At 44.9% G+C, this 143,885-nt stretch overlaps 2 protein-coding genes across 5 annotated transcripts; one reads left to right on the top strand and one right to left on the bottom strand.

Annotated features, from left to right (window-relative positions):
* The first annotated feature begins 73,216 nt into the window (after positions 1-73,216).
* Positions 73,217-117,636, top strand: PPARA (peroxisome proliferator activated receptor alpha). Of its 3 annotated transcripts, XM_060254195.1 has the most exons (8): positions 73,217-73,485; positions 78,337-78,441; positions 99,218-99,466; positions 103,782-103,942; positions 107,266-107,404; positions 111,000-111,202; positions 114,223-114,670; positions 117,324-117,636. In XM_060254195.1, the coding sequence occupies exons 3-8, from the start codon at positions 99,229-99,231 to the stop codon at positions 117,569-117,571; spliced, it is 1,437 nt and encodes a 478-aa protein (XP_060110178.1). In that variant the 5' UTR covers positions 73,217-73,485; positions 78,337-78,441; positions 99,218-99,228; the 3' UTR covers positions 117,572-117,636. The 3 variants fall into 3 exon arrangements, with proteins under 3 accessions (XP_060110178.1, XP_060110179.1, XP_060110177.1); XM_060254196.1 differs by lacking the exons at positions 73,217-73,485; positions 78,337-78,441 and adding an exon at positions 88,798-89,047 and having other exon boundaries at positions 117,449-117,636; XM_060254194.1 differs by lacking the exons at positions 73,217-73,485; positions 78,337-78,441 and adding an exon at positions 88,801-89,047.
* Positions 117,637-129,200: 11,564 nt separating this feature from the next.
* CDPF1 (cysteine rich DPF motif domain containing 1) lies at positions 129,201-143,617 on the bottom strand. 2 transcript variants are annotated; one of them, XR_009556189.1, is made up of 4 exons: positions 143,486-143,617; positions 135,830-135,941; positions 130,994-131,628; positions 129,201-129,712 (listed from the first exon to the last, which is right to left on the bottom strand). XR_009556189.1 is itself a non-coding variant. In XM_060254025.1 (3 exons), exons 1-3 carry the CDS (start codon positions 143,596-143,598, stop codon positions 131,410-131,412), a joined length of 444 nt encoding a protein of 147 aa, XP_060110008.1. In that variant the 5' UTR covers positions 143,599-143,617; the 3' UTR covers positions 129,946-131,409. The 2 variants fall into 2 exon arrangements, 1 of the variants encoding a protein (XP_060110008.1); XM_060254025.1 differs by lacking the exon at positions 129,201-129,712 and having other exon boundaries at positions 129,946-131,628.
* Positions 143,618-143,885: the final 268 nt, after the last annotated feature.

The raw sequence follows: 143,885 nt of genomic DNA, 5'->3' as shown, positions 1-143,885 counted from the left end.
CCCACCTGAAACTGTGTGACCTCATTATTTCCCCCAGTGAAATCTTGAAACAGTATGGGGGTGGGGTAGCATTTAATTTTTTTCTCTGTGTGCTGTTTTTCCACAGGAAAGTATTCCGCCAACCTATCTTTACCTGCTCTGGAGAATATTGATGGGTACTCACACTTTCCCCCCCGGCAGCATGAAAGCAGCCAGATGTGGTAATTTTTGGCAGAAAGCAGCAAAAGGGGAGAAATAGCTTCCCTGCGAGAGTCTCCCAATTTAAAGTGCAGTCCGTGGCTGCCTTCTCGTTTAAAAGAAAGTTGGGGGAAATTACAGAATGGCATTAAATGTATCTCTGCGGCCTGTGTTAAACATACTGAAAATATGCAGCAGCATTGAAATGCAGTCCACCAGTGTATACAAGAAACTAATTTTATTCTGAGAACTTAACTGCCTGGTGTTTGTGCGCTTATAAATGGTTGGCATTGACAGTTTGAATCAGGGGCTTTTCTAATTACTTGAGCTTAGGGTCCACCCCCCACTCCTCCTTCTCCCTTTCTCATGCTTCCAGTTTCTGTTTTGGGGAGTGAATAGAGAACTACCTTGATGTTAAGAATCTTGTTAATTTTATGGCCCATTTTCACATGGAGATCAGCTTTTATTTCCTCTATCTGCCTTTATTCTCCATTCGGTCCTCAGTAAGGCTTCCTGAGCAAAAACAGTGGCAGTATTATGGGAAGAAATCTAATCAATGCAGGGCTAAGGGACAGGCCTTCAGAATTCTCCCAGGTGGCTGTGTGCCAGACTGGAGGTCATGGTGAGGTTATCCTGTCTGACTTTCACTAAAATACCCATCCAGCTGGGGGGGGGGGGGGTAGTTTGCCAGCAGTTGTGTCCCTGTGTAACAGAAACCTTGTTAAAATAAGTTCCCAATTATATTTATACACACACACACACCTGTTAGAGCAGGGGGGGGGCCCCCAGCACAAAAAAGATGTTTCCCATTTTAAACGCCTTGCGTGGCTGTCTGCGTTCCCTTCCGTCTGCAGTTGGCCCAGTGTGGTACTGCAGAGCTGCCCATATGCCATGCCCCCAGGGAATGTCCAAGGGGCTAAATAAAGTTGAGGCAAACAGATGTCCTCAGACCTTGCCAATTTTTGTGTCGGCTACTTTGAAAGCTTCATTGACTAATCCAGATTTTGCGATACACAAGGGAGACCACATAAATGTGTGGCCTTATTAAGTATGTATTTCTCTCAAAAGCTGCCTGCGCCTTTATCAGGTAGTCATGAGGGAAACTACATTGACAGAAACTGATGTGTGTCAGATTTAACTGCTAATAGAATAACTTTGGTGAAAAGATTATCTTTCTCCTACGTGCAGTCAGCTCTCATTCTCCTCACAGATTTCAATGTTTGTCAGCTGCACTTTCTTAAGATTGTCATCATGTGACTGTGAATAATACATGTTACCCAACAGTAAAGCATGTAGGTCACGGATGGCCAAACTGTGGCTCAGGAGCCACATATGGCTCTCACACATATTGTGTGGCTCTTGAAGCCCCCACTACCTCATTGGCCGGCTTGGAGAAGGCATTTTTCTCTTTAAATCACTTTGTCAAGCCAGCTGGTGGCTTAGAGAATGCATTTAAAGTTGCTTTCTTTCCACCTCCCCCATTTATTTGTCTGGCTGCCTGCCTTGCGGCTCTCAAACATCTGATGTTCATGTCTTGTGACGCTCAAACATCTGATGTTCATGTCTTGTGGCTCTCAAACATCTGATGTTTATTCTATGTGGCTTTTTTATTAAGCAAGTTTGGCCACTCCTGGTGTAGATTCATCACATTTTAACACAGTTCTAACTCTACCTCAGATATAAATGTGAGCTCCCAAACCCAGTGCAGCCTCCCAGTCCTATATTGGGACCAGCCAGGTGATGGGGATCCCTTTGCATTCTTACAGGAGCCTCAAGGCCACCAGAACATTTACTGAGCCGCTGGTGAGCTGCTCTGTGTGGCTCATGGGCTAAATTGGGCTGAACGCTGCGTGAGACCAGTCAGTAATTAAGAATGCCAGAAACACAGCACAGCTTGGCAATGCCAGAACCCAAAAGCTGCGGTTAAATAGGCTGTATAAAACACACACACACTAAATGTTTAGCAATGAGAGCCTCAAGGTGACAGCAAACGAGATTTAGTGTTAGAAAAGTATAGGGCTCTTTTTTGAGCAGGAACACACAGGAATGCAGTTCCAGCTGACGATGTCAGGGGTTGTGGCCTGATATGCAAATGAGTCCCTGCTGGGCTTTTCCTACCAAAACCCTGCGCGGAACAGTGGGGTGCCTAATATGCAAATGAGTTCCTGCTGGGCTTTTTTAACAAAGCCCTGGGTCTAACAAAGTATACCTAATTTGAGGCTGTGTAGAGTTCCAGGTTGAATCCCAAAATCTGTTGATGCAAGGACTGAGGTTCTTTTCCATGTTCCCCTGACCCAACCAGTGTCTTCTGACCATGGGAAAATTGTTGTCCACAGTTGCAGGACCCATGAGGACTAGTAGCCATGTGGATCAGATGACTGCCTAGAGGAGAGAGACGGGAACAAAATGTCTTTTTCTCTTTCCACCAGCACCCACTCCACTAGTACAAGAAGTGGATTTTGCCCCTTCAGAAGGGATTGCTGAGGGGAGGGTAACATGGTCAGGATCCATGACCATCTAGTATCTTCCACTGACTGTTGATGGAATCTAACTGAAAGGATACGGTGCGTTTGTGTTTCCTTCTGGTCATTTCAGTTGTGATTTTTTTTTCTGGACCAAATATTCAGGCATTGATCTAAGGAACTGTCCTGCAGGATTAATACATACAGCATTTCCAACATAAACAAGGGATTTTAAGGCCTTTCAGCCATAAGTTCTCTGTGGTCAGGTGCTCTGTAGTTCCACTGACATGCAGTGACCACTGCCCATTCTCATTAGAAAGCTAAAAAACCAAGGACAGTAGATTCCCAACTTACAACAAATACACAATGCTAATGCAACACAAACATAATTATAAGTTTACAAATGCTCATAGACAAAGGGTCTGTATTAGAGATGTGCACTTTTTTTTTAACTGGTGTTTTTTAGTTCAGGTCTTTTGGACCTGGGAAAATTTCTGCATTTCCAAAAAATCCTGGATCCCAATACCAGTGCAGGGGTGGCCAACGGTAGCGCTCCAGATTTTTTTTTGCCTACAACTCCCATCAGCCCCAGCCAGCATGGCCAATGGCTGGGGCTGATGGGAGTTGTAGGCAACAAACATCTGGAGAGCTACTGTTGGCCACCCCTGCAATATGGTGTTCGGACCAGGGATTTTTCAGGAATTCCAATTTGATGGGGTCCAATTGACCCAAGAAGAAAAATACCATTGAAAAAACCCCAAAGCCGCAGGACCTGCTGTGCCATGGGAGATTGCTTCCCACAGTGAGCAGATCCTGGGTGGGATGGCTTCTGCAGCCTGGTTTAAACTGGGGTGCAGGAGAAGCCTGTCCCAAGATCTGCTGTGCTGTGGCTACCAGATTGCTCCCTGTGGCAGCCCCAAGAGAAACCGGCCTCAAGTGGGAACAGTCTGCTCTCCCCCTGACAAACAGCTGAGAGGAAGGAGCAATCTGCCTCTCTGCTCTTTTCAGACCTACCAAATAATTCCTGAATTTATCTGGGATTTTTTTTTGGGGGGGGGGGGGTGTTTCCCCAGGAAAACCCGGACACGTTTGGGATGCTAAAATGCAGCCTCCCCCCCCCCCCCCCAAAATACCAATAAGTATTTTGGGGTATATTTTTGGCTCAGGTAGATCCAAATGCACACCCCTAGTCTGTATTCAAACCACTCTCCTCTTGTTTTTTTTTAATGCTTGGCATGCTAGATTTTCATATTTAATATTAAACATTTCAGGAGCTGATATTTCTTTTGTTAATAATAAAGAATTTCTGCATATTCATATGGTAATAGGGACAGACAGGTGACTGCAAACACCTGGAGAAGGTGTTTTTTGCCTTTTAGTTTGTAAACCCCCCTCCCCCATGTTTTTGTTACCCATCTGAAACCAGCTATTTGAGTGGCAGAACTAGGACACAATGAAGAGCAACACTTCGCTGTCTGTCGCTGATAGCCACCCAAGTGACAATCTTCTTGGGGCAACTTGGGGTCTTAGGGCTGGAAGCCCCAGGGTGTGTGTTTCCCCTTGGAACTGTGGCCAAACCAGAGAGGTGTGCCTTGTTTGCTCATGTGATAACTTATCCCAGGATAGGAAGACAAGTGAGCCAAGAGCCTCTGATTTTGCTAAGGGATCATGTCAACTCATTCCAGCTCCTGGTTCAGTTCTTAAGGAGGTAAACAAATCAGCTTGAAAAAAGTGTAGGAAATGTTGCTTATGATTTGAATCTTAGTCTTTTTATCAGTGTGTGTGGGTGAGTCTGATAACTCCCCTGGTCTTTCTGTTGTGTTAGATCAGGGGTGGCCAAACTTGAGCCACGTAGAATAAATGTCAAATGTTTGAGAGCTGCAAGACAGGAAGAAGAAGGAAAGCAAATAGAGGAAGGGAGAGGTGGAAAGAAAGCAACTTTAACTTTAAATGCATTCTCCAAGCCACTGGCTGGTTTGGCTTGAAGAAATGGTTTAAAGAGAGAAATGCCCTCTCCAAGCCAGCTGATAGGGCAGTGGGGGCTTCGAGAGCCACACAATGTGTGAAAGAGCCACATGAGGCCCTTGAGCCACAGTTTGACCACCCCTGTGTTAGATGATCCTTTTATACCCCAGCTTTTAAAAATGTACTTTCAGCAAATCTCATCACCAGAATAATGGCTTTCAGGGTTTTTTGCCCCCCCATGTGTTTTAACTTCAAACACAGCAATAATCTATTCACTATGAGTTTTTTTTTTAAACTGTAAGATTGATGAGTTCAATACTGGCTGGAGTTTGGCTTTGTGATAAAGGATGAGCATTTGATTGGAACATTCCACCACCACCACCACCCTTTGGTGCCCCTTCGTGAAAGGGTGTAAAATTGTTCACACAGAGGAGGGTGTTGTACAGAAGAGGGCAGCAGAGCTAGATGGATTTTGCCTTGCCTTGTGATGTCACTTAAAGGAGCATAGTGTTAATTATTCCCAGAAAACACAAGCCCAGCAAGAGGGAGTATCGCCCTGTTGTGCCGCCAGTGGGAATGCATCCTCTCTCTTCCAACTGTCAGGAGGGGACTCCGGTGATGTTGTATGTCCCAGTTTGCATAATGGTGCTGAAACAGTAGCAGACTGGGCCTTTGAACAGATGTGAACAAGCATGTAACAGGCAGATTTCTTAAAATGCCATTTTTGACATCAAGATTAGAACCTGATGATATAATGTTTATAAATGAAAATCCCATACAAGTAACACCTTTGTTGTTAGTTAAAATACAAGAATATGGAGAATTGACGGGACTTTATATTAATAAAGAAAAATCAAAACTTCTATGTAAAAATATGCAAGTAAGCAAACAAAAGGAATTGCAGAAGCTAACAGGTTGTGAAGTTACCTCTAAGGTAAAATATTTGGGTGTGGAGATAACAATGAAGAATATTGAGTTGTTTAAAAACAATTATGAGAAGCTATGGCATAAAATGGATGAAGATATGATAAAATGGAATAAACTTAATTTGTCATTGCTTGGCAGAATAGCTGCAATTAAGATGAATATTCTGCCAAGAATAATATATTTGTTTCAAACTATTCCGATTGTGAAAGACAGTAAACAATTTAATAAATGGCAAAGGAAAATTACAGCGTTTGTGTGGGCTGGGAAGAAACCAAGGATCAAAATGAAAGTTTTAACAGATGCAAAAGAGAGAGGAGGATTCCAATTACCGGATTTAAAACTATCATGAAGCAGTTTGTTTAATGTGGATAAAAGAATAGATGACGCTGTTAAACAAAAAACTCTTAGCGTTGGAAGATCATGGAAATAAATTTGGCTGGCACGCTTATATGTACTATGGGAAAAAAAAGATGGATGGTTTTTTTCTCTCACCATTATATAAGAAACAATTTGCTAAATACATGGATGAAATATAAGAAATATGGGGATGAGAGAAAACCATTATGGATAGTGCCAGCAGAAGTAATAAAAATAACAGCCAAGACAGGTGAAGAAAAGTGGTTGTCATATAATCAACTATTAAAAATACAAAGTGGCAAAATAGAATTGAAAACTGCCGAAGAGCTGAATAATAAATATCATTGGTTCCAAATGCAACAAACAAAGAGCTTGGTGGAAAATGATGTTAAAACTGAAGGAATAAGAAAAGAGCAAACAGAAATGGAAAAAGTTCTGCTTGGAGATAATTAAAAATTAATTTCAAAATTATATAAATTACTTTTAAAATGGTCTACGGAAGATGAAGTAGTGAAATGTCAAATGATTAAGTGGGCAATTAATGTAAATAAAGAAATACAGAAGGAAACTTGGGAATATTTGTGGAAGAATTCTATAAAGCTTTCGACATGTCATAGTATTAAAGAGAATTGTTTTAAAATGATGTATAGATGGTATATGACTCCTAAAAAGTTGGCAAAGATTAACAATAAGATGCCAGATAGATGTTGGAAATGTAAAAAATATGAAGGTTCTTTCTACCATATATGGTGGGCTTGTGAAAGAGCAAAAAAGTATTGGCAGATGATTCAACAAGAAATTTCTAGGATCTTGGGATACGAATTTAAGAAAGTTGCGGAGACTTTTCTGTTGGGATTACAAATGGAAACATTTCCAAAAGAAGATAGAACTATAATTTGGTACTTGCTTTCAGCTGCTAGGACATTGTATGTGCAGTATGCTCAGTGGAAGCAAGAAAAAATACCAGAAAAATGGGATTGGATTGTAAAAGTTATGACATGGAGTGAAATGGACAAATTAACAAGAATTTTAAGAGACTAAGAAGTTTTTAAGAAGGAGTGGAAAAAGTTTAGAAGATATGTAGAAAAAGAGTGGAAAATAAAAGGACATTGGACAATTTTTGATAATGATTAAGTCTTAGAAGGAAGAAGAATATTAATCTTTGTTTTTATTAGTTAAGGGTACCTTTAAATGTTAGTATTTTAAGTAAATAACACTAGCGGGGGTCAAGTAATGGGGGGAGGGGTGGTTAGAAAGTAATATATGGGATAGATAAAAAGAAGTTATTAATTATGCAAAAAATAGATATTGTTACCATATGTTACTAAATAAAATTGTTTTAAACTCAAAAAAAGATTAGAACCTGATGCATTCAGTAGGGCTCTAGTTTACTTGCGTAGGTGCAACAGCACAAGTCAGCACAGAACCCATTTTGCATTTTAGAAATACAGCTTCCCAAGTGATTGTTGTAGACTGAGCTAAGCATCGTTCACTGAGTCACCTTTGTGGTTGACAGCTACAATGTTTTTTTCACTGAACTACACACTGGTGACTGCTGTAACAAACCAGAATATTAGTACGGCATAATTTTTCAACCACTTTCCCTCTGAGTCATGACTATCACTTTTGCTCATGATAAACAGCTGTTAGTTATTATGGATAGTGTATTGCCTCTAAGCAGTGGTGCACATACAAGGGCCCAGTGCAAGAAGAGCGGTCATCTCTTGTCTCCAAGGTCATTCTGTCTTCCTGCGGGGAAATGTATTTTGCCCTGGAACACAACTTCCTCAAGAGAGACTGAGGTCTCTAAGAAAGTGTCTGAGCCGTGAAAAGTCAGTGTGAAATGCCATACCCAAAGGGAGTTACAGCAATGATGTGGAGAACCTCTCTATAGCTCACAGGAGACACTTGGTGGCCTTCAGATGATCCCATGAAGGAACATGCAGAACTGCTAGATGTGTATGAAAGAGAGACTGAATCCTGTGGATCCTCTATACAAGGCAACAGGCTGTTAACAGAGAGTTGTGATCAACGGGGGGGACGAGACTCTTTTGGTTTCCCTCAAGATTCCTTCGGAGTTTTGTGTGAGGGTGGGGGACTCCAAATTTTTTTAAATTTAAGTTTAGGCTAAATCAGGTGATTCCAGAGAGATAATCGTGTTAGTCTATTGTTGCAATTGTTGTAGGTGAGAAGCTGTTTTAAGTGGTGGTGTGGGCTGACTGTTAGCAATGAAAGACCTCCCCCCCACCATGCCTCCGAAAGAGAAATATCCAGGAGAGGTATGGTTCCTAACCTCTGACTAGGGTTGGGGGTTCCCCCCCATCTTGGGGCCTTCAATCCACCAGCACAGGATTGGACAACAGGGGGAACCTCACCCCGAAGAGCTCTGCCAGTACCCAACGTGCATGACACAATGATGTCACCCAGGAGTGACGCAATTGCATGGGGGGATACTCTAGCATTTTGGTTTAAAACTCTATGCTGCCAAAGTATTAGAGTGTCCCCACGCAGTGTGCCCGGCGCAGTTATAACACTTCTCAGTGACATCATCACATCATGTGCATGAGGGAATTCTCCCCCCACGCTGGCATTTGGGTAAGACCTGGCAACCCTAAGTAGAGGCTGTAGGTCATTGATGGCACATTGGAGTGGTTTTAGTTGTGGGCTGTAGGTGATAATCAGTGGTGTTCTATAGTTGCCTATAAATTGTGGAATATGATTTCATCTTTGTAGCCATTTGAGGAAGTGAGCTCTGACTCGTGAAAGCTCATGCTGGAAATAATATTGTTCATCTTTAGCCTGGACTACTGTTTTATTTAGATCAGATGACACATGTACAGAACTCCCAAGATAAATTTGACTTATCATACTGAATTTCTTATGGCTTCCCTTGGAATGCCTCACATCTTTCTTATGAGAAGTGCCTCCCAAAAAGTGTTTTGCGGTTGCTGTAGGTGACACTTGAAATAAGGCCTTTGCTTTATTTCACTATATCCACATTTTTGGCTTATCAAGGCTTTTGCAGGTGCCATGACAAAACAATGTTTATTCACACCCAAAGAAACGATTGTAAGATTCTTACTGTGCAATCCTAAGCAAAGCTACACCCTTGGGAACATGGGCTTTGGAAGGGCCTGACTCTGTTTAGGAGTGCAGGTAGTGGGATACAAGAGAAAATTTTTCACTGATGTCCTAAGCAATTAAACGTTCACTTAAAACTTATGGGACAGTATTCATTCTTTCTTAGGTATCAGTTCAGGCTTAGAACAAACAGACAAAAACAAGACCAGCAAAAATAAGCAAACCAGAAAAACTACAACCGCTCACAGCTGTAGAAAGGCTGTAGAACTGTATTATGTGATTATGGAATCAAACCGATTCCCCACTAGGCTTGTTCTGTCATCAGAGCTCTTTTACCCCTGATGCTTCCGTTCGATTTTACACATTACTTTTATCAGCTGCTATTTTCCTGCATTTCCCCCCACACACCTTACCACTGGAGGGCTTTTTTAAAAATCAACTTCTTTTGTACTATAGTGTTACAATGTTATAAGGATCTGTGGCCATGATCTGAATTACATCTTTTATTTTTTTTAAAAGGAAGTTTTCAGTCACTTTCGTTGTAGAGATATAAGGGGGAAAGTGTCTGCAACAAAAAGGACTAGAGACATCCTTTTTTTTTTTTAAAGGTGCAGATTCAGAAGAATAGTGGACTGTGGCCATGAATCCTATAAAATCATCATAATGGGGGCCAGTTTGGTGTAGTGGTTAAGTGTGCAGACTCTTATCTGGGAGAACCGGGTTTGATTCCCCACTCCTCCACTTGCACCTGCTGGAATGGCCTTGGGTCAGCCATAGCTCTGACAGAGGTTGTCCTTGAAAGGGCAGCTGCTGTGAGAGCCCTCTCAGCCCCACCCACCTCACAGGGTGTCTGTTGTGGGGGAGGAAGATAAAGGAGATTGTGAGCCACTCTGAGACTGAGATTCGGAGTGGAGGGTGGGATATAAATCCAGTATCATCATCATCAATGTTATAGCACAACAGCAATTTTTTAAAAGCAGAAAAAGTCCTCTAGCGACATGGAGCAGGGCTGAGGCAGGGAAAATTATGCCAATGTGGGTGGGGCCTTAAAAAATATACATCTGTTGGTCCACGTGACATGCACATCTACTTTGACTGGAATCTTCCCAAAAAGATCATATCAAACTAGGTTTGGGAAGGGTTTGAACACAGCAGGGGAAACCTTGATAGGGGAATGACATCATATAGATACTTTTAAAAAAAAGAAGCAACAACACTGCTCCAGTTTGAATGCCAAACCTCAAGAAAACCTCCATGCAAAGGCAACCTTTAGTGAACAATCTCTGTGTTTAGTTGCGTGAGTTAATTTCATCTTTGTTAATTGGCTTGGTTTTCCTTTGATACCATGGATCATGGCATCTTACTGTAATGTTTAGAAAACATGGTGGGAATTAAAAATGCTGCTGTCCATGGATTTTGTTCTGGCTGACCACCAGTTTCTCTTGGAGATGCCTTCATCTGTTTGGGACCTGTCATAAGGACTCCCCTGGAGCTCAGTTCCATCCTTAGTTTGCCAATATCTACATTGAACTGTTGAATGAGATTATCTGGAGCATTAATGATGGCTGTCACTAATTTTCTCCTGGCTCCCAGTTCTATACTTTGGCTGAAGTTCTAAGGATGTTTTCTTGAGAATAAGCCACATTGAATAACATGGGGCTTACTTTTGAGTAGATCTGCTTAGTCTTGTTTCATAGAATCATAGAGTTGGAAGGGACCTCTAGGGTCATCTAGTCCAACCCCCTGCACAATGCAGGAAACTCACAAACACTTCCCCCTAAATTCACAGGCTCTTCATTGCTGTCAGATGGCTAACTAGCCTCTGTTAAAAACCTCTGAGGAAGGAGAGCCCACCACCTCCCGAGAAAGCCTGTTCCACTGAGGAATCGCTCTAACGGTCAGAAAATTCTTCCCAATTTTGAGCCGGAAACTCTTTTGATTTAATTTTAACCCATTGGTTCTGGTCCTACGTTCCGGGGCCACAGAAAACAATTCCACACCATCCTCTATATGACAGCCCTTCAAGAACTTGAAGATGGTGATCATATCACCTCTCAGCCGCCTCCTCTCCAGGCTAAACATCCCCAGCTCCTTCAAACTTTCCTCATAGGACTTGGTCTCCAGACCCCTCACCATCTTCGTCGCCCTCCTCTGGATCTGTGTTATCTAAGCTTCCAAAAGCTTATGTTGATGTCCTAAATCAGTGTCTGGTAGCTGCGGACAGTGGCTGAGGAGGAACAAGCTTGAAGCTGAATCCAGACAAAACGAAGACAGTGCTAGTTAGGATGGGGCAGTTTCTAGGATTTGTTTTGCCTGTTCTTGAATTAGGAAAAATCAGGAAATATACTCACAGGAACTACTGTTTATGTGTAATTTTGCCCTTTGTTGTGAAATTCACAGACTCTTATCACATAGCTTTGTTGTGAGGATAAAATGGAGGAAACTTCAAACTCTGCCAACCTGAACTCCTTCAGGGAAGGATGCAAGGCAAACATGAATAATAATGTGAAATAACTTCAGTTTTGAAGGCATGTTTTAAGTTAATTTAACCTCCACATATTTTATACATACATCACTGAAACATTTATGGAGAGAAGATGAATTTCACTAAAAAGATTTGCTTCAGCTGCTCAGTTAAACTAAGTGATATAGTGAATGTTTTAAAGGCTATGAAAGGAATGTGAGCATTGGAGTGGGATGCCATTTGCTGACAAGGGGGAGGAGGAAAAATAGGCATCATAGAATCTTAAGAAAGGTGCCAGTGGAGCGCGTTGAAGAACCCCTTCATATATTGAGGAAACAACAATGAACAAGAGCAGAGTTTTCTCAAGGGAAAACCGTGGGAGTCCTACCAATGTAAAGCCCAGAGTAGAAAAGAGCAAAATTGGAAGCAAGCAAAATGCCCAGCAAAACATCATGGGAAGCTGGTCACGCACTGAAGGCAAGTGCCTTGAATACATGCCTTGCTTGGGAAACACATTTCAGGAAAATTTCACTGCTTTGGAACCAGTCTCTGTGCTAAAATCACTACGTTCCCCCCATGTTTAGAAATGTCATGACAGCTGAAATGCAGTTGACCACACACTCAGTATTAATTTCCTGCAGTGCGCTTGTACTGATACCATAGCTGCCCTGGGAACCAGCGTTCAGTTAAGCAGTGGGGGTATAAATGTGGGCTTGTTTCCAACAGAACATCAGTGAAAAGGGCTGTAAACGTGGGCTTGTTTCCAACAGAATGCCGGCGAAAAGGGCGCACAGTTTTCCAGTGTTCCTCTCCAACCCTGCAGTCTCTTCCGAAGTCCAGAAGACTATCCCAGGGGTCACGTGGACAAACACCTGTGCAGAGAAGGAAGGAGAGTGAAATTGCCTTGTCTTTTCTGCAGGGGTCATAGAAAGGATTGGAGAGGCAGAGAGGAATTCAGGAAAATCAGTGTTCTGTTGACACTCTGTTGGATCCCAGCCCTGTTGAAGGGACAGAAGAAGAGGGCTGACACTGGGCCTCATTGTCTGCTTTTTGTCCAGATTCTAGACATGCTACCTGAAGCATATTTAGGTCTTTAGCAAGCCCAGATTTCCAGCTTTCATTTAAAAAAAAAAAAGAAACCTCTAGGCCTTGCAGAGGTAAAACGTGCAAGCTGTATTCTGCCTGTTCATTTAATGGGAAACAAGCCTTTTATTGTGTTTGCCAATCAGAGAAGCCGCAGCTCTGATTAGCATGCTTGCTGCATCTCTTTCCAGTGCAGCTGTTGTGTGGGAAGAAGCTGCATGTGCAGATCCAGGCATGAGCCAAGGCCAGGTAAAAAGGGGGCCTTCTCTGACCCTTCCCCAACGGTTTTGTGCTCGTTGCCAGAAACAGACACAAAGCAGCTGGCTAACAGCGTGAAGCAGAACTTTTCAGGAGCGTTTTTGGAACAAATACCTGAGCTTGTCCAAGTCGCTGTGCAGATCGTAGTTTGCTGGGCTGCATGCTGAAGCTTTGCCAGCTGCCCGCAGAGCAAGGGAGCTTGGGAGAGCACCCACAGTTCTCCTGGCAGGCCATTGCATTACATGAAAAATATGAAACGGAACCTACAGAATTGTAAGAGAAATGGTTTGTATTGCCCAGCTGAGGACAGAATGCAGTTGTTTGTCGAAGTAGTTTTTAATGTTCTTGCTTTATGTGGTGTGATTCCATCCCCCGCCCCCGGTAGATTACATCAGTTCTCTGAACAAGAAGAATCATCTGAATTTAGTTAGATTTTGTAGAGCTGCAGTGACACGTCTTTCATCTGGCACCCAACAGTTACATTCTCCGGTTGTTTGGAACAGGATCTGAATTAAACTGGGGATTTTTTAATTTGCTTCATTTATACCCTGTCTTTCTCCCCAATAGGGACCCAAAGCAGCTTACGTAATTCTCCTCTCCTGCAAGGTAGGTTAGGCTTGATTGCATGTCTTACTGGCCCAAGTTTCCATGGCAAACACGTAGCCATGGTGGGGCACATAGGAACACTTGCCTCACCACTTGTGGCCCACACCCCACAGCTCCCGCTGCCCCTGCTAGGTAGGCGCCATCTCTCTGTGGGCAGAGGTCACGGATCAGGGCTGGAGTCCCACCATGTGACACTAGCCTCAACAGTGGTTTTAGCAGCTTAAATATCAACCAATGATTGTTTCCATGGCGCGATGTAGCCAGGAGCTCCTACATTTGTCTGGCAGAAGTTTTAGCTCTTTAGCGTTATCTGGGGTGCACAAGGAGGCAAGCTAGAATTGTACCCTGACTGGCAGTTGTGCAGACCTGTTGTTTAAATGGGACAAAATACCAGGACCCAAATGTGATTGTGGTGCAGCCCACCAGACTGTTTTCCATCTGTCACAGGAAGGTGAGCATCGTGCTTTCCAGGGAGATGTGACGGAGCTCTTTGAACTCTCCCCAGCTGCGATTGAGTGAAAATCTAGATATTAATATTTAGGGGGCTTGCCCAGTTGCTCTGCATATCCATTGTATCAGTTTGGTTCCATATTTTATATTATGATATGTTCTTATATGTTTCCTGTGTGTAACTCTGCTGTATGATAAATCATAAATCACTTTGAATGAGAACTAACCAGGTTTTGTACACAGAATAGCAGTACAGGCCTTCAAATATAAATGTTCTCATAATAAATATGCAAAATTAAATCTTTTTATCACATAGAAAGCTGTCCAGATGCTTAACATGCTTTGAACACTTGAGAGCATTGTACAAAATGCTAAATGTGCCCATTTAAAAGGGTAGGGGTTTTTTAACACTTGTGGATTAAAAGTGTGTTCTCCTTTAGAAGTTTCATAAGCGTAGAGGGGAGGCTGGAACAGATTGGGGGGGCAGGTATGACCTGTGCACAGGTGCCTGGAGTAGCTCCTGCTGCTTCCTCATAATTAAAACACATAGTGAAACTGGAATAAATTATGTAAAATAGTAAAAATTGCCAAATCGTTCAGCTTAAATAAGGCAAACTTCATGCAGTTGCTCAGTTTGCATTGTGTGTATCGATTGCAGGACATTGTACCTTGGAGGGGCATGGGCAGAAGGCATGATGGTTTTTCCACAAGGGTCTCCTCAGAGACCTGTATATAGTTTCACATTAATAATACTTAGGGGGAAACAGCAGTTTGGCATCCCACAGTCCCATAGTCAGTCAAGGTAATCAAATTTGATTTATGAGCTTTTAGCCTACCTTGGATGCTTGGAATTCAAACAGGCATCATCCAAGTCTCTTCTCTAATGTCAATACTGCTTTTTGAAGTCAACCCTGATGGGAGTGAGCATTAACACACATTAAAAATGTAGTCCCCTGTGCAAGCACCAGTCGTTTCGGACTTTGGAGTGACGTTGCATCACGACATTTTCATGGCAGACTTTTTATGGGGTGGTTTGCCATTGGCTTCCCCAGTCATCTACACTTTCCCCACAGCAAGCTAGATACTCATTTGACTGACCTCGGAAGGATGGAAGGCTGAGTCAACCTGGAGCCGGCTACCTGAACCAGCTTCCGCCGGGATTGAACTCAGGTCGTGAGCAGAGAGCTTAGACTGCACTATTGCAGCTTTACCACTCTGTGCACACATTACCTAGTCCCAATAGTTTGTGAGTCCTGACCTTGATAGCCCGAGCTAGCCTGATCTCTCATATCTTGGAAGCTAAGCAGCAGTTTCCCTGGTTAACATTAGTTTGGGAGACCTCAAAGAAATACTAAGGTTGTGATACAGAGGCAGGCAACGGCAAACCACTTCTGAACATCGCTTGCCTTGAAACCCCTACGGCATAAGTCAGCTGTGCCTTGATAGCACACAAAAAATATAGTTTGTGAATTGATTCCAGGAATTGGAATACATCCTGCTGTTGTCAAAGTGATGCAGTTGGAAATGACATCCCCGTTAGGGCCTGGCCAAGACGATGGGCAACAATGCTGAGGTCCAAATTCGGAGCGCTGTATTCTCCAGCTCTGGTCATTACTCTTGTCATTAGTAGCTGTTAGGGACAAACCAAAGAATATAGGCAGGCAGAGTGTACTTTTGCCCGACAAAGACAAAAGGCCAGACTCTGAGTAATCGGCTGGCACATGGCAGTGGGTTGCAGGGACAGATGCTGTGCAGCCCTCTTCCTTGAACGCTCGCACACCAAGACGGCTTGCTAACCAGCCCCATAGCTAGGGGCCGTGGGAGGACCATGGAGGACGGGGCCATGGGGGTGAGAACAGGAAGCTGGATAGGCTGGGGGCTACTCCTCTTCCTCCCCCCATGTGATTTAGAGCCAGCCAAAAAGATGATTGGCTTGTCCTTTAAATGGCACGGGACAGGCAGTGGCTGCTCTTGGTGCCCCTCCTGTGCAATTAAATTGCACTGGAGTTGGAGGGAGAGGGGCAGGCAGCTCTGGGATGGGGGGTGAGGAGCCCCAAAAAACTATCAGGGGGCCAAGCCCCACGGGCCTGTTGCTAATCCTCCACCCATCCAGCACCTGCGTCAAGCCACGGCACCTCTGACCATCCTTGCAGTCTCTCTTCCAGTAGTCTCACTTTGCACTTAGGCTAGATTTCTGTAAAGGGTAGACTACAGTTCTCTTGCTGTGTCTTCCGGGTTAAGGTTAATCAATTCGTCAGCCACAGAGGGAAGTGACAGGAGAAAGGAACAGGGGGTTAGCCGCAAAATGGGTACTGTTGTCATGCTGGGTTTTTCCTGCTCTTGATGCATTTCTTGGTTTTGCCCACACCACAAAAGCATTCCTCTGAAATGAATCTCCCTGGCTGCTAGCAAATGAGGATTAACTATTTTCCTGCCGCAGCTTTCTTGCATAGAACACACAATTCAGTGCAATCCTAAACATGCATCAGAAGTAAATCTCATTGCGTTTATTAAGACTTACTCTGCAGTAAGTGTATTTAGGACGGCAGCCTTATTCAAGTTACTTGGTATTACTTAATAATAACTTTATCTGTTTTCTATGCTATGACTGCCTTAGTACACTTTGTTAATTTATTCATTTTGCTGGGCAGATGCTGGCGATTCAGGATGAGTTGGTTTTGCAGTCCTGTCTCTTTCCTGTCTCTGTTTTAAGAGTCTGGGCAAAGATGACTTCGACCCTCTTGAGAAAATTCAGTCCAAATTCTTGAGAGCCATTTTCCATTTTCCAACCTGTGTTTCCAATGCAGTACTATGCTTGGAAACCGGCTTGCTAAGGATAGAGGCTAGGGTGAGCCTACTTTCAATCATCACTTGGCTCAATCTCAGCCATTGCCCCACGAATATCACATCACTGATTTTAAAGGATAGATATTGTTCCTCTTGGGTTAGAGCCATTCATCAGAAATTGTCTATGCTTGGCTTTTCACCTGAATCTCTCCAGTTAATGGCCCTGGACCAAGCCAGGGACATAGTCAAGCAGAGATTACAAGACATTGAGAGACAGAATGATATTGCCAAGGTCTCAGATTATTTAACTCCCCCCCAAAGGAGATATGTGCTAGCTCCAGCCTCCTATCTCCCAAATCTAACAATACCATCCCACAGAAGGGCCTTTTCCATGGCCCGTTGCAATATCTTTCCTTCGGCAGTCCTTGAGGGCTGCTTTCTTGAGGGCTGCTTCAAAAAGATGCCTATGGCTGAGCGGGTGTGTCCTTGTGGTGCAGATAAAGTGGAAATGATTGACCATGTGTTGCTTGGGTGTGGCCTTTACCTAGGCATACGTGCCAGGTACATTTATTCTTTGTTTGAGGGATGCCCGGGGTTCTCTGATTATAAAATCAGAAATATGCTGTTATTAGATTCTAACCCCCAATTTACATCTAATTGTGCCAAATTCTTGGCGGCAGCTAGGAGAATTCGTGAGGATTATGTAACAAAGGGGTCTTGAAACTGTCTGTTTTTAAATTGTTTTTGAATATTCCCAAGCTTGTATTTTACTTTACCTTAATCCCTGAGTACTCTGTATACTACCAGAAATGCTTTTAAAACTGAAACAAATGTTAATCAGTGTATTTTAGTTAATATTTTACTGGAGCTGTATAATCTTTTAAATTTTTATCTGTATTTTTTATATCATATGTTTTACCTTTTTAGGTCCCTCTAGATTTTTACAATTTTTCTGGGGGTGTTGTTGGTCTGCATTGTACTGTGCATTTGGTCATGGACCGTAATAAAGCAAATTGAATTGAATTGAATTGAATTGACTCATACTGTAAGACTTCGTTGGGTCAACATAAAAGGAAGAGGTGTTTGTATTCTGGTAATCTGCGCATAATTGGTTTGTAGGCCCGATATTGCTCTCTACACCATGTGTTGTGGTTTATGAGGAGCTTCAAATCCGCCCCTTCCCCAGTCACCATTGGTGTTTTTATTGTCATCATGTGACAATAAAAACACAGGTGACGGTGGAAAGGTCAGTAGCAAAAGCTCCAATTTTAAAACAGTGCTTGGTTCTTTAAAGTATAGGAGATAGTAAACGATTTGTGATTGTCATGCTACAGTAACTTCATGCATAATAAAATCAAGGTATTGGATAACTGGGCAAAATGATCCAAATTTGTACAGCATGCTAATCATGATTTGAGAACTCATTAATTGATTAAAGAACTTAATCTTTTGTGGTCCTTGTTGTGACACACATACTGTACGTTATACACTTGCAGTATGAACAATAGCACTTTGGAGGGTTCAAAATATTTTTTTCTCTTGATGTTGCCCATACCACAGTCTTGTAGAAAAGGTTAGTATTATTGTCCCCATATTGCAAGTGGGGAGTACTCGTTTTGCAAGAAGCCTTCTTGCCCCTTCCTGAGTTCAAGGCAGAGGTGTGATTTGCACCAGAGGCTTCCTGATCCACAGCATGCATACTTGATCTCTGTATTTCATCAGCTTTACAGATGCTTGGGAGCCTTGCGTTCACTTCTTTCAATCACGAACAAAAAGATACTCAGCAGTAATTTGTAACCTTCTGGCTCGTCAACTGCATTTGGCTTGGTGGGTCACAAGCAGTGTTCCCTCTAAGCTGAGTTAGTGTGAGCTAGCTCACAGATTTTTAGCCTCCAGCTCACACATTTTTGCCTTAGCTCAGGAAAGATGACCCACAGAGCACAATAATTTATGCAGTAGCTCACAACTTTAATGCCAGGAGCTCACAAAGTAGAATTTTTGCTCACAAGACTCTGCAGCTTAGAGGGAACATTAGTCACAAGCTATGGTGGATCATCATTGTGGGGTCCAGAAAGTGGCTCTGTTGTGCAGACTAATCAAAGGAGAGCCAGCTTGGTGTAGTGCTTAAGAGCAGCGGACTCTAATCTTGGAGAATCGGGTTCGATTCCCCATTTCTGCTCTTGAAGCCATCTGGGTGACCTTGGGCAAGTCACAACACTCTCAGCCTAAAAATAAGCATAGCTTGTCACCTAATGGTGCCAAACAAGAGTTACAGCTTCAGGTAGCCAACAATCCTTTGGGATTTCCTGACTATTCCAAACACAATCCCATACAATAATTTAATTTAATTTTTATTAATCATGGTGAATGGCAAAGAGGAAACTGCAAAAGATCTGGTGAGATTTCTTGAGGCCATTCATTAGTAATCAATCATTAATTTTCTAACAATGATTTTCTGGCAATGATAGTAAGCAATCATTAATTTTCTGACAAGTATTTCAGGCAGGCAATACACTCCATGTACCTTATCTCTGTAGCTCTGTGCCACCCCTGTGAGGTAGGTAAGTATTTATATCTCCATATTGCAGATGGGTGGTTAGACAGAGAGAAAGCAACTAGTGATCAGGGCTGAGGTGAGGCTGGAGGTGTCTCCAACCAACCACATTTCTGTCTTTCAGGATCTGAGCAATACTCTGCCACATCAAAAATAACTCTGAATATTAAAAAAATGTTTCATCTCAGTTACAGTTTCGTCCTTGCCAGACACATACATATTTATCAGACAGATCAGAAATAACTGTAATTCTTCTTACTCAAATTCCCATCCAAAGCAGTGTAAGCATTGGAACACTTCCCTTTTGTTTAGCTGTGGTTTGCTGTGTGTGTGTGTTTAGCTGTAGGTATATGATGTAACATTGCTTCTAAGCTAAAAATAATTGGCTAGCAAAAAAAAAAGCTAACGTTTTAGATCTTGATCCCCAAAATCTTTGTTCATAAGTTCCTGTCCCTTGATTCCTACATGGTATTTTCCAAAAAGCCATTTAGAAACCTGTTTCTGACTCAGCTGCTGGCTAAATTCCTTTTCTGAAGGCACAGTATTGAAACCACGTGTCTGCATTCACTTTCAGTGGGCTCCTTAAGTGTGGTGATGAGGTTTATAATATTTCTTCCCTTGAATCCTTATTCTTGTCTTACTTGGGCTAACCACACACACGTGGCTGTTTTAAAAAAGCTCTGTCCACAGTTTGGTGGGTTCCATTCACATCAGATTCATTTGGCTCTTGCAACTGAATACATATCCAGAACTGTTTTTTCGCTAAGGAAAACATCTTGAACAGCACCTGCTTCCAGAACTGTAGGGCTTCATGTTGGCCAGAAAGCCTCATAAGTGCATATTTCACCAAAGCTTTCTGGGTAGGAAATCAGGCATGTGCCATAGACTGGGGGGCCCCTTCCCCTTTATTCTCTGGTGCAGAAATACATCCTTCCCTTCCTTTGGAAGACCAACCATGGTGAACCATATCTAGCTTGAAGCAACATTTGCCACCCTCCTCCATCTTTTGAACACACTGGGCTTTTCTTCATTCTCATTTTCCTTGCTTGTGTGTTCTTGTTGCTTTGGGGTGGTTGTTTTCTTCCCCCGTTCCATACATATTTTGCCCCCTCCAGATTCAAACTGCAGGGTTTTATGCCAGACATAAGCGATGTAATATCGAGACAACTACTAGGGGGAGTAAACTACGTGCAGAACAGGGGGGAGAAAAACCCTGAAGACACAGGAGTCACCCACATGAAGAAGATGAGAATGTGGGAAAGCCCGCTGAGTCAGTAGTTCAGTCCAGTTGTCTGGCTGCACCGTTGCGGCATCCGCAAAAGGTGAAGGAGACCAGAAGAGCACAGGAATCCCCATGAGATGCTGACGGATGTCTTTCTGAAACAGAACATTTTTTTTCCACTGGGCTGCTTCACACATTGCTGCTTGAGGAGAAAGCACTCAAAGGCAGCTTGAGACGCGTCTGAGTCTGTGGTGGGCAGTGGTTTGCAGAGATTCTGAGTCCCCCTGAAACAGATCAAAAAGCTAAATGTGCATGTGATCAGTGATTAACTGAGAATGTAGCGTAATGACAGTCATGTGCCCACTTTGCGCTTGTTGCTGGTACAGTGAGGAATGAGAAGAGGTCTACCTCCGATGGAATAGCTGGGAACAAATCCTGCCAACATATATGTACCTTGATAGTTACTCATTTGCTAAACTCCTTTGCATTGGCCGTCCCTAAAGCGGTGTATGCATGCAGCCAAATGACACCAAAAATTCATAGTGAGTATCAGCCAACTGCAAACAGTCCTACCCACATATATAGAATTCACTGCCACATGGAATGGTGGTGGCTACAAGCACAGACAGCATCAAGAGGGGGATGGAGATACATCTGGAGCAGAGGTCCATCAGTGGCTATTAGCTACAAGATATAGATGGAACACTGTATCTAGGGCAGTGATGCTTTGTATTCTTGGTACTTGGGGGGCAACAGTGGGAGGGCATCTGGAGTTCTCGCCCCACTGGTAGACCTCCTGATGGCGCCTGGCTTTTGGCAAAGAGTGTTGGAGTGGATCGGCCACCGGCCTGATCCAGCATGACTTCTCTTATGTTCTAACTGGAGTTAATTTCGTAAAGCAGAAACAAACAGAATCTTTAGGGTTTGTAGAATCTTTCGGGATCAAGTGCCATGTTCTACTGGAGAAAGTTTTCCTTCCAGGCGTTTCGTTCTCAGCTGCGGAGAACATCCTCAGTGGCGTTGCAGCCGGAGCAGGCGCTCAGACCTTCTTGGCTGCTGTGCATTGAGTGAATCTTGTTTGCAAACTTCTGGAACACTGTGAAGTAAGAGGGAGCCAAAGATGTAGCACACAGAAGAGACCTGCAAAGGTGTAGCAGCAGCCAACAAGACTGGCCTCTCCACCTCAGACAGACCTGCAAGCGAGACTGTATTTGGAAATCTTAATCATTGATGAACTGAAATAAATAGCACTTTGAATTCCATGTATTTGGTATCTTCATGAATGTAGTGGAAGGACCTACTTAAGGACCTACAGAAAATAGTATTTTGTTACTGATACCACAGTTGTTTTCTTGCTTTGGCTTTCACACATTTGTTCTGTAGTTTCTCTCTGTTATTGCCCTGGAAAGGGAGGCAAAGGCAGGTCTTGGGCCAGGGAGAGTGAGGCTCAAGCAGTGTGCTTTCTCCTCCAGAGGTTAACATGCAAATTCTTAGGGGGGGGGGCGGTTTGCTTTCTACAAAGCTGCACAAACTTTTCAGGCATCTTCCTACATCTTCAGATAGGCCAGAGCGAGCAGAGGATTCTGTGCTGCCTGAGAGTAGGGCAGGCAGGGGTGAGTGCACAAGGAGAAGTAGAGAGAGACCGTTCTGTGGAAGAACACCTCTCCTGCATGCTGAGGGGTCTTGAGTCAGTCCTCACCCGCTCCAGGAAAAACAAGGGAACTGGGAAAGACCCCTGCCAGAGGCCCTGGAGAGTGGCTGTCAGTCAGAGAAGATGTGTCTCAGCCGGGGCCCCTGTTTACCTAACTGCAAACCAGACAGGTCACGTTCACTGTCAGCACTGCAGGAGTTCTTCATGAATTGGGATGTACTCCACACACATACAAACCCAAAATGTGCAGCATTCCTGGTCCCATGCTGAGTGTGGCGTCCAGCTGTTACACCATAGCATCCCTGCGCCTGTGATGAGACACATCTGTCTAAGAGGCAAAGCCCCTCGGTTGATGCCTTGAGCCAACACTGAGTGGGGGATATAAAGAGGGAAGAATAACAACATTAATGCTTGCTGCAGAGCGAGTTGGAGCTTGCAGAATAATTTCTGCTGGAGCATCAGTCTTAGCAGCCTCTGTGTGTGACTCCACTGCATATGTGAGGGAGTATGTCAGAGCACATATAGGTATTCATGAGCCTCATTAACACATTGAATCAGGTTTCAAGTCACCACCACTTTTTGCTGATGCATTGAGGCATTCTACAGTTGTCCAGAGTGCCCGGTTGTTCCTTGTTCGTTTGGCGACACTGGGTGGGTATGAGGAGGAGTTATGCCAGCAGGTACCATCTTCGCTACTGGCGGGGGGGAGCATGCTTTAGATGAGACATTGGATTTGGGAGAGCTGTGGTAGTGCTGAACTGCAAATGAGGAAAGGAAATTTCACCTCTCTTTCTGTCTCAGCCCCCCACCCCACCAATTATGAGGGCTAATAATCACCTGCCTCCCTTGCCAGGTTGTAAGGATTGCCAAGATAAATGTGAATTGCTTGGAAAATTTCAAATGTACTGTATAAATTCAGTTCTGATATTCTATGTCCTGTAATTCTTCAGATTTTAAGAGGCACAGAGGGAAATGTTAGACTGTTCTGACATTTCCAGAAGATCTTCAGTAAATGTACACGTGGCATACTAATTTCCATCACTAATATAGACGAAAGACATTGATTGTGCCTTAGGTGTTGATATCTCCTGTGGAACCTCATGTAGTTCGTAAGCCTTACCAGTAAATTACGTTTTTCTTCATGTGTGAGGAAATGAGTGGAATGCTTGATGGAACATTGGGTCTTTTAAAATATTATTTATACACAACTATCAGTGTATGTGGTACCTCAAAGGTTAAATTAAGAAACAAAAAAGACCAGCACCTGTATGAATAGATTGTTTATTTACTACATGTTTATCCCCATCTTCCTCCAGTGACCCAAGGTTGGTGCACATCAGTCTCCTTCCTCCATTTAACCTTCACATCAACCCTGTGAGGTAGGTTAGTCTGAGAGTCCAAGGTCATCCAGTTTGTTTCCATGACAGGATGTTAATTTGGACCTGAATCTTCCAGCTCATAGTCTGACAGTGTGAGAGTCAAATGAGATGTGGAGAGCTGTGGTCAGCACTTCCCACGAGTCTTTCTTTTTCAAAACAAACAAACAATCAGCAGCTTCATGTGATTGTTCTAACCCCATCAGATCCACAAGTACTGGGCCAGTAGGCTTGCCAGTCCCCAGGTCTGGGTAGGATATTTCCCAGCTTTTCAGGATCCTCCCCACTGCCACCCAGCTGGCCAATGGGGAGAAAGCCCGTCCCCAACAGCCACCATGTGCCTTCAAACCTTGGCAGGTTTAGAAGAAGATAGCAACTGTGTTTCTGAATATGTGTGTGTGCCTTTAAATCTCTGCAGGAAAGCTACAGGGGGGAGGATCAAGCAGACAGAGTCATCTTGCTCTCAGTCCCCCTGTTTGTTTGGAGGACAATTCCAGCCCCTAGACTGTTCTTTCATTTTTTATTATATTCAGCAACGTGAGTAAATTGCCCCAGTGAGATCACAAAGTGTGTGTTTGCTTTTTGGCTGTTTTGTGAGGGTATGTGTGTTCACTTTCATTTAGTGGAAGTGTAGCTGCTGGAGGATGAGGAAATGAAGACTGTGTTCAGGAGAACTGCACTGCTGTATTTTTATTTATTTTAGGGAATGGTAAAGTCTCCTGACTCCACCTCCAAAGTTCCTCAGTATTTTCTGAGTTGGACCTGGCAACCCTACAGGCCTGGGCAGGGGGTGAGCTGTGCCTGTCTGCTCTGAGACCCACTATAGTGTAGCAGGACTAGGATCCAGGAGACCCAGGTTCAGATCCCAAGTCTGCTAGGGAAGCTTGCTGGTGACCTTGGGCCAGTCACAAATATACCCTCAGGTTAATTCTACCTTACAAGGCAAAAATCGAAGAGAGGGATGATGTTGCAAACCCCTTTTGGGTTCCCACTGAGGAGAAAAAATGGTTTACAAATATGTAAATAAATAAAAGAAATTATCTCCTGTGGAGCTAATTGCTATCTGAGGGAGAGAGGAGATCAGGATAATGGGATCCAAAAGAGAGAGTTAACACTCCCTCCCCCTCAGTGCCCCTTCCCCAATCTTGGGGAGATTTTAGAATGGGCAGGCATCCAAAGGTGCACATACACACACTCCACATACACTCTTGATTTTTTCATAACGTTTTATGAAGCTTGGTGATTTGGTATGAGAATGGTTTAAAAGTAGACTGTAGGAAGGAGATTTACATACACCGGTGGGAGGTTTCCTTGAAGTTGTTTATTTAATTGTTATTTCACTTTTCCTTAAAATCAAATAAAGGAGAGCTATAAATGACAGAGAAAATAAATACAGAAGCTTGGTTTAAAAAGCAAACAGGCCTCTTCCTTCCTTTCTGCCTTTCGAACAACCCTTCACAACCACCTGCCCTGCTTAGTGCCATGCCTTATTTTTGTTCTCCATTTGAGTTTTGTCTTAGTTTGTTTCTTTTTTCTTCAAATCTGGGTTTATCTATAGAAAAAACTCCCTTCTCTGTACATGGCTTTAACGTGTGGATTTCATGATACACTTTTTTTTTTTAAATTCTGCTAAGAATTAAATACAGCGATTTTATTAAGCTTTTAAAAATTTGTCTGAAATTCATTTTTAAAACAAAATGTGATTTGAGGAGGAAGAGCTATTGAGATGAAGGCTCTGCTTCCATCACCCCCACCCCAGGAGGTCTCTTAGCAGGATGCCAGAGCCTTCCGGAAACCAAAGAGGGTCAGGGGCCTCTTACTTGAAACTGCTCCTGAATGACTTTTCCAAGCCTTTGCTTTCTTTTCAGATTTTGCTGATGTGAGAGTCAGTGTGGTGTAGTGGTTAAGAGCGGTGGACTCTAATCTGGAGAACCGGGTTTGATTACCCCTTCCTCTCCACATGCAGCCATCTGGATGACCTTAGGCCAGCCACCGTTGTCTCAGAGCTGTTCTCTCAAGAGCAGTTCTCTCAGAGCTCTCTCAGCCCCACCTGCCTCACAGGGTGTCTGTTGTGGGAAGAGGAAGGGAAGGCAATTGTAAGCTGCTCCGAGACTCCTTTGGGTAGTGAAGGGTGGGGTATAAAACTAACCCTTCTTCTTCAATGCTATGCATTTTTGTTGCTAGTCTTTCCACTTAGTTTTTAAGTCATTTATATGTAATTGCTACAGAAATGAGATCAAGAATTGGGTACATTCCCTGAGAAACATGAGAGGCAGTGTGGTGTGGTGCTTCAGAGTGTCTGAGTAGGATCTGAGAAACCAGGGTCATGCCATGCAAGCTCACTGGGTAACCTTCAGCCAGTCATGCTCCCTCAGCCTCACCTACTTCACAGGGTGGTTGTGAGGATGAAACGGAGGAGAGGAAAACGATGTAAGCCACTTTGGGTCCCCATTGGAAAGAAAGGCGGGGTATAAATGAAATAAATAATAAATAGAAACATTTCACTCGGCAACAGAATAAGGCCCAGAAGTAAAATTGATTTTGAGTTGGATTTGCACAATGGAGAAGCGAGACCGAAAGAAGGGTTTTGGAAACAAAACTGTGGTTGCAAAGTCCAGTTGTTGCATCCCTACTCACCTTGTGAAAAAAAACAACAACAAGCCATTCTTGCCTCATGACCAGCCTCAGGGCTAGGTGTGCAGGGGGGCCCTGGTCAGGAAACGGGATGCTCAGGACTAGCGATGGACAGGCCGGACTCTGTTTCTTCCTGTCCCTCACTCCTTCTTCCAACTGAGCAGCCGACTGCTCCTGCCAGTGATTTGGCTAGTGTCCTCCGCACATAGCCCCAACTTGGAACTGTAGAGGAGCCTCAGGAAGGGCCTAGCTTTTGAGCCGAAATCTGTAAAGGAAAAACAAAGGAAGACTCATTCAGCAAGAGAATGAGTCTCCATTTTTCTGCGCTTTTCATAGCTGATCGTCATAATAGTTCCCTTGTTGCTTTCACTTATGTAAAATTAGAGCCCTCAGCAACAGCATCATGAATAATTGACTCCAAGAATAGCAAGCTGTTGAACACCCTGGCAGCGGCAGGAGGGAGCAGCTTGCTTCCTCCCACCTTGAAGCCTTCATTTCACTCCATTAATGAATATGTTGACTACGTAAAAGCTTCATACTGTGGCTTACAATATAACACACAACCACAAAGTCCACTTAAGAGCAAAGAGAGCATCATGAAATGGGTGTCATGCTCCATGGAGAGTGTTGCACTTCATCTTCTCTAGGAAAAAACCATCAACACCTTTCCGGGAGCCCACTAAGAGTTTTTAGAAAGTGGGTGGGGCCAGATGGGACTTCTGCCCAGCAAGGCTTCTGATTGGCCAGCCCATTGGCGATTTGATTGGCTGTGAAGATTTTCTTTTTTTAGAATGTTGCTTTGGCAGCAGCTGCCATCACGGCACAAGGAACTGCACCGTGTGACTGAGGGTAAGCTGTGGCAGCTGTTTTGCGGCTGGCTATGCCTCCTGCCGCAGCCATTTTGTGGTAGCCATTTTCTGGCTGTGCCCACCGTGCTGTGTCAGAATTCTAAAGGTACCCACAGGCTGGAAAACGTTGGGAGACCTCTGCTCTAGATAGACAAATGTCAGAAGTTCCAGCACAACTTTAAAAGGCTACACTCTCCTTGGGTCAGTTTCCACCTGCATTTCGGCTTGTCTTCCTTCATGTTTCTGTTGCCAGTTAAGAGCCATTGTCTGATAAGGACTGGAGAGATCTGAAAAATAGCCACCTGTATAGTTAGTAGTCCTAAGAGTTGCATTCTCAAGCCAGTTACTAAAGGTGACTTGCTTCTAAGTGGATGTGTATAGGATTGTGCCATGAATTTAAACTCCCATCTGTTTACTAACTCTAAGACTGGGCAAAAAAAAATGTCTAGAGGACATCATCACTTCTATGGTAATTGCCTGAATATTTCTCCTCTGACTCCCCATCTCCACCCTGGCCAAGTTTTGCTTTGATTTGTTGCTTGAGGAAATTGTTTTTCCTCCCTCAGTGTGATTTCCCTCTCTCCTTCTCACCAGGTTCCTCATCCATACCAAAAGTTGGCATGGTGCTGATGACGTCCAAGCTCAAGCCATCTGGTAGCCATCACAGCCTCCCGTTGAGGTCACGGAAACAAACTCCAGCAGGAATTCGTACTGCAGCTCCCTTCCTTAGCCAGGCATGGCATCTTTGGCTGCCATATTAGATGTGGGCAGAAAGCCCGTTGGCATAAAGACAGCAGTACAGCCAAAAAGTACAGGTAAAAACCATGGGAAACCATGAGGGGCCTCATCAGAGGTCTGGCTCACAGAGGAATGAACGGGATTTTGGAAGTACTTTGCATAACCAGGAGGGCAGCCTGTCTACACTGTCCCTCTTTTTAGCTGGTGGCCCTCTGCCTTCAGTAAGATGGTGGGTTTGAAAGCATCCTCTGAATGAAAACAAGAGAGGAGGAGCTTCTGTGACCTGCTGCAAAAGCCAGGAAAATGATATGAAGTTTCACACTTGCCTGGCATCTAAATCTATGTCTTGGCCTCACAGCTGAGTCACGTGAACAAAGTTAAGTGAACAAAGAGTCCAGAGTCCAGTAAGTTTTATTCAAGGAGTGACTTCTTGTATGCATGCACACTTCCTCAGATACACTAGAATGGAGGTTAACCATTCATATATGTAGGCAGAGGCCTGTACCTAGGTGAACAGCAAATTAGCATACAACTTAATGAAGATATTTTGACATGTGCAAAGGCCAAACAGCAGCAGCAAGCTAAGTTCATAGGGTCACTATTTGCTTGGATTTATTTGGGGAGGGACAGTGAAGCAATAAATATGTCTAAATAGTAGACGGATGTGGGAAAGTGTCCCTCTTAGCTGTTATGCTCCATTTGTTTCCTCTCAAGCATGGAATTAATTAACAGCATCCTTTTCTTAGGGGTCAAGGAATACATTCCAATATAGTGCATTGCATTGCAATCACTATTCCAATATACTATTACAAAAAAGAAACACACTAAAATCCAGAGGATGCATAGCCCATCTTGGTGGGGATACATATATAAGAACTGAATGAATTTAGCATATGTGATCTCATATTTAATGAGATAAGCTGGAGCTAAGTAGTCACATGTTACTCATACCACATGTAAAACAGCTTGGCCTCTGCAGGGCTCCAAAGCCTGCCCTTACAGGCAAGGAAAGCCAGTGTACCTTGAGGTTAAACTCACGGAGAAAAGGTAGCAACTGGCTGTGTGGTTTCCCTTCTGCTCTTGTCTCCAGTTCTCTCTCTTGTTGGAGGGGAAGCCCCCATCCATCTCTGCATTTTGCAGATAAAGTGGCTCCCCCAGTTTAAATAGCTCAGTCTCATGTGTCGTCGGAGTGGTGTCTGATCACATGCTTGTGTACTACTAGCATGGATGGATCATATAGTCAGTGCTTTACCCTTCCTCTTCTTGGCATCTGAAAACTAGCTGAGGGGTTGGGACACTCTTTATTTGCCTCTAGGAGATACTAAAACCACATCTTTAAAAGGGGGGGTAGTGCCACCCTCCTCAAAAGGAGGCAGTTGTGAAGCCTCGTCTGAAAAGCCCTCCTTGGAACTTAATGAACAGCAGTTATTGCCTTGTGGTGAATCCCCCATTCCTTGAGCAAGCAGGGACCTCCAGGCATCTTTAAAGAATGCACAACATGTCATTTCACTTCCCCTTCAGGTCTGAGTGCGGAATTGGAATTCCCTTGGTCGCTTTGATGGATGGCCTGCGCAAAGAGAGATGGGGCAGGATCTTTCAGTGGCTTTTTAATACCATCAGCCATGGTGTCCTTCTGCACCAATGGCAGCTAATATGGGGCACTGAACTTTGGTGGATCCTTTCCAGAACTTTGTGCTGGAGGACTGTTGCTCGAGCCCATAGCATTTATGTTCTCTTCCCCAGTTAATTTGGGGAGGTCTTGGATGATGCAGCCTGATGCCTCAAGGTTGTCATGGGCCGGGTGGAGGCCAATAAACTGAAGATCAGTCCAGAAAAGATAGAAGTGCTGTTGGCCTAATAAGAGAACCAGCATTGGAGTGTCAATTTGTTCTAGACAGGGCTGCGTTCCCTTAAGGGTGTAGCTCTTTAATGCTGTTAGATCCAGATCTTCAGATGGAGGCACACACCACATCTGTAGTTTGCAGTATTTTTAGGCAGTTACAATGACTCTAGCTGTGACTATCCAGCCCACTGAGGCATTGGGTCAGCTGTGTGGACCATACCCTTGATCTCACCTAAATTAGGTAGGGGGGAAGAGAAAGAAAACTGGGTGTCATTCACATACTGATCAATGACATCTTACAGCAACTTCTGTATAGATGTTGAAAAACACAAAGGAACTAGATCAACCCTGTGGAATCTGTAGCATAAATTCCTTAGGCTTGGGTCTCCTCTCCAGCACCAGTTTTCAGCTTGCATTTTTTGGGGGAGAACGTGATTGAGTGTGATAGTGGGGCAGTTCTGGTGGTTCTTGGATGACCCATCTGCTCTTGATCCATTTGAAAATGATTTCAGGCCAGACTTTGGGAAAGAGGTGGCTTTGGCTGCCCTCATAAATGAGCTTCATTTGAAATTGGGCAGCATAGGAGTCATCTTTGTCCATGTTGTGAGATCCATCAGAGGCCTTTGATACAGTTAACCACTCCATTCTTAAACATCAAGCTGGAAAATGTTGGGATTGGAGGACTACTAGCTTTCGCTCTTTTCTACCTTATTAGAAAGAAAGAGGTACCTCCACTGGTGCAGGTTCAGCAGGTTAGGACAAGGGTGTCAAACTCATTTGTTTTGAGGGCCAAATCTGACATAAATGAGAACTTGTTGGGCCAGGCCAGCCAATGTTGGGCTGGGCCATGTGTATACCTATTTAAGATTAGGTAGCAGAGACATAAATTTTATAAAGGACACAGACAAACACAATTAAAGGGGTTTTTTTTAAAAAAAAAAACAAAACTTAAAACACTCTTAAAACATCAGCCCTCATTGGTCATAAAGGTGCTTTCTTTGTAGCTCGCCCATGGGATCCAGAAAGCCTGTGATTGAGAGAGCCTGGCAAAGCAAGCTATCCCTCCTTCCCTTCCTCCCGAAGGGAGGAGCCTCAGCTAATGGAGAAAATAGAGGTTTTGCTCTGCAGTTCCTGTGCAATTGAGCGAGTCTTGCAAAGTAAGTTGTTATGCAAAAAGGAAGCAAGAGAGAGGGAGAAAGATGCAAATGACAGCCGGTTGCTCAGGGACCTGATAGAGCCGTGATTCAGCCCCCGGGCCGCTTGTTTGACACCCCTGGGTTAGGATCTTGTGACTGTCTCAAGGGTCCACTTTGTCAGCGATGGTCTTCAGTATTTATGTGAAGCTGCTGAATGAGATTGTCTAGAACATGGGTGTCAAACATGCAGCCTGGGGGCCGAATCAGGCCCCCAGAGGGCTCCTATCAGGCCCCCGAGCAACTGGCTGTCATCTGCTTTCTTCTCCCTCTCTCTTGCTTCTTTCTGCATAACAGCTTGCTTTGCAAGGCTTGCTCAACTGCACAAGAGCTACAGAGCAAAACCTCTATGTTATCCATTGGCTGAGGTTCCTTCCTTGCAGAGGAAGCGGGGAGGGAGAGCTTGCTTTGCCGGGCTCTCTCCATTGCACGGCAAAGTTACTGAGCCAAGCCTCTCTTCTACTGGCTGAGGCTCCCTCTCTCTTGGTCCCCTGGAGACGGAGGGAAAGAGCCAGAGCTTGCTTTGCTCAGTTCTCTGGGTCCCATGATAGACATACAAAGAAAGCACCTTTAAGACCAACAAGTGCTAATGTTTTAAACATGTTTTATTTTAGTTTAAAAAAAAAAATCTCTAATTGTGCTTGTCTGTGTCCTTTATAAAGTTCCTATCTCTGCTACCTAATAGGTATGCACATGGCCTGGCCCAACATGACTCGGCCTGACAAGGTCTCATTTGTGTTTGACCTGGCCCTCATAACAAATGAATTTGACACCCCTGGTCTAGAAATTTAGTGTCGAGGAGGTTTTAATGTGCAGTTGACTCAGTTCTGTATCAGCATCCAGATGCATCTGTTTCAGTTCTGAACCAGTGTTTGAAGGCTATAACTAAAGATGATCTGAAATTTAATGCAGACAAGACTGAAATTAAGGTGCTTGGAAAGACGGATATTTTGAAGGTTGGTGCAGTGGCCCAGAGTGCCTCCTGTCATTTGCATCCGGTTCACTGTGGCTTTGTCAGACAGTAAGCTCTTCCAGGTTTTCTTGCCTAGGGCAGGCAGAGCTTTCAGGGTTCTGAAGAGGCAGAGCTGGCCCACTTTTGACAAAAAAAAGAAGGTAATATTCAATCTGATGCTCACAAGCAGAATTCAAAGGAAGGATGCTCCTCTGCACATCTGCAGGCATGTCATGTGAGGGTTTTCAGGCAGGTGGCCAAATATGATAAGGATAAACTCTCTTGCCCTCCATGCACGATGGCTCTGCTTCTGGTCCATCCCAGGGCCATCCTGTGGACGTAGTGCTGACCCTCCCCACATCTGGATCCCCAGGCCCTTCCCACTCTGGCCCTGCACGGGCTCTGCCTGCAAGGGCTTGGCTCCCTTGTGTGGCTTATTCGAGCGTTTCTTGGCTTTCTCCCTCCTGGAGGACCGGTATTATTTTTAATGCATGTTCAGCAGCCCTGCTTAGGTGATTTATAATTGCAAGGTTTTATGACTATTAAGTTTCTAATCCTGACAATTTTGAGTTCTTGGATTTTTATCTCCTGTTTAAAAATATTTCCTATTATATAACAGAAGTTATCTGGCTTGCTGCCTCTTAAGAAAAGGCTGCTGAGGTATTTATTAGCCTCGGTCGCAGTCTTCCAAGGAGTCAGGGCGTTGTCCACTTAGTGCTGAAACTGCTGGGAGTGTGTGTGGTGCGGAGTGGGGGGATATCAGCTCCCCTACTGTAGCACACAGACCTCAGATAGACTCTGACCATGCTGCTCTGCTTTATTATTTTAACAAGTTTAAATAAATTTACAAGCCCTTATAAAAACCAAAATTGTTTTTCACCCTTGAGCAAAACGTTTTCGTAACTGGCGCATAAAGCATTAAATGTAACCAAACCTTTTTATTGTTAACAACCACAGGACGACCAGGGTTAAAACTAACAGTTTGTCATTAATATTTATGATGGAGCTTATGACTCACCTGTGAGGCAATTAAGTGCTGCTTTTTACAGAGAGAGAATCTGAGATAAAAGAGCCTACTTCTGAATACCCTTTCAAATATCCTGTGATATCGTGCATCCTTCTTTTAAACGCTGGAAATGAATAGATTTGGGATTGCTAGGGGGTTTTTTTTTGAAAGACTACTGGAGGAGGATGCATATCGATAGTATCAGCGCATTCACAAATGAACGAACCCCAAAGGATCTAGATTAGCTACAGCCAGTAGGTGAAAAGTTTGGATGTGTGTGGGCAAAGCTGCACGCTCCCTGCAGACATGGGCAACAAATTTGGTGTAGTGGTTAAGTGTGCGGACTCTTATCTGGGAGAACCGGATTTGATTCCCCACTCCTCCACTTGCACCTGCTGGAATGGCCTTGGGTCGGCCAGAGCTCTGGCAGAGGTTGTCCTTGAAAGGGCAGCTGCTGTGAGAGCTCTCTCAGCCCCACCCACCTCACCGGGTGTCTGTTGTGGGGGAGGAAGGTAAAGGAGATTGTGAGCCGCTCTGAGACTCTTCGGAGTGGAGGGCGGGATATAAATCCAATATCTTCTTTTTCTTCTTCACCCAATAAACATGTAATTTTACTGAGCTGCTCATTTCCCATAATGCTTCCCTGCTCAGCTTCATGACCTTAACTGCCAGTGCCAGAGTAGCAAAGTCAGTTCAATTGACCTGCTACACGCTTTGGGAACCCCCCTTTTGGTTCAGGATGGGCCAAATGCTTTTGGTGGCATTTTCATGTTTCTGACAACAGGTACATAACCCATCACTGCTCTTTTGACTGGGCTTCATCCCATTGTAACTCAGTATTAAGATCTGGATCAGGTCTCCTAAGGAAATAGTATCACATCTATGTGAGGGGCCACCCAATCCTGAGCAGACTTACTAAGAAGTGAGTCTCAGTAGGCCTTATTTCCAAGTAAATGGGCATCGGGCTGCAGCTGTGGTATTGTTGGTAATGAGCCTGTTGGTTCAGTTGGTTACAGATTTACACTTCTTAACTGTTAATTACATTTTCTTTCACAGGTGAGACTTCTGGTTCCCTTTGTGGCATCCATGCTGTACGAAGAAACAGATCAACAAAGAATGCGAATCCCTCCCTCAGAACGTACATTGCCAAAATATGGAATAAGTGAATGATTCCTAGGCACAAATCTCCAAAGCAGATATCGGTTGTTAAAGTCACAAGTCCTAAAACCACAGGTTATATTAGTCCTAGAGAAAGACAGGATGTTTGGACACTTTTCATTGGGTGAATGGTGCTAATTAATAATTATTATTATCATATAGCATTGTGTGTAGAATAGCCAGGAGATCCTAAGATCCTGGCAGTCAGAAGTTCCAGCTCCTTTAGAATTATCCACCACTAGGTGATGAGCTTTATTTGTTTTTAAGGGAAGCAATGTTTCAGAGATGGTTTGCCATTGCCTGCCTCTGCGTCCCACCCCTGGTATTCATTGGAAGTTGCAAATACACGTATAAATACAAGTCAAGGCCGATCCTGTTTAGCTTCCAAGATCAGGCTAGCCTGGACAATCCAGGCCAGATCTGAATGGTGCTGGTAGGATAGCAAGCTTTGAAGCTGCATAGGAGATGGACAATGTGCAGTGACTTGAGTTCATGGTTTTCGTGTCGGCTTAAGAATCAACTTCTGGTTTCTCCGGTTCTGAGATACGGGATTCCCAGAGCCTGGGATCAGTAACACGTGCACCATTTTTGTCTTGGTGTGCTTCTGAGCTCTGTCAGATGCTCTCATCAACTTGGGCCCAGAGTGCATCCCACAAGGATGCAGAACCATTAGACCAGGGGTCCCTAGTATGGTACCTGGGAGTGCTATGGTGTCCAACACTCTTTCTGGCACCCACCGAGTGCTTTTAGGAAGTGGCTGGGGCCCTGACCTCGATAGTCCACCAAGCCTGATCTCGTCAGATCTCAGAAGCTAAGCAGAGCTGACTCTGGCAAGTACTTACCAGCAGTCTGGAAGACAGGGGCAGGCTTTATTCAACCACCTCCCTGAATATTCTCCCAAGTCCCTAGTAGGGGCCAGTCACCAGAGGTCACTGTGACTTCCAGGTGCCAGCCAGATACGCATGCAGACGCACATATATAAAAATACAAAAATGCCAAAAAGAAAAAGAAAGTGGGTGGGAGAGGGACAAGTTTTTGACTGGCCTGTGCAGTTTTTTTTAATAACATTGCTTTGACAGCAGCTGCCACCACAGCACAAGGATCTTCACTGTGTAAGTGAAGGTAAGCCACAGCAGCCATTTTGTGGCTGGCTCTGCCTCATGCAGCCGTTGTTTTATGGTAGCTATCATATGGCCGCACCCACCACGTTATTTCAGAATTCCCAAAGTGCCCGCAGACTCAAAAAGATTGGGGACCCCTGCATTAAAGGATCTTCCTTAGAGCTTACTAATTAGGGCTGTTTGCACAGTAGGAGGTTTTTTGAAAATACTTAAAGCCCTTCTGTTGTAACATCTCCGTTAGAACCACAATCAGGCCTTCAGCTGACTGACTTTGAAGGATGGGCTGGGGATAGGAAGCCTCAGATACAGTGGGTGTTGTGAGTAGTATAGAAATATACCCACAGAGTCGGGAGAATCCAGCACAGCCGTGACCTAGGTTGTTGCCATTCTAGTTGACTTGCAACCAATACCTGGGAGCCATCTATCTGACCCTAGGCCTGACACAGTGTATGCTGCCCCCTGAAGGCATATGTCCTAGCTGCAACACCCCACAGCTGTGTTAACCCAGACAGACATATCAGTGGAGAATGTGCTGTGGCAAATGGCCACCTGTTCCCTCACCCTTACATTATCCTCTTTGAGGAAGAATCCAGTTTGGGCCTCTGGGAATGCCATTTTGAGTACGCTTCCTGGCTCTTAGTCCCCCCCCCCCCTTAGTCAGGCTCTTCTTGATGTTCAGTACTCACTGCCGTTGCTGCTGTGTTGGCTGACTCCATTCCCATTTCCTGCACTGACACAGTCACTTCCAATGGAGGAGTGGCAATGCACCTCCAAGTGAGTCTCTACCATTCAGTTCCCCACACCCACGCATGTCTGTGTCCCTAGGAAACTAGCAGTATCCTGCCAGGTTCCGCCCTGTGTACAGAAGCAAGGTGTCATTGATTTATTCATGCCGTTACTTGGATCCAGTCCTTCCATTCTCCGTGAGGAGGCATCCCTTGGAGAAAGACTCCTTCCGGAGAAGAAAGGACTCCAATCTCCAGAGGATGTCTTCCAACAATAGACACTTCCTCACTTAGGGGAATACGGGACTCTTTTATATCTCAGTGACTAGTCTGAACTAGCCTCAATGCTTTTCTGCATTCTCATTTTCCTCACTCCTAAGTTTTTGTTCCTTCAGGGTATTTTTCTGTTCCTGTTCGACATGCATTTTCCTCCCTCTAGTGGTCGATTTGATATTACATCTGTTTATTTCCAGCATATCTCCCTCAAATTTAAATGGCAGGTTTCTGTGCTGGAAATAAACTGTTGTAAACATGGAATCAACCACTAGAGAGAGCAAAATGTATATGGAACAGACACCCTCCCTCCCTCCCTCCAAGAAACAGGAAGATACAAGCAAGGAAGATGAGATTGCGGAGAAGCCCATAGGCTCTCTTCATGGTGATAAGCAATAAAAGCAATGCAGTCAATACTGAATTTTGTTTGGCAAACATTCCTCAACCAGGATAAGTCTATCAGTGGCTACTAGCCATGGTAACTGAGGGGAACCTCCACATTCAGAGGCACTAAACCTCTGAATGGCAGAGCCAGGAGGCAACATCAGGGGAAGGCCTCAGCCTCTCTGCCCTCTTTTTGGTCCTCCTGAGGAACTGGTTGGCCACTCTGTGAGACACGATTCTGGATTAGATGGACCATTGGTCTGATCCAGCAAGGCTTTTCTGATGTTCTTATGTTCATTGTGCCATGCATTATGCTGACCGGGTGATGGCTTGTGGGGTGTCCAACTGAGAACCACTCGTATTCTCTGGCGATTTTTTTTTTTTTTTTTGGTCTTGCAGGTCACTGAATGACAGCCCTCGAAAAGGTGGACCATCAGACTGCCCTTTGGGGTGAGGTAGTAGGTTGTATAGTTTTGGGGTGAAACCCTGCTTGTCAAATAACTATACAATCTACTGTCTTTCCTGAAGTGGCTGTGATAGCGGCGTTGGATGGATCGCCCACCCCTGGATCAGGACATGGCATCTAGCTATTGTTACTGTGTGTAGGTGTCGTCCAGGCAGAAGTGAGGCCATTGACTTATGGTAAACGATTGAAACTTCAATGAAACAGCCCTTGTTTGAAACAATTGGGTGGCTTCTTTGACCCAAGCAAGTAATTTCCTCTTGTACTTTCTGGGTTGGTTTCCACATCCACAAGTGGAAGCTTGGGCTTTTTGAAAGTTCTTTTTTGAGGAAAAAGTAACTCTTGTGGGAAAGATTTAGAATAAGTGCATTAAAGTCATTCCACAGAACTTCCACACAGGCTGGAAAGTCTCACGAATTGGAAATGTGTAGCTTCTATTGTGACATGGTTTCATTTCCCTCAGGGGGTGGGGTGGCATGAAAGCACTGGGCACCTGCATTCAGTTGTTGACCATTGCATTTCGGTTGCCAGGAGAGATGGGAGAGCTGAGGGAGGTGGTGGTTCGACTAGGTTTGCCCCTGCTTTTGTAAGGGATCTCTCTTGTTGGGTATGCCAGGAAGCCACCAAGGAACAGTAACCAGCTGAGCGGGGTGGCCAGGACTACTCCCTGTATCCTTTGAAGTGCTAAAATCTACAGCAGGGGGGCTGCAGAGGATTTCCTGCTCCTTCAAAGTTGCCATGAGTCATTCACTCCCATCTCCAGCAATAACAACGGAGGACATTCGAAGTCTGTCGTGTCTTCAAGGGCACATCTTCAACCCCCAGAATTGTTGCATTACAATTCATTCAGCAGTTTCTCACGAGAAACTGCTAATTTTACCCTTCGGGCAGTGAGGGGGGGGTGTCCAAATTAACCTGGAAGGTCTTTTTTCCAGACAGGTGTGGGGTGCACTCGTATCTGTCTCTGACTGCCAGTGGAGGGAGGCCAGAAGTCTGATGGGGAACCCCTGAGCTGTGGCTGCAGAGAGACAGAGTTCCACACCGTCGAAGGGAGGCCTGGCCCACAGCACACCTGAAGCTTTGCTGCCGCCAACACCACATGGGGCCCCACCGCAGTGCATCTGACCGGTGGGGGACGGCAAGGGATGGTCCAGTTACAATCTCAGCCCTCCGTAGGGTGTCCCCCCCAAATGCTGCATTGAGGCCCCTGCTCCACACAGCCCCAGCACACCCACCCCCACTCACAATGACTCTGGTGGTTGCTGCCCCTGTTGGGGTGCGTGTGTGTGTGTTGCAGTGTGGGATTCTCCCTCTGAGCGGAAGAAGCTGACTCCAGCGACACAGGATGCTTGGCGGGTTGAGGTAGTAGGTTGTGTGGTTTCAGGGTAGTGATTTTACCCCAATCAGGAGATAACTATACAACCTACTGCCTTCCCTGAGAAGCAGCTTCTACCACCGGTCCAGCAGCCTAGTGCAACAGAGAGCGGCTCTGCGTTAAAGACGTAACGCTGGTTCTACACCACAGCAATGTCCTGTGCGTGTCCTGAATTAATCCTGGGAATTGTCGTTGGCCGAGCACGAGGAATACTCTCAAAGAGCTGCCTGTGGAATGTAAGGCTTCGCATGTGCTTCAGGGCATGCCGTAGGAACACGCCTGAAGAAGATTTTGGTGTCCCCATGAACACCAAAGCGGGCTTGTCTGTAAGTATGAAATGATTCTGTCGAAGCCGTTATATTCATAGACGGAGAGCTCTTTGTGTCAGATTGCTTCAAAAACTCAATAAAATTTGTTGCCTTTTGACGAGTTTGGCTTTTGTATTACTTGGATAGAATCAAGTTGTCATGATCTGCAGATGGACCTTTGTTTTTGCGTGGCCGCTGCTCAGCTTTTAACATCATCTTTGCCTTTTCTTGAATCCCTACAGTAGGTGGAAATTAACAAGCTCAGAAAATGTGATGCAGTTTTGAGTTTCTGGCACACGGAGCGGGCTTTATTTGGCTATTCTTGCTTTTCTTACGTTGCATAACAGCAACTGTTGCACCGTGGGGGGAAGGCAGCAAGCCTAAACATTCTTCTCTCAAGCAGCTCAGTTGGTTAGTTTTAAAAATAAATTACAATTCTTGAAGAAAGGCTTTGTTCTTGCACGAAAGCCAGCATTTTCTTTTCCTTGTTGGAAGACTGTTGCAGGCAGCAGAACCCAAGGCCAGCTGGAATGGCGGAAGACTTAAGGGAACAGGAACGGAGGAAATCTGCAGATTGCAATCACAGCCCTCCACTCCTTGCAAGCAGCCCCACAAAGCGTATCAGCAGCCCCAGTCTTTGGACATTGTGCCGTTCACCCTCCTTGCAAAGAATGCTGGGAACTGTAGTTCGCTGAAGGTCCTGAAAATGCTCTTTGCAAACCCACCCTTTCCTGACCGTGTTAGGGTCCCTTGGGGGAGGGGAATGGAGTGATAATGATCAAACAGCTCGAAATCCCATAGGAAACTTCGAACAGCCGGTTCACTTTTAAGGGGAAAGGAGGACTCTTCCCCTTGACACAAGAGAAGCAGCTCCTGGCATTGCCGCTTCCAGCCTAAGTGAGGTGAGTGGTTACCAGCAGCTGCCCTGGGGCCTCACAAGCTTAGCTCCTGCCATGCTCACCTCACCCCAGGTGGAAAGGATGTGCTGGGTTAATGCATTTGCAGGAACTGAACGTCTCCCTTCCTTATCAGACTCCTACGGGGGCCTGCCAGAGAGTGAAGAGACAAAGTGTCTGTGGTTTGCGAGCGGCACCCACGGTGCTAAGGGCAGCCCTCTTTGAAGCAGGTCCGTTTGCCTGGCCTGAAGGCCGGAGCCCTGCCAGGGGATTCTGCCTGCCTTGGGAAGAGCTTCAGTCGCATCTTAGCTTGCTTGTTTTACTGGACGGGGTTTCCGAGCAGGAGCATTGCCCTTGCCCCCCCCCCCCCCGCACTTGACCTTTATTATGACTGCATTATAAGGATAGAAAAGGTTCATCCTGCCCACCCCCCGTCCCGCCATGCTGACTGCAGCTCCCCTGCTGTCTCTGGACTAGCTGCTCAGCTGAGATCCTGCCTGCCCGACCGAGATGGTGCAGCTGAGCTGGCCAAGTCCAAGCAAGGGCCCCTTGGGCTGCATTGGCCTGGAGGAGCCCTGCGGCAGCAGCCCAGACATCCCAGTGGATGGTGCTCGAGCATTCAGACCCAGCAGTGAAGTTTCGGGTTCCCAGCAAGCTGTATGATATTCAGAGGAAATTGCAGAGACTAAAATTTGAAATCCCAAGAGGCATCCAGAGAGCAGCAAATGACACTGGCAAAGCAGTCTCTGAAAGGAACGGCGGGGGGGGGGGGCACATTAGGAGAAGCTGAACATTAGCAGGAGAATACGTGGAGTTTCAAAGAGTTTCATTTGCAGCAGAGATCTCTTATTTGCATTCACAATGCATTATTTATGGCCCGCCAGTCGTGGTAAGAGAAGCAGGGGTAAAAACGTTCTCAATAAATACAAATAAATGTTTTTCCGGCTCAGTCGGCTTTGGATAATACAGTAGAACCAAACAGCCCAGCCATGGCCAGCGGAGCCAAATCGCCTGTCCCGTATTTCCAAGGGTGGAATTAGGGTTGCCAGCTCGATGTGGGGAAATGCCTGGAGATTTGGGGGAGAGAACCTGATGGGGATGGGGAGGGGCCCCAATGAGGTATAATGCCATACAATCCACATCCCAAAGCAACCACTTTCTCCAGGTGAACTGATTCCTTTATCCTGGAGATCAGTTTAATCCCAGGAGATCCCCAGCCACCACCTGCAGGTTAGCGAAACTATAGGATCTTCGCGTACAGCTGTGTAAATAAAAAAACCGCTAAGAGACACCATACATTTTAAACAACAAAACAGTGTAATGTAAAGGTCAGTGGTGTCCTGACAGAGCTTGCACATAGAACTTCAAATAGACAAGAGCATGTAGCGAGAAGACATTAACGGAAGACAGTTCAAAAGCAGCCGAACCAATCACTAAGGAGTGACAATTTTCCAGTATTTAGTTCATGGAAGTAAAGAAGCCTTGTCAAAGACGCCTGTTCTAGATATCAAGACGTTTCATCCGTCTTTCCTCAGTTTGGAGGCTTATTTATCACTGGAACCCCATTTTGACAATACATTCACAGGAGACCAACAAGGTTCAGAACATGTCTTGGTGATTGGAAAGACTGCTTTTGAACTGTCTTCCGTTAATGTCTTTTTGCTACATGCTCTTGTCTATTTGAAGTTCTATGTGCAAGCTCTGTCAGGACACCACTGACTTTACATTACACTGTTTTGTTGTTTAAAATTTATGGCGTCCCTTAGTGGTTTTTTTTATTTACACACCACCTGGAGGCTGGCAACTGTAGGCAGAATACATACATGAAGTCACAGATTCTGAATGCCCACGCACACACACACTGTACCCCACCATTCCTGACAGCTTCCTCCTGAAAGCAAGACCAGCCTGTTTGCCATAGTAGGTTTCACTTCTGACCAGTCAGGGAAGCCTCAGCAGAGGTGGCAGTTCCCACAGAGGCTGCTGAGGAGGCCACAAGGATCCTTTCTCTGTCAAGTGCGAGAGATCTGGTCCATCAGGCCTCTCACCTGGCCAGAAAGTCCCTCAGGCTCAGGAGAACAGGGAAAGGCACATTAAACATTTCTCTTTCATGTGAAGTGCTGGGCATGAGGAACCCTTAATCCACCCTCGTCCGGTTGGGTGGCGTGTCCAGAATCCTGTCCCACATGTGCTGGCTGAAAGTGTGCCTGCACTGGAGGGGGAGAGCCAGTTTGGTGTAGTGGTTAAGTGTGCGGACTTTTATCTGGGAGAAGCGGGTTTGATTCCCCACTCCTCCACTTGCAGCTGTGGAATGGCCTTGAGTCAGCCATAGCTCTGGCAGAGGTTGTCCTTGAAAGGGCAGCTGCTGTGAGAGCCCTCTCAGCCCCACCCACCTCACAGGGTGTCTGTTGTGGGGAAGGAAGGTAAAGGAGATTGTAGCCGCGCTGAGCCTCTGTCCTTGAAAGGGCAGCTGCTGCGAGAGCCCTCTCAGCCCCACCCACCTCACAGGATGTCTATTGTGGGGGGAGAAGATAAAGGAAATTGTAAGCCGCTCTGAGTCTGATTCAGAGAGAAGGGCGGGGTATAAATCTGCAGCCGCCTTCTCACTGAGATCAAACAAAGGAGGACAAGAGGCACAAAGCAGCTCCTTGGGCTGGGTTGTCCTTACAGAATCATAGCTTCATAGAGTTGGCAGGGGTTATAGAGGTCAACTAGTCCAACCCCGTGCTCAGTGCAGGATCAGCCTCACACATTCCTGACAAGTGTTTGTCCAGCTGCTGCTTAAAGACCGCCAGTGAAGGGGAGCTTGCCCCCCAGGCAGCCCATTCCACTGTTGAACTTCTCTTCTTGTAGGAAAATTCTTCCTACTGTCCAGCCATTACCTTTTTCGGCTGCAGCTGCAAGCAGAGAGCCGCCTACCTGTGCCAAAAAGGAACCAGTGACACTGTCAGTGATGCCAGGATTTGCAAGGTAAATATCTGGGCTGGAACAATTCTCAGCAATATCATTGCTTGTTAGGCACCCCACCCCACCCTGTTCCCCACGTGCCCCCAAACCTCATTGCTCACACTGGTGTGTGACCCAGAAGAAGAACCCCAAGCAGGGAGGGAGGAAGGCTGGCTTGGATCGCTCACGATGGTGAGCAAGTTGACTGGCCAGTGGTCTCTTTGGGGAAACACAGTCCTGCAAAGAAGGCACAAGAGCTGGTCAGTGAGGGTGAATCTCTGCAGTGATGCATTTCCCTGCAAACACTTAGAATCATAGAGCTGGAAGGAACCTCCAGGATCATCTAGTCCAACCCCCTGCACAATGCAGGAAACTCACAAATACCTCCCCCTAAATTCACAGGCTCTTCATTGCTGTCAGATGGCCATCTAGCCTCTGTTTAAAAACCTCCAAGGAAACCTTCCTACCTATATGCTGGTGTTGTGTAATTGCATTCGTCAGCCAGGAGTACAGGCTGCTCTCAAAACATGATCTACAGTGCAGATTATGACATTTTTATTCCATGTCGATGACTGTTCTTGTTGGAGTGAGCAACGCATGCAATGCCTAGACATTGGGGATGCTATGTCACTCTAATTGTGTCTAGGTGTCATCTCCCTGAATGGGAGGCCTCTCTTTGTCTTAACCTGGGAAGTGTCCTCTGACCCCTCCTCTCTGGCTTGCTTTGTCCTCTCATTTTCTCAACATGGCCTTCCATGAAGACGCATATCTCTGCGGGTCTTTCCTGCAGAGACAATGCCCTCCCACTGGCCGTCTGTGATGGGGAAAGTACCCTTTAGATTAGGCTTCTTTCTCCCCTTCTGACTGCAACCTGACTGTGAAGTTGATCTGCTTGAATAAATGTAGGCTCACCTTTTTTGCAGTATACTTCTTGGGAGATTTATGTACTGCACTCAGTTTCACACTTCTATGACTCAGCAAAACTCTTTTATATTAACTGAATATTCCCTTCCCAGTAGTTCTTTCCCAGCTGACTTCTGCCTGCTCCTCACACTAAATACAACTGGAATCACATCCATGTAAGAAATATGGATGAATGTTACACGGTGGGGGAGGACACAACTGGCTGGGAAAGAGTTAAAACTCCCTTTTCTGTCCATTTTCTAATGCAAATTCACCCTCCTAATACGCTTTGTAATGTAGGCAGAGTTGTTACAGTGTTTGCAGGCCGCTGTTTAGGCCCGAAATGCCATGATTTAAAAGGGCTTGGTGGTCAGGAATATGAGCTCAAAGAGGCCCTGCTGGATCCGCTCATGTTTCCCTCATCCACCTTCCTTGTCTCGCTGTGGTCAGCCAGAGACCTCTGGGAAAGTGCCAAGAATAGCCCTCGCCCTGCTGATGGACCAAGTGGCAGCTTGGTTTTGGCCACTGTGTGACACAGTGCAGGTCTGGATGGGCTGCTGACCTGATCCAGCATAGCTTCTCTTACATTCTTACATTTTTATCCTCTAAACTGACCATGGGCAGTCTGGTTAGTTATGCTCGTCGCCCATTGAAAATGGCAACAGAAACCTGGAGTCTCTGTCTCTTGCTGTTGCATGGGGCAATGCCTTGTATAGCTAAATAAGCTTCATCTGTCTTGCTCGTTCAGACCAGCTTTAACCTCCTTGTGAAAAGGAGCAGGTGGGCAGTGTACCCTGCGCCATTCTGCAGCAGGCACCAGGGCACCATAAGGACTTGGAGATTGATGTGCCCTCATGCCGGGAACACGGGGGATGCCTGGCTTCTATGCCGGTAACCAGAATCCCTGCCTGAGCAGGCACCTCAGCCTCATGTGACTCACTGAACCAGTCCTCTGTCACTTCAGAGCCCCAAGAAGAGCATTGCAGCAAAAAATCCCTCCACCCAGAGAGCCAGCATGTCAGGGAAAGAGGCCCCTGCCTAGGCTTTACCCTGACAGTTTTCTACATGCAGAGTGGAAGTTGTACAGAGGATAGGCTTCCCAATCCCCAGGCCCCAGCGGGGGATCCCCTGGTTTTACAGGCTTTCCCCTTCCCCCAGCCAGCTGGCTGGCGGGGGAAGCCCCACCCCCACAGCCATCATGCACCACCATGAACAATTTCCATAGGGAATGATGGGGAATTGATCCGCGGGTATCAACGGCTCTGGGGGGGGGCTATTTTTTGAGATAGAGGCACCAAATTTTCCGTATAGCATCCAGTACTTCTCCCCAAAATACCTCCCAAGTTTCAAAAAGATTGGACCAGGGGGTCCAATTCTACGAGCCCCAAAAGAAGGTGCCCCTATCTTTCATTATTTTCTATGGAAGGAAGGCATTTCAAAAGGTGTGCTGTCCCTTTAAATGTGATGGCCAGAACTCCGTTGGAGTTCAATTTTGCTTATCACACCCTTGCTCCTGGCTCTGCCACCAATGTCTCCTGGCTCCACCCCCAAAGTCCCCAGATATTTCTTGAATTGGACTTGGCAACCCTAACAGAGGAGCAGGGCTGTTTTTTGAGCAGGAACGCAGGCTGGTTTGGGGTCAGCAGGGGATGTGGCCTAATATGCAAATGAGTTCCTGCTGGGCCTTTTCTACAAAAAAAGAGCCCTGCAAAGGCTCATGGAGACACATAATTCCTGACTGGCAGTCTCAGTCACAGGTTTACCACCTCAGTGAGAACTTCATCATTGCTGACTGCTATTGCCTGGCTTGTTTTCCATGCTCCAAACCTTGCCTGGTATTGGCTTGTGAATCAGAGCATGTTTGTACATTAGCTGCAACAGTTTCTTCTTAAAATGTTTCACCTTTCATCTTCCCATGGATCTGAAAGGTTGCAGCTCTAGCCCACTCAGCAGCATTTCTCAGCCTGGTGCAAAGATGATGCAGGTGACAGAGGGGAAGTCCTGAACTAGCGTTCTGGCAGGTCAGGTAATGTAAAAGCAGGTGTTGTTGTTTCTAGCAGGGAGTTACTGTGGACCAGCTGCCTGATGCATTGGACTGGAACTGTTCGGAGGGCTGAGACAAAGAGTCAAACTGCGGCATTCAAACAGAGAACCTTTGATCTAAGCAGAGAGCTTCTTTGTATTGGGTGCAAACTTCAGCTGGTCTGCGGAGAACTTCCTGACGCACCATCTTCAGACGTCACGTCCTGCAGACAGGCCTTCGTTGCACCCTTTATGTGTCATCTTCCTGATCTCTCCCCCACACCTTTTAAATGTAATCCCCAGCCAGAGAAGAGTTCTAGGAACCTCCAAAACCAGCTCACAGCTTTGATCCTAATACAGTTATTATGCCTTAGCTGCTGTACTGATTCCTGCTTGACATCGGCAGGAACTTATAAACTGAGTGCTTGGTTTGATTTGGTCATAAGAACATAAATAAGAACTCTGCTGGATCAGACCAGTAGTCCATCCGGTCCACCATCCTGTCTCATGCAGTTGCCAAGCAACTCCTCTGGGTGGCCAACAACAGGACAGAGAGGCCGAGGCCTTCCCCTGATGTTGCCTCCTGGCTCTGGGATGAATGTGGAGGTTGCCCTCAGTCACCAAAGCTAGTAGCCATTGACAGATTCATCCTCCATGAATCAATCTAAAAAGGTAAAGGTGCAAGCACCAGTCGTTTTTGACTCTGGGGTGACGTTGCTTTCACAACTACCGTTTTCGCACACAGTTTACCTCGCAGTCACAATCCTGTTCCCTCTGCAGCGTCCGGTCAGATTTCTCACCATCTGCGCCGGAGTTACAGGAAGTGCCGCAGCTTCTGCGTAGCAAACGTAAACTGGGTTTTAGCGGTTTACGTTTGCTATGCAAAAGCCGCGGCACTTCCTGTAACTCCGGCACGGATGGTGCAAAATCCGACCAGACGCTGCGGAGGGAACAGGATTGTGACCGCGAGGTTAGCTGTGTGCGAAAACGGTAAACGTTTTTACAGCAGACTTTTTACAGGGTGGTTTGCCATTGCCTTCCCCAGTCATCTACACTTTCCCCCCAGCAAGCTGGGTACTCATTTGACCGACCTCGGAAGGATGGAAGGCTGAGTCAACCTGAGCTGGCTACATGAACCAGCTTCTGCTGGGATCAAACTCAGGTCGTGAGCAGAGGGCTCCGACAGCAGTACTGCAGCCTTACCACTCTGCGCCACAGGGCAGAGTGGAATCTATCTAATCTCCTTTTAAATCTAATCTCCTTTTAAAGCTGTTTATTCCTACATCCTCTGGCAGTGAATTCCACATTTTAATCACTCTCTGTATACAGTAGCATTTCCTTTCCATCCTGGATCTACTACCCATCAGCATCATTGAATGCCCTTCGTATTTGGGGAGCGGGAGAAAAATACCACTTTGTCAGCTCTCCCCAGCCTCGGTCAAAAGGTGTTCAGTTCACCAATGGGTTCATCACAATGACTGCCATTGTGTAATACTGTCCAGACTGCTAGTTAAGATCTGCCTCACAAGCCCTGCTTTTTGTGCCCCTGCCTTCAGGGGTGAGGTGGGTGGCAACCAGAGACGGGGCCTTTTCACTAGTGGCACCTATATCGCTTTCATTTAGGCACCAGACCCAAACATTTATGTTTGCCCAGGCTTTTAAACTAAGGGGATGAATTTTTTAGTCTGGAAACTTCTTTTAAGCTGCCTGTGGTCTGTTTTTATAGTCTTATTATTCTCATTCTGGGCAGGGGGCTGCCCCTCCTCAATGCCAATTTAAAGTAAAATCTTTTAATTTTTTTTTTTAATTTTGTAAGCCACTACAGGGAGGTTCCTGGAGCAGCAGCACACATATTTTACAAATAAATTTATTTTATAAATACCTTGTTGGTTGACACTACGTGGCGGCACAACTTGTTTTCCCAAACTGCCGCTCCCTGCTGTGTGGCACGGTGGCTCCCCAGGGCTTGGAAGTTCAATTTTTGCAGACTCCCTACTTTGGTCAGGTTTGGTTACTTGACAAAGCCCCCCACTCCGGGTTTGCTGGACGGCATTCATCCTCGGGCGGGCCGAAGCCATGTCTCTTCCACTGTTTCTGTGCCTTGCAGAATAGTGTGGGCGAAGAGTTTGCCTTCTTGCCAGGCCGGGAAAAACTCCACTTCTGAAATGTCGGCACCCTGAAGCAGGATGAGTAGATGCATTCTGGCAGAAGCAACTGATGGCAGGACCCAGGCTGTGTACAGAGACACCTGGTGGTTGAGGGTAGGGAACTGATTCTGGAACGCTTTTGCAAAAAGCCTTGCAAAGCCATGACGTACAGAATAGGTGGAGCGAGAGCTCTGCTGCGTGCTTTTGAAGAAATCTAATGGATCATTTTCATAATTTGATTACTAGAGTTTCAACTTTAAACGCTTTCAATGTGACTGAACAAAAAGTTTAAATGGCGACATTCATTAATTCAAAAATTAATCTGTCATTTCTTTATGTCCCACCTTTCTGTCCAGTGAAGATCCACAGCAGCTTACATGGCTCTCCTCTGCTCTGGCTTATTCTCACAACAGCCCTGTGAGGTAGGTTAGCATTCATGACTGGCCTGAGGTCACCCAGCAAGCTTCTGTGGCAGAGGGGGGATTCAAAGCCCCGAATCCAACACTTGAAGCACCACACAATGGGTCCCCTGTGTGCGATGCTGAAATCGAGGTAGGAACGCAACACAAGCATCAGTACTGATAACAGAAGAAGAAGAGTTGGATTTCTAGCCCACCCTCCACACGGAACCTCAGAGCGACTTACCATCTCGTTCCCTTCCTCTCCCCACAACAGACACCCTGTGAGGCAGATGGGGCTGAGAGAGCTCTGAGAGAACTGGGACTGACCCAAGGTCACCCAGCTGGCTGCATGTGGAGCAGGAGTGGGGAAGCAAATCCAGTTCTCCCAGATTATAGTCCTCCATTCTTAACCACTACACCAGAGAAAAGATTTTATATAAGAATGTGGTCCCTCCCTTCCACTTGTGGGCACCTGGAGAACAAGAAAGTAGCAAGGAGTTCCAAAGGACTGGTTCTGCAATTGCAGAGAGCCTGGTCCCCACACCCTCACCAGTCTAATTCCTGAGAAGGGAGGAAGATCTGCTGTTCAGATCTGAAGGGCCGGGGAGGGGTGTCTGGGTGAAGGTGTGAAGGTTCAGATTTGTGGGTTATTCTGAAAGTATCGAAGTTACACATACAGAAACTCGTTTGGGGTTTTGCTTAGAGATTTTAGGGATTGTAACACATTTCTTCTTTTGCATCTCTTAAATATAATCCCATTTGAAATATGTTGCTGTGATGGAGAGCAGTGTGTCAGATCCCTCTCCCTGACACTTGAGCGCATACCGAGTGACCTCACCCCTTGCAGGGTGATGTCAGCACTGCTAGATTTGAAGCACTTGCATTTCTTTCATTCTTTTTTCCTTTTAAATCTATATTAAAATCTGCTTTGAAAATCTGAGATGCACCCTACAAAATGCTGCTTAGTAACGTTTATTAATGATACTGTACTGATCCTTCCTTTTTTTTACGACATATTTTGACAGACTGTTCAGTCAAACAACGTCCTGGTTCCCCCTGCACTCTGACGGGACCCTGTGATGCCAGGCCTTGATTAATGGGCTCTGCTTCCTCGAGCAACATTAGAGCAAAAGGTTCCATTCTTCTTGGAGGATTCTAATTCCCAACAGTACTTATTTTGTTGCTCAATTTCTAGAGGTGGCAGAGAAGGGAGGTGTTTTTAGACATGTTTTTTATTGGAAGTTTTTCAGTTTTATTGTTCAAGACCTCGGTCTAAGAACAGGGGCTGAAAAAAGAAGTGACTTGGTACCCTTTAAAAAAGAATTCTCTAGGGACTCTTAGCTTAGGGCACTGCTAAGCAGGTGCAGTCTCTTCAAGCGAGAGTAGAGCTGAAGAGGAGACCAAAAAACTCTGCAGTCACAAAGCTACTGAGAGCCAGTTTGGTGTAATGGTTACGTGCATGGACTCTTATCTGGTATGAACTAGGTTTGATTCCCCACTCCTCCACATCCACCTGCTGATGTAACCCTGGGTCAGCCAAAAGTTCTCTCAGAGCTGTTTTGCTCAAGAGCAGTTTCTGTTAGAGCTCTCTCAGCCTCACCTACCTCACAGGGGTCTGTTGTGGGGAGGGGAAGAGAAAGGAGATTTGTAAGCCACTCTGAGACTCCTTTGGCTGGTGAAGGGCAGGGCATACATCCAATCACTACTACTTCTTCTACTGAAGGAGGGTTGCTAGTCTCCAGGTGGGGGTGGAAAATCTTCTGGTATTTCAGCTGATCTCCAGGTGACAGAGAACAGTTTGCCTGGGGAAAATGACTGCTTCGGAAGGTGGATTCTATAGCTTTATACCCCACGGAGGTCCCTCTCCTCCCCAAACTCCATCCTTTCCAGGCTCCATTCCCCAAATCTCCAGGAATTTCCCTTTGGGCCTGGAAGGAAGATACTGAACTCTCAGGCTTAGCTACACTGTAGGACAGTGGTTGGCCAGTCTGACCCCATCAGGTGTTCAAGGGGAGTGGAGCCCAATGTTAAGAGCAGAAGGGTGATTCCATAGGTGTACCCCTGAACAACCTCTGTATGCTAAGTGAAACGCAGGCATTCAGAATCCTGAAACAGAGGATCTTAGATATTGAGAAACAGTCCCTTTGTTATCAAAGATTTCAGGTTTTCACAGCTGGTAACATCATTAGGGTTTGTAGAATCTTTCGGGCTCAAGTGCCGTGTTCTACTGGAGAAAGTTTTCCTTCCAGACATTTCGTTCTCAGCTGCGGAGAACATCCTCAGTGGCGTTGCAGCCGGAGCAGGCGCTCTGACCTTCTTGGCTGCTGTGCATTGAGTCCCTTTGTTCTTCTGGACATAAAACTTGTTCCCCTTTAGCATTCGGTATCTTCTCAGATCATGGGCTGCCTGTGCCTATCTTTCCCAGATTACTTCACCCCAGTTATGCCGCTCTTTTATGTTAGCAAGACTCAATGTTCTACCCTCAGCGGTACTGTCTGGGAGGTTCGCCAACAGCCCTTATCAGCATAGAGTCTGCCCATGTAATGGAAGGCACCTTGAAGCAGTCGCCCATGTCTTACTTCATTGTGATTTTTATGGGGAAATGCGGGACTGTATAATCAAACCTATTCTGTCTAATTTTTATGGATTACCTGAAGCGAAGTTAGTTTTTTTTATCTGACCAATGTTCCCATATCACAAGCCAAGTTGCAAAGTACCTTTTAGCTGCTATAACAATCAGGGAGCAAAAGACTAGCTCCCCTTCTTGATGTTTGACTGGTTTTTATAGCTGAAACTCCATGTAAAGTTGCTATGCTGTGCTTTTTATTTCTATACCAATAAAGGTATTTGGAATTTGGCATAAGGGTGCTGAGCTCTCCTGTGACTTCCCCCTCTGCAGGCCCACACTTCTGGCCTTGACCTAGGGGGAGAGAAGGCAGGGGAGGGGGAGATGGTTCAGGTCCCTTCAATCCACCCTCTGCTTTGCGCATTGTTAGGGAAGATCCAGGCTTTTCACAAATGGGTCTGCTGCTCTCCCCTGCAGTTTTGAGATGTGGTTCATTTCTTCTCCCAGCTGAAACTTTATTTGGTTGATTTATGATGCCTGATGACCTCACGGGGTGGAATTCCAGCCCCCCCTCCTCCCCAGCCACAGTACATTCTGCTGCCTTGGTTATTCTACAGATTTATGGTGGTTTGTAAACCAGGCAGGAGACGAGGAACTATAATGTGTAAAGAAAACCCCCGAAGGGCCTGAGGACATTGATGTGGTGAGAGCTGAACATTATATGGTGATCCAGGATTTCCTTTTCTGTACAAATTCCAGTCTCTAGTGAGTTTCAGGTCTTTTTGCCGGCTCTAAGTGATATGCTGAGGCACAAGGATCTAATCTGGTCTCCTTCTAGCTGAAAAGGAGCTTTTCAGTACTATAAATAAATGGAATGAGGGTGAGAAAGGAAGCGGGGTTTTTCCCCCCCAGTCCCCAAGGGCCAGCTTTGCTCACAGACACAAAATTAAGATGTGTGAATCTCCTGTCCCTTTGACATCCATTCTACCAGACCACTCTCACTTCTCCTGGATGCAGACGCAACAAATGCAGAAACAGAATAGCTTTTATTCAGTTAGATACCCTGCTGGATATAGATGTTTACTGACTCAGCCTTATCTCCTAAAAGTGTACTGCACTCCATATGGCATGAGGAAATACAAGATTAGCACCCTTAATAACCTACACAGGTGATGACACATCATCTTTTTCTAATTAGCTTGTTGCCCAAGAAAAAAACTGCCAAGAATCTATAGCAACCCAAGAGGTGGCTTTACTGGGAGAGAAGTGTAGTGTAGTGGTTAAGTGTGTGGACTCTTATCTGGAAAAACCGGGTTTGATTCCCCACTCCTCCACTTGTAGCTGCTGGAATGGCCTTGGGTCAGCCACAGTGTAGTGGTTAAATGTGTGGACTCTTATCTGGAAAAACCGGGTTTGAGTCCCCACTCCTCCACTTGCAGCTGCTGGAATGGCCTTGGGTCATTGTCCTTGAATGGGCAGCTGCTGTAAGAGCTCTCTCAGCCCTACCTACCTCACAGGGTGTCTGTTGTATCGGGGTGGGGGGAAAGGTAAAGGAGATTGTGACCACTCTGAGATTCAGAGTATAGTAAATCTAATATCTCCTTATTTTCTATATTTTCAGCTAAAAGGCACAGACGTCCACAGGGATTGGTTATTATGGGGAATGTTGCACTGCAGAAAGGGTTGTCGGGAACCATCTAGTCCAATTCTGCTTGCAGAAAAATGTGGGATTAACTGACCAATATGAAAAAGGTTGAGAAACCAGTCTGGGAGGCCAAGAAGTTTGACAGATAAGCCCAGTCCATGGGGAAGTGGAGAACAAGCCACACAGGAAATGAAGGCACTTGTGTGCTGAGCAGGGCTTTTTTTAAAAGCAGGAACGCACAGGAATGCAGGTCTAGTTGGCTTGGTGTCAGGAGGTGTGGCCTTATATGCAAATAAGTTCCTTCTGGGCTTTTTTTCTACCAAAAAGCCCTGTGTGAAACAATGGTGATGTCAGGGAGGGTGTCCTAATATGCAAATGAGTTCCTGTTGGGCTTTTTCTGCAAAAGAAGCCCTGGTGCTGAGTATATTTCTATAACAGGAGTCCCCAACTTTTTTGAGCCAGTGGGCACCTTTGGAATTGGCACAGCTACAAAATAGTTGCCACAACTTACCTTAAGTCATACCATAAAGACTCTTGTGTTATGGGTGGCAGGTGCTGCCAAAGAAACATTTTCTAAAATCTGCACAGCCATTTTCTGAAAACATTTGTGGAGCAGGAGGAAAGGTGTGGGTGGGCACTACGTTAGGAGCCCCAGCTCTATATTATGGGTGCACTTCACCTCACAGACATGATTTGCTCAGCATTGCCTTTGGTCTCTGATTCTGTTCTGCTCCAGAGCTTTCCACCAAGGCCCATTTGCAGGCTGGTCTTTCCTAATGCGGGCAGATTTTTTTTTCTCCCTGGCACCAGCCTCTTTTCCCTTCTGCTCATGCTATGAAGCTGTCTGCTGATATCAATACTGAAAATGTAGCATAGTGAAATATTGCTTAGAGAGCATTGTCTACAGGAGGTTACTTTGGAAAGGAAAGGGTCCCCTGTGCAAGCACCAGTCGTTTCCAACTCTGGGATGACGTTGCTTTAACAACGTTTTCACGGCAGACTTTTTACGGGGTGGTTTGCCATTGCCTTCCCCAGTCATCTTCACTTTCCCCCCAGCAAGCTGGGTACTCATCCTCGGAAGGATGGAAGGCTGAGTCAACCTTGGGCTGGCTACCTGAACCAGCTTTCGCTGGGATAGAACTCAGGTCGTGAGCAGAGAGTTCAGACCACAGTACTGCAGTACTGCTGCTTTACCACTCTGCGCCACTTTACAACAGGGTTAATTTATGCACTTCGGATTGAATGGTATACAATTATCCTTGCTTAAATGGATATGAATACAGATATTTGTGCCATGTGGGGCAAATATCAGCTCCAGGGCAAGAAATGTGGTGGGCTTCTGTGGGGGGGGGGGCGAGGGGCAAAATTCCAGAGGCCCTGCAAGAAATCAGGAGACTGAGACTGGGAAGGGCAGTCATGAAGGAGCTAGAAAAGGACGTGTTGGGTATCCAAGATCATGAGAACTCATGCCACCCTGACCTGGATAGTCCAAGCAAGTCTGATCTTGTCAGATCTCAGGAGATAAACAGGGTCAAGTCCAGCAAGTTCTTGGATGGGAAACCTCCTTGGAATACCAGCAGCCAGGAGGACGGGGCAGGCTTTATCCAGCCACCTCTCTGAATATCCTCCAGATCCCCATAGGGGCCAGTCACCAACAGTCACCATGACTTCCAGGTGTGCGTACACACACAAAAACACAAAAATATCAAAAAAAAAATCAACGGCAGCAAAAAGGTAACTCATACCATAGTATTCCCCATTACTATGTATGGGTATGAAGGTGGGTCAAGGAAGAAAGCCAACAGGTGGAAAGTAGATTCACTTCAAATGTGGTGTTGGAGGTGAGTTTTCTGGATGTCACAGTTCCTCAAAAAGACAAATAAGTCCGTTCTATCTCAAATCAAGCCTGCGCTCTCCCTAGAAGCTAAAATATTTGTACTTTTCCTGTAGGCTGTTGTAAATATTTTTGTTTTAACTTGTTCTCCTTTCGCCTTTGGAACTGGACTGCAGAACTATTCATTTTCCATTTTCTGGACTCCTATTTGTGTTGGTTTTCATCTAAGTGCAAAGCTACTTGGTTTATTCTGAACTATGCAAGGGAAGGGCATGTATGAATTATGCAGCTTGACATCTCAGAAGTAAGATTTGGCTAACGTTCTGGGACAAACTGTACACGATATTTTCTTCCACAGAAATGGCTTCTTCTTCTTTTGCAGTTCTCTCATTTTGTAGAGGCTAGCAGAGAAAGAATGTTGTAGTGTCAAAGAATGAGCACAAACCAAACTATGTTCCATTCTGTCAGACAAGAAGTCTCTTTGTATAATCGCTGACAGGAGATTGCAAAAGTGATAAGCTGAAACCTTTCTATCTCTATCCAATATCCTTCCAGTTACGGCTTTGTTTTGTAGGAAAAAACCAGCAGGAACATATTTGCATATTAGGCCACACCCCCTGACATTGCCATTGTTTTGCACAGGGCTTTTTTGTAGACGAAGCCCAGCAGGAATTTATCTGCATATTAGGCCACACCCCTTATGCCAAGCCAGCTGGAACCGTGTTCCTGCTCAAAAAAAGCCCTGCTTCCAGCGTTGACCGATGGCCATTGTAGCCTGTGTGGTGTAGTGAAAATAAACTGCAATGGCGCCTGCAAGACTAGGCTCTGCTTTGCCAGATGTTGTGTCTAGGGTCCAGGACTGGAACTGGAGAGACCTGGCTTCACATCCCTGCTTGATGACTTATGGTCTGACAATAAAATGCTAGGGAAATATCACACATCAAAACACAGCTGCCTCCATTATCAAAATGAATAATGGACACTGATCTACCATCCATGCTGATAATGTAGCAGTGCTGGTCACGACTGCTAGCATGGTGAGTCCTCCCATTTAGGCTAGCTGTGGTGCCCAGAGTAGCTACCAAAATGCCCAAAAGAGTACATTTCTAACTGGCTGTAACAATACAAAGGCTGCTAGGACTAAGAGCCTCCACCACGTTAATGATAGCGTACCTACTGCATCCTTTGCAATTACTGAGTTCTGAAAATGCGAGATTAGAAGGAGAAAACTTCATGTTTGTGCCTGGGGAGGAAAAATCTACTCCAGAAGATTTCACATAACATGCAACTTTAAAAACGTCAATGCAGGGAATTCCACTAATGCAGAAATGGTCCCTGTGGCAGCCATTTCCTCCCTCTCACCACCAGAGGGCTTTAATGTTTTCTGTAGGCAACTGACTGTCATTTTATTGATATATGCGGATGAGGTTTTCCGAATACCCACCCTTCTTATTTTTAAAGAAGGTAAGTTTCTAGCGCCTTGCATTTAGGGTTGCCAAGTCCAATTCAAGAAATATCTGGGGACTTTGGGGTGGAGCCAGGAGACATTGGGGGCAGAGCCAGGAGCAAGGGTGTGACAAGCATAATTGAACTTCAAGGGAGTTCTGGCCATCACATTTAAAGGGGCCGAACACCTTTTTAAATGCCTTCCTTCCATAGGAAATAATGAAGGATAACGGCCCCTTCTTTTGGGGCTCTTAGAATTGGACCCCTGGTCCAATATTTTTGAAACTTGGGGGGTATTTTGGGGAGAGGTACTGGATGCTATGCTGCAAATTTGGTGCCTCTACCTCAAAAAACAGCCCCTCCAGAGCCCCAGATACCCGCGGATCAATTCTCCATTATTTCCTATGAGGATAAGTCTCCATAGGAAATAACAGAGTTCCCTCCCCTCCCTCCGCTTTCTCTCTCTCGCTCACACCCACGCTGAACTTTCTCTGGTGCCTCCACAACAGGTCTGGAAAGTATAGGGGCTACGCTGCTCTCTTTTACACACACACTCGCTTGTCTGAAACGAAAGCAAAACAAACGGAGGGGTTGCACTCTAACTAAGTCTGCTGTTGCTAACCCTTCCCCAGGAAGTACTTTCTGCTTCCTGCTCCAATTTAAAGGCACACACACATTTTAAAATGGGACCTGTTTGCAGGTCCTGCTGGAGATCTAGAGGTACATGGTGGCTGTGGGGGAGGGGCTTCCCCTGCTGGCCAGCTGGCTGGGGGCGGGGGGAAGCCTGTAAAACTGCGGGATCCCCCGCTGGGACCTGGGGATTGGGAAGCCTACTTGCATTGCAGAGATTGAAGTGAAAAGACTTTCCTTCACAACAAATAGGCCAGGGGTGTCGAACTCATTTGTTACAAGGGTCAGATCTGACATAAATGTGGGCCAGGCCATGCGTATCATAAAATGTAATGCCAAGTAGTGGAAATATAAGCTTTATAAAGGATACAGAGAAACACAAATATATTAATTTTCCCTTAAAATACAAACATGTTTAAAACTCTCATGATGTTTTGTTTAAAATGGAATGGTGGGGGAATAGTGGGATTTGGCAATGCAGTTTTAAAAATAAAACATCAAGCAAAAAGCACAAGGATCACAGCAGAAACTGGAACTATTCAAAAACTCTGAATCTAGGAAAACATGAAATGGCTGGGCATTGCAAGCTTCTCCCCTTGCCCCCAGGTCTACTCAGACTGGCAAAGTCTCTTCAGTGCAATTTACCACTTTGGCTGCAGGTTTCCCAGCTTAGAGTACTCACTAGGCACCAGTTCTAAGGTCCATTCAGAGATGCTGGCTCAAAGCATCAACCCTTTATTTGCAAGGTCACACAACTCCAGCAAGGAACAGCTTCTAACTGGCCATATAAATACTGAAAAGTGAAACTGAGCTCTTCTCCATTAAAATACATTGCAGGACAGACAAAGCTGCAAGGAAAACACAGAATGGATTTTCCATTAACATCTCTGTGCCCAGACAGAGCACAGATACCTTAATAGAAAGTCCATTTATCTGGGCACAGATACCTTAATAGAAAGTCCATTTCACATTTTTTTTGCAGCTTTGCAAGCCTAAAATTGCTTTCTGCTTCAGCCTGCAAAGACAAGGAAGAAGGAGCTGGGAACTCTGGCAGGTTTGGAGCTTCAAAGGGTGAGGACAGGAGAGGTAGGAGGAGAAAAGAGCCCTGTGGGCCTAATAAAAGGAAGGAATTCATGTTACATGTTGTTATAACATTAAACCAACATAATAATATTCAACTGCTGATTTTTTAAAAAATTTAAATCTCCATGGATAAGGGGTGTCAAGGACTCAGTGGGCTGACCGCATAAGTTCCCAGGATAGCTGCACACAAATAACCAGACGGGTGTTATTTTTAAAAATGTATCAGTGTAGTTTATTATGAAGACAAGACAATGCAATGAAAATATAGCCAACAGATTGCCAGAGATCCAACAACAAACAAACAAAAAAAGCTAGCTTTATCTACCTAACACTGTTTAGGAGCTCTGTTAGGCAGCACAAACTTACATCCAGATGAAGGCCTCTAATAAGCCTGGTCTACAGTCTCAGCAATTGCGAAGCGTAGAAATAGGCCTGCAGTTCATGAGCATCTCAACTGCTAACATCTGGAGTCATATAGCAATTATAGTTTTGGACCCCCTAAATCGGGTGCAGATGATATCCAATCGCAGCCCATCTTCAGGAGAAAGCTCTGGGAAATCACATCGTTGCTCCTGGTCTTCCACCCTCCCATCACTGAAAACATATTCCCATGGGAAGATAACTGTCTGCTTCCACTCTGACCTTGAAGATGATAAGGTACCCGGTGGATTGAGAAACTAATTAGTAATATCTGCAAAGAAAATCAGGCCCATTCTTATACACATTAATCTTTGAGGAGAAGCAAGATGGTACTTTGCTTTACAAGGAGGATGGCCAATGCTGGGGGACCAGGATAGGGAAACTATGGAATCCCCGTTTCCACTGAATCTGCAGCTGCACCATCAACCAACTCAAAACTGTCCCTGAGTGGAAACCACCTGGATTGAAACTTCAGTGGCTCAGTGGTAAAGCATCTGCTAAGTATGCAAAAGGTCCCAAGTTCAATTCCTGGCATCTCCCGTTAAAGAAATCAGGTAATAGGTGGTGTGAAAGGCTTCTGAGACCCTGGAGAACTGCCACCAGTCTGAGGAGGCAATACTGACTTGGATGGACCAAGGGTCTGATTCTGTATAAGGCAACTTCATGTGCATTCACATGAGCAGGTCTCCATGTATCAGCACAAGCCCCATCCTCTCCAAGCTCCACTTCCAGATCTCCAGGAATTTCTCAACCCAGAGTTGGCAACCCTAAGGCCTGCCAATCTTAAGAAAGCGAACAAAGGAATCCGAATAGAGAAATGTGAGGCAGTGTCTATGAAACCACAGTGTAAAGCCCGTTGCAGCTGCAATGCGTGGGAAAGCATCTGGTGGGAGGGGAGCCCTATTCTGTGTCACCACGCTGAAAAGTGGGCCGTGGGGTGAAGCTCACACCTGTCCTGAGAGATGCTGATGCATTTAAAGAATTATTTTCAAAAATTCTTATTCCACCTCTCCTGGCAAGTTCAAGGTGACTTAGAGTCCAATCATAAAATGCTAGGAAAAGATGACACTTATAAACACAGCTGCTTCAGTTATTAGAAACAACAGCAGCACAATCAGAAGCAGAAACAGATACTTCCCATTCACAAGGAAAGGTCCCTTGTGCAAGCACCAGTTGTTTCTGACTCTGGAGTGACGTTGCTTTCACAACGTTTTCACAGCAGACTTTTTACGGGGTGGTTTGCCATTGCCTTCCCCAGTCATCTACACTTTCCCCCCAGCAAGCTGGGGACTCATTTTACCGACCTCGGAAGGATGGAAGGCTGAGTCAACCTGGAGCCGGCTACCTAAAAACCCAGCTTCCACCAGGGATCGAACTCAGGTCATGAACAGAGTTTAGGACTGCAGTACTGCAGCTTTAACACTCTGCACCATGGGGCTCTTGTCCCTTCACAAGACAGCCTGCTAAAAGAGAGCTGACCAATAGGCTTTCCTGCAAAATAAATAAAACTTGTTCTAAAAGTGGTTTTGTATACTTCTTCCTGCAGCCAATACCAAAATTCTCGGGCTCAAATGGAAAAGGATGGGATCTGCTTCCAACCTGGCCTGTGATTAGAGATGCCAGACCCCAGGTGGATCCCTTGGAATTACAGCTCATCTCCAGATTACCAAAATCAGTTCCCCTGGAGAAAATAGACACTTTGAAGGATGGGCACGATGGCATTGTAAATTCTGTTCCCCAGGCTCCATCCTCAAATCTCCAGGAGTCCCCCCAACCTGGATCTGGCAACCCTGGGCCCCCCATCTCCCACCAGACAAGCACCCAGTTTTGCCCTGAGGCTTCCGGACTCACAGCCCAAGGAACAGGCTTCCGGACTGCCACAGTGGGATCTCTGTTGTTTGTGGGTCTCTAGGAAGAAGATTTGCTTTCTTCCTGGGTAATCCTTGAGCTGCAAGAACCGGGGAACGGGACGGAGAGGACTCCTTAGACATTGCTACCCTCTAGTGGCCCAAATCAGAGAAAATGATTTGACCACAGCATTCCTTCGCTGGAATGCTTCCTCTTGAGGAGCCTGTGTGTGGCCTGGCTGGGGCCCGTTTCATGTGCCTATGTCACTTCTGTAGGGTTGCCACCTCCAGGTAGCACCTGGCGATCTCCCACTATTACAGTTGCTCTCCAGACGACCAAGATCAGTTCCCCTGGAGAAAACAGCCGCTTTGGAGGTTGGACTCTATGGCGTTATATCCTGTTGAGGCCTCTCCCCAAACCCACCCTCCCCAGGCGCCACCCCCAAAAGCTCCAGGTATTTTTCAAAGCAGAGCTGATAACCCTTCCTCTCAGTGGTGGTGGGCACCAGCCTTGAGTGGCCTGAGTAGATATCGACTCTCTGGCCTGCTCCAGCAGGGCGCCTTGAAATGTCCTATACGGGACATCATAAATCGATCCCTTTCGGAGGGTGTTTTCCCAACATCCCTGAAAGAGGCAGTGGTCCGCCCTCTTTTGAAAAAAGTTACATCAGACCCGTCCGTATTGGCACATTATCGGCCGGTCTCAAATTTGCCCTTTCTGGGCAAAATTATTGAGAGGGCTGTGGCGTTGCAGCTGCAGAGCTTTCTGGAGGACGCTTCCACCTTGGACCCATGCCAGTCCGGCTTTCGCCCGGGCCATGGGACGGAAACAGTCTTGGTCGCCCTCATAGATGACCTCCGGCGGCAACTGGATCGGGGTGGCTCGGCAGTATTGCTGCTGCTCGACCTGTCGGCGGCGTTCGACATCGTCGACCACCGGCTGCTGGCCTGCCGCCTCGCCGACGCAGGAATTCGGGGGCTAGCCTTACAGTGGCTCTCCTCCTTCCTCGAAAATCGGGGACAAAGGGTGGCAGTTGGAGGGAAGCTGTCTCAGAGACACCCTCTGCACTGTGGGGTGCCTCAGGGAGCAGTTCTCTCCCCGATATTGTTTAACATCTTTATGCGCCCCCTTGCCCAGATTGCGCGGAGGTATGGGCTCGGTTGTCATCAGTACGCTGATGACACCCAGCTCTATCTATTGATGGAAGGCCGGACTGGCGATGTCCCTATAAATTTGGACCGGGCGTTACAGGCCGTGGCTGACTGGCTCAGGCTGAGTGGGCTGAAGCTGAATCCAACGAAGACTGAGGTCCTTTGCGTGGGCCGGGACGGACCGGAAGGGGAGATCATTCTGCCGGCTTTTGACGGTGCGCCACTGATACCAGTGCGCAGGGTCAAGAGCTTGGGGGTGCTACTGGAATCCTCGCTATCAATGGAGGCCCAGATAGCCGCCACCGCAAGATCCGCCTTCTTTCATCTTAAAAGGGCGAGGCAGTTGGCTCCCTTCTTGGAACGCGACGACCTAGCAACTGTGATCCACGCAACGGTCACCTCAAGATTAGACTACTGCAATGCCCTCTACATGGGGCTGCCCTTGTGTCGAACGCGGAGACTCCAGGTAGTGCAGAATGCGGCGGCCAGGCTGCTAGCGGGACTACCTAGATGGGAACACGTGCAGCCTGTGCTGCGGGATCTGCATTGGCTGCCGGTTGTCTACCGTGTTCGCTATAAGGTGCTGGTTATCACCTTTAAAGCCCTATATGGCCGAGGACCTGCCTGCCTACGGGACCGCCTCTCCCCATATATTCCCCAGAGAGCACTAAGATCCAGCTCCCAAAACCTTCTACAAATCCCTGGGCCAAAAGAGGCCAGACTTAAGATAACCCGGGAGCAAGCCTTTTCACTAATGGCCCCTCGTTGGTGGAACCAACTCCCAGAGATGGTGCGAGCCCTGCGGGATCTGAATCAGTTCTGCAGGGCTTGCAAAACCCATCTTTTTCAGCTCTCATTTGGAACAGGACCTGACCAAACTGACTAACTATCGTAATTTTAGCCACTTTATGTTGAAATTGGAACTGATGTATGACAATATGTAAACTATGACCGACAGAAATATAGCACCTATTTCTACCTACTTTATATTTTTATATCTTTTAATCTCCTATTCTCTTATTTTTATATTTTTAAACTTTATTAATTCATGTAATTGTATTATTTAAACCATTGCTGTCTATTTTAACCGAATCATGCTTGTCATGTCTGTGAGCCGCCCTGAGCCCGCCTTCTGGTGGGGGAGGGCGGGATATAAAAATAAAATTTGCTTTGCTTTGCTTTGCTTTGCTTCTCTTCCAGTTTGGGGTAGTGATTAAGTGCACAGACTCTTATCTGGGAGAACCTGGCTTGACTCCCCACTCCTCCACATGCCACTGTGGAAGTGACCTTGGGACAGTCATAACTCCATCAGATAGGCTTCCCAACCCTCCCGCCCCGGGGGGGACCCCAGGATTTCCACCCTCTTCCCCTGCTCCCCCAAAAAATGGAAGTGGGGGGAGGGGGTGGAAACGGCGCCGGGGAGCATGGCCAGCCGCCACAATCGGAGCCGGCGAGGCTGCCGCGCCGCTGCTGCCCCCTCCCCTCACACCGCAGCTGCTCCTCCGAGATGAGCCCAGGCTGAGCCCATCTCAGAGGAGCAGCCAAGAGGCGGCAGCAGCGCAGGGGAGGGCGAGGCAGGCCAGGAGCATGGCGAGCCGCGAATCCGGGCCCTTCTAGGACCCGGACTCGTGGCTCGCCACGCCCCCGGCCCGCCTCCACCCCCCCCCCCGCTTCCACCCCAGAGGCGGAGCGGGCGAGGCGGCAGTGGTGCCAGAGAAAAGGAGATTTGGGTTGGGGATTTTTTAAACAAAAAGAACTTCTTAAAAGAAAAAGGTGCAGAAATGTTAAGCAAAACAGAACAAGTTGCATAAGCAGCTGGAAGTTCGAGGGTATGGTGGCCAACCTCAACGCGGAACCTGGAGATCTCTCAGAATCACAACTGACCTCCAGATCACAGAGAAATTTCCCTAGAGAAAGTGGAGTCTATTGCACTGAGCTCCCACCTCTCCGCCAACCATACCCTTCCCAGACTCTACTCCTAAATCTCCAGGAATTTCCTGACCTGGAGTTGGTAACTAGGGTTGCCAGGTCCAAGTCAGGCAATATCTGTGTTCTTTGAGGGTGCAGCCAGGAGACTTTGGGGGTGAAGCCAGGTGCAAGGTTGTGACGAGCATGACTGAGCTCTGAAGGGAGTTCTGGCCATCACATTTAAAGGGACTGCACTCCTTTTAAATACCTTCCTTCCATTAGAAATAATGGAGGATGGGGGTGCCTTCTTGGGGGGGGGGTCATAGAATTGGACCCCCTTGTCCGATCTTATTGAAACTTGGGGATTTTTTTAAGGAGAGGCACCAGATGCTATGCTGAAATGTTGGTGGCTCTATCTAAAAAAAAAGCTTTCACAAGCCCCAGTACCCACAGATCAATTCTCCATTATTCCTTCTGGGGACCAGTCTCCATTACTAGTTCCCACAATTAAGTGCCCAGGTGACATTCCCACCCCACCCCATTTTCTGCTAAATGAAGGGGGGGAGCCTCCAAACCAGGGGATCCTGTGCTCCCAGGTGTGTATTGGCAACCCTACTGGAAACCCTATTTGAGGCCCAGAGCCTTAGTGCAGGGGTGGGGAACCTTTTTTCTGCCAAGGGCCATATGGATATTTATAACATCATTCGTGGGCCATTAAAAATTATCAACTTAAAAAACAGTGCTCTGCCGAGGGAGAACGATCCAGGCCAGCAAAATTAATGCAAATAATTGTTTTTCTATTTAAAGTCATGTGGGGAGAGCCTAATCTGGCCCACACACACACACACACACACACCCGGCCCGCTGCCCTAGGAAAATGCATAGGTCCAGGGCTTTTTTGTAAAAAAAGCCAGCAGAAACTCAGTAGCATATTAGACCACATCCCCTAATATTAGCATATTAGGTCACACACTCATTACATTAGCATATTAGGCCACGCCCTCTGGGATAATCAAGTGCAAACTGAACTGTGACAGTAACTTTTCCAGGCCCCTCAGCAATTCTGACTGGCCAGCCAGACCCCAAGGAGGCTGCCGCACAGTACATCTGGGCCCTGTGATCCCTGCCTGGCCCTGGGGAGGCTGCTGCACAGCGTGGCTGGGCCCCATGATCCTTGCTGGCCAGCCAGGCCCTAGGGAGGCTGCCACATGGCTCAGTTCGGTTCAGCAATCCCTGAGGGTCACACCAGGTGACCTCGAGGGCCATATACGGCCCTCGGGACGGAGGTTCCCCACCCCTGTTCTAGTGGCTGCAACTCCCTGGGCAGGAAATGATCGAGGAATGGCTGATCCATTACCAGGGAAGAGACCTCAAGGGCCATCTAGTCCAAGCCTCTGTACAATGCAGAAACTTCATAAATACTTCCCCCCCACACATACATTCCCAGAGACCTTTGCTCCATGCCTGGAAGATGGCAAAAACCTCCAGGATCCCTGGCCTTGAGAAAAATTGCTGCCTGACCCCCAAGTGGCAATCAGCATTTCCCTGGGCATGTAAGAAAGGGCCACAAGAGCTAAGCACTGATGCAAGCCTTCCTGCCCTCCTTTTCATGAAGCTTGTTCCACTGAGAACCACTCTGTCAGGAAGTTCTTCCTAATGTTTAGCCAAAAACTTTTTCGATTTAATTTCAACCCGTTGGTTCTGATCCAACCTTCTGGGGCCACAGAAAACAACTTCGCACCATCCTCTATAATGACAGCCCTTCAAGTACCGGTACTTGAAGATGGTGATCAGATCACCTCTCAGTCATCTCTCTAAATTGACTTCTAGCCATCTAGCCATCTTATATATGACTGTGAACTGTAGCACCTTAATTATTAACTTATAACAGCTGTTTTATCTATTTTAACCTAATTTATAATGGTAACTTAATTGTATTTTAATTTGTCTTTTGTCTTGACTGTATTTTATTGAAATCATGGTTGTTCCATGCCTGTGAGCCACCCTGAGCCTGCCTTTGGCGGGGGAGGGAGGGATACAAAAATAAATTTACCTTTACCTTACCTTACCTCTCCAGGCTAAACATACCCAGCTCCTTCAACCTTTCCTCATAGGACTTGATCTCCATACCATCTTTTTTGTTGTCCTCTGGACATGTTTCAGCTTATCTATATCCTTCTTAAATTGTGATGCCCAAAACTGAACACAATACTCTACGTAAGGTCTAACCAGAGCAGAGTAAAGCGATACCATCACTTCACGTGATCTGGACAGTATACTTCTGTTGATACAGCCCAAAATTCTATTTGCCTTTTTAGCCATTGCATCACACTGCTGACTCATGTTCAGCGTATGGTTTACTAAGACTCCTAGATCCTTTTCACACATACTACTGCCAAGACAATTCTCCCTCATCCTATAACTATGCATTGGATTTTTCCAACCTAAGTGCAGAACTTTACACTTAGCCCTGTTAAAATTCATTTTATTTGCTTCAGCCCAGTTTTCCAGCCTGTCAAGATCATCCTGTATCCTGACTTTGTCTTCTACTGTATTTGCGACCCCTCCCATTTTATAGTATCATTTGCAAATTTAATAAACATTCCCTGAAGTCCAGCCTATATGTCTGTCTACATAATAGCATTTCCCCTTCCCAAGACTGTAAATTACAAAATCACATGGGCATTACTACCCAAGGTGCCCACTACTTCACCTCATCAACCAATGCTTCTCTGTTGGCGAGAATCAAGTCCAAGATAGCAGATGCCCTTCTTTCCCTCTCCACTTTCTGGAAAATGAAGTTGTTAGCAAGACAAATCAGGGGAGTTTAAGCAGGGAGTTTCAGTTAGATCCTATTTCCTGACTCAAGGTGTCCTCCCTGTCTGAGAGAGAAGCAGGCCATAGCAATCATTCTTATCCCAGCAGGTGCTGCCGTTTGCTTAAAGTTACGAAATCAGGCTCCCCCAGTAGGTTCTGCGGTTTGATTTTTTTAAAAATTAAATCCAGAAGCATCAGCAAGAGCTTTTCAAACAGGGTTGCCAATTCAAGAAATATCTGGGGACTTTGCGGGTGGAGCCAGGAGAATTTGGGTGTGGAGCCAGGAGACATTGGGGGTGGAACTGGAAGCAATTTTGTGACAAGCATAATTGAACTCCAAAGGGAGTTCTGGCCATCACATTTAAAGGGACCGCACATTTAAAGGGATTTTTTAAATGCCTTCCCTTCATTGGAAATAATGGATAGGGGCACCTTTTTGGGGGGGGGCTCATAGAATTGGACCCCCTGCTCCAAACTTTTTGAAACTTGGAGCATATTTTGAGGAGAGGCACCAGATGCTATGCTGAAAATATGGTGCATCTACCTCAAAAAATAGCCCCCTCAGAACCTCAGGTACCCGCAGACCAATTCTCCATTATACCAATGGGAAGTGCCCAGCAGACTTCCCTCCCCTCCCCCCCCCTGCTTTCTGATGACACTGAAGTGGGAGAGGGCCTCCAAACCAGGGGATCCCCTGCCCCCACCTGGGGATTGGCAGCCACGTTTTCAAAGTCAACTTCATTCCACTTTTGAGGATTGCTGTTTGTACTGTTGGGTTTTCACTTTGCAAAACTTCCCTCCCTTCTTTTTTTTTTAATTATATATATATATATTTATTATTATTATTCATTATCCATTTCTCTACATGCTTTCTAGTATCCATTTACATTTTTCCCCCAACCCACCCCCCTTAGTCTATACATCCTCTTCTTCCAGCCAGGGACAAAGGACTTGTAGCTTCCACTGAATGTCCACTCTCCTTTCTCCCTTCGCCCATTTCAGGTAGGTCCACCACTTTTCTTTGATTCTTGATCTTCTTTCCTCCCATGATTCTTCTTGCAACATTATAGCAGCTATATCTGACTGGATAAAATCAAAGAGATAGTTATGCCAAGTTCTTTCCTTCCATTTGCTTTTATCCTTCCATCCTGCCACTATTACCGCTTTACCCGCTGATATCATTGCTTTTAGTAAATCTTGATTATTCTTCCCTATTATCTCATTCCCTAATATACTCATCTGCATTAATTCAATTCTCTACCTGATTCTCAACTCTACCTGAAAGAATTTCTTTATCATTCCCACTACTTCCCTCCCTTCTTTTCTCTTTTCTCACACCATACCCTCAAACACCCTCAGTCATGCCCCCTTGACTTTGGCCCCATGGAACAAAAACCAGGGTGAGCATAATCAAAACATAATCAGATGCATTTAAAATACCTGAAGAAGGAGTCCTTGGCCCTAATAACCTTTGGGGAGGGTGGAGTGGAGAGCAGATGGAAACCAAGGAGACGTCTTGCAGGTCCTGTGGTAGGTAGGGAGAGGCTCAAGGTTAGTAATCTTTTGGTTTCAGTAAACTGACGAAACCCTTAATAAGCTATTGTGCTTGGATGAATAGGAGGCTTTATGAACATCAGTACTCTACAAAGCATTTTTTTACACTTATATTTGTGATCAAATTCCTGCAGGAGCATGTGTTTTATAATGGAAGAACAAATATGAAAATGGGTGAGATGTTTTGGACTGAAATACACAAGACACGCTTTTGGAGATGTCTCTGGGTACAAATATAGGCAACTGTATGGTCAACGCATGCCATTTCAGATTTCAGTGTGGAGGAGAAGATATGCAAGAAAGGCCCAATGCTTGGGCGCATTCAAGACCGAATTGCAAAACTGCACTGTATTTTAAGGACATTTCTGGAAATTTTAAAAAATACTTTGTAAGAACTGCAATGGAAGCAGCACAAAAATTGGCACCCAGTTTTTATTTTTGTTTAAGGCAAATGTGTTATTTTTTGCCACACGTAACTTCTATACCAGCTCATTGAACACTTCATAGCAATTGTTGCTCAGCTTGTCAGGAACATAAGTGCTCTAGAAGAATAATCATATGAGGCCCTGACCATGTGTGCAAACCTGTGACTCTGCCCTCCTTCCATGTGGAGCCCCTGAATAGGGACACTCTTGCACTACAACATACATGTGGATGGTTTTTGGTGGGTAGCTGTGTATTGGTCTGCAGCAGTAGGACAAAATTTGAGTCCAGTAGCACCTTAAAGGCTAAAAAAAAATTCTAGGGTTGAAAGCTTATATCCTGGGCAGTTTTGTTGATCTTTAAGGAGCTCAGATTTCTGTTAAAATACATATATTTTCATTTAAATGTGGACATGAGAATATATTCAGTCAGAAAATTACTCTCAGGTGACTATTGTGCCACACAAACCGGTTCAAGGAACACTGTCGTTTTAAAAGCTGTTCTAATTTGAGGCAAATAGGGAGACTTCTAAAAAGAAATTCCATTTTTGGAAGAGTAAAAAGTCTTATGTTAATTTTGTCTATCCAATATAAGGGCAAATCATTCAATTCCTTTAAGCAGGGACGCTGAACTCATTTGTTACAAGTGCTAGGTCTGACATAAATGTCACTTTGTCGAGCCAGGCCATGCATGCCATACAATGTAACACGAGGTACCAGAGATATAAACTTTATAAAGGTTATTTCAGATGCCAAATAGCAATAGCAGCTGAATGATTGTAGCAGGCTTGATTGGATTAGGTGTCATATGCAGAGGGGTAGTAGGAATGGGGATACCAGCACAGGTAATAAGGCAGGAAACCTAGGTCTCAATTCTGTTCAGGAGGATTCAGTTCAGGAGGATGCAAAGAATAAATGGGTATAAATCTGACATTAGAACACAAAACATTCAAAAATCAGTAGGGGAACATTTAACCTTCCAGAACATTCAGTTGCTGACCTAAGAGTAGCTGTTCTCTCACAAAGGAATTTCAAAAGGAGATTAGAAAAAGAGATTGCTGAATTGCAACTAATAATGAAGCTCAATGCATCCTCTGGGACTAAACTGAGACCTAGGTTTCCTGTCTCATTATCAATGCCTGCCATTGTCTCCACTTTCTAATACGTAAGGACCAATGGACTCACATTCTAGCTTTATCTGAAGAAGTGAGCAGTGACTCACAAAAGTACATGCCCTGCCACACATTTTGTTATGTGCTACTAGATTCTTGCTCCTTTCCATTAATGAAGATTTCAAGTAAGGGGGAGTCAGTTGCTTGGGTGGGGGGTAGAAACCCTGCAGAGGCCAGATGTGGTCCACGGACTGCATGTTTGACATCCTTGCTTTACAGTATCAGAAATTATTTTATTCTACTCTAAAAATTATATTTAATGAAGATTCAATGGGGTTTTTTTATTCCAAGGAATTTCCAACTAGATATAACCCACTGATAAGACTAATTATCTTTAACATATGAGATTTAAATTTTTGATAAAATTATCAGGTAAAGTAGAGATTAGTCTAGATCAGGGGTGACCAATGGTAGCTCTCCAGATGTTTTTTGCCTACAACTCCCATCAACCACAGGCATTGGCCATGCTGGCTGGGGCTGATGGAAGTTGTAGGCAAAAAACATCTGGAGAGCTACCGTTGGCCACCCCTGGTCTAGATTAACCTTCAGTCTCGAAGACCTATTAAAATCTGACAACATATGATTAACAGCTGGCAGAGATTGTGTTGGGTTGGTTATACATAGCACCAAGTCATCAGCAAAGATTTAATTTGAATTGTTTGTTTCTCATGGGTATTCCTTGAATTAAGGGGTTATCTCTGATAGCCTGAGCTACTGGCTCAATGGCCTTAGCAAATAACAAGGAGGCGAGTGGGCAACCTTGTCTTGTGCCTTTAGAGATAGAGAAATCTTCTGAGTATGCTCTGTTTATCGGAATAAGCTTTAGGAGATTAGTACAATAACTCAATTTCTGAAATTCCTTCTGAAATTCACTTGTTTAATGAACATTTTTAAATATGGAATTTCCACACTGTCAAATGCCATTTCCAGATTTAATGATAAATATAATGATTAATATTCTTGAATTTACTAAACTGAATTAAGTTAATGGTCTTTCTAATTTTATTAACACAGTCTCTGTGGGGAACAAAACTTACTTGATCATGATTTATATATTCACCAATTATCTTATTCAGCCTGGATGTTAAAAAGGTAGTAATGTTTTAAAAATCATTATTCAGTAATGATATAGGATGATAAGCTTTAGGATCGATTAAATAATTTTCCTTCTTTGGTAACACCACAGTTCTGGTGAAATTCCAAGATTCAGGTATCTGTCCCTTTGTCAAGACATAATTAAAAATCATAGGTAGGTGACCAACCACTAAATCACCAAACTTCTTATAAACTTCTACAGGACTTCCATCCCTGCCAAAAGGTTTTTCAAAGAATGGATAACCTTGAGAATCTCTGAAGATGTTATTAGTTTTTCAAGAGATTCCCTGTATTCCCTTCAAGAGGTTCCCTACTTTGATGTCCTCCACTGAGTGTCCAGGGAGGGTGAAGGGTTCTACAGGTTTCTCAGTTTTGTTATTCTTGATGTCAGATTTGTGTCCTTTTCTTCTTTGGCATACGGTTTGAGCTGTCTGCCCTATGGAAAGAACTGAAGAACACTGTTGGCATTTAATGGCATGTACAATGTTAAAAGATAAGCAAGTGAATGAGCCTGAGAAGTTGAGATGACATTGATAGGTCCAGTGATTGTGTTGTCTGGGTGTATGTGGCAGCAAACGTGGCATCTGGTTTATTTCAAGCTCTGGCATCAATGTTCCCTCTAGGCTGCAGAGTCTTGTGAGCAAAAATTCTACTTTGTGAGCTCCTGGTATTAAAGTTCTGAGCTACTGGTATTAAAGATATGAGCTACTGCATAAATTAGTGTGCTCTGGGGCCATCCTTCCTGAGCTAAGACAAAAATGCATGAGCTGGAGGCTAAAAATCTGTGAGCTAGCTCACGCTAACTCAGTTTACAGGGATCATTGTCTGGCACCAGCGTCCATGTTCAAATTAGATGTTGTATCATTGTGAGTGAGGAGTTGTTTAAGATTGGGGGGTTTGTTGAGTACTTGTTAAAGAGAACTGTCTTTATCCAGTGGAGGATATAAGTAACTGATGATGTGTTGAAGAGTGGTATGTGATCACTAGTGGTTTTCTGTTATTGCCTCTTGTGGGCCCATCTTGCAACAGGTTTTCTCTGGGTACCATTCCGGCTTTGTTAATCTATTTCTTGACTTCATCAGGTGGATATTTTAGTTCCCAAAAGGTTTGTTACAGATCCCTCAGGTGAGAATCTCTGTCTGCAGAATTGGAGCAGATGCGGCTGTAGTGTAGAGCCTAGTTGTATACAATGGATCATTTGGTATGTTTAGGATGGTAGCTGGAGGCATGTAGTTACGTTCGTCAGTCAACAGGTTTCTGGTATAAGGTAGTGTCTATGCATCCAATGTGTATTTTTACAGTAGTGTCTAGGAAATGTATTTCTTGCATAGATTGGTTCATTGTCAGGTTGACGACAGGATTAAAGTAGTTGAATGCCTGGTGGAATATGTCTGGGGCTTCTTTAACATTGTCCAGACAATAAAGTCATTGTATTGCAGGTATAAGAGAGGCATGAGTGGACACGAGTTTAAGAAGTGTTGCTCCAAATCTGTCATAAAGATGTTAGCATACTATGGGGCCATGTGGATGCCCATGGCTGTACCATTAATCTGAAGGAACAAGTTGTCACCAAATCTGAAGTGGTTATGGGCATACCATTTTGTTCTCACTTCAAATTCAGGAACAACTTGATCAACATCTAAGGTACTATTGAATGTGTTTCCATTAAACTGCAGGAAGGTGAGAGGCCCCAAAGGGCAGGGCTTTTTCTGTGGCTGTACCTAATTTGTGGAATTTCTTTCCTACCACTCTATGTCTGCTGCCTTCTGTGTGTAAATATATAAAGGGGGAAGGATTAGGCTTTGGGTTTTTTTTAATGAGCACACAGCACACTTTGCTTCCTTATCCAAGTGTGTGGGTTTTATTGTTGCTTAGGTCAATTTATTTCCGTCTATTTTATGCATGCTGACATTCTCCTATTTCCCCCCTTTAATGCTACTATGGTTGCTGGTTCATTTCCTTATTGTTTTTATTCTTGTATAGCACTTTATATGAGATATATAAATTACTTTAAGAAAGTTTGTATTTCTGCATAGATACTTATAACCAGATACTTCTGCCAAAAAAGCCCAACAGGAACTCATTTGCATATTAGGCCACACCCCCTGACACCAAGCCAGCTGGAACTGCCACCAACCAGCCTGTGTTCCTGTGTGTTCCTGCTTAAAAAAAGCCCTGCTTATAGCTATTGTCACACAACTATAACAGAGATGTCACTGGTAGCTGATCAAGTCGTCAAGGTGCTGAATGTAATGAGTTTACAAAAAAAAAAAAAGGCTTGTTATAACTTGCTAAAGAAATTAGCAAATTAGTTCTGGATACATTTTCCCCCTTGCCAATACTCCAGTCCAGGTTCCAACTTAATTTTGCATTCTATTCTCTATATCAGGGGTGGCCAACAGTAGCTCTCCAGAAGTTTTTTGGCTACAACTCCCATCAGCCCCAGCCATTGGCCATGCTGGCTGGGGCTGATGAGAGTTGTAGGCAAAAAGCATCTGGAGAGCTACCGCTGGCCACACCTGCTCTATATCAAACTTCCTGTCATATCCTGGATTCTTCAGATAGTCCTTTCAGAATACTGACATGTTCCTTCTGTGCTGAGGGTATAGTATGGTGTAGTAGGCAGTGTATATCCCCACTTTTTATTGGTCCTACTTCTATACTTGAACAACAGCTTGCCCTACCAATATTAAGCTGCTGAAGATTTCCCCTTCACTGTATCTCCAGGCTAGGAGAACTTGACTTGTGTATTTCCCACATACATCATGATCACAGAATAAATAACCACATATCTAAGGCTCACATAATCTCAGCTTGCAAGATGGGAACAATCATACACAGAGGGCTTTTTTTTGAGCAGGAACTTACAGGAACACAGTTCCAGCGTTCCTGTTAGCTTGGCAGCAGGGGTGTGGCCTAATATGCAAATGAGTTCTTGCTGGACTTTTTCACACACGCACACATATAGTGTGTGTGTGTACGCACGCCTGTCTTTTTCCTTCTAACTCTTTATCCTATTCTGATAAGAGACTAAAACAACCACCTTACTATATCAGAACAAAATCCAGCATTTTGTTTCCCAGGCCAGCTCTTCACTCCATTTTTCCTCCTCTCTTGAAAGAATCCATAGATTTATTTATTTGAAATGTTTGCGAGCTGGCCTTCCTCCTGATCAACTGAGGATCACGAAAACTGCAGAAGTGCTACTGCCGTGCAATTCACCTTTTTTCCCAACCGGAAGCAATCCGTTTATGCATGTATTTATTTGCTTGGAAGCTGGACTGTCTAATACGACACCCCAACGAAGTCCCTCCCTTCCCCAAACCCGCCTTCCTCAGCGTCCCTCAAGAGATCTCCAGGTATTTCGAACTCTGAGCCGGCAGCCCACTGCTATCGGGGGTGGGGGGGGGGCCGTGCTCATGACAATGTGTGGCTGTTACAAAGAGGGCCTCCCTCATACTGGAAAAGGCTGAGAACCAGCGCCGGGGCAGGAAGCGGGAGGCTCGCTCCAAGGAAAGCCCACCATCCCGCCGCCACCTTCGCACAGCCAGCCGCCCCTTCGCCGAAGGATAGTTCGGCGCCCCAGGCCCGCTCGCTCCGGAGTCAGCCCCCTCCCTAGCAACAGGTGAGCCGCGTGGCCCATCCGCGTCAGTCCGCCCGCAGCCGACGGGGGCGTGGCCCTCCGGGGCAGCGCGCGCCGCCCCTCCTCCGCTCTCGCCCAATGAGCTGCCGGGGCGGCGGGGTGTGTGCCGGGCGTGGGCGGGGCGCGACGTGCCCGCGGCCTCACTTCCGGTTACCTGTCACTCGACGGAGCCCCGCGAGGAGTCGGACGGGCGCTCCTCTTCGGTCGGCGGGTGATGCGCGCGCATCCCGCTCCTCCCCAGGCGCGACCGTTTCCCCTGCCCCCTCCCTCCCGCGCGGAGGGATTGTTGCGCGGCAGGCGGCGACCCTCCCGGGCGCTGAGGGAAGGAGGAACGGAGGGGGCGCGCGGGGGGACGCGCACTCCCTTCGCCTCACCTTGGGCACCCTCTGCCCGCCCGACAGGTGGAGCTTCCCTCTTGAATGGCTTCGTCGCCTCGCCTGTGGAAGTGCCGCCTGTCAGGAGGCCGGGCTGTGCGGGGCGGCAGGCCCCCTTCAGGTGCGTCGACTCCGGAAGTCTCAACGGCCAGGGTGTTTTCTTTCCTTGGAGGGGTCGGGCCGGGCTCTGGGGTGGGAGGCTGCGCCTGTTGAATGCCTGCCTGCTAGCCAAGAGAAGCACGTGTTTTTTGGCTCTTGAAAGTCCGGTGGAGGGGGGAAGCGGCTCGACAGGCTTCTGGGTCACCACGTGAGTGTCTTTGGGAGGGGGGCGCTACCTCTCTCCCCCAAGCAAGATCTCTGCACTTTTGCACAAACTGGTTTTTAAATTATTGCTGTTAAATTAAAAACAAAAACAAAACAAACCCAGATCCTGCACTGCTGGGATTCCTAACGCCTGCAGGAAGAACGGGTTTAAGCCGCTAAAGCAATAAAATGTGGGTCTAGTTGGGGAGTGTTTGAGATCAGAGGCACAGGTCGCAAGGACCTTTCCTCATTATCGCGCCCGTGGACTTTGTGCTGACGCATTGCCCAGTTTCCTAGCCAAAAGCAGATGATGTCTGCATCTGGCAAGAAACTCGACAACGCAACAACTAAATTTTCTGATAAAGGGTCCGGATCTGTGCAGAGATGAGAAGTAAAATCAGACAGGCTTTTGTGCAACTGTTGCAACAGCACAGGTGGCATTTCGTACCTGTCGACTAGGAGAATATTTCCTGGTGATATATGTAGGTCAAGTGCAGCAAAGGAACTGGGCAACTGAGTGGCTTCCACTGAAACGTTTTTCCCCTGAGGGATCTGGTTGGTGGCAAGAAGGTAGCATTCCTGTTGGGAACAGCTGGAGCTTTCTCTGTCGATAATGCAGGGAGTTGTCAAAATTGGGATTTCTCTGGTTTGACAAGAAAAACGTGTTTTAACCTTATCCAGGACAGTCCTAAGGTATCCCAGGGCATTAGAAGGTCATGAAGGTAACTTTAGACATGTGCTTTGAAAAGCAATTTAAGTTAGTTTTCTCTTGAGAATAAAATAATTACTTGATGTTGCAACAACTCTTGGGTAACTTTAGAATGATCATTTGTTGAGTTGTGTTAGAGTTATTGACTGTGTGTTAACTTGACATGCAAACGCAAGGATGGAAACTTCCCAGTTTTCAAAACAGACATTCCAGATTATGTAGTTCTGGTTTTGCTGTTTAGGCACTTCTAGTTAAATGTGTGGGATTGGGCTGCTTAAGGACCTGCTTATTAATGTGCACACATTTTCCTTTTTTCTGTGGCCTTCTTATTCCACTTCTACTAGTGGGGTCTGATGTTGACCTTGGTCTCTGTCTTTCTTCTCAGCTTGCAAAAGTGCTTGCCCCTTTCATTTCACGGATATAGTTTGGGGTGGGGAGAAACTTGCCAGACTTCTGTTGCCCTGTATTGCATCTCATTTGTTGCTATAATAAGATTGAAAAGGATTTGGGAATTGAGGATTTGCAGGGATGGAGCATGATAAGCCAGTTTGCATTGCCTTTGAAGGTTAACTCTTTGTTGCCCATTTACCCTTCTCCTTTTTCCTCCAAATAATTAGTTTTAATACTGGAAAGATTACAGTTTTGATTATATTATGCTTTCAGTTTTATAATGTGTCTTAAAGCTTGTCAGGTTCAACTCCGGTGAAAATGCTTTGTTTTTCCAGCCGTGCCTCACTCATCACCAGCCCTCTGGGCAGAGGGTTTCATTAGCCTAAGATAGGTGTGTGTTGGAGCAGTTCCAGATTGAATACTTGCTACAAAATTACACTGCATTAATTAATCTCTCTCCTTTTGCCTGCTGAGATTTAGATCCAGTGTGAAGAAAATTAGCTTCAAGAAACAGCAAAAGCCTTAGCATGTTGTAGCAAGTCAAGAGAATGAAGGCTCAAATATCTCTCTTTAACATGTACTCAGAATGGATTTAAATGTAATCATATCTCTGTTGCTAATTTAGGATCTTATATCTTTTAGCTTTTGCTCCCTTGTCTTTTAAGCCTCTGTTTCCATTTGTTTTTCCCTTTGGGATAGGTGTGTAAGGGAGTAAATTTAATCGGGTTATTATTTACTTTAACATAATCTTTTGTGAGTGGGGTGTGTGTTCATCCTAAAGAGCGTTTTAATGTATGGAAATGAAATGCCTACCTTAGGGGTGTGACTGAAACTGCAAGCACCCATTATGACACTGTTCTGTTTGTGTACAGAACTCCAGTAAGGATGTGGAACGTGCTTATTAAACTTTTGACCACATTTGTGAGGGTCGATTATTGGCTATCTGGAAAAATGTCAGCTTTTCCATAAAGACAGTTTGAGAAGTAAAACTGTAAATGACAGAAGTGAAAAACATGTTGGAATATGTGTCCTTTGTGTAGAATAGTTCAGGAAGAATACCCATGCCATGTTTAATTTTTCATAGTTTATAGAATTATGGAACAAAAATCATATTTTAATTAAATGATAGTAATCTGTGATGCAAGGAGTTGTAGCTTCTGTTCTAGAAGCATCTAAAGCAGGGGTGTTGAACTCATTTGTTATGAGGGCCAGATCTGACATCAATGAGACCTTGTTGGGCCGGGCCGAGCTATGTCGGACTGGGTTATGTGTGTATCTATTTAAGATTAGGTAGCGTAACAGAGATAGAAACTTTTTAAAGGACACAGACAAACATGAGAAAAGTTTTTTTTTTAACTTAAAATAAAACATGCTTAAAACATTAGCCCTTGTTGGTTTTAAAGGTGCTTTCTTTGTATTTCTACCATGGGATCCAGGGAACTGGGCAAAGGAAGCTCTGGCTCTTTCCCTCCCCCCCCCCCCCAGGAGACCAGGAGGGGGAGGAGCCTCAACCAATGGAGAAAATAGAGGTTTTGCTCTGTAGCTCCTGTGTGATTGAGCAAGCCTTGCAAAGCAAGTTGAGATGCAGAAGAAAGCAAGAGAGAGAGAGAAGGAAGCAGATGACAGCCAGTTGCTTGGGGGGCTGAAAGCTTTTTGTTATATTTTGGTCCTGCCTTTCATCCAATGAGCTCTGGCATATATCATTCTACCCTCTTCCATTTTATGGTCACAACAACCCTGTGAGGTAGGTTACAACAACCCTGTGAGGTAGGTTAGGCTGAGAGTGTGTGACTGGTCAAGGTCACCCAACAAGCTTCATGGCAGAGGGGAGATTTCAATCTGGATCTCCTAGATGCTGTTCACTCTAACTACTATGCCTCATGGTATCTCAAGTGAGAGGTGACTTTGTTGAAAAAGCATGGTTACTGTGATGAATTGAATTTTTTATTACAGTCAAAAAACAGCATGAAAATGAATGTTTGCTGTGATGTAACTACATGACATTCAGATCAGGATATGTTTTTATATTTATTTTGTAAATATATTGTTTGTGGTAACCGAGAAACATACTTTGTGGAGCAGAGAAATTAGAGTGTTCTGTAGAATGATTAGCTACTGTTTCCCAAATTTCAAGTAGTAACATTGCGTAGCACAGATGGAGTTCTGTTTGTTGGGAATATTTGTAAAGATAACAATATTCCAACATGCATGATTTCAACTTTAAGTATCTAATTATTTCAGCTTTTAACCTCTCCCTAAGCTTTGGAGCAAACCGCAGCATAATAATTAGGGTGTTTTGTTTTATAAGTATTGTCTAGCAGAGTCTGCAACCTCATGCTATGTGTAAATGCAATACAGCCACACACTGGCCTCTTAGGTGATTGGCATTCCATGAGTTGCACTTGTCACAGTGTAGCTCATGCTTACTGTGTGAGAACGGCTCCAGTCCCCCCTCCCCCACCATGTGCACTTCGGTTCAAGCTGCCACCTTTTCTTTCTCGCTCTGCTGCTATGCCTTCAATCACTACTGGACTTGCTGTCGCTAAGCAAACGAATCGTTTGTCCTCTGCATGGAGGTGACAGTAGCCAGAGACCTGCTTAATGCCTATGTGTCAAGTTACTGGTGGAGACGGGGGTGGGGAGCAGGAATCCGCCTCATTTTGGATACCAACACCTGCCAGGGACAGCCTATTGACAACCACTTGCTTACATTTTGCAGATGCTGCATAGCTTGGGCCGGGATTGTAATTGCTCCTTGACAAAGGGGGATGGGGAGCAGCAACTGTGGCTTTTGCAGGGGAAGAAAAAAGTATTTCTCAGGCTCCTTTGAAAGAAAGAAGAAGAAAGGGCAATGAGCTGTTGCCCCCATATATACATCCTGCAGGCATTGAGTATAAATTTAGCATGGGAAGGGGAAAAAAATGACTACTTACTAGAGTTGCCATGTTCCCCTGGCCACTGGCAGAGGACAGAGGGGTAGGAATTCTGGTTCCAGGTTGGGAAACTCCTGGAGATGTGGGGATGGAGCCCGGGAAAGACAGGGTCCTAGAGTCCACCCTCCAAAGCATCAATTTTCTGCAGAGCAACTGATCTCTGTAGTGTGGAAATGAGCTGTAATTACAGGGGATCGCCAGGTTCTACCTGGAGGCTGTCATCCCTGCTTGCTAACAGTGATGTTTTTAATTATTATAAATACAGGAATGGTGCTTTTGGCTGTAAATGCATTGTTTAAAAAAAAACCTAGCAAAACAATACTTCAGAGCTTTGCAAAGGTATGTGACTCAAGGATAGATAAACCTATACAGCAGCCTTGTACAAATTAATAACAATAAACTGGCCCTTGATATCGAGCATTGAGATCGAAATGAAAGGGGTGAACCATTTACCTGCTGATTAAAAAATCTAATCTACCCAGAGTTGTTAGGCTGGTGTTGATCAACATAGTTCATTAACGATTTTGGGAGGAGCAGCAACAGCCATGCCGAGGTTTAATTTGGCTTGGTTTAAGCATTTGAAAGGCCTCTCTCCAAGCTCTGTTGTGCTGACTGTCTCTCTCTCTCTCTCTTAAAGAAAAATACCAGCAGTCCAGAACTCATGGTAAATCCATGCATCGCAAATGAAGGTGTCTATTGAAACATATTTTGCATACAGATTTCACTTACATGACCAGAAACAGTAAGTAAAATTTTGTTTATTACCCTAGGAAGAAAATGCGTGAGAAGAAATTTGTTTGGAAAGGAAGAAATTGTGACATAAGTTGATGGAGTGGTATCTCTGTATTTCTCATGGCTTGTCTTGGTCGGCTTCATAACAGGAGTCAAAGAGTTTGAATCTGATTTATTTATATGTTGCTAAGGCAAGGAACTGTGGCGAAATTTAAGAGAACAAAGTTAGTCTTTACTATGAACCAAAGAGGTCAGCTGTTGGGCCCCTCACTCTTGTTTCAGACACTGGTGTCTGTCCTTATAGCTTGAGAGTGTTATCTTGGAAACTCTCCCCCACCACCACTGAATCAGCAGATTTGCTGCTATCTTGTATCACTTACAGAGAGCATAATTTCATTCCTTGTTTCTCAGACTTTATGCTTCTCGTTGCAGAACCCAACGAAGCTGATGGGTAGGAGGTTCAGTACTGACAAAAGGAAATATTACTTTACACGGAAAGTGATTAAGAGAGCAATCCTAAACAGATCTACTCTGAATTCTACTATGGTCTATTCAGTAGGGCTTACTCCCAGGAAAGTGTCCTTAGGATTGTGCAATTTGCTGCCAAAGGATATAGTGACAGCCACAGGAATAAACAGCTTTAAAAGACGGTTAAATAGATGAATGGAGTCTACCAGTGGTTACTAACCAAGATGACTGAGGGGAACCTCCACATTCAGAGGTACTAATCCTCTGAATCCCAGAGCCAGGAGGCAACATCAAGTGAAGGCCTCAGCCTCTATGCCCTGTTGTTGGTCCTCCAGAGGAACTGGCTGGCCACTGTGTGAAACAGGATGCTGAACTAGATGGACTGTTGGTCTGATTCAACAGGGCTGTTCTCACATTAACCCTTCATGTCAGCAGGCGTATCTTGCACGCAGGTTGTTGTCTTGCTTTGAGCATAGGAAATTTTCAGCAGGTTAGATTGACTCTGGCCTTGGTGCATTTTGCCTTCCTGTGCAGTAATTGATCTGGCTGGTTTGTGTGAGCAGTTTGCATAGAAAGCAGCTTTCTGTACACTCTTTGTTCTTTGCTTTTATTACACCTCAGACAGTGTGTGGCATAGTGGTTTAGAGTGCCAGACTGGGATTTTGGAAGACCCTTGTTCAAATGTCCATAATGCCATCAAACTTGATGGGTGATCTTGGTCAGTTGCTGTTTCTCAGCAGAATCTCTGTCACAGAAATTCTTGGGAGGATAAAACGGTATATGTGGGGGGGGGGACCATGTAAGCTGCCCTGAGCTGTTGGGAGGAAGAGGATTAAAAAGTGCTGGGTAGATTTGGTGTGGGTCAGTGTGCGAGTGTTGTTGGATAGATGCTTCTGACACAGATGGCAGCTGTGCTTGAAACTGGCCATGCCCAGCTTTAGAAAGGACATGACCCTGGATTGGCTGTGATTCTTCTCAGAGGTGAATAGCCTTTTAGATTTCAAGCAGGAAGGAGATCTTGGGCTATTCCAAAACCAGGTTTCCCCATCTCTCACTCTCTTTTTGGGTAAAACAATTTTATTATTCAGCAACATTAATCAATTACTATCCAAAAATAAACATCAAAATATTTCATCACATTTCCCATCTCCCTCCCCCCCCTTTCTGTGACTTCCCCAGTGCATTCCACATAATATGTAGAAAGAATAAAAGGTAATATTAACCTATTTTTAAAAAAAGAACTTATAACTATAATAATACAAAGAGCAAAATTACTTACTACTATTGTTATCTACCTTAATTAATAATCCATTTATAGTATTATTATACTTAATTCTTAACATTGCCTATCTTAATTGTAATCCATTGGTCCCAAACCTTATAAATGAAAAAACATTATATATTTCTATAATTAACTATAACACTTAGTAGCACTTTACTTTAAAAAGAAAAAATTAGCCATTATTAAAAATCACCAAGTGTCCTTTAGAAAGGACATGACCCTGGATTGGCTGTGATTCTTCTCAGAGGTGAATAGCCTTTTAGATTTCAAGTAGGAAGGAGATCTTGGGCTATTCCAAAACCAGTTTTCCCCATCTCTCTCACTCTCTTTGAGAAGGGCGGTGGTGTCCCCCCTGTTCCCCACCTCACCATTGTATAGAAGGAAACTACAATTCAGTATGAAGTCTAAATGAAAAAAAAAATCCCCATATATTCTCTTCTTGATCTTGTGCGTGTGAAAACTGACTAGATGGCTGTTTTGCTGTCACTTTTAAAACTGCGATTCTTAGTCATTGCAAAAGTGGGAAACAGTTGTGCTGTATAGCAATTTATACATTAAAACTTAAACCTGCTATAGATTTTATACCCTAAAAATTTCCTAATATATTATAACAAGATGACAAGTTAGCCTGTATACCATTACATAAGATGATTCCTGTCGCTCCAGTACTTCTTTATACAATGAGTGATTAAAGCTGGCATTCATGGCCAGAGGATGCAGTGATAGCTACAGACACCGATAGCTTTAGTGGGGGACTAGACGCTTTCATGGAAGATAGGTCTGTCAATCAATACTAATCATGATGAGTAAACAGAACCTCCACCTTTAGAGGCAGTCAGCCTCTGAATACTATTGCCAGGAGGTAACATCAGGGGAATGCCTCGACCTTTATGACCTGTTACTGGCCCTTGAGAGTTACTGATTGTCCACTGTGTGAGACAGGATGCTTGACCAGGTGGAGTGCTTGTCTGATCCAGCAGGGCTCTTCTTATGTTCTTATTTTGTGCAGCCAACTTCTAACTGCACTGCCAGTGCAAAGAGAGCTACTATAAAGGTAAAGGTAGTCCCCTGTGCAAGCACCAGTCATTTTCGACTCTGGGGTGACGTTGCTTTCACGTTTTCATGGCAGACTTTTTTACGGGGTGGTTTGCCATTGCCTTCCCCAGTCATCTACACTTTCCCCCCAGCAAGCTGGGTACTCATTTTACCCACCTCAGAAGGATGGAAGGCTGAGTCAGCCTGGAGCCGGCTACCTGAACCAGCTTCCTCTGGGGTCGAACTCAGATCGTGAGCAGAGGGCTCCGACTGCAGTACTGCAGCTTTACCACTCTGCACCACGGGGCTCTTATACATAATGACAATACAACATTTAATTAAGAGTGCACCCAAGATTAATACAATATGCCAGACTTAGACTTCATACTTCTGCTGGGTAGATTTTTTTGTGGGACCATGGGTCTGCATTTTATACTGTATATGCCTTAAGTGCTTCTTCGTCTCATCTGTCCTTGTTAACCTCACAGAGAGGCAGAGAATTCCCTTTTTAAGGACTGGAAACTGGGCCTGTGATTTGTGTAAACATACAGAAACCAGAAGAGAGTGGCATTTGCAGCAGTAGACAGAGAGCACCCTTGTCTGGGGCAGTGGCTGCTACCCTGGAGGCTGTATATGCTGCTTGTCTTGGGGCTTATCCTGAGGTGAGGTGCAAAGATAAGGACTTAGAAAGGCAGTTAAATGCATTTGTCAATTATTGACTGACTGTGAGTGGTTTTGTTTGAGGACTCATGCAGCATCATTTTACTTCATATGATAACATTAGCAAATTCAGCCAGCACTTCAGGGGTCAGAATACTTTATGAATTACTTAAATGAGCTTAATTGAAAACAAAAACAGGGTGATCTGCTGATCCATGTTCACTTCTTACCACTTCTATGGTCTTATGCCACTCCTGCAACTTTCTAGAACTGCATGTGTGGCAGAACGCGCTTGCTCTGGCTTGCAAGTTCTATTCTGCCCTGCCCTCTTAGATGTTTCTGCACACCTGGAGGGGCTTTTCTTCCACTGTTGGGTAGCTCACCACCACCACCTGACGCTTGTATGGAATTGCCCATTGGGAGGGTTGGGACTCCCAGCTTCCCTTCCGAGTTTTGAGGCCTTGCCTTGTCTCCTGAGGCCCAGCACCTAGTCACCATGGGGACAGTTTACTGTCTTGTGCAACCTTGGAGGAATGGTCACTTGCCAGCTGCCCGCATTTCCCCTTGATGCTCCTTCTAAAATAGCATGTTCAAGATTGTGGAGGTCTGTTAGGGTTGCCAAGTCCAATTTAAGAAATATCTGGGGACTTTGGGGGTGGAGCCAGGAGTCTTTGGGGGTGGAGCCAGGAGACATTGGGGGCGGAGCCGAGAGCAAGGGTGTGACAAGCATAATTGAACTTCAAGGGAGTTCTGGCCATCACATTTAAAGGGACTGAACAATTTTTTAAATGCCTTCCTTCCATAGGAAATAATGAAGGATAGGGGCACCTTCTTTTGGGGCTCATAGAATTGGACCCCCTGGTCCAATCTTTTTGAAATTTGGGAGGCATTTTGGGGAGAGGCACTAGATGCTATACTGAAAATTTGGTACCTCTATCTCAAAAAACAGCCCCCCCAGAGCCACCGATACCCGCGGATCAATTCCCCATAATTCCCTATGGGAATCGTTCCTGGAGGTGCATGATTGCTCTGGGGGCGGGGCTTCCCCCACCGGCCAGCTGGCTGGGGGAGGGGGGAAGCCTGTAAAACCGGGGGATCCCCCTCTGGGACCTGGGGATTGGGAAGCCTAAGGTCTGTGTACGGAGAACCACTACTAGCATCCAAAGTTATAAAGTATTTATTAAAAAGAAGATATTTGCAAGCATACTTTTAGCACAGCACCAGATTTGAGCAAGAGAAACAAAAGAAATAGGTAATATGCAAATCCTCTGTTCCTCTCACTATACATGCCCTATCAGATGTTAAAATTTAGGACAGACTCCTTTCATTTAGGATCTTACAGATCCTTCTAAAGTGCCATTACCTGAAGACTTACTCCAGCTCTTGAAATAAGCACATGGTCAATGGCTACTTTCCCAATGGAGAAGTCTGTGTGCGCTCATGGATACAGTACCCAAGGAAAAGAAACCTCCTTTCTATTACAAAGAGGTTTTATCATATCTGTTTCTCTACCTACTGACCAGGTCAGGCTAGGTCAAAGAAGTGCTTCCTGCTGCTTCTTCCTGGAGATTATCTAGGATTCTATCCTTCCAAATTTCTGTTTCCTTCTTGGAGGAAGGTGGGGATCTTGACCCACCCATTATCTCTCCTTCTAGATGTATTAGCATTTGAACGAACATGAGTGGAGGTAGGTCTGGAAGCAGTTGCACGGACTCCTCTCCCCATGCCTGTTCCTTACCTGGGTGTGAGGGGAGGGGTGGGGGGGCTTTTAAAATGCACAGTGTAGGTTTTGCTCATCTCAAACCTCCCAGGAGAAAAACTGCATTTCTTCACAGCATGCTTCCCAAATCTTCTGGAAATGTCAATATGATTGTTTATAGAAGGAACTCTATGTTGTGTCAAGGTGCTCCTGCTGCCTTGAAAGTTCCACCAGAACAAATACTGTGATGCAGACTGACCTTGAAAATTAAGAATAGGGAGAAGGGTCAGACTTCCTCTCCAGCTGTGAATGTGAGACCACAGGCCAAGAGTGTGGGTGTCGGGGGAGTAAGTACACTGTGCTAGGGTTCAGGGGTGTATGGTTCTGGCTGTATGGTTTTTATCATAATACGGTCTTTCATGCATTTTCAGAAACAAAATATGACTTGTGAAAGGGTATATATGTGATAGGCCAGAGGAGGTGGACTGTGTCACAAGGTTGTACTGGGTGTGTGCATGCATCCATATTCTATTTCTTGTGCAAGGAAAGAGCACACATATATCTAGCTGTCGTGTTGCTGTCTGTTGTTTCTGCAGTGAAGAAAATGCAGCAAACTGCTGAAGTTGAACAACAGTGGTGTTGCTCAAGAACAAAGCATTTTATAGGCTAGTGCCTACTTCCACAGCTGCAGATTCAGACCTGGAAATGTGCAGGTGTTTTGTGCAGTATGTATGTATGTCTTCTTTTCAAGAAGAGTTGTTTTCAAAAGCTGGCAAAGAAAATACACATAATGGCCATGCATCATGCTATCGAAATGCAGATTTTTCCATTTTTCCTTTTGTGGAGGAATTTGGGGGTCTGTAGTAGCTACACCACTGTTTTTCCAAAAAGAAAACACAGCTGTGCGTTTTGCCAGTTCTGGTGCATTTTTCACAGGGGTGTATTTGCTCCTTGATCTGTGTAATACATAGGGTTGCTAACTTTGAGAATTGAGGGGCAGAGCCTGAGGAGGATAAGATTTGGGGAGAGGAGGGACTTCAGTGGGGTATAGTACCATAGAGTCCACCTTCCAGAGTGACCATTTAGTCCAGGTGAACTAATACCTGTCACCTGAAGATCAGTTGTAATAGTGGGAAATCTCCATCCACCATCTGGAGGTCAGCTTCCTAGTAACACCCGCAGCTCATGTCATGGCTTGTGTATCTCTTGAGCACAGTGAATGAGGCCTGTGGAATTAGCTAGTTTCATAGTTAAGTGATGTATATACTTTGTAAATAAGCAAGGAAGAAGAGGCCATTGTGTGAATTCTTTTCTGAAATATGTGATTTCTCATCCTCTAAGGCTGTAAGTTCATTGTCAGGAAAAGCAATAAAGAGTGCCCATCAAAGGACTGTGTACCATTTCCCCCCTGTTGAATAGAGAAGAAGCATTTATTCTTCTCAGTGTCTTCCAGAAACAGATGTCGATGCTGCTGTGGTTTTTCAACTTGTAAATAATTGCAGTCTGTTTAGATCGGGTAATGAATCATGCAGAAGGCTGCAGCTGTGCAGACGCAGGAAGAGCTGGGAGAAGGGTGGAGGTGGGGGGCCTGTGACATTGCTCTGCAGTAAGGGGGAGAAAAATGTCCAAAGAGGGAAGACTGTCTCCTTGCCAGAAGCTAGTAAATGGAACTGAAAGATGGAAATGGGAGCACTGCTATGAGCGAATGCTGGAGAAGCTGAAGAAGGAAGATGGTGTCTAGGATTCAGAAGAGCTTGCTTAAATTTAATTTGCTCAGTTTCCCTATTCTGTGGCCTCATTTGATGATTAAGTTGCCTGATCACAAGATCATTGCTGCAAATGGTATATCGAATAATACATGTCAAAGTGTAATAGGTTGGATCCTAAGAGCTGAGGAGAAAAAAATAAAATGGCTTAACATGTTCCCTTCAGTTTTGTTTCTCTCTCCCACCTGATGCCCTTGAGGGCTGGAGGACCACTGGGATCTAGCGGGGTGGGGGTGGGTGGGGGGGGAGGAACTGTACAAACTCATCCATAAAAGGCACAAGATGAGCAGAAAATGCCTGCCAAGACTGCTGCAGAGCCTGTGATGCATCCCATTCCTTTCCTGAGGAACTGTAACTCTCTTTTTTGGGAGGGGGGATGGAATAGGAGCTTGCCTTGGGAAGGGGGAAAGATCCATTCTGTGAACGGTTTGTCAGACCCCACAGAATCAGCCTCTTCATTTCTTGAAACAATGGGGTCACAGTCCAAGTCGGCAGCATGCAGAGCCAGGGAGTGGGGGTTGGTTACTTCTCCCCAGGGCTTCATCTACTTTTTCTGCTGCAGCACTGATGAAGAGGCAGGCCAGCATGGGGTAGTGGTTTTTATATTTTTATTTATTCAGCTTATATCCCTCTCTGTTCCTGTCCAAGCAGGGCTCAGGGCAGCTTCCAACAATTAAATATGCAATAAAATCAACGCAATTTAAAATCCAGTATTGCAAGTTAAAAACCGAACAAACAGTTCACTATGTCAGACGGCACTTCAGCAATCCATCACAGGTGGCCGACTGGGGAGGGAGCCAGCACAGAGAAATTCACAGCTCAGCAGTGGAAGGAAAAAGAAAGCCCTAGGAAAAAGGGTAAGGAAGGAGGAAAAGGGTAAGGAAGGAGGAAAAGTAAGGGGAAAGGATGAGGGTAAGATCAAGACAGGAAGAAGCAGGATAAAAAAAAGCAAACAGGGTGGAGAAAGGGAAATAAAAAACAAGAAAAGGGAGGGGGAAGAGGGGACAAAGGGTGATTAACATGTGGAATTCACTGCCACAGGAGGTGGTGGCGGCCACAAGCATAGCCACCTTCAAGAGGAGATTAGATAAAAATATGGAGCAGAGGTCCATCAGTGGCTATTAGCCACAGTGTGTGTGTGTGTGTGTGTGTGTATATATTTGGCCGCTGTGTGACACAGAATGTTGGACTGATGGGCCATATATATATTTGGCCGCTGTGTGACACAGAATGTTGGACTGATGGGCCATTGGCCTGAACTAACATGGCTTCTCTTATGTTCTTAAAGAGGGAGGCTAGCTGATCTCTCTGCCACTGTCCTCAACTATGCACCCAGTGGAACATCTCAGTCTTACAGGCCCTGCGGAACTGAATCAAGTCCCGCGAGGCCTGAGTCTCACTAGCCAGAGAGTTCCACCAGGTTGGGGCTAGAGTTGAAAAGGCCCTGGTCAAGGACATCTGAACTGCTTTGGGGGCAGGGATTACCAATAGGTTGTTACCAGACAAGTGCAATTCTTTCTGAGGGTTATGTAGGGAGAGGTGGTCCCATAGATACAATGGCCCAGATCATTTAAAGGTCAGTACCAGAACCTTGAACTTGATTCAGTACACAGTCTGGAGTCAGTGCAGCTGGTAGAGCACAGGTTGTATATGTCCTCTCAAAGTGCCAGAGTAGTATCTGGGAGACCTAGATTTCAAACCATACTCTGCCTAGAAGTCCACTTGGTGACCTTGGGCCACATATTCTCAGCAGAACCTTACTTAAAGAGGCCATCTTCCAGGTGGGACCTGGGGATCCCCTGGAATTACACCTAATCTCCAGACTACAGAGATCAGTTCCCCTGGAGAAAATGGATGCTATAGAGGATGGACTCTATGGTGGCGTACCCCACTGAGGACCCTGTCCTCCCCAGGCTCCATCCCCACATCTCCAGGAGTTTCCCAACTTCAGCCTTGCAATTCTACCCCTCATCTGTTACTGGTGGCAACCCTAACCTTACTTCATGGGTTTGTTGTTGTTAAGATAAGATGCAGGAAAAGAGATAGATGCAGGGTTCTTGAGTAGAAAAATAGGGTCTAAAGAGCTAAATTAAAAACAATTTTTAAAATTGCTTTTCTCTTCTACAGTGGAAGCCTCTGTGGCGGCGGCAGCAGCATGTGAAATCTCTGTTCACATGTTCAGCTGTTGCCTGGGGTTTGCAAGTCCCTTTGGATCAGAATATGAACATATGAAGCTGCCTTATACTGAATCAGACCTTTGGTCCATCAAAGTCAGTATTGTCTGCTCAGACTGGCAGCGGCTCTCCAGGGTCTCAAGCTGAGGTTTTTCACACCTATTTGCCTGGACCCTTTTTATTTGGAGATGCCGGGGATTGAACCTGGAACCTTCTGCTTACCAAGCAGATGCTGTACCACTGAGCCACCGTCCCTCCCTTGTCTTTAACAAAGATAGGGAGAATCTTTACATATTACATGTTACGTATTGTACGTTTTCCATTTTTCTTTGTCGTTTTTCACATATGGAGCCGCAATAAACTGACTGACTGACTGACTGACTGACATATGGAAATCACTAACGCAGGGTTCTCCATAAGGGTGCCTGTGGGCGCCTGGCAGTACTTTGTCTGGTGCCAACCAAGTTTTCCAGAAAGTGGGTGGGGCTGTTGTAAGGCAGGGCTGCTTGTTGGCTGCTCTCATTCAAATAAAGGGGTTTTCCACAGTTGCAACAGCAGCCACAACTGCTGGAGGATCGGGGAGACTGGCAGCGATGCAGGCTTGTGGTTCCATTCCCTCTTCAGGCATTCCTTTTTATCCACCCTTCTTTTTCTCCCTTCCCTCTTCAGGCATTTCTTTTTATCTACCCTTCTTTTTCTCCCTTCCTCCTGGGCTTTCCTTTGTTACTTTTTATTCTCCCTTTTGAGATTCATTTGCGAAGTGAGGAGGGAAGTACTGTGTTTGAATCCACGTTTTCTGGAAACCGTTTGGGGTTTGACTGTGCCTCCTGTGGAAGGGAACCCGTGTTGGGGTGGCACTCATGACCCCTTATCAAAATTCCAAAGGTGTCTGCAAGTTCGGGGACCCCAACAACTAATGGATAATTATCACCTGGATTGTCTACTGCTTAAAAAAAAAGGATGGAAATTACTGCCTGCATTTGTTAATAGCGAGAAGCAAAACCAGAACTGCGTTTCTGAACCACTTTGCGAGGAAGAGAGATCCAGAGCAATACTAAATACTTAATTGGTGTGAGTTTAAGGACCCACTTCTAGATGGCAAGAGGAGAAGAATGAAGAAAAGCTCTTGAAGCTTTTCACGTCCTCCTTAGAAGTTATTTCTATATAGAGCATCCTGGAAAACCTGAGGCCCCATGTAGTTTGGAAGTTAAAGCATAAGACCAGTTACATAGTTATATAAAAATATATCATATGAGGAGGGGGAAGAACTCTGTGCCTGAGTGACTTCATACAAATGCTGCATTTGAATCTTTGTTAGCGGGAATGTTTTGTCTTAAGGTCAAAAGTCCCAGGCTACAAGTGAATATTTAACCACTCTCCCAAGGACAGCAAGCAGTCTTTCTTTAATGGAACACGAGATTAGAGTGGCGAAAACAACAACTCCAGAGAGCTGCAACTCTGGGTTTTCAGTCTGCCATTACGCAGCCTGCAGGTTTAACAGATGATAATAAATGGGACACAAACCCTGAAAAGTGAGTGCCAGTATTTTCGACTTTTCTTTGGTGGAGACTGTGCTGTATGAAATGTTCGCCCCAGGATTATTGTCCTGAGTGTGGAGAGAGAAAGTATTTGATTTAAAAAAAATACACATTTGAATGTGTCGTGAATGAACTAGCATATTCATTCTCAGTATTACCGATGTCTGAGCGATAACGTTTGACAGTGGAATCAATGACCTTGGAGAGTGGTGGGCTTCCCTTTAGTGGCATTCTTCAAGCAGAGGCAGAGATCAGGCTGTCAGGAATGCTCACTTTAGATTTCTTGCCCTGAGCAGGGGGTTGGACTAGATGGCCCCTTCCAGCTCAAGTTTGTTTCTGCTGTTAACTGTAGTGATGCCACTGTGTGTTTTCTTGCCCCAGAATTTTATAGCTGAAGAGCCGCTTCATCTGCCCCTTTCTATTTGTGTGCACAAAGACATTGTAAGTGAACATCTGACCATGTTGAGTTTGAATGTGATTAATAAGTTTGAAATCATGTGCTTGTTAAAATGGCAGGGTTGCCTGAGGATCTCTGTTGAATGTACACTGGGCAAGGCCATCTTTGATGAAGGGATCGTGATCAGTGTTGTCAAAGAAACTGCTAGTGGGGAGGAATTTTTCAGTAAGTGCCATACTGGTGGTCCAGTGAAAGACAGCGGGAATGAATGCAAACTGACTTGCGTAGTATGGGTTTTTAAAAAGGAAAATGGCATTAAAAGTGTTGAATGGATAATGTTTACATTGCAATACGTCAGAGTACACATTTAGACTTTGCTCTTGTCTGCTGTTGGTCTCCTTCCTGCACATGTGATTGTGGGTTCTTATTTTTGTAAAAGCTGCTGATGCTGCACTCTCACCTTCCCCAAGTGAGGTTGGAATTTCAGAAGTCACTAATAAATGAATGGTAGGGGTGGTGGTTTAGAAAGAGGGAAAGGAGAATCCGTGCTACAAGTGAAAGAAAACACAAGATTTTCTGTGAAAATCAGCAAGGCAGTGGTAGCATCTAAAATAAAGGTATGAAGAACGGTTGGCCAACAACACAGAGCAGCAAATGAATGAAACAAAGCTCAAAATCTAACCCTGCTGCTTCTGCAACGCTGCATATATGTGGGGCAATTCTGAACAGAGAAAATGGCTTATGGAAAAGGGTTAAGCAACATCCTCTACCATTACTTTGTTCAAAATTGCAGCCTCCTCAGGTAATTTTTTTAAAAAAATAAAAAGACTGGACTTTATTGCTTGGATCTGTGGTAACTTGTTGTTGGCCTTATAGGAATGTTCTGTTCTGGGATGCGAGTAGAGTTGCCATCTCTGGTTTGAGAAATACCTGCACGTTTTGGTGATGGAGCCTGTGGAAGGTAGGGTTTGGGATGTTATAGTGGTTATAGTGCCAGAAAGTCCACCCTCCAAAGCAACCATTTACTCCAGGGTATGATCTCTGTAGCCTGGAAACAGGAGATCCCTAGGTGCTACCTGGAGGTTAGCAGCCCTAGATGAGAAAGAGCCTTTCCCCTCTTCACGGTGTTGGTATTTTTTGTGTGTTGGGACAGAAGGTTTGCCCACAAAAATTGGACTTTGTGTTGTGTACCCACTGAAGTGAATGGGATTAATCTTTACCCATAGCTGGTATAGGTTTGTAGTATTCAAGAACTATAATGTAATATTTGTAGTATTAAAGAACTATAATGTGTTTGGTACAGCAAAAGTTCTTCTCTCCCTCCTTGTTAATGAACTTTTCATGGTTTTATGGCTGCAAAATTTAGTTTTGTAACTGGCTTACTGAGTGACTGACTGAACAGTTCTAATCTTACTTGTGATCTGCTGTGAATCCCAGAAAGAAAGGCGGGCTTTAAATGAAAACAAAACAAATAAATAAATAAATGGCAAAATAAAAAGAATTCTTCTGCCTTTTATGAAATTATATCTTAAATTTTTTAGTGCTGATGTGATATATAAATTTCCAAATTGAAACACAGTATGAACTGGAACAGTGAACAACTTAACATTTCAGTTCTTTATAGAACAAACCTTAAGAATAAATACACAAAAATTAAAATATGAGTCAGTAAACGTCCTTCACCATTTGGAATGTTTAACATTCTCGTGTCTCTAGACTGGTGCAATGAAGAGTCACTTTCAGGACAGAAGTAACCAACTACAATTTTATTTTTTTGGTTTCCATTTTAACAAAGATTACTAGCTTTTTGTGTATTAGTGCACAGTTATGTTTGCCTTCTCTGTGAAAATGCTTTCTGAAACATACAGCATTTCTTCACAATCTGTTGCAATTTTTGGCTAAGAACGGGCATTCTGCTACAGTTTATAAACTCCCTATTGTAGGATAATATAATTCCAGCATATTGTAAGCTGTTAATAAATCCCAGGCAAGGCTATTAGTGTTGTTAGGATGCTCTTAAGACATTTCATTGTCTAGGTATTTACATAGTTCTGAAATAACGTAGTAACAAATAATGACTGAATTGTCACTTTGCAAAATGGGGGCTTTGCTATTCACAGCTGAATTTCCCAGCTGTATTCTGTGCTATTTTGGTTCGTGCTTATTTTGCCTTTGTCCTTATTATTCACATTTTCTTAGTCCTGGTTTCTGTATGAATTGGATTGTGTAATTGTAAGCTATGGTTTACTTATTTGCAGAACTTTTTTTGTAGCAAGAACTCCTTTGCATATTAGGCCATACACCCCTGATGAGCCAATCCTCCTGGAGCTTACAGTAGACTTTGTAATAAGAGCCCTGTATATCAGCGATATGTGGTTGAACAGGCAAAGGAGTTCCTGCTACAAAAAAAGCCCTGCTTATTTGTCATCTTACTAAATTAGTCTCTGCTCCTTATCATTAACATTTTCTGTTGCTAAAGTAATGCTTCTTTCAGGAATCTTGAAAGACTTTATTTGACCATAGGTTGTGTTAGTACATGATCTTTCGGTTTCATCTGGGTAGCAGACACAATATGTACCAATTGACTCTGCAATTTAATGTTGCACATGCTGTCATTTCCGCTCGAGTTTTTCTAAACCAGAGAGTCTCCTACTAACCCTAACCCTGTTGCCTTTCCACAATGCGTCAGTTTTAAAAATTGCTGCAAACTTTTAGTCGTAAAGTGCCAGCAGTGTGGTTCTATTTCAGTCTGAATGAAGCACATCCTTTTGGTATAGGCTTAGCTTGTGCCAAAATGTCCAGTTCCTAACAAATCTGAACCCCTCCTCCTGACACCATTGTCTCACCCACTCACTGTAATTATGGAATGCTTTGCATTTCTGAGAATTCTCCCCTATAGGACTTGGTCATCATTATCCTTCTCCATAGTCTAAACTTAACTTCCCAGGGGTGGGAAGAACACATAAGAACCCTTACTTTCCCAGTGTCATCATTGTTAATGTGATCGTGATCATACTGGCCTCTCCCCTGCACTACCTAATGCACTATCTGCATGAAATGTCACATGTTGACACCAGGTAGACAGGCCACCATGTGATCATCATGCCCATCATAAAAATCTGTATTGCTAATTATAAAATCATCAACTAGGACCCATCTCCTCACGTGAGGTATAGCCTATTTATTTGCTTATCACCAAAGAATGAGTCCCTTCTGAGGAATCATTGCCTGGACTTTCAGCTTAATGTTGCCTTTTCTTGAAATGTTGTTAGCCGCCCTGAGCCCACCTCGGCGGGGAGGGCGGGATATAAATAAAATTTTTATTATTATTATTATTATTATTATTATTATTATTATTATTATTATTATTATTATTATTATTATTATTATTATTATTATTATTATTATTATTATATATTCTTGAGACCCCTGTTCTCCATAATGGCAGAAGTGGTGTCAGCATAGGAGTGTGATCTCTTTACCACATCACTGGGGGCCTTGTCCGCAAACCTGTTTGCTTGTTTCAGCTCTTGCAGTTCAGCTTCAAGGGAACAGAGTGGCTTCCAGGGAGCCAGGAATTCAGTGTTCTGAGGGGACACCCATGACTTCCATCCAGCAAGCAGACAGACACACATGTGGCACTCTATGCAAACACAAGAAAGCTCCAGTGCCTCCACTAGCTTTCTGCTGTCATTGTTTTAGCTTCAGTCAATATTAATCAAACTACAGATAGTCCTCACCTCCTTTTTCTCCTGTACATGCTTAACTTACCTGTCTTCTGATGTTTTATCACTGTGCTGTGATGCCCTCATGCTCACATCCCTACTAGCCGTTGGCCTTAAATTTCTTCCAACAAGTAGTGCGCTATTCTGTGGTAGAACTAATATTTGTAGCTGATGTGCAAATTAGGAGACTCTTATTTATAAATTATATTGAAAAACGGCAAAACAGAGATAACCGCTTCTTGAGGCTTAGTCAAAGCCATACAGAGCAAGTATCCATGGCACTCAAAGCTACATCTGTCTTAATTGAACAGAACCTTGTAGAATACCATAATGTTTGCTCAGCACATCTAATGGCAATAACAACTGGAACCACTGGCATGCTGTTCCTGCTGAACCAACTCTCATTTCTGTGTTTCAGTAGAATCAAGTGGGCATTGATATTGAAGGATGCAGATAAATCTAAAAACCAAAAGAGGTGCATCTCCTTTATGTCACTGCAAACTGAGATCATCCTCCAGAGTGTTCAGTACCATATTTGTTCCCAAAGCATTCCTGAAACCAGATTGAAATGGAGCTCACCCACCACAATCCATTTGATCACATTACCCAAAAAGTGCAAATTGGAGGCTGTTCTATAATTGTCCATGTATTTTTCTAAAAAAAAAAGTTTCTTTCAACAAAGATTACTGTCTCCTTTAAAAGATTTTGGAAGAAACCCCTCTATTACAGAAGAATTAATAATTCTGGTTGGTAGAGCCCCTTTCTGTCACCTGATGTGATTTTACTAGCCGGGGGGTCAGGAGGATCCAGTTTGCAGGTGATGGTCTTCTCAGCTCAGAGAACCCTAAACATTGATCATGAAGAGGAATCTGAAATCATTAATAGAAAGCTGACAGTGTGGTGCCATCAACACCTGTCACGAAAGACCTACTTTTAATTCTAATTTAATCCACAAAGAACTGTGCAAAATCATATCAGCTACTTGCCCAGTCACTTTCAACAAGGGAGTTTGGTCTGGACGATTTAAATTCTGAACTGTCTTAAACCATTGTGCTGGACAAGATTCAGTAGATGTAGTAACAACAGACAGAGAAATCTTTCTTCATGTCTCTCATCACCACATCATGTTCTTTCAGGTGGGCTTGCGATATATGCTATCACCCAGTTCTTTTCATCTTTATCTTCTCTGCAGTGAAAAAGTTCCACAGCCGCCTTTGTCTCAAGCAGATACATTATTTGACCATGACAAAGTCCTAACTTAACCCACCCCCCCAACACTATAATCATCTTTCTTGTGTGCTGGCAAATAATAAATAGCCTGGAGTAAGCCCATGGTAGCCATGAAATCTTAACCTGACCACTCAAGGCTGCCTTGATTTGAATATTGAAGTCCCTTAGGACAGTTGGCCTAGAGGTTTTCAACACCAAACCCTAGATAAGGTCTGATAACCAGAGCTTCATGAGAAAAGTGTGCTCTGCTTTGATGTTAAATAACTAAAGTTTATATTCCTTGCAAGGCAGCTTATTTTGTGTAGACTCTGTTTGTATACAAGGGACATTTCTTGCACAAGGCACTGATAAGTAGTGAGTTTACCAGTGTTGTGTTCAGGATCTGACTGCATGAATGGCATATATACGTTAATGTATGTGATGGAGAGAAGTCTCACATAAACACTGTCTTGAGTGTGGGAGGAACACATAAGAACCTATCCATTAACTTCAAAGAATTATGATTTAGTATGTGCCTTGAATATATGTATATAAATAGATACATGTATGCTCCTCAAATGCATCTCTTGGTAGTCGCAAGATATTGTTCTTGAACTATAAATAGCTGAAGCATGATCTTATGCCTGGTTTGCCCATTCAGAAATCTTTGTTGCTAAGTGACTCCACTGCACACAAAGCGAAAACATGTTAACGTTATTAACTCTTTGAGCAGGAGGTCTGTAATGTGCATGTGCATATTTTAAATGTTTATTAGAATTTAAAATTGTTTTGGTGTAACTTGCTTTTGGGATTAGGCAGGCTGGAAAGACAAGCTATTGAAAAAGCAATGAATGTGCTATCAGTAGGATCAATCATATTGGCCCAGTCTTCCATGGTCTTATTAGCTGCAGGAAACAAAGCTTGGGTGCAGTGCTTACAGGCTGGGAAAAATTTAGCCAGTACAAGTATAAAGTCAAACGGGTTTTGCTAAAATGCCAAGGGTGCTGTTCCAAGGAGGGCTAGTATTAGCTTTTGTAATATTGGCTTCCTTATTTGCCTACTTTGGGGACGGCAGTATTTATTTCCTCCCCCCACCCCCAATCTTAGGGATACTTCCATATGCATAATATTTGAGAGCTAAAGCAATATATTTGCACAGAGGTGGAAAATGTATATGGTACTTTTTTGAATTCAAGAAGAAATAGAGGGTATCATGTGTTCTTATGAAGTTACTTTATGATGAAGCAGACCATTGGTCCATCTAGTTTAGACCATCTACTTCAGATTCTTTTCACTGAAGCTGGAATGAAGGGGGGGGGGTGCATGCATTAAACAGAAGCATATGGTTTGAATGCAGCATCTAAGTATCTTCAGAACAGATATTGCTCTAGAAAGCTTGAAAATTGGTGAGGCTTCCTGGGAAAAAGATTTAGAAAGAGAATATGTGATCCAAAAACAAACAAATAGAGAGGCATGGTTGTGTATATGTTTCACTGCTGACTGAGAAAGTATGAATGTAGTCTTTGATTGGTCTAATGGCTTGTAGCAGGCATATATGAATAGCAGGAGAGCAAAAGATGAGATGGCTGGACAGCGTTACTGATGTAACAAACACGAATTTGAGCAGACTTCGGAGGATGGTGGAAGACAGGAGGGCCTGGTGTGACTTTGTCCATGGGGTCGCAAAGAGTCGGAATCAACTGTGTGACTGAACAACAACATGAACAGAGGACAGAATGTTGCAATTCAGTCTCTCCATTTTGTGGAAGGGCCAGGGGATGAAATATTAGCAATCTGGGCATTTATGCTGCTTGGCACGTGAGGTGCCCTGTAGGTGATCAGTTGAAGCACATTAGTCTCATGTGAAGGTGTTGATCCGTATGTTCAAGTCCAACAATATCAAGTGCCATTTGTATGACAATAGTCAGAATGAGCAAGGAACAGCAGTTACAGTTCAATGCAATCACAAGCACAAGTATCAACAGATCAAAGATGGAGAGGGCCTCCTTTTAATATAAAATTGTACAAGTATACAAGTGGGAGGCCCTAAAGGACTTGCAGGAGGCATCTCATATCAACAGATCAAAGATGGAGAGGGCCTCCTTTTAATATAAAATTGTACAAGTATACAAGTGGGAGGCCCTAAAGGACTTGCAGGAGGCATCTCATATCAACAGATCAAAGATGGAGAGGGCCTCCTTTTAATATAAAATTGTACAAGTATACAAGTGGGAGGCCCTAAAGGACTTGCAGGAGGCATCTCATTTCCCCCTGCCTCACTATTTCTCCTTTCCATTCCCAGAAAACCCCCATAACCTCTCCTTTTTTCTTGCTTCATTCTTTCCTTCTTCCCAACAGTGAGCTTGCCTTTATCTGCCTTCCCATTTTCAGCTTTTCCTCCTTCCCTCCCCCAGCATCCTCTCTCTGGGAAAACTCTGGCATGGTGCTGGCCACCAGGCCTGGTGGACAGCAAGAAACCCACAAAGATTTGCAGAGGGGGGTTTCATTTACCATGTATCTGCCCTCCTGCACTCTTTCCTCTTTCCTTCCTCTTGGCCACTTCAATTTGAATCTCCTTTCCTTGTTTCCTTCTCTCCTTCCCACCCATCCACCATCTTACCTTTTATCTGCCCCTCATCTTCAGCTATATTTATTACTTACTTTTCTTATACCCCAGCTTTCTCCATAAGGGAGATCAAAAGCGCTTACATCATTTTGTTCTTCATTTTATTGTCACAACAACCTGTGAAGTAGGCTAGCCTGAGAATGTGTGACTGGCCTAAGGTCATCCAGCAAGCTTCCAGGACAGAGTGAGGATTCAGACCTGGGTCTCTCTCTTCCTGATCTGAAACTCTAACCACTGTGCCACACTGGCTTTTGTAGGGTGGCTGCTGTTGAACAACAGCAAGCTGCTGGGCCTGGTTGAATCATGGACCTTGTGTTGGTATCAAGTGCTTGCTGCCAGGCATGGTCCTGATTATTCCTCCATCAAAGGCCAAAACAGCCTTGGAAAGGAGGTCTTGCCCCTGCCTTTCCTTGACAGAAACCTAGTCTTGAAGGCTAGCAATACTGTTGTAGTTGCCTAGCAACAACCACAGAGGGTGTTTGATTATTAAAGCTATACAAGCTGCTTCTGTTATTTGGGAGGGATTGTTTATTATTTTAAGATTTCAGATTTTTCTGCAAACCTGAGTCTTTTCTCAGGTTTGCAGAAAGATCTGTCTTGTGTGTTTGTGGCTTCAGTATGCACAGATTCAGCCACTTTGAGAATTGATACTTAAGAAAAGATTAACATAACCTTATGCAAAGAGGTGTACAAATATATCAAAATAAGTCATGAGAGTCTGGTAGATTTTCTGTTCTGATGGAAAATGTATTTACACATTCTCCTTGAAGACTCTTATGAAGACTTTTGAATCACAGTGTGTTTGATAACATTAAAATCCCTATTTACTATTTCCCAGATACATTACAAGAATATCTTGAATCAAAAGAATCCCTGCACATGCTCAGCTATTACTGTCCATTTTAAGCCAGATTGTAACCCATTAAACATCTACAAGGTTTTAAGAATTTATTTCCTTTTATATATTTCTGTATATTCAGTTGTTTGCCCTATTCTATAAATTAGGAGTATATAGTTTAAGTATTTGCCATGTGTCCTTAAGAGAAAGCTTTTGTGAACAGAAGTTCAGTAACTCTAAGGAGGATTTGTTATCCAATTTGTAAGCACTGTTGAGGCTTAGCTTTTGAGCTAAGAAGCCCAATGGGGATAAAATTTGAAACCCTGGGACTGGTACACTTTAGTACACCACTTATTGGGACTAAATCTAGAATTGTTCTGTTTGTTTCAAAGGCTATTTAGAAATAGACTTTGTTTGCAGTTATGATCTGTAACAGAAGTGCCATGTTGCATTTAACTGGCTAGAAGTTCCAGAGCTGCTGAAGAAAGTAACCAAGTGTTCAGTTTGTAGTGGGCAAGCAGATTCCATTGTCTTCCAGTGGAATGCCTGAAAAGTTTTCCCTTGAAATGGACAGAGACTACCAGACTGCTGTGTGACTTGTTTTTCTGTATTTACACATCTGTTTTGTAAAGGTCTTGTCATTCATATTTTCTGATGTATATACAGTTTTAAAATGACACAAGGAAAGATGCTTTTGTGCATATATATTTGGGTTTCATTGTATTTGTGGTTTCATGCATTTGTGCAATGCTGACATCACTTCAAGCTGCTGTCATAGTGGGGATTAGTTTACTAGTGGAAATGCCACTCATGCAGAGGCTGTGGTTGGCACACAAATGATACCTCCGCGAAACTCAGGTCTGGCCGGATCATTGTGGCTATTTCCTGTAATTGCGAGATAGCCATTTGAGGGCTGACTTTCACAGAAGGGCTTGTGGACAACAATATTATTCCATATGAGTTAAAATAAATTAAGATGATCCTGTTCATTTCCAATTTTATACTGTCTTAAGATGCCGGACCAAAATGAATCTTTTTTTTAGCCTAGGCTTTTAATGTTTCATCTTTCCATCTGGTTTAATGGTCTTCCCTGGTCTGAGGTGTGTTTTATGGATCATTCTTTGCTGTTGATGTCCCATGACTTAATGGCTTGTTGTGTTCACATGCTCAATTTATTATTTTAATAAGAAGCTGCCTGAAGCAAGCATCTGATGAGGTAGCATAGGAAACTCAGGTTCAGATCCCTACTAAGCCGGGGTGGGAATGGGCAGGACTGTCAGAGAATGATTCCATGTACACCACTTTGAGATACAAGTGTGATAAATATATTGCTATTTTTGCCTTGCTAAGAGAGATGTCTTCCTTTCAGAAATTTCATGAATGTCAGCTGACGTAGCCTGCCTGACCAACATGGTAGACACAGAAAGCCCGCTTTGTCCCCTCGTTCCCTTGGAGGAGGAGGATCTTGAAAGCCCTTTATCTGGAGAATTTTTGCAGGATATGGAGAACATAAAGGAGTTTTCTCAGTCAATAAGCGGGGATAGCTCAGGAGCATTGAGCATTACAGATTTCCAGTCTCTGGGAAATGGACCTGGATCCGATGGATCAATCATTACAGGTGGGAAATCTTTTATCAAGAAAGGATAAACCTCCATAAAATAAATAAGTAAATATAGATATATACACACACACACAATAAGAAGGGATAAATCTCTGTGGCATTTTTCAGATTTTCATGTCGTTATATAGCCGCAAGCTGTAATTTTGTGTTATAAGGGGTGGTGTAGTTTTATAGATCTGGTTTAGAATGTTGATGAAATTAGATTTGGAATTTGTCTCTGTCCCCCAAGCAAAAATAATACTATAAAAAAACAAATGATAGTAAAGTTTATGACAAAAACTCTAAGGCTCATGACCTTGTGGCAGTCTCTGACATTTCCAACAGAGGCTGCTAGGGAGGTATGGCTCTGAGCTGCAGCCACACCAGCCCTTGGCGTGCTGGTCTTCAGACATTATAACCAGCTGGGAATAAGGTCTGTTGTGAAAAATATATATACAATGGACTCTAGAAAGAGGCTCTGAGGGAGTGCCCCTCCACCCTTGCCGTCTTTCTTCCCACCCACTCAAGTGAAGGCATTCACTCACCCCCCCACACCTTAAGGGAAGTTTATCTCTGCCATTCTGAGTGATCTCCAGCCCTCACCTGAAGATTGGCAACAGAGGTTCCCCAGGAGGAAATGGAATTGTACTTGTCTGAGATCCCACTCCTCCTCAAACCCCACCTTCTCCAGGCCCCACCCCTTAAATATCCAGGAATTTCCTAACCTGGAGTTGGCAACTCAGTAGCTGCCAGGATCTCCTTCCTCTTATCTGTCCCTCTGATTTAAGCTTTCCATAGCCTTCCCCCTCTGAACAATAGCCCTGTAAGGCAGGTTAGACTGGAAGTCTGTGACTGGTCCAAAATCACCCAGTCCACTTCCACAGCGAGAACCTGTCTGGCATACCCCACTCTGAAGCCCTAACTCCTATGCCGTCCTCAAACTCCACCGCAGAAATCTCCAGGAATTTCCCACCAACCTGGAACTGGCAGCCATAGTCAGGACTGGTCCCAATAAGTTCTTCCTCAGAGGCTTTTAATGATACCATTCAGACCAACAGTCCATCTGCTAACGTTGTTGGTCTTAAGCACAGGACTTCAATCTCTCTGTGTCTCACTTTCTCTCTGTATCTCTTTCTCTCTCTCTGGTCTGTTGCCACAGGATGCCATTTTCCCCCTTTCCAGAGGAGAATAGGGAGGAGTCCTCAGCCAATCAAGGGAAGCCTTTCCCTGACTGTTTCCCTCCTCCTCTCTCCCTCAGCCAGTTGAGGGAAGGGTTTCTTTCTCTCTACTGTGAATCAGTGTGACAGGCAGCTCAGCCAGTGGAAGAGTAGGGAGAGCCAGTACCTGCCAGAACTAAGGTTGGTTGCTTTTTACTGACAGAATCAGTTTTGTGGGCTAGCAACAGCCACTCAGGCGGGAGAGAGGAATGGACTCAACCAATGGCATGCAAGTACACTTGATTGGCACTTTGGTAGGCTAAAGGTTGATGTACCACAGTCTCAACCAATCAGGTTGCTTGGTTTTGCTAAGGCAAAAGGGCTTTTATTACATTATAGAAGATAGATAGATGTTCCCTCTAAGCTGTGGAGTCTTGTGAGCAAAAATGCTACTTCATGAGATACTCATAAAGTTGTGAGTGAACAATTTGGCTACTGCATAAATTAGTTTGCTCTGAGGCCATCCTTCCTGAGCTAAGATAAAAATTGTGTGAGCTGGAGGCTAAAAAACTGTGAGCTAGCTCACACTAACTCAGCTTAGAGGAAACGCTGATTATAACAGATGTTAACAGACTCCTTAGTTGTGGCCAGCAATTCAACTCCTGGAGAGGCTGAAAAAACTGTCAGACCTATTAAGCCCTAGTTAATACTGTCAAGCATCATGATGAATCAGCCAGTTTCTGCTGGAGTCTGAAGTTCCTTTGCCAGCTTTCAGGTCTGCAACATAGTCCTTTCACCTTTTGTCAAATTTGTGTCAGTTTCTTCTTTGGTGCAGTGATTCACACCTAAAAGTATTTACAGTTGGGCATTCTTACAAACCCTGCTAGGATTATTCACTCTAGCTAGTTCATGCAGCCGTCTGTATACACTGGCACTACCCACCGTGGGGGTGTGACTGCAAGTGGGACAGCTGCATTTTGCATGACATCATCTGTGGTGGGGAGGAAGGGTTCCTGCAGTCGCTCAAATCATGAGGCGACATTTCAGATGAACATGGGGTGCCAGCCTTCAGGTGGGGGCTGGAGTTCTCCAAGGATTGCAGCCGATCTCCTGACTACAGAGATCAGTTCCTCCTGGAGGAAGTGGCAGCTTTGGAGGGTGGACCCTGTAGCTTTATACCCTACTGAGTTCCTTGCCCTTTCCAAACTCTGCCCTCCTCAGGTACTGCCCCCAAATCTCCAGGAACTTTGCAAGCCAGAGTTGGCAACCCTAGATGACCATCACACCTGCCACCTAGCCATGACCTCACGAGGGGCTCCCCTCACACACTCAAGGTGCTTGTGTGGGGTCTAGAGTCAACCATTCCTGATAAATACAATCCAAATACATTTCCAAGGGTTAAAAGCTACTTCCACAAGATATTTCCTTTTACCTCTTTGACTCCCCAGCTTTCAGTCAAGTAGGACAACTCAGTTCCTAAAGATTAATTAACAATGCAGTCCCTCTCTGCTGCAGAAGATTAGGTTTTGAAGATGCGACAGCATTCTCAAATTTTGAGTAGGACCCCTGGAGTAGAAAAGGTGGGGGGGAGAACGTCTCTTGCCCTTTGCTTGTCCTCCACAGTCAGGATCTTCTTTTCCTGTTCTTCTATTACAGGGATGTCAAACATGCAGTTTGGGGGCCAAATCAGGCCCCTGAGTAACTGGCTATCATCTCCTTCCTTCTCCCTCTCTCTTGCTTCCTTCTGCATCACAGCTTGCTTTGTAAGGCTTGCTCAATTGCACAGGAGCTACAGAGCAAAACCTCTGTTTTCTCCATTGGCTGAGGCTCCTCCCGTGGGGAGGAAGGGGGGGAGGAACAGCTTGCGTTGCCAGGCTCTCAACCGCGCAGCAGAGCTACTGAGCCAAGCCTCTCTTCCTTCTATTGGCTGTGGCTCCTCCCCCGCCTGGTCCCCTGGGGAAGGAAGGAAAGAACCAGAGCTTCCTTTGCCCAGTTCACTGGATTGCGCTGGAGAAATACAAAGAAAGCATCTTTAAGACCAATGAGTGCTAACGTTTTAAGTTTTTAAAAAAATATATTTGTTTGTCTGTGTTCTTTATAAAATTTATATCTCTGCTACCTAATCTTAAATAGGTACACACATGGCCTGGCCTGAAATGGCTTGGCACAACCCGACATGGCCCAGCCCAACAAGGTCACATTTATGTCAGATCCGGCCCACATAATAAATGAGTTCAACACCCCTGCTCTATTCGTTTATGTACAAATGTGTTTATCACCCAGACTTTCTCTTCATGCTTGTAGTCTCAAAGTTGCACCACCAAATAAACACCCTGTATGCTCACCTGGTTCGGTGTATTGAAAATGACATTGACTTAGCTTTTCAGCAGCTAAGAAATCCTCAGTCAGTTTTATTTTTGACACATTGGAAGAACACTCAATGTATAAAGCAAGGGTGGCCAAACTTGCTTAACATAAGAGCCATGTAGAACAAACACCAGCTGTTTGAGAGCTACAAGACATGAATGTCAGATGATTGAGGGCAGGCAGGCAGGCAGGCAGGAAGGAAGACAAGCCAATAGATGGGGGGAGGGAGATGTGGAAAGAAAGCAACTGTAACTTTAAATGCTTTCTCCAAGCCAGCCAATGGGACGGTGGGGGCTTCAAGAGCCACATAGTATGTATGAAAGAACCATATGTAGCTCCTGAGCCACAGTTTGGCCACCCCTGGTATAAAGTATGGCAAAATGTAATACAGCCTTTGTCATACTGCTCATCAGAATCCGATCCAGTGAGAGGATCCTGAAAGGAGGGAATCCTTACTTAGTGACAAAATGAGTTAACATTGGATTTTGAGGTCATTGGCATGACTCAAAATTACTCTTCTTGAGGTTGTCTCTTCTCCCCCCACCCCCACCCCCCCGCCGGTTGCTGCTTCAGTTCTCTCTTTTTTTCCTAGGAAGTGTGCTACAAGGCCATTCTGTTACAAGCCCTGTAAACTATGATACATTTAAGTCTCATGTTTCTCAAAATAATGTTGCATTGTTGTCTTCTGACATTTGAAAAGTAAAGGCTTCTTTAATTGACTTAATACGGATAACTTCTGGAATACTACGAATTAAAGGAATACATTCTGTAACATTTGCTAATATTTCCTTTTATGTCCCCCTCATCAGATTCTCTCTCGCCAGCATCAAGTCCTTCATCTGTGAATCTTGTGACAGTTCCAAGTAGCAAAGATGAACCTCCTGGTGCAGCACTAAGCATTGAATGTAGAATATGTGGCGATAAAGCTTCTGGATACCATTATGGAGTCCATGCTTGTGAAGGTTGCAAGGTACTGTCAGCAGCATCCATGGGCTAAGAGATGCTGGAGAGTAACAGTTGATGTCAGTGTACTTGGACAGAGTGATTAGACTGGATTGCAGAAATGTGAGCGTCACAAATATGTTTCTCCTAATGAGGGCCTACCTGATTCATAGAAAGTATTATTATCTGTTTGCTTTTACAGAAACAGCTTGTATCTAAAGTCAGGGGGGGGGGGGGGAATAAATTCTAAAACTCAGTCATTTAGGCCCCATTCAAGAGAAACGCATTTGTGAACTCCTATGTAGAGTTACTCCAGTGGCAGCTGATTGAAATCCTCATTGGATTGTGCTTTTAGGTGTCTAGCATTTTTACTTGGAGAAAAGCTCTGGAAAACTGTAAATGTGTTTGGAATTGCAGCACAGAATTTTTTCCGTTTCTTTTTATGTTAAGTCCCGTCAAGTTGCTTCCAACATATGGCAACTCTATGAATTAGTAACCTCCAAAATGTCCTGTCATTAACAGCCTTGTTCAGGTCTTGCAAACTGAGGGCCCTCACTGAATGAATCCATCTCATTTGAGTCTGCCCCTTTTCCTGCCGGCTTCAACTTTTCCTAGAATTATTGTCTTTTCCATGACTTGTCTTTTCAGAATGTGAACGAAGTATGATAATCTCAGTTTAGTCATTTTACATCATAGAGAAAGTTCAGGCTTGGTTTGATCTAGAAACCACTCCTTTGTCTTTTTGGTGATCCAGGAAAGGAAAGGTCCCCTGTGCAAGCACCAGTCGTTTCCGACTCTGGGGTGACGTTTTTTTGTTTGTTTCCATACTTAATTGAGGTCACCCCAGTTTCACCCAACAGTTGTCCCAGGGTATATGGATGCTGTAATAACCAGATAAATGCAAGGTTAACAATATATATCTCACCAAGATTGCCAAGCCTGCTTTACAACAACCTTTAGGGTGCATTTTATAAGCTAGAGGATTGCAAACTTTAAAATCTTCTAAATTTAACACATCTTCTGACTATGTCTCCTGCAATAATACACAATCAAAAGACTGTAAGAAGTTAATGAAATCTAAGTGAAACATTTTGTTCCTCCACCCTGCAATATTCCAAGAGACGAAACGTTAATCAATCCAAGTTAGGTATCTGTTCCAACATCTTGTGGTCATCATTATATATACATCCATTTCATTGCACCTTTAAGGAATACAAGGGGTAAATGGCCACAGGTCGAACTCAGAGAAAACCTGAGTTAAGGTCCAAGTGCTTAAAGGGCCACAGAGTGAATTGGTTGGGAAGCTAGTCTTGTGTCTGCTGCTGTACCTGAACACAGCTCTGTGTTATATTTCTGCAATTTGCAGCATGGTTTCAGCGTGAATAAAGCTGTTCTTGGTTTTTCTCAACGCATTCACATTTGGGTGCGTTGCTGTGGATGCCATTCAGTTGGCAGCAAGTTGTGAAATGAGTGTTGGGGAGGGTTTTACTGGCAAAAACAATTGCAAGAATTGGACTAGGGCAAAATAACAAGGCCACTCCCTGGAGAAGAGCCACGAGAGATAAAGGCTGGGAACTGGAGGTGCCTGCAGAACATTGAGAAAGACCAGAGATGTGCCCAGCCTTTATTCCATGAGGAGCACCTGCTGCCACGTGTCCCTTCTGTGAGCCTGGAGATCAGTCTCTTAAGAATCAGATCAAAAAGCTGGAGCTGATGTTTCAAATGCGTTGAATGAGGCTTCGTTTTAATTGGCTGTGGATTCACCTACATAAATCTGGAAATCATCTCTTCTGGCGGCAAAATAGTAATGTGGCCTCTCCATGCTTTGTGCAGGCCTCCAGCATCCATCCTTCAGACAGACCTTGACAAACTTCCTTTGGCTCTGGAAGTCAAATTTATAGGCCAGATGTATATTTCAGTTTTCATGGTTATGTACGGTTATCTATTTCTAACTATTAGCTCCCACAAAAAAAAATACTAGGTGCCGCAATGAAGTTTCTAAGCACCACGGCAACCTAACTTTATGGGATTTGTCAATATAAGCAAATCATCTGAGGCCAGTGTAAATCAATGGGCAAAGTCCTGCGACTGGTCTGAAATGCCGGATTCATAGCATAGCTAAGGTCAGGGACTGACATCTGTTTTTGAGAGCCGAGAGTGATGTGAAAGAAGCTCCATTTCCCAGGAGGCTACTGTGTACTTTTTGTCTCATTGTTATCTCAAACGGAAATACATTTTGCAAAGTTGCCTTTTTTAAACTTTTTAGCCCACTTTTTCTCTCTGCCCTGGAAGCCCAAATCAGTCTACAGAATTAAATGTGCATATAATATAAATAAAAATATGCAGCCCAACATGCTCCCCAGTACAGTCTTAAAGCCTGTGATCAGTGTTTTCTCTAAACTGAGCACATGAGCAGCCACTCATTAACACAGGAAGCCCTACTCAGCAGAGGTCTGGAGCTGTGCAAGGTCTTACACTGCCTATTGCCCATTTGAAGATTACAGCAGGTATGTTCTGCTCAGGATGTGAACTGCTCCATTCAGTGGTGGTGGGGGGGAGGATTAGAGGGAATCTTGCTGATGAGTCACAAGGACCTCCTGGCTAGTGCCAGTCGCACCAGCACAGCTGACACAGGGCCCAGAGACTGGGCCACAGCCTCAGATCTAAGGGCAAAGAGTTCTTTTTGGCTTATGGTTCTCTACAAACTTGGGTTTTCAATTATTGCAAAGGGAGGAGGGAAGCTCTAATAAAAACCTGTGGAACCTGATTACAAGCGGTGACAATGGTGAGTGTAAACATCATGAGCCGTGTTCTGCCTTTCAAACTGCCTTGAATTCCAGGTGGGTGGGACTATTGTATATTTACAGTATGAAATATAATAGCAATCTAGAATAGTAGTGCTGCAATTTACCAAGATTTTGAGAACCGGTGTGTGCTAGATATTCTTGCTGCTGTTTTATGGATAAGCGTGTCCCCTGCATCAGCCAAAAGCCTCTGTTTGCGGTAAAAGTTCACACTTGGTCCTTTTGGATTCCACTCATAGCTTTTCTGGGAAAGGTGTACTTTCAACTTTAGGGCTATGTTATCAAACAACATTTAAATTACTTGTTATGTAATAGGTATCGTGAGGACACGTAAGCACATGCACAGAAATATTCACCCTAGACTTTCATGACGTATTAATGCTTAACTTGTTTTTTTGCAAAATTTCCCTTCCTACTGCTGTAGCTTCGTTTAGCTGGATGGTGAACAAAAGCAGAAAAACAAACAAACAACTTTTCTAGTTAAAATGTAATGTGCTTTTAATATTCGATAGTACTCCCTAATGTTGTTTCCTCAAATTTGTCACAGGGCTTTTTTAGGCGAACAATCAGACTAAAGCTGGCCTATGACAGATGTGACCGAGGCTGCAAAATTCAGAAAAAAAACCGTAACAAGTGCCAATACTGTCGTTTCCAAAAGTGCCTTTCTGTTGGAATGTCTCATAATGGTAGGTAAGAACGACCGTAATTTTTTTTATCTCCACCATGACCCAATTGGAGTCGGTGACATCAGATAATATGTGCATTCACCACAGATTGTCTGTAAAGCCGATATCAATGCCCACTTAAGTGTAGCGCGTATTTGTAGTGCAGATATGGTAGTACTGCGTATGTAGCACATATTTGGTTGGATCCCAAGGTGCCCTTCCACTTGAGCAAGGTGTCTTCCATCTGTGAATGGGCTGTTTTATGCCTTGGTCTAGAGTGTTGCTTGAGAAAAGTTAAAACTAAATCTGGAGATCCTCTGCTTGTCAAACCTCCCAGTCAATCGAAGGATAGCATTGCACACGTTTGGGTGCAACTGCTCGTCCAACAGCATTAGTGGCTGCCTTCATTCAAGTCACCAAGGAGAGCCAGTTTGGTGTTGTGGTTAAGTGCGTGGACTCTTATCAGGGAGAACCGGTTTTGATTCCCCACTCCTCCACTTGCACCTGCTGGAATGGCCTTGGGTCAGCCATGGCTCTGGCAGAAGTTGTCCTTGAAAGGGCAGCTGCTGGGAGAGCCCTCTCCAGCCCCACCCACCTCACAGGGTGTCTGTTGTGGGGGAGGAAGATAAAGGAGATTGTGAGCCGCTCTGAGACTCTTCGGAGTGGAGGGCGGGATATAAATCCAATATCTTCTTCTTCTTCTACCATTCTCCATTAGGAGAATCTCCATTTCAAGGGTAGGTGTACTCAGCAAGTTCTGCCTTTACTGAGAAGCATAGCTGCCTTAGTTCCTTGGTATGGCACAAGGAAGCAAAAGGAACAGAATTCTTTACAGCCAGCCATCGAACAGTACAATTAAAGAGTAGACTTGCCAGCTCTGGGTTGGGAAATACCTAGAGATTTTGGGGGTGGAGCCTGAGGTGGGCAGGGCTTGGGGAGGGGAAGGACTTCAGTGAGGTATAATGCCATGGAATCCACCTTCCAAAGTGGCCATTTTCTCCAGGTGACTGCTCTTTGTTGTCTGGTTATCAGTTGTAATAGTGGGAGATCTCCAGCCACCACCTGGAGGTTGGCAACCCTAATTAAGAGTCACAGAAATAGTATAAATAAAAGAAAGAAATAGTATAAACGTACGCCCATTTTTCCTTACTCAAGTTATTCTAGTGGAATGCAGGCATTATTTTTTATTTCTGTATTTCCTGTGCTAGGTAAAGGTGCCCACAGCTTGTCCTTCTGTTGCCTTGTGCAGTAGCACAAAATGGTGTTTGCCTTGTTGTCTATTGAGTGAAGGAATGATGAAACCGAGTGTTTATTTTGGGGTGTGCTATCCTTATTTCTCTAAAGAGATTGATGTGCCCCTACTGGGCTCCCAGGCTCCCAGGACAATGAACAAGAACTATAAAATCCAGTAATAAAACACCTTCAGTTGTTTTCAGAACATAGCAGCACAATATGTCACCAACCTAACCAATTAAAGCAGAATCAGAATTTTAAATCTTATTGCTATGAGGAGGAAGGGTGTCAGGTATTCTTAGCCATTATGCTAACCTTGCATTATAATGTTTTGTCTTCAAGTTTCTTTGTGTGTTTGAAGTGTCTGATAAGTGATATGACGTGCTTTTTATACACAAAGCTCCCTGTATGACCAGACTGGTACTTCTGTCTCTATGATAAAGAACCTCTTGCTTATCTCATTCATCTGAACAGAATTTAAGAAGAGTACTTGAATTTATATAGTGCTTCACTGGATTACTTCTGTATCTCCCTATTTTCTCCAAAACATTTATTGTTTACTCATAGTATTGCCAGACCCCACCCTACCCCCAGTGGAGGTGGGTGTCCCCCACTGCCAGGTCCCACCTCCTGATCAGCTGGCCAGTGGGGAGGAACTTACTCCAAAAAAGAGATCCAATGTGCAGTGATGTGTTTACATCAATATCCATGTGACCCAGAAGTGATGTCATCACATCCAGAATGTTGAGGTAGCACTCTGGTATCTGAGCAAAAACCCTATCAAAAAAGCCAAATTTACCCTAGAGCTGTTGCCCAGATACCAGAGTGTCACCCCAACTTCATGATAATATCGCTTCTGTGTCATGTGACAGTGATATGAACACATCGTTGTCCATTAGATGGGCCTCCCTGCTGCTCCCAGTAAGTACCGTACCTCCCATCTCCCTCTGGTGGTTCCTAGGAGGACCTGACAACCCTCTTTACTCATTTATATTTCTAATGAGCCTTACCATGAGCTGAAGCCTCTATCAAATTTGAAAATAATATGATATTTAGAGCATAAAAGTATTTTAAAATGCCATGAAAAGGAACTCTTTTTCTGTCTCAGATTGCTAAATACTAATGGGAAGGTTTTGCTACTTGTGCAAATACTTGGATTTTGGCTCTGTTGAAATTCAGGAGCAAGGGAGTTCCAGAGCTAGGGAAGGCCTTCTCTGCATGTCTGAGTTCTTTGCTTTAGGCACCACTTTCAACAGACTGTAGCAATCACAGTAGAACTTCCAAGACATAGGTAGCCTCAAGTGTACGGTACAATTAAGCAGTTTTTCACAGGATAAAAACTGCATATTATTATTCCAAGAATACTAAAGGAGACAGATGCAGAGATCAGGAGAGACTGACCTAGAGGTTCACGCCATTGAAGGAATTTCTGAAGGAATCTTTTTCTGTTGAGGCTCACCTTGAAGTTATATGTGCGCTGTCGGTTGGCTACACCAAATTAGGAAAATTGGCATGATTTCTACCACGTACCTAAATTTTGGAAGAACAATTCTGGCATTTATTTAGAAAACGTTTATGCTGCCTGTCTAGGAACTCACTCGAGGTAGCTTACAAATTAAAAATAGCAAGAGCAATTAAATAAAATGCAGCATTAAAAACCCAGAAACATAGTCCCTAAAACTATGTCTGCAGCCAGTTTAAAATGAGTGGCCAGACTAAAATAGAGTTTAAAATTCAACCCCTTAATCAAAAGCTTGGCTTTTAAAAAAGCAATGTTTTGCCCTGGTGCCCAAAATAAAGTAATATTGATGCCAGGCAAGCCTCAAGGGGAAGAGTATTCCAAAAGCAAGGTGCCACTAATGAAAAGGCCCTTTCTCTAATGAAAAGGCCCTGTCTCTGGTTACCACCTGCCTCATCTCTGAAGGTGAGCAGGTCTTGTGAGACAGATCTTAATTGGCAGGCTGGACAATAGGATAGGAGGTTCTTCAGGTATATCTTGGGCCTGATTAGGGTTGCCAGCTCTGGGTTGGAAAATAACAAGATTTTTGGGGGGTAGAGGCTGGGGAGGGTGAGGTTTGGGGGAGGGGAAGGACCTCAACAGGGTATAATGCCATAGTGTTCAACCTTTCAAAGCAGACATTTTCTCCAGGGGCACTGATCTCGGTCATCTGAAGATCAGTTACAATAGTTGATCTCCAGGTGCCACCTGGAGGTTGGCAACCCTAGGCCTGATATTGTATTGGCTTGATTTAGGGAGTTTTCCTGCTGCTGCTGCTGCTGCTACTGTGATCTTGCTGTGTTGACACAGTGTCTCATAAGATTAAGCTTCTAGTTGAACAAATATATGATGTTATACAATTCATATGCATGTTTTCCCCCTCAGCCATCCGATTTGGACGTATGCCAAGATCAGAGAAAGCAAAACTGAAAGCTGAAGTTCTCACAGATGAACACTGTGTAGAAAATTCTGAAATGGCAGATCTTAAATCACTTGCCAAGAGAATTTATGAAGCCTATTTGAAGAATTTTAATATGAACAAAGTGAAAGCCAGACTCATCCTTGCGGGGAAAACCAGTAACAACCCAGTAAGTAAGCGAGACAACTAGTGAAACTGAAAGTACACATAAGATGAAGCAATCCAGTTCTCAAAGATTTCAGGTTTTCACGGCTGGCATCATCATTAGGGTTTGTAGAATCTTTCGGGCTCAAGTGCCGTGTTCTACTGGAGAAAGTTTTTCTTCCAGACGTTTCGTTCTCAGCTGCGGAGAACATCCTCAATGGCGTTGCAGCCGGAGCAGGCGCTCTGACCTTCTTGGCTGCTGTGCATTGAGTGAGGCCAGGGCTGCTGGAGAGCTGCTATTTCTAGGCTGGAGGGGGTGTGGTGAGAGGGCAATTGGTTTGTGAATGTACCCATTGTTTGCTGGGGCTTCCTGGAAGGGTGGTGATAAGGAAACTGGCTGTGGAATGTGACCATTGTTCTGTGTTGATTGCTGGGAGGGTTGGAAGGGGTGTGAAGAAAAGGAAGATGGTTGTTGATTGTGCTGATTGTTCTCAATCCAGTTCTGTTTTCTTCTAAAGAGACAGAGTGCTTTTCTTGCTTAGATAGCATATTGGTGCAGATTCGTAACAGTAGAGAGTTCGATAAGGTTAGCCATTCTCATCTGTAACAGCTCATAACTATTTTGTGCCTGGTGGAAAAAAAGCCTGTGGACAGTAAGGGGGCAAGTGGACTTGTGAACAATAAAGGGACTATGTATTGTGAAACAGAAGGAATGCAGTTATCACAAATAGGGATGCCAGCTTCCAAATGGGACCTGGGGATCCTCCAGAATTAGAGCTCATTTCCAGACAACAGAGGTCAGTTCCCCTGGAGAAAATGGTTGTTTTGGAGGATGAACACCATGGCATTGTACCCCACTGAGGTCCCTGTCCTCTCCAGGCTCCACCCCCAAATCTCCAGGAATTTCTCAACCTGGATCTGGCAACCTTATGCCCTCATCTCCTTCCATTGGCCAACGAGGGGTAGGAAACCCTATCAGAAAACTCGGCCTGAAGCTTTGACTAAGTGGTCAGATTAATTGAAGGTAATAGTGCCTTGATCAAGCAACATTTTTTAAAAAGATTCTTTCAGTATAAAGAATATTGCAGATCTCAGCTGCCCTTAGAGGTTTCCCCCTTGTGTCTCACACAGGGAGGAATGCCTCATAACACACAGCGCCTTCTGTGACTGGTGTGTACCGTCAAACAAAAGATTTCTTCAGGCTTAGTGTTTCATTCATGTGCACATTCAAATAACCTCTTGTACAACTCATCTGCTGGCCGCCCCCCCCCCCCCCCCCCGTGATGGGCAAAAGTATATAGTTTTCCAGTCGTTTGGGCTGTAAGCTTTCCTTAGGGCTGACTGCACCTGAAGTTTGGAAACACTGGCAGTATGAGCTAATGATACACAAGTTCATAAATTGATTACCACATCGTTGGATGTTTGCAGAGAAGAAGTCAGCGGCTACAATTGGGAAATCCTCGCATCTATTTTGCAGCGTTCCCATTAAGACAGACTTGGCATTGAGAATTGTCCTGGAACAGCTGCCTGAGGTATAAATTATCACGTGATGGGTTTGAAGAGTAGGAGGCATAAAAGGGATTCGATCAAAGGGAGAGAGATGACTGTCCTTTTTACTTGGCAGTCTGTCAACATGTGTCTGTGGGTTATATAAATCAAATAAATAATCTATGAAGCCCTGACCTAGATAGCTCAGGCTAGCCCAATCTCATGGAATCACAGAAGCTAAGCAGGGTCAGCCCTGCCTAGTGTTTGGATGGGAGACCTCCAAGGAGGAACAGAGTCGTGTTTCAGAGGTAGGCAATAGCTAACCACCTCTGAACATCTCATAAAACTAGCCAGGCAATGAGTGCACATAATCCAATCAGTTTATATACATTTTGAGTATTGGTGGATCACGGCACTGCAGCTGGACAGTGGCCTAGTGGATGCAAAGAAATGTGCAGCTGGCTCTGTAAGCCCAGAGGAGATTTAGATGTGTGTTTCACACCACAGCCCCCCCTCTCCTGATGCCAGAGGGCAAACTGGTCTGGAAACAGGAGGCAGGTTGTGGTTTTGTTATGGGACTCATCTAGTCAAAGTAAGCAAAGGCAAAACGTCTGCTGACGGAATGCACGCCAGCCGCGTGGTCTTTAAGCAGCTCTTTTGATCCCATCCAGCATCTTCTTTGAATTTTAACTGTCAAGAAGTTTTAATGACTGTGGGGAAAAAAGAAGACTGCATCATGTCTGTCCAGCATCTAGTCACAGTATTTGAACACTTCCGTGTTTTGGAATTTAGAGAACTTCTCTATATAATAGAAAATTTGAGGCAGGGTATGAACTTTTGTGAGTCACTGCTCAGTTCTTCTGTTGGTCTGTAAGGTGCTTCTGGACTCTTGCTCTTCTCTACTGCTACAGACTGACTAACACGGCCACCCATCCTGATCCCTCTACATATAGTTCATTTTGTAATGTCTTGTATACATTGGAGAGAATTGGCAAAATATTTCTGCTTCTTTCAAATGGTGTTGCTGTATGGATTTTTTTTTAAAAAAAAAACACCTGTAAAAGTGACCCTTTTCCATCTCTGCTCTTTGAAATACTACATGTAAGAGTGGGAGTAACGGAAGTGGTACATGAATGAATGCTGATGCAGAACTTGACGATAGTGCAGCTATTCTAGGGGTCCAGGTGTCTCACCTGCATAAAGTTACAGCAGACAGTGTCTCATTCCCTTTGGGAACGTTGACAAGTGAAATAAATCGTTTCCCAAGTTGCTCAAGCTTTAAAATGGAAAGTACATTCCTACCTTCAGTAGTGAGCAGATAAGACTGTATTTAATAAGACTGTGTGAGTATGTCTGTAAGCAAATGCATGGAAGAAGAAAAGTCCACTGGATGTGTCACTTCTTTCCTTAATGCTATCAAAATGTTAAATATTAGGGATCCCTATCTTTGATGTTGCCACATTAATCTAAGTTCTGGAGAGAATTTTTTAAGAATGGTGCATAGGAGTAATAATGAAAGTACAGTCTTAAAACATTTACAGGCATCTTTTTTTGTAGCCATTTGTTATACATGACATGGATACGTTATGTATGGCGGAGAAGACGCTCGTGGCGAAGCTGGTGGCCAATGGAATCCAGAACAAGGAGGCCGAAGTTCGAATCTTCCATTGCTGCCAGTGTACCTCAGTCGAGGCTGTAACGGAACTTACCGAATTTGCTAAATCTATCCCTGGCTTCTCAAACCTAGACTTGAATGATCAAGTGACGCTGTTAAAATACGGGGTTTATGAAGCCATTTTTGCCATGTTGGCTTCTGTAATGAACAAAGACGGGATGTTAGTAGCCTATGGAAATGGTTTCATCACTCGAGAATTCCTCAAAAGTTTAAGGAAGCCATTTTGTGACATTATGGAGCCAAAGTTTGAATTCGCAATGAAATTCAATGCAATGGAGCTAGATGACAGCGACATCTCTCTCTTCGTGGCTGCTATCATTTGTTGTGGAGGTAAGATTTCAATAGTAATTGCTTTTTAAAAAAAAACCTTACATCCTTCTCTGACCACCAAAGAAACTCATAGTAGTTTAGAGGGACGTAAAAAGCAATATAAACCACCACCATTAAAAAAAAAAAAAGATCCATATTGCTCTTAGGTAAATTAATACCTCTTTAGCTGGCTCTAGAAACTTTGCACTTTCTGTGCCATCCGTGTTTGGGTCTCTTCCTATTCTGATGCTGAAGATATCTTCCGTTTTCAAAGTTTTTTTTCTAACTTATATTAAATTATGCCAGAACAATTGGTTTCTGTCCTCATAATCACGTTATCTCTCTGCTTGTACAATAAGCATTTTTAAAGTAGAACTTTTTGCTTAGTATGGTTAAGAGTTACAGTCCAAACAAAAACATAGCAATAGGTGGCAATAGGTGATAAGAATTTGATTAGAAGCTCCTTTGGGTTAGTAATAGGTGGTAACGTTTTGGTTAGAAGTCCATTTGAGTCAGTATGGCTTTCATGTTTTATTTTCCATTTAAAATTCGTTCACCTTGTAGAGAGTTTGTTCGTATATTTTAGTTGTTACGATGAGGAAGAGGGAAAATTGGCACTTCATTAGTGGCGGTAGACCAGGACAGACAACATTTTTTTGCCAAATGGGGAGAGGAGAGGGAATTGCACTGTCTACCTTTGAAGTTGTGCTGGTAAATAGTTTGGAGGTGGTATGAGTTGTACATGGCCAGACACACTTGGAGCAAGCCGTGCCTCAGTGAGACTGCACATCACAGGACTTGACTGATGGCTGTGCAGGTCTGGTTGATGGTGACAGGCATGAGCCTACCCTTGCTTGAGACTGGGGCATGTTTCGACATTCTGTTTCCAAAGTGTCCACTGAAGACAAAGTACATTCAGTATAGTGATTTCCTGTTAAGGCATTATTGCATCTAAGAGGTTGTGTGGAGCCATTTATTACATACAGTATCTACGGCTTAGAATTTTCTCCTTTTAGTCTCTCTTCTTCACCAAATGAGCACGTAATTATTAAACCACCTTACAACACACTAATGTTCTCTTATAATTAAGTCCCTTCTGGTGCTCCCGGTGGCTTTATTCAGATAATTACCATCTGAACATTGTCCCAGAGCTATGCTTAAGTTAGTGAGCAGCTGAGTTTCACGGAAGAATTCATTGATGTTTGACTAAACTATTAAAACTGTTAACAGTTCTCTTGAAGCTTCAAAGATATCCTAGTAAAACTTTGGCTGGATCATGCCCATTCTGATAACCATTCTGCCATGGATTTCATTGAGAGAGTCACGGCAGTGCTTAAATCTCTCCCACTCAAATGAGCAGGGTGAAAAGTAATTATTCATTGTAGGCATATCGGGTCAGGTCCTGTAAGACTGCTCCCTCTCCTCCCATCCACTTAACATCCCCAATGGACAAGGTGCTGCAAGGCATGAGGAGAGGGGGCGTCAGGCAAGATTTCCTCCCCCCATCAGTAAAAAAAAGCACTCCAAGCAGTCAGTCAGTCCAAGCTTTTTGTGCATCCCGCCCCCCTTCTTGCCTGTATCCCAAGAGCAGGTTGCAGCATCTTTATGCAGCCCACGTGTTTCTGTCACCAAAAGGCTCATAATTAAAGAGCAGTGAGGTAAGAGGACAGACACTGTACCTAGAATTACTTAAGGTAAAGATAGTCCCCTGTTCAACCACCGAGTCATTACCAACTCATGGGATGACGTTACATCAGGACATTTTCTTGGCAGACTTTTACGGGGTGGGTTAAGGTAACAAGTGGTTAAAGATACCAGCCAAGGCCAAACTTTGCTGTAATGACATATAGGCTTATGGATCACGAATACCAAAAAGTGTTCCCCTCACATCCCCCTGTTTGCTCTGCAGCCAATCTAGGTATACTCCAAAAGACATGGGAAGATACCCCATTATTTTTTTACTTTAGATTCCCCATTCCATCGTCGGACTTTTACTCTGGCACATTTAAATGCCTTCCCATCAACAGTTCTCTTATTTCCATGTGAATTAGGAGTCCTTAATTCTATATCCCATATTGTTTTAGAATGTCCTTTTCTGGCCTCACAATGTAGACAGTTTTTGGCTGAATATCTCCAGCACAGTGTATTTACTAAAAGGAAAACTCTAATCTACTTTTTAGAAGATGTTAATCCCCACATTACTACATGTGTTGCGAATTTCTTAGTAGAAGTCTATAAAATTAAATCTAGGTATACTATATTTTAATTGCTGAGTGTCTACTCTTTATTAGTATTACTGGTTGCCATTTTAATTGATTGCTTTATGTATTGTTCTTACTGTACTTCAGGCCTTTGTACCTACTTTTGATTGTGAGTCATTATTGCTTTTATGCCAATAAAGGTCTGAACTGAACTGAACATATAGGGGAACTGGTAAAGTAATTGTTGTGAGCTGTTAGTCTTTTTTTTTTTTTAAGAAGAAAAGAAAACCTCCCTCACAAGTGATGCAAAATAAGCCTGTGTTTCACCATTCCCCTGTAATATTTGTATGCTGACCATGCAGCCCCCCTGAGCAAGCGGCAGGCCTTTCGGTCAACTCCCCACACAGATAATTTTTTGTTGCAAATTGACCATTGTGAAATGACATGATGTATGCTTTTGTTTTTGAGAACAGATCGCCCGGGCCTTGTAAACATAGGACACATTGAAAAGATGCAGGAGAGCATTGTGCATGTATTAAAACTTCACTTGCAGAACAACCATCCTGACGACATCTTCCTTTTCCCGAAACTTCTGCAGAAAATGGCGGACCTCCGACAGCTGGTCACAGAGCATGCTCAGCTTGTTCAGATAATCAAAAAGACTGAATCTGATGCACATTTACATCCTTTGCTACAAGAAATATACAAGGATATGTATTAAGGCTTTGGAGGGGTTTTATATGATCTGTAAAGACAATAGCAATATTAATAGATGGGAACAAACTACTTTGCACAATTTTCTCTGCCGTGCTTTGGTTTCAGATCATGAGTGAAGCTAAAACAGAGTTAAACTGGAATTTCTTTTATTTTTGTACTCAAGGTTGCATAGTGCTTATGAATAGGGCAATGCTCTAGATTGACTTTAAATTTGGATAGCAGTGGGTAATTAGTTCTGCTGACTCTGCTAAGGCGGTGGTCTTCAGCTTCTCTGGATGGGGCACACTGGGAAGTTAGAAATATGTGACAGAGGTCACGTGTCATGACAGCAGTGTGGACATGTCACTGGTCACATGATAGGAAGACAAGCCAGAGTTATGACCTCATCAGTGTCAAGAGCAGGGCCAAGGGAAGCAGACCAAGAAAGCTGTTTCTCGTTGTGCATTTCCATCACAAGGAGATACTCTGTAGTAAGGAATAAGACAGCATAGGTGGATTCAGAGTAATGCCGCCGCCCCCCCTCAAAAAACAGTATCCCTTGCCTTCTCTCCCCCTTCACTTGTCCAGCCAGGTGACATCCCTCCCCACTAATGCTGTGGTTCTAGGATGGAGCCCCCAAGTGCACACCTGTGAAAGATCATTTTTATTGGGGAGAGGAGGTTCTGCAGAACATTGTAGGACCAATTGGTGGGAGTGGCAAGAGAAACAGAGACAAAGTGCAAGGGAAAGCTTTTATGGGAAGGGGGGTTATCTCTGAACCTTCTTGGACTGAAATTAATTTTGACTGCCAGCAAGTGCCTGTGCTCTCTACTTGTGAGCACTAATGGCCCTGCCATAAATCTGAGAGCCAGCGTGGTGTAGTGGTTAAAGTGTTGGATTAGTATCTGGTTTGAATCTCCACTCGTACCATAGAAACTCGCTGGGTGACCTTGGGCCAGTCATACTCTCAGCCTAGCCTATCTCAGAGGCTGCTGTGAGGATAAAATGGAGAAGGGGAGATTGATGTAAGGTGCTTTGGGTCCCATTGGGGAGAAACTAAATAAATTTGAAAACTTGCCAAAAAAGCAGCTCTGTAGGACCCTGATGACCCAGCCGGTGGGGCCTGAGAGTCCTGATCCATGAGTTTCTGCCCTTTCAATCCTTCACCCCTTCTGTTTTACTACTGTAAGAGGGCTAGCAGTTCTAATCAAGGGATGCCCAAGAGGGCACTGGGTTTTTGTTTGTATAGCAGCAGTATCCCATGCTGCATGGCAAACTGCATTTAAAACTTGCTTGAAAGTGGATCTGGCATGATAGGGGGAGGAGGGCACTTTAGGAAGTCAGATGTACCACAGGTTGGCCCAGACTCTGTAGGTGTGTCTAGAGCAGCTTTTTGGATCTTGGCTCCCATCTCTGTCTGAAACCTATGCAGTTGACACTTGACCCTGGTGTTCATAGATTCTATTTTGTTAAGCTCTTCAGCGCTGCTCATGCTGCCACATAACACATATCTATGCTATCTTTATCTGTAAAGTGTCCCTCTGGGAAACCCTAGGACCTAATTATGTCAGAGTGCCTATGAATTGCTCCCTTACTGTACTACGACTCCCAAGATGCTTTGGAGAAGATGTGGCATTTAAGTGGGTATGAAACTGACCTGTAAAATGTAGGCTTGCCAGTGGATCTTCTCATGCCAAACTCGTGTACTGTGTCCACTCAAACTGGTTGGTTTTTTCCTCTAAAGGCTACATCATGCATTCTTAAGAGACCCCTAGAGTAATATGCTGTAATATTTGAAGTGCCTACATTTTGATTGTGTGTGTATATGTGTGTGTGTGTTTTTAGTGTGCACTACTGTTACACACCAGAGTATTTTTTTTTAAAAGATAAGACAAATTGTTCTTTCCAATGGAACTGTTCCAGGGGTTGTTAATTAGCAGAATGCATACACTAAAATCTTCGTTTGGGAAGCTCTTGATCTTTAAGGCAGCCTGTCTTGTGCAGCTGTGTGCACAACAGTTCTGAAGCGAATTGTGAAAGGTTTTTTAATGTACGTTGTGATGCAGTTTACAGAATCACATTTCACATTGTTAATCAATATTGATTTTGGGGGTGGGGGGTGGGAGGAGAACAGAATCTTTCAGTTGGTGATAACCAGGAAGGTTTGATTTTCCATTGTCTTTCAATAAGGTGTGTGTATTGGTGGGAGGGGGGGCATTTGTTAATGAAAGGGGGGTTGCAAGATAGTTTTTCTCTCTCCCCTTATAAATCAATGTGCCTTCTTGATTGATTGATTGATTGATTGATTTAGAAAATAACCTCTACATACCAAAAAATAACCCTGGTTTCTCTGGAGCCCCAAAAAGGATTTGGTAGGTCAAAAGCTCCCTTGCCATTGATGGAATGTGATTAAGACAAACTGAAACCTCTGCCTGAAGACTGTTGACTCAGGATGCTTTCTTGAGAAGCTTCCTTGGAAGACATTTTCCCCTGTAGAATTGATCTCTGGACTTGCAGACCAAATGGAGAAGCTGTGTCTCCCCCCCCCCCCCCAGCTATTTCATACCACATTTCTTTTTTAAAGATTTCTATGTTCTGTTGGCTTCTAATTGACCAGGTGTTCTTCTAGTGCTTTGCTGTCTTGTGTGCCCTTCTCTGCAGTTCCCTTGTTTTGTAGTCCAGATTAACCTAGAAGGCAACCTGCAGAGTGCCCGCTGATTTTTTGTTTGTTCGTCAATCTCGTGTATCTGTCTTGCCCTTCTTAGCTGCATCCTGTGAAGCGCAAATGCAGAAAGAACTCTGAGAACTTGTAGAAACTTCAGCAGTAAGTTAATGGTTTTTTACTAGATGCACTGGAAAGCTGTTTGCACTATTATTTCAAAGACATAGGATTGGGGCAATAACGCAAGCATCAATATTGATCAAAAGTTTTGTTTTTAAGTTGCGTTTTCCAAAAATAAAATCTGCTACCTCTACAGATTATAGAAATAGGATCCTGTAAATTAGATTCTTCAAATAAATGTACACCTTTTGTGAAAGGGTCAGCATGGCAAACCCTAACGAACCACAGAGAGGTTCTTGCACTGATTTTTGTCATGTAAAAGGACGAAATAATTTTTTTTTTGCTTAGAAAACAGTTTTGCACATCTGTATCCCAATATTAATGGCTTCAGACTGAGATTCTTGTGATAATTTTACTTATTTTAATAGGAAAATCTTCCAGTATGAGTTTAAATTCCTTGTAACTTGGAATAGCCCAAAATGTCACCGACATTAGCCCTGGTAGTAACTAAGACATGTAATAAAACTGAACTTCCCCAAACATGGATGGCCATTTTGCACACTACTTTTCCTGATGTAGGGTACCTGTGGTGTAAACTGGAATCCTCCACCTGCATTCACTTCCCCATTCATACCTACATTCATATCTACAGAGAATTTGCACTAAGCTTCATTTTGGGGGGGCAGATTTCTTTTTGGCAACAGCAGAGAGGAAAATAGGAAGCAGAGGATTTGAAAGCCAACCAGATGCTTTCGTTCTACCAAAGTGTTAGTCTCTTGTTAGAGAATGTGTTTCTTTCAGTATGCCCGTTTTGGATTCATGGGCCCATGCAGCTTCTTATTGAAGCCTAATATGGCATTATTGTATAGTACTGAAAGGTAGCTCTGTCGGTATTTTTGGCTCAGACTGAGCTGAAGCAGCAGCTACATTAGAGGCTGCCCTGCTGAGGCTTCTAGCACGTTTTTGCAGATTTACAAGGTCAGGAAGAAAACCTAAATAAACAGTTGGAAGTATCCGAAAGCACAAAAGATAATGTAGCACCAGGAATTGGGTTTAGCTCTGGTTTTTACTGGATTGGTTTAGTGCAAGGAATCAAATAGCTGTTGAATGTTGCACTGTAGCCTCCTGTTTGGCCTCTGACTCTTGAGATTCTGCATTTCATAACCCCGAGCAGCTAATTATTGCACCCAGCTCCATATTGTGAATGAGATGAGACAAAGGGAGGGCCCCTTGTTTTGCAGGGGCGTCTGGCAGGGAACCAGCAAATTCAGGCTGTAGTTATGGTTGAGTTGCCAAATCAGGGGGAGGAAATTCCTGGAGATGTTGGGGGTAGAGCTTGGGGAAGGTGGGGTTTGGGAAAGAGAGGGACCTCAGTAGGCTATCCTGCCATAGAGTCCACCCTCAAAGGCAGCCATTTTCTTCAGGGGAACTGATCTCTGTCATCTGGAGATCGGCTGTAGTTTCAGGAGCTTTCCAGGCCCTACCCAGAGGTTTGTAGCCCTAAGCTATGGGCAGACTCCCACTCCCAGCTTACGTGCATCTTCCTTTATTCTTCTGCTTCGTTTTCTCTGGTGCGTTCACGGAAGTGCAGTGCCAAGAATATATACGGGGGTGCAGACAGGGTGCTTCATATGTTCTGGGAATGTAGCTGGTTAATGTCATTTATTTTGGAAACTACAATTCCCAGGATACACCAGCAGGAAGAAGTAAAGATGAAGAGTGAAACTGGAAGAACTTTTTTTCCTCTCAGCTGCTACTGCATTACTCCCCATCAATAGGGAGCGTAAGTTGGGACGGAGGGAATTCAGCTTTGCTCAGATTTATGAAGCATATAGTCTGGTACTCCAAGCCAAAGCAGCATTTTTCAGCGTCTCTCAGATTAGTTAGATCTTGTGATCAAGGGGGAGGGGCATAGGATTATTATAGCCATAAGACTATTATGGGCGAAGTCTTCACCACTAGCACTGGGGGGAGGGGAGGAGTTAACAAATACCTGGGCTGCCTTCCTCCCCCAAAGGCTTTCTTAAGAGATCGCCATCCACTGGGGACAGATGGGGTCTCTGTACTTTCCGCAGCTCAAAGTCTGTGTAGCAGGCAGCTACCTTAACAGACCACTTCTGTTGATTTTCTTCAAATACCTTGCAAGTAACCTGAGCAATTACAATTCTGCTTCCGGCTGATGTTTGCATTTGAGATACAGGCCTGCTTGGGGGGGAGCAATCATAACACCTACCATTTCCTTACTAAAACTTTTTATATTCAGCAGTCAAGGCAAAAACTGCGTAACCTCAGTACTTTATCTGTTGGAGGGGGTAAGTTCTGCCTCCCCAAAAAAACTGAGTCTCTGTCTGCCGCTGACCCACTGAAGTTTGATGAGAATAACTGGAACAAAGTCCACGTTTGCCTGTACAGTCCTATGTCTTTGTTTGCAAAGACTTCTCTCGGATTTCGTTTCTTGATATTCTCATGCGCTGCACCTCCCTCTCTCCGGATGCCATTGCATTCACCGTTCTTGTTTCTCTTATGAGATGGCTAAAAGATAAAACTGACAACATACCGCTACTGTTGAATCAAGTGTAACAGGGTATTTTATCCATTTTTTGCATTTTATAAAATGTCAGCACTAATAAATATATGGAAAAATATCTATAGCAACAATTTGAAATGATTTGTTGATTTGGGATTATTCACAACTATGATAAATTATGTATTCAAATATTGTCAGCACTATGAGTGCCTGCATATGTGTGAAAAGTATTTGGGGGGGGGGGGGAATCAGAAGTGTTTGATCGATATTGGCTTTCAAGCAGTATTTAGCCCTTCCAAACCTGGGTGGGGGCAAGTTTGACCATGAGGTTGCGGCACAAAGCATGTGACTGGATGCCACATGACGTCCAAGCTAAGGAAGGGTCAGATTCTCACAACCTGCCTGTGCCAAAGGGGAATTATTTCCACCATTGTGTGGCCTCACCGTGATCCTTGTAGGTGTGTCGAAAGAGGCAGGCGGTGTGCCCCCTCCAGGCCCCCTATGTGCACTAGGAGCAGGTCTTCCAGAAAACAGCAAAAAAGGCAGTTCCGTGGGAGCAGGTAGTGCTCTGTGACAGATGTGAAGGTCCTGATCTATGGGTTGGGAATCACAACTTTTGAGTTACATTTTCCATTAATGTGCACTGCAGGTACTCTGAGTAGTAAAGGGTACCATAATGACATTGTTTACAGTTGTTAGGAACTTTACAGAATCGAGAATGTTTTGTTTCTAGCTCAGTAGAAGTCATCTGACCTGCCTGTTGCCTTTCATCACAGTGGATGTACATTTAGGCTCTTCATCTGCTGGATTCACAGCTGCATTTGTGGGGTTCCATCAGCACCGCCATTAAAACGAAGGGGCAGGGTGGGTTGCAAAGCATCAGTTCTGGGTGGGTCATGCCCTTTAACAACTTTAAACAGTGGAGCTTCTGTAGAGTCATTTTGCTGACCACAGAAATGAGAAGAGCTCCAGCCATCCAGGGGTTGGGGTGTGAAGCTATGGAAACAGGCTTCACATCGAAAAGTGGCAGATGATAATTTAAACATCTATGATGTGAGAGTTTATTTGGTAGCATGCTGAAGTGATGGGCATTACACACTACTACTTTTACTGGCAGATGATTGCAATGTGCGGTTAGACCTCATGTTTATCGCTAGAGTGGGTTAGAAACTGGTGACAGTTTGTAAGCTTATTTTCCTGCACTTTCCTTTCCTGATGTCCGGATGTCCTCTGATCTTCAAATGCCTCTGCTTACTGATAGTTTCATTTCCATGTTGCCTGGACCGTTACACTCTTTGACTTTAGGCAAATAGAAACTTCTTCCACCAGCTCCCTTCCATGCTCCACTGCAGCTACTGGTTTTCTGAGTTGTTCAGGTTGTTCTATAATGTCCTGCGGGGATATCGCTTTGCAGCTCCACCCCTGAAATTCTTTAAAGCTTCTGCTTCTTTGAGGAGGCCTGCTGAAACCCACGGTCCAGGTGATCCATCTTCTAATCTGTGGCAGCAATAAAACTGAACCTGTAAAGGTCAGATGTATTGAACTGTAATGTAACCGCTTTCTGCTGCTTCGCTTCTGAATCAGTTGTGACCCTCCATAGTCTTGTGTTTCCTATGAGGTTTGTTGAATCACAGTTGGGAATGGAGCAGACCAAGACTTAGGGAGACATCTCACATCTGCCCCATATGTGTGCACACCTGTTTTCACAGACCGATTGAGGGATTTAGCCTAAGGATTTACTAGTCGTTTTAGTCCTGTGGACTCATAGTTAAAAGTTCCCATGTGAGCTCAGTATAGTCATGACAGCCCCATGGTGCAATCTTAAGAGAGACCTTCCTAGCACGGTTTGGAAGTCCTTGCTGACTTAAAGGCTGCAAAATGTGGTATGATTCATCTGAATGTCACCAAAACCTTAATTCTCTAGAGGCAGAAAGAATTTAGATAAGGTAGAAACATTTATCTGAAAAATTTATGGTGTGCTCTTTAATTATATAGCAGGTCCTTAAGCAGGGATCCAAAATCTGATTAGAATGAACCTTGGGGGGGGGGTTGTTTTTTTGGGGGGGGGAATGTTTAATGAGAAATGAGAGTCTTTGGGCTCCCCTTGTACCACTTGCAGGGTTACCATGTCTTTCATTTTGAAGGAAGTGGAATCCCGTCCAATTTACCAGCCCTCCTGCTTCCTAGTATTCCGTCAAGAAGATTATAAGGGACCACAGTGTATAGAAAGCCACAGATGAACAAAACCCACAAACTAAGAAAAATACAACAAATTCAAAGTCTAAGTCAGTGACTAAAGCTATTCCATAGGAAAACATGTATCGGTAGCCAAACGAGCTGCTCTCCTGTGCATATATCAGCAGCCAAACAATGCAGTGACTAATATAAACTCCAGAGAAAGTCGCTCCACTGGTAATAGCCTTATCTGAAAAGTAGCTACCGTATGTTCATTCTTAATTCTCCTCTAGCATGTGGAATTGCTACGCTTTATATATTTGAAAATTAAAATTATTTTAAACAAGAACTAAACACACACTAAAGCCGGAGTAAAGATTTATCATATGATTAATTCAAAAAGACTGGTTACTAGTTTACAAGTTTGGTTACAAATTATACACACACCTTGTGTTTTGTTCATCTGGCTCCCAGTATTCTGTGGCAAGGCAGCTTTGTTTGGTGTAAAGCGAGTTTGGTGTAGTGGTTAAGTGTGTGGACTCTTATCTTTGGAGAGCCAGTTTGGTGTAGTGGTTAAGTGTGCGGACTCTTATCTGGGAGAACCGGGTTTGATTCCCCACTCCTCCACTTGCACCTGCTAGCATGGCCTTGGGTCAGCCATAGCTCTGGCAGAGGTTGTCCTTGAAAGGGCAGCTGCTGTGAGAGCCCTCTCAGCCCCACCCACCTCACAGGGTGTCTGTTGTGGGGGAGGAAGGTCAAGGAGATTGTGAGCCGCTCTGAGACTCTTCGGAGTGGAGGGCAGGATATAAATCCAATATCTTCATCTACCTCACAGGGTGTCTGTTGTGGGGGGGGGGAAGGGAAAGGAGATTGTGAGCCGCTGAGACTCTTCGGAGTGAAGGGCGGGATATAAATCCAATATCATCATCTTCTTTTGAGGAACTTTACTCCCACTAGTTCAGGAAGATAGTTTCGGAGGGTAGCCATTTTGGTCTGCAGTAGAACCGTTAAGATTCGAGTCCAGGAGCACCTTAGAAACCAACAAGATTTTCGGGGTATGAGGCCTTGAGAGTCAACACCTTCATCAGATGCTAGTTCAAGAAACAAGTTCTAGTTTCATCCGGTTGGTTCATCCGTGGAGTCACTTGGGAGAGCATTGAAAAGGGGGCTTTGCTAACCACGCTGCCTGGCCTGGATCACATGCAGGGATTGGTTATGTGATGGCAGTTGTTATGATCATAGACTAAAAGTACATGAAATGCAAATGTTAACAGAGAACAATGATAAAACTAACAATTAAAAACTAGTTAAAATGGAGTTAATGTGGAAGGCATCCCTTAGACACTTCAGATGTCTGTTTTTGAACTCAGTTGTGGGGAACTTCCTGAAGCTGCATGTCCATACGTTTGGTGAATAAGAATGAGGGGGCTATTCTTCAGGTAAAATCTCTGTGGTCAAGCTTATATGGAGTGAAAATCGAATAATCTGTTCTGAAAATTTGAAGCACTTATAAGTTCATTGTAGGTTCCCTTGATTGTGTTAGAGAAACCTTTGTCTTCTGCACAGAAGAAGCATTAACTCAGGTTACATTTATTAAAACAGTAAGTGTGCTTAGTTGTGTTCAGACCCAAGGGTGAAACTGCTCAGGTAAACAATTTCAAGAAGGGTGTAAAAGTTGAGCTCTCTTCCTTTGCATTTGTTAAAAAAAATAAAACTGGCGAGGACATTTTTAACAAAATAATCTGATCTATCCATGTTCTAATGGCCATTAACTGACAGTGTATTTTTCTAACTTTTGAATTTCGCATTGATTTTCCTGCTCAAATAAGGGATTGAATAATAAGATGTGTTTAATGACTCTGGGATCTTGTTAGAACCTCTGTGCACTTCAGATTCATCTGTAAGCCTGATGAATGTATGTAAAGAGCGGTAATTTCACAATGTGATTTTTGCCTTAATGTGTTCAAATAAAATATTTTTAAAAACTGATTATGTGTTTTTTAATGAAGAGTGCAGCTACATACAATTTGTCTCGTGTAATAAAATGGGAAGAAGAATTGCAGATTTATACCCCACCTTTCTCTTTGAATCAGAGTCTCAGAGCAGCTTACAATCTCCCATATCTTCTCCTCCCACAACAGACACCCTGTGAGGTGGGTGGGGCTGGAGAGGGCTCTCACAGCAGCTGCCCTTTCAAGGACAACCTCTGCCAGAGCTATGGCTGACCCAAGGCCATTCCAGCAGGTGCAAGTGGAGGAGTGGGGAATCAAACCCGGTTCTCCCAGATAAGAGTCCGTGCACTTAACCACTACACCAAACTGTCTCTCAGTGAGAGCCAAACGGGCTCTCAACTGGCAGTGCCAAACCACATCTGCTTATCTCTTGCATTGAACACTCCTTGAGGTGGGACTTCATGCGATCACTATGAGTTGGCTGGCACTCAACAGTATACTTTTTTTTTTAATACAATGGGAAATCATTGATGACTGTTTCACATAAGAAGGTTTTTCAAAATATGCATATACCAGTTTGCTACCCTCTGATGGCCACATTTAGCAACATAAAATTAGTTTGGCTCAATAAGTGCCACCTAGCCCCAGCCTGGATAGCCCAGGCTGGCCTGATCTCAGAAGCTAAGCAGCATCAGCCCTGATTCATACTTGGATGGGAGTCTTCCAAGGAATTCCAGGTTCCTGGCGCAGAGGCAGGCAACAGCAAACCACCTCTCAGCATCTCTTGCATTGAAAACCCCACCAGGGGTCACCCTAAGTCAATTGTGACTCGATGACACTTTCCACCACCAAACAGCCCACTATTAAAGCTTTCAGTTAACTAACTTTACCATGTAGTTAGTATCTGAGCTCAGGACTTTTGACTAGCCCAGAGTACGCATAGATTCACTGCTCAATATTCCTAGAGGTAGAATCCTACTGGCAAAATGATGCTTTACGCTCAGTATGATCTCAAACATTTGAGTTTACAGCAGAGTTGGCTTGAATTTGTTCAAGCTGGTTTCAGCTGCTATTAAAAAAAAGCCCCTTAGTCTCCCCACTCACCCCATCACACTGCTTAATTACAGCTGTTCACACAGGGCTTAACTTTGTGACTGACTTGGACTTATGGTCCACATTGATACAATACGTGTGGTACTTGTTCATCTGCCACTAAACTAAAAAGACAAGGCCTGGTCCCTCTTGAAACCTTTGCACAGAAGCTCCAGGGAAATGAATGGGCTGCAGATAACAGTGAATTTCAGTCTAATTTCAGAGGACTCACTACATCTACAGTTTTAGAAAATTAAAACCCAAAGCTTGATTATATGATCTCATTTTGCATTATTAACCTAAATTTGTGAATTCCCCTTCCCCCATGGCCTCATTTGCAATGTCTGCTTGTTTAGGATTAACATCACTAATTATTCCCCCAACCCATGCTGAACCATAATCTCCTTAAGGGAACCTCGTTAAGATCTGGCTGTAGCCAACCAAGGTCTTCAGTGCTGTAAGAACACATCCTGAAAGCTGACGTTTTGCAGAGCCCAACTTTGCTGCTTCGAACTAGCCTGAACGATGTTGCTAACTCATCAGGTGCATAATTTGCATTTTATTACAAGTCTATTAAAATTCCACAGGTAAGGAGTGGAAGATGCATGTTTTCCCCTCCCCACAAGCAATCTGCTGTTGATATGTTGTGATGTACGGGCTGGAGCATCAGGCTAGGAACTGTGAAAATCCAGTCCAAATTGCCACAGAGCTCAGCTCTCAGTCTAACTTAAAAGGGGAAGGGAGAATTGCATACATTGCCTTGAGATCTCTGGAGGGAGACTGGATAAAATACTGCTAGAAGCAGAACTGTGTATGTCTAGATGGCCATCTTACAGCAATGAAGATCCTGTGAATTTAGGGGGGGGTATTTGTGAGTTTCCTACATTGTGCAGGGGGTTGGACTAGATGACCCTGGAGGCCCCTTCCAACTATGATTCTATCTTTTTATAAATGTGTGTGTGTAGATGATCCAAATTCTGCTCCAAGACAAGTGGGGCGACCATTGCAAAAGTCTTGTTCTTGGTAGATGCCAATCTTGTATCTACCTGTAATGTTATTTTGAGCACTCAGTGCAAAACCTAAGAAGCTGGAATGTATGCAGAGGAGCACATATGGTCAGCAATCATTCAAAATTTAAACAGCAAAAGTTTATTTTAAAAAGCCAGCCTGGCCAGTGAGAATGTTTAGTTAGACATGAAAGCCTAATAGGATCTTCCCAAAGAGGAGATTCCTTATATGATGCCAACACTGAGAGAAGGCCCTATTTCTACCTGAGAACTGATCCCAAAGCAGAGTTCCAATTCTGTGTGGGAGAGAGCCACAGATGAAGAAAGGTTGAAAGAGCTGGGGATGTTTAGCCTGGAGAGGAGACGGCTGAGAGGCGATATGATCACCATCTTCAAGGAGTTGAAGGGCTGTCATAAAGAGGATGGTGCAGAATTGTTTTCTGTGGCCCCAGAAAGTAGGACCAGAACCAATGGGTTGAAATAAAAGAGTTTCCGTCTCAACATTAGGAGGAACTTCCTGACCGTTAGAGCGGTTCCTCAGTGGAACAGGCTTCCTCAGGAGGTGATGGGCTCTCCTTCCTTGGAGGTTTTTAGACAGAGACTAGATGGCCATCTGACAGCAATGAAGATCCTGTGAATTTAAAAGGAGGTATTTGTGAGTTTCCTGCATTGTGCAGGGGGTTGGACTAGATGACCCTGGAGGTTCCTTCCAACTCTATGATTCTATTAATTGCGTACTTGTCTTTTATGCTTTTCAGATGGGCCCTGTAGGAACTCACATGACCTCTACCCATGATCCATGAGCTATGCGGATGGTTATTTGACAGGGCCAAACAAAAGAAATAAAAGATTTGGTCAACTGGCTGGTTGGACAATAGGCTTGTATTGGAAACACATTCTTAGTACAATAAATGCTAATTATAAAAAACAACAAAACAGTTAACAGTCATTGTAAAGTAAAGCAAATTCTTTTTTTCCTCTCCTCTTCGGGTTGTGTTTTAGAACCCCAGGGCTAGCCCATGGTTTGAAATCAAAACCCAGTAAATGTTTTAGAACATTTTTAAAGGCAGCTGTGCTAAAGAGAACCACCGGCTGATTCTGACCTATTGGAGATGCTTGCAGTTCCACTAGATGCCCAGCAAGAGACTGCTTGAGCTGGCCCAGAATGGGGCCCTGGGTAAAGTACTTCTCACACCCACCCTGCTAACCCCTGGGACCACAATGGCATTCAAAGGAGAAGCTGCCAGCTGAGTCTGGTGCTCTTCTTAGCATCTGGCAATACAACCAGGACGAAACAGGCAGTGGGCATGCCAACACTATAAGAGGGAGGTACGCGCTTGAGAGCCATTTACAGCACACAGATAATGAGAATCTGCTTTTGGCTCAAGAGAAAGCCGGTGCAGTCCAAGTTCCTCTGACTAATGGCTACTAATGCTCAAAAAGAAAGGGACCCTGCAATTTTTTTTTATTTTTTAATTTACATTTTTTATTTCACCAAACGTAACTGCAGTGGATAAGCTCAACAGCATAACAGCTGGTGCCAGACTTCTGGGAAAATTGGTAATGTGGAAGACTTGGGATGAAATCCCTGCTTTGTCACAGAGCTCAGAGAGGAATGAGTGGGCTAATTCACTCCTCTCTTTCAGCCTAACCTACTTGATAGTCTTGCTGTGAATAAAGTGGGGTGGAGGGCCTGCATGCCATCCTGCGAATGGGCTGTGGGTGTAAAAATGCAGCAGCGTGTAAATAAAACTCTTCAACAGCTGTCTCAAGACGCCTCCAACAACTCTGGATGTGTTAATGATTTGCTACCTTATAATAAGGCTGAGCGACAGCAATTCATCAATAATTGAAACAAACATACAAAAAACCAGTATGTTATACAACAACAAACATCTGCAAAGAAACGTACTTCCCAATCCTTGGCAAGCTCAAGTCCATTCCTTGGGTGGGGGTGGGGGAGCGTTTGCCAGAATGCTGCAAGTGCAGGAAAAGGGCCTGTTTTGGGAACGGAATTCAGTCTCCTGGGAATCGGAACTTCCATTACAAAGCCTTGACTGCAAAAAGGATGGGCAAAACACATGAGGAAAGCCTACAACTTGCTCTATGGTGCACACAGGACCACCCAAGACCTCTCTGCAGAAATGTTCCACAGCTACAGCAGCTGGTGCTTGGACTTGAACGGGCACAACCAGAAGGGCACATTGGGCACCGGCACCACAGTGGCGCCATCAGCCACATGAGACGTCCAGCCGCAAACCCAGGTGCCAATTTTGACTGTAATCAAAGGAATCCTGCGACGGGGACATATTGCGCTGGTGTTCCGTTTCAGTCCTTCTGCTTCTTGGCTTCCCTCCTGCCAGGCTTTCTTTCGAGCTCCAAACCATTCTGTTTTTTCTTTGGGTCCCTGGAATCTCCTTTCCGTGAAGACTGAGATTTGGAATGAGTTCTTCTCTCCAGATCTTGCCTTATTTCCAAAGGAAACTCCTCTAAGTGTGAGTTGATACATGGGAGGCAGAATCGTTTTGCATAGAAAAGACTGCAGTCCTGAAGAGAAGAACATAAAAGGGACTGCATAAGACACACTCAGAAAACACCTATCTTTACCCTAAAGGGAGACAACTCTGCGTGTAAAACAATCCCCCGCCCAGTGTTATACACAAAATATTTATTACTGGATGTTCTTGCAAGTTGTAGGTAGATGTAAGATGACCCCCTTCTTTTTCTGAATGGCCCACCTGAACAACAAGCCCAGGCTTCCTTCTGGGTAAACAGAGCCAGACAACACATCCACTCTTTAGTGCTGCACGGCCTCTTCCAATTAACAGTGCAGACCTATGCAAGATTATCCCAGTCTTAGGCTGCTGAAAACAATGCGTGCAGAACCCACTGATCCCTCCAGAGTTACTGGAGTGATTCTGCACAGCATTGCACTGTACATCCCAGAGAAAACGAGAGGAACCAACGGCTTTTTTAGTAGAAAAAGCCCAGCAGGAACTCATTTGCATGTTAGGCCACACTCCTTGATGTTTCACACAGGACTTTTTTTGTTGGGAAAAGCCTATCATGCACTAATTTGCATATTAGGACACACCCCCTGGCACCAAGCCAGCCGGAACTGCGTTCCTGCTTAAAAAAAAAAAGTCCTGGGAACCAGCTACTTAGAATGAATGTAAATCCCATTATTTTCAGTGTGAGTCAATCACAGCTAACTTCCGCTGAACATGTATAACTGATCTGAGCAATCAGAGGCACATTCTGACCTCATAGCTTTTTCAAAAGGGCCCAGCATCTTCTATCTGGTGCCCCAACAACAGGTGGGGGGGGGAGGGAGAGGAGTACGATGTTTTGACTGTCCCTCTTCCAAAAAAAATTGAGATGTGGGGCCACAGGGGCTCTTCACCAGTAGAACTGATAGGTCAGATCCAGACTAAATCGGCAATTTATCCCATTTCCCCTTTCCTGCTGCAAACCCCTCGTGTCATGAAGGTCCCCAACCCCCCCAGGAACCGCAAGGCGTGGAGATCAGTGGGCAGCAGGGGGAGGGGAGAGGTGAGAAAGCCCCATTTCACTGATGGAGCCAACCCTAAGTGTGGAATGCTGGTTGCAAGATTTCCTCCCCTTTCATGCTGCAGATTTGTGGGCTCATGGGGGGGGGAATGATCTGCACCCCACAGCCCCAGCCCCACCTTTAGCCTTGTCCGCCATCACGTACAGGCCCTGGCAGTGTCTTTGATGGCCTGCTCTGGCCTTGCCTGCGGCTCTAAAAACCAAGTTTCTGACACAGATGGAAAACAAGAGCAACCTCGCATTTGCCTCACTAACACCCACACCAACTGTCTGGGCTCTGCTTTTAGACTGTTGTCTCCTTTCTAAGCAGTTTCCAAGAGGACTCTTGTGGTCAGTCAAAGGCAATTTTATTGCTTTTATTTCAGTGCCCCCTGATACACTTAACGGCGATGGAATACAACACAGGATGCTGCTTGGGAAGGAGGTTCTCAGCTGAGTCTGAATCCCCTCCTGAGGGACAGGATCCTGGCCTCTGCTTATCTCAGACCGGGCCTCGGATGCAGCAGGAGCTCACAGAAGCACAGCTCCTGAACCTTCCTGAGGGTTCCCCCTTTTCTTCCCCACCTACCTCATCCATTGAATAGTAGGTGCAGCTGCACAACAATCCCTGGATTAGGAGAACAGGCAGCCAACCAGCCACCAGGAGCTTTGCCACGCCCCCAGCAGCCCTCATTAACCCCTGGAGAAGCCCGCACCACCTTTTCTCCACTTCTTATGTGATTTTGGGTGGCAGGTGGCTTGCTGACCTTTTGACTGGGGGGGCTGCCCAGGAAAGCCCCAGGCGAGCGAGGCCTGCTTGGGCTGGCTGGATCTCTAGGCAGGGCAAGCAGGCCTCACTTGCCCGGGGCTCTCCTTTCTTACATCAGGTTGCTTTTGGCTGGTGGGGAGGTGGCATATGCTAATGAGTTATATGCTAATGAGTTATGCTAATGTGCTCCACCACCTAGCTGCTGTTGATGCACTGCTCATGACCTTCCCAGAGGCATGGCTTGGGCCACTGTTGAAGCCCTGCAAGCCCTGATGTGGCAGGGTCTTTTGCGTATCTGCTCTTAAAAGGGCTCTGAGGCCACACCATTCCAGAGGGACTGGAGGAGGAAAGCAAAGAGTTACAAATCGTGCTTCATGGGCACACCCTTTGCCCAGAAAATCCCTCAGGATGTGATGAAAACACGCAAGCTGGGGAAACCAGTCCTCTTCGAACTGGGACTCTCTGTCGTGACGCAAGACGCAGCGCCTTCGCGCGTATGTGGTAACACCGCACAAACAAGTGACCCACGAGCCTTCCTCAGAACAGAAGCAAAGTAGGGCAACATCTGGCAAGTTCTCCAAAGGAAGAAAGAGCTTTCATCGGGACGCTGACTTGCAGGCGCCTGCCTTGCTGCCCTCTGCTCGAACTGAAATGAGCCTTGCGCTGAGCTCCTGCATGCTCTCCTCTGGTGGCAGGAGAAACAGCAGTGGCTCAGCGGAAGAGGTCCTGAGAAGCCATCCCGCTTCAGCCCTGGGGTGCATCTGCCCTGCAAGCGCAAACTGTTTTCACAGCCACTCCCGTTCTCTGAGGAACGGAACTTTAGGTGCAGGGTTGCCAAACACCGACATGGAATTCATAGCGCTTCTCCAAGCTGCATTTCTCAGGATCACTGGGGGGGGGGGAGGGGTGGTGGTGTCATGGAACTCGAACTGCTATAAAAGTAATCTCAACTTAGAAGAAGACTGCAGATTTATACCCCACCCTTCTCTCTGAATCAGAGACTCAGAGCAATCTACAATCTCCTATATCTCCCCCACCCCCACAACAGACACCCTGTGAGGTGGCTGGGGCCGAGAGGACTCTCACAGCAGCTGCCCTTTCAAGGACAACCTCTGCCAGAGCTATGGCTGACCCAAGGCCATTCCAGCAGGTGCAAGTGGAGGAGTGGGGAATCAAACCCAGTTCTCCCACGTAAGAGTCCGCACACTTAACCACCACACCAAACAGTGAAGATAAGCCTTTTAGGGCTCAGGTTAATTGACAGGGATTTGAATAACAGGGCCTACTTCTATTCCCTGTCCAAGCATCCACAGAGTTACTAGATGTCCTATATTTTTTGGTCAAGATAGTTCGGAGAAATTGTCACTGTGTCCTATACACGGCGCATCTCCTGAACGGGCTTAGCACATAAAAGCCTACTACAAGGGAGCTCTCAGGCACTATGGGCTCTGTTCCAGCAGACATGATACGCTCCAGACCCAGAGTTCCTGGGAAGTTTTCCATGGTGTCCTCAAGAGACAGATGGATGCATTCCTTGCTCGGAGATTGGCTGGAACCGAGGGTGTGTGTGATCATTTGCTTCTGTCATACAGAGCTCCATAAGGTTCGGGCTACAAGGTCAGACTGTCGTTATGATTAGCAATTTTCAGTTCAAAGCTCTTCTATATATAACAGACCAAAACCGAGCAGCTTGCTGAACACCGGAGAGCCCCACGTGTGTGTATTTTTATTTATTTACATTATTCATCACACACGTGCCCCGCCTCTCAAGCTGATGTGATGTCCCACCATATTCATAAAGACTCCAACAATTAAGAAGAAGAAGAAGAATTGCAGATTTATACCCCGCCCTTCTCTTTGAATCAGAGACTCAGAGCGGCTTACAATCTCCTATATCTTCTCCCCCCACAACAGACACCCTGTGAGGTGGGTGGGGCTGAGAGGGCTCTCACAGCAGCTGCCCTTTCAAGGACAACTCCTACGAGAGCTATGGCTAACCCAAGGCCACTCCAGCAGCTGCAAGTGGAGGAGTGGGGAATCAAGCCCAGTTCTCCCAGATAAGAGTCCACACACTTAACCACTACACCAAACCACTACACCAAACAGGAGGGAAGATCAATTCTGAACTGACCAACGGGGCATCTGCTGGACAAAAAAAATCACACACGATCTAGGGGGACAAAAATGACTCTGTGCAGTCTTCAGAAAATGGCTGAAGAAACTGGATAGCCAAGGGCTTCGTTTTTACAAAGACTAACAAGGAAATCTGGCTAATCTTCTGCCATTCTGTGGGATTACACCGTGGCCAAGAACAAAAAGAGGGTTGCAGCAGGGCTTCCCAGGAAGCGGGGGAGGGGGGTACTCTCTGTATCCGCCACGCACCAAACTCACTTCAGAGATATAAATGACCAAGCATCACATGTTACTCACTGTGCCAACGCACACGCGCTTGCCACACAAACTGCACTCCGATCCAAGGATAAGGAATTTGTCCTTGTCAGGGGAGAACGGATCCCTCATGACGTAGCTGTCCTCCAGGAGGCTGCGGAAGAAACATGCCAGGCTTGGAATTCAGGTCACAGCGCTCCATTTCCAAGCAAATTCATGCCCACAACAGAACCAGTGGCTGAAATCAGTAACCAGCATTTAACAGAGACTGGATTTAGGGCTGCAAGCTCAACAACCGTGACCTGGCCCCAGAGGAAAAGCATGCACAAAGAGCTCTTTCCCCCTCTATGTCAGCCGCAGGAGAGGTTAGGGTGTCCCATGTCCTCTTCTGCCAGTTCTTCAAGACCAAGGCAAAGGGCTCCTTGGTCTCCCCTCTGCTCCCCATGAATGACAACGGAGGCTTTGGAAGAGACCTTTTCCCCTTAACACTCCCCCCTCCCACACACACACAGAGGCAAAAGGGGGCTGACCTACTGCAGCAGAACCTGGCAACTCTCTCTTGCTGCTCCCACAGGCAAGGAGAGAGTTAAAGAGCCCTCTGTTCAGTTTCCTGCTGGTCCAGGAGAAGCTTGCTGAGCTGCACACAGGGAGAAGAAGAAGAAGACTGCAGATTTATACCCCGCCCTTCTCTCTGAATCAGAGACTCAGAGTGGCTTACAATCTCCTGTATCTTCTCCCCTCACAACAGACACCCTGTGACTGTGAGGTGGGTGGGGCTGAGAGAGCTCTCACAGCAGCTGCCCTTTCAAGGACAACTCCTGAGATAGCTATGGCTGACCCAAGGACATTCCAGCAGCTGCAAGTGGAGGAGTGGGGAATCAAACCCGGTTCTCCCAGATAAAGTCCGCTTAACACTTAACCACTACACCAAACTGGTGGCTTCTAAGGGATATCTTTGCCATCAGGGTGCACTCTGTAGGGCAGAAAGGAGCTGCCATTTATATGTTCCTTTGGGATGGGGCCATAAAGATTTAAATATGCTTAGACCCCCTCCCCTCCCCAGGGCAAAACAACCCTGCACAGTTTCCTGGATCGCTCCGCCTGCAACTCCGTCTCTGCAGCTCTCCCTTCCAAACTGAGAGGCAGTCAGGCTGGCCCAAGGGACAGAGCACTGAACTTGGTCAGAGAAGCCCCCTTTGTGCTGGGACTGCCAGGAAGCACATGTATACAGCCACAGACTTGCACTACTAGTCCATTTCATGGTTGTCACAATCTTAGAAGCCACCAATGCTCTTCTGTGTTTACATGTGTGTGAAGTGCCATCAAGTCACTTTCAACTTACGATGACCCTATGAATTAATGACCTCCTAATAAACAGTATGCTGAAGCTGCCAACAAAAGTCTGTATAGTCAAAGTGATGGCATTCCCAGTAGTAATGTATGGCTGTGAGAACCGGACCATAAGGAAGGCCGAGCGCAGAAGAATAGATGCTTTCGAGCTGTGGTGCTAGAGAAGAATCTTGAGAGTCCCTTGGACTGCAAGAAGATCAAATCAGTCAGTCCTAAGGGAAATCAACCCAGACTGTTCCCTGGAAGATGCTGAAGCTCAAATACTTTGGCCACCAAATGAGAAGGGAGAACTCCCTGGAGAAGATCCTGATGCTGGGAAAGACAGAAGGCAAAAGAAGAAGGGGGCGGCAAAAGATGAGATGGCTGGACAGCGTTACTGATGTAACTAACACGAATCTGAGCAGACTTCGGAGGATGATGGAAGACAGGAGAGCCTGACGTGACTTTGTCCATGGGGTCACAAAGAGTCGACTGTGTGACTGAACAACAGACTTGACTGTGTGACTGAACAACAACAACAAAAAATGTCCTCTCATTAATAGCCTTGCTCGGGTCTCGCAAACGGAGGGCCCCTGTGGCTTCCTTGACTGTCCAACACTCTGTGTCATCCATCTCATGCTGGGGCTTCCTCTTTTCCTGCTGCCTCCACTTTTTCCTAGCATTATCGTCTTTTCCCATGATTCTTGTCTTCTCATAATGTCCCCAAAGTACAATAACCCCAGTTTAGTCTTTTTTTGCTCCTAGGGAAGAGTTCAGGCTTGATAGAACCCACTTATTTGTCTTTTTGGCAGTCCAGGTATCTGTAAAACTCTACTCCAAAGACACAGAGTTTCAAAGGAATCAACTTTCTTCGCTGCCCAATCCTCCCATTAGATTCTGGGGCATACTTGCCATGTTGACAGTGCAGAGCCACCTTCTGTGGTTCACTGCTGCAGCTGCATTTCCTTCTGAGCAGCATCCCGCTGGGAACAGGTAATTTTGCTGCGGGGGATGGCTAAGCACTCCTGATAAAAACATGATAAAAAGAATTTTATGCACGTAGGCTTGGAAGTAAGTCTGATTTAACTCCATGGAGGTGTGCTTCCAAATAAGCACAGTTAGGATTAAGCTGCATAAGTTAAAAGTTGAGAGGAGCAAATATGCTATGAGTCACTAAGATCTGGGGGACGCTGCCTTCAAAAGCTAAGCTACTTCAACAGAATTCAAGACCAGATGAGCCTTTCTCCCTTTTTCTGCTACAGTGCTGTGACCTCTTCAAAATAGTCCAATGTTTTTTGACGACCGTTCTCACATATCCCAAACAAACCCCCAGAAGAACCTGCTCCCCTTTTTCACTCCCCTCTTGCAGACTCCAGATGCTAAATGATGGTGGAGACCAAAAAAGATTCTGCTGCAGGAAGTGGTGGAGGCTACAAGTATAGACAGCTTCAAGAGGGGACAAATAAACATCTGGAGGTCCATTGGTGGCTATTAGCTACAAGGTACAGATGGAACACTCTGTCTGGGGCAGTGATGCTCTGTATTCTTGGTGCTTGGGGGACAACAGTGGGAGGGCTTCTGGAGTTGTGGCCTCACTGGTGGACCTCCTGATGGCACCTGGGCTTTGGCCACTGTGTGACACAGAGTGTTGGACTGGATGGACCATTGGTCTGAGCCAACATGACTTCTCTTATGTTCTAAACCAGAGACTTCAACTCAGGCCCAAAGAAACTTTCATTCATGGGTTGCTGTGCAGAGATTCTGTTATGCTCAACACAAAGATTTGAAATGAAAATGACCTCCATCTTGGAATCTTGTCAGATATCAAGAACCCCAGGAAAATGGATCCAAAACACTCTAGCAGGATACAATGCTCCCTCTAAATTGCAGAGTCTTGTGAGCAAAAATTCTACTTTGTGAGCTACTGCTATTAAAGGTGTGAGCTACTGGCATTAAAGTTGTGTGCTACTGCATAAAAAAGTGTGCTCTGGGGTCATTTTCCCTGAGCTAAGACAAAAATGCGTGAACTGGAGGCTAAAAATCTGTGAGCTAGCTCACACTAACTCAGCTTAGAGGGAACACTGGCAGTAAATTCCACTTCAGTTGCAGGATACATTTCTGTGCATGTACATACTTAAATTGGTTTAACACTCTTTTTATTTGCCAGGAACTGAAGTATTGTAAAAAGGGTAGAAAGAACAGAATTCTAACACAGACTTGTCCAGAAGACCCTTGCAAAACTACAATTCCCATCATTCTTTGAGGGAAGCCACTGCATTTAAATGGCTCTGAAACAGACCCCCAGTGCAAATAAGCATAAGCAGGTTCCGCAAGTAGGTGAGAAACAGAGAGGTGCTTCGAGAGAAAAGTGGTTTCACAGCAAGCCACCTGCACGCATATCCCGTATTTGTAATCCTCAAAATGTTTTCCTGGGACCTAAACCCCACTGGACAGACTTGAGTGGGATTCTGAGGAGACCTGAATGGGATTTGCTTTCAGTCACACAAAAGATCTGTCTGTCTTTGCAGGCAGAGGAGTCAGTCTACTATCGCCAGTGCCGGATTAAACCCTGTGGAGGCCCTAGGCAGTCAAAATTTCGGGGGGCCAAATTATCTCAGAGTCGGAGCCCCGCTGCAGCCTGCAGGCACCTTCTCAAAAGCCCCCTTGACAAAGCTGCAGGGAGGAGGCAGAGAGAGGCAAACTTGGCAATGACGCCAGCAGCAGCTACACCAGGCAAGTCAGGCAAAGAGTGGCTCAGTTGCTGGCTGCACATGCAGGCTGGGAGGGCTGCAAGCAGGGGGGAAACCAAGGGGGGAGTCAGCCCGGGGCCCCTAAAGGCTCGGAGGTCCAAAGGCCAGTGTTTTCTTGGCCTAATTGTTAATTCGCCCCTGACTATGGCTTCAGAACAAGCAAGAGGCCTGGGGTCATCCCTAGGATTGCTAACCTCCGTGGTGGGGGCTTAAGATCTTCTGAGATTACAGCTGATCTCCAGGAGACAGAGATTAATTCACTTGGAGAAAATGGCCGCTGAAGTCCCTCTCCGCCCCAAACCCCACCCTCCCTCAGGCTCCACCCCCCCAAATCTCCAGGTATTTCCCAACCTAGAGCTGGCAACCCTGGACTCATCCCACAGGACAGGACATACAAAGCAGCTTCTGGATAGAAAGGTTTTCATCCCAAAAGGCATTTCCACTACAGGGAGATGCCTGCAACGGGATGTGAGGACAGCCTGCACAACTCTCGCACTTCCGCATCTATGAAGTCGCTCAGTGTCGTGGGGTTTCACTGCCCTCATTTCATTTCACTCTGCGTAACCAGGGACGCAGGAACTCCTTTGTATATGAGGCATAGAGATGGTTACACACAGGGCTTTTTTGTAGCAGGAACTCCTTTGCATGTGAGGCCACACATCTCTGATGTAGCCAATCCTTCAAAAGCTTACAGGGCTCTTCTTCCAGGGCCTAGTGCAAGCTCCAGGAGGATTGGATACATCAGGGGTGTGCAGCCTAATATGCAAACGAGTTCCTGCTACAAAAAAGCCCTGTGCGTAACCATCTCTCTACGCCTCGGTCGAGACGCATCCAGCAAGCAACGCCATCACTCTGCATCCTGCATCTGAAGCCAACCTCTCGGCTCTCCTCCACAGCCACGGTGGCTTCACCGGTTACGTGGTAACAAACCTGAGTTGGCTGCCAAGCATCGCTCAGCAAGGACCTGATGCTGAAACAGGCTCTTGCGTGGATGCTCGCCACATCCCCCCTTTGGCATTTGTGGACATGCACAACTTTCCTCTTTCACCAGCCTCAGGTCTTTTTGCCCTACGTGAAAAGCAAGCCCGTTTAAGTATCTGGGGCTGAGCATTACAATCGGTGGCAAATGGAGAGCTGGGAAGGTGGCCCCTGGGTTTCTGCTGCAGAGGGACAGGAGAGGGGGAGGCACGACTCACACAGTCCAAGGGAGTGGCCCCCACCCCTCCCCTCCCAGATACTTCTCCAGAATGGATTTATTTATATTAGATTTATGTGAAAGGAAGATTAGATTTGTTTTCACAGGTTCCATCAAGAAATGAAAGGGCTGTCTTAGATTTGCATACCCATTGCAGCTAGGTACGGTAATAAATTTTTATGTATAAAAGGGAGGAATTGTTTTTACATTCAGAGCCATCTTCCTTTGGGGTGAATAAAGTAGATTTATAACCTGCTTTTCTGTTTCCAAGCTCTCAAAAGCATTGCAACACATTTTAAAATTACGCCAGGTGGTTGAGGGTTTTTTTTGTCTCTTCCTCTCTCATGGGTTCTACTCCCCCAAACCCTGCAAGACAGAAGCCCTATTTCAAAGGCAGGACAAAACAAATTACCAAAGTCCCAAAAGAGACTAATTCCCCTCTCTAGGCGTAAACAGCAGCTGCCACCAGTCCCTTCTAGTCTATTCCCAAGCTACAGAGTGAAGGGACAAGTCTGAGCCTTTCACGGAATTATTCCAGAAAGTCACCCCTGCAAGGCTGGCTTGCAGTTCTCAGGGTCAGCTTCAGGGTGTCTGGTGCCCAAGGCGAGGCCCCGCCCTGCAGCCCCCTGTCCTGTTGCCTGCACCCTTCTTCCCCACACCCTCGCCCCTGGTGAGGGTGAGCACCATGGTGGCAACGTGCACACTGCCCAGCTGCCGTTGCTCAGCCTCCTGGGACTGTGCTTCCAGCTTCCAGAAGCACAGCCCTGGGAGGCTGAGCAATGGTGACCAGGCAGCACATGCGCTCTGAGGTGCAGGAGTCATGTTTAGACTGCAGATTTATACCCCACCCTTCTCTCTGAATAAGAGTCTCAGTGGCTTACAGTCTTCTTTATCTTCTTCCCCCCACAACAGACACCTTCTGAGCTGGGTGGGGCTGAGAGGGCTCTCACAGCAGCTGCCCTTTCAAGGACAACTGCTGCGATAGCTATGGCTAACCCAAGGCCATTCCAGCACCACCACGCTCACCTATTTCCCTTGCTGAGGATGTGAGGATGGGGGAGGAGGGCCCGAATTGCCACCTCCAGGGCCACACCTAATAGATTGGGCAGCCCTGGCAGTTCTGTGTTTCCAAACAAAACCATTAACCGTGGGCGAGCAATCCAAGTCTTCCGGATTTCACTTTTGAGGCCATAGGAGACCAAGTTACAAATATATATTTTAGTATGCAAGAATATTCTAAAAGATGTGACATGTGAAGGAGAAAAATAATGAACAAGGCATTTCCAGCAAAACTAAACTTAAGGCGCAACAGTCCAAGCCAGAGTGAGCTAAGTTCAGCGTCGAAACTCTGCTTCCCCGAGACAAGTCAGGGCCTCAGACCACAGAAGCAGCAACCAAGATGGATTCCTCCAGCCAAAGCTGAGCTTGGCCGACCACTAAGTGAGTACCCAGCCAGCACTTAGACAAAAGGCCGGCTAACTTATAGAAAGGAGGCTGACTGCCTCTGGGCCCTAGAGCCAATCACTATCCCATAGGTCAGGGGTGGCCAACGGTAGCTCTCCAGATGTTTTTTGCCTACGACTCCCATCAGCCCCAGCCATTGGCCATGGAGAGCTACCGCTGGCCACCCCTGCCATAGGTGATGTAACCTCTTTCCCTTGTGACTGAGGTACGCAACCACCTCCTGCAGATAGAATTTTGTTACCCACTCAGAGCCCGTTTGAGAAAGGGCGGGCTATAAACCGAAAATAATAAATAAATCCCACATCCCAACTCCAAGGCCGTTTCTTCAGCTGTAAAGAATTTGCCAATTAAGAAGCCCTGCCTAAAGGATGGTACTGGGTTCACTGGCTTGAAAGTCACTCACCAACTGTCTCTGTGAGAAAGTATTTTTACAGCCAAGAGGCCTAGTCAGGGTTTCAAACAGGCAGCTCTTGACCAGAGCTCTTGACATCCCCTCCCAACACAATTTACTAGTCCCTGCTGCTGCTGCCTGTCTCCTCTTCTCCCCCCAGTCAAATGAGAGCTCTTTAGTGTCCTGGGTGCCTAGCAGAGAGAAGCCAAATGCTGCTCTGCTACAGAGATTGCAGGAAAGGCAATTCTATGGGGACCATGGGGGCCTGGGACTCCCCTGAGGGATTTTCCTCGGCAGAATGAAGGGAAATCAACTGGAGAGGTTGCAGGAGGAAAGGTTAGTGAGCACATGTGTATACATGCACATGCACCCAGCCACCCACCCCTGCTGCATCTCCCAGTAAATCACTCCCAGCCTTCCCGTCAGAGCAAAGAAACAGAGCCTGCAAACCCAAGCCCTGCTGAATGTATCCATCAGTCGTGTTGCTTGCTCTGGCAGAGATGCAGCTATTGCCATGCAAAACACCATCAGTGGTAACAAATGGCCAGAGAACCATGAGATAAACTTACGTAACAGAGTAGGTATTCGGAGGTTTCTGGCCATAGTAGGTGTATGGGACACGTAATCCACAGAACTCACATTCAAAGGTGCCCTGAAGGGAAGGCACTTTCCTGGACTCCATCTTAGAATGCTGCAAGTGCAAAAAGAAAATCAATTTACGAGAACATGGGGGAAAGGAAGCACTGTGGGGGTCTAATCTAGCAGAGATGTCCCAGGCCTTGTACCCCACTGAAACCATAACCCACTGGAACTGAATGCTAAATTCATACTCGCGTAACACACACACACACACCCCTATTCTTATCCAAGAAAGATACCCCTAATTCTAGACCTGCTCAGCTTGGGTACTAATTTCACAGCCAATCAAGAAGGCAGAGTGGAGTCAAAATGGTCTTTGTAGGATCATAC

Source organism: Heteronotia binoei, chromosome 14 (assembly GCF_032191835.1).
Source record: "Heteronotia binoei isolate CCM8104 ecotype False Entrance Well chromosome 14, APGP_CSIRO_Hbin_v1, whole genome shotgun sequence".
NCBI lineage: Eukaryota > Metazoa > Chordata > Lepidosauria > Squamata > Gekkonidae > Heteronotia > Heteronotia binoei.
The sequence above is the reverse complement of the archived record's forward strand: the minus strand, read 5'-3'. Positions and strand labels throughout refer to the sequence as shown.

Bases quoted from the DNA above. Each gene is read 5' to 3' on its own strand.
- PPARA (XM_060254195.1), top strand. From the start codon at position 99,229: ATGTCAGCTGACGTAGCCTGCCTGACCAACATGGTAGACACAGAAAGC. The intron at 99,467-103,781 runs GTGGGAAATCTT...CCCCCTCATCAG, and splicing joins CGATGGATCAATCATTACAG to ATTCTCTCTCGCCAGCATCA. The intron at 114,671-117,323 runs GTAAGATTTCAA...TTTTGAGAACAG, and splicing joins TGCTATCATTTGTTGTGGAG to ATCGCCCGGGCCTTGTAAAC.
- CDPF1 (XM_060254025.1), bottom strand. From the start codon at position 143,598: ATGGAGTCCAGGAAAGTGCCTTCCCTTCAGGGCACCTTTGAATGTGAG. The intron at 135,942-143,485 runs GTAAGTTTATCT...TTTCTTCCGCAG, and splicing joins CCGAATACCTACTCTGTTAC to CCTCCTGGAGGACAGCTACG. The intron at 131,629-135,829 runs GTGAGTAACATG...TCTTCTCTTCAG, and splicing joins AGCGCGTGTGCGTTGGCACA to GACTGCAGTCTTTTCTATGC.